This window comes from Protopterus annectens, chromosome 11.part0 (genome assembly GCF_019279795.1).
Source record: "Protopterus annectens isolate FY-2018-M chromosome 11.part0, PAN1.0, whole genome shotgun sequence".
In the NCBI taxonomy this organism is placed as follows: Eukaryota; Metazoa; Chordata; order Ceratodontiformes; family Protopteridae; genus Protopterus; species Protopterus annectens.
Window position 1 is genome coordinate 1,284,200,054 of NC_056745.1, and position 144,179 is coordinate 1,284,344,232.

The window sequence follows — 144,179 nt, forward strand, 5'->3', positions numbered from 1 at the left end:
AATTTGCAGCAAGGTCAAAGACCTAGAATTTCTAGATAGAAAATGTAGAAACATCTTAAAGACGGTTTATGGGGAATACCTAACCTATGGAATTATGGCATAGCTATCCAAGGTCAGCATTGCCTGTAGACACAGCAGCCTCGCAAAAAAATCTGTCTTGATGCTGAGTTTCATAATATAATATAGGAACACAGCATTAGCAAGAAAAAAATATCTCAAACAAAATGTGGGACCTGGGTGAGCTGCATGACTGGTTTGAAGAGATAAAGACATCTATGGTCTGGGAAATAAACATAATAAGAAAATTAAAGATATGTGATTAGGCTCGAGGGTATAGGCCAATAAGAAGATTTGGGTAAATAATGAAGTGATTTGCTGGCCTACATGGATGGAGAGAGACATATATTATGTAATGACTTGTGGGATAACAACTGATGCCGCTTATCTCCTGCAATTATACAAAATATGGAAAGGCCACAATAAGTTCTTCCATTGTTGCAATACTTACAGTTAAGATCTATTTGCAGAACTCAGGCTCAGGTGATAGGTGAGATCTGCTATGACTGGTCACCCAAAGATGATTTCAACCAGGTGTCAGATATGGATGTGAGTGGGATTCCAGAAATTAGACACATTTATGACTGGATGTGCCAGCTAAGCCATAACATTATGCAAAGAGCAATTTCAGACATGGCACTTTTTGATATACAAGACATTTGAATAATAAAAGTGATAAATGTTGGTACTGTCAACATTTCCATGCCAACTAGTTCCACATGGTTTGAGAATGTGATAAAAAATAAATAAATAAACGATAAATGGGCTTGTTCTATCTACAAAAATAGATGGACCACTCATATGATACTTTTCCCAGAAAAAGATGTTCATTTTTGGCTACTGCTAATCCCCTCACGGGACACGCATCAGTTCTAACACAGTAAAGTAAATTAGTGTTATGGGCAACAGTTATAATAATTGGAAGACACTTACACCAGATTGGAAATCTCTTTACTTTAATAATTTTCATAAATTGAGTGCATGGTGCTGTAAAAATATGGGCAAGGGTGCTTGGTCAGATTTTTCATATATATTTATTTTTTGCACAAATTAATTATATATTATATAATTTATTGTTAGAGTTTTGTGGTTAATGGTGTGTATGTAGCATATGATATTATGTTTTTTTCATATTAATGTTGGAATCACATGATGTGAAATAGCAAAAAAAAATGTAATAATTGTTAACTAAATGCTGTTTGAGCATATTATAAATATCACAGAAAGAACTTTGACTGTTTAGCTTCACATCAAAGAAGCATGCATAAGACATGTGGTAGATTGAAAATGTTGAAAATCTAATTATATTTGTTAGAATGCTGGCTCTAATGAAGTAAATGGTGGAGACTGAACATGTCATCCAGGCCTACAGACTTGTGAAGACAATAATTGCTGCTCTACTTGATGATGACTTAGTTAATTTTCTCACAGTCATTCACCCGAGGATATCCCAGTTTTCTGGGATTCCTAAGCCACACTAAAACCTTGCTGACCCCCCCTATTGTCCAGTGTTAGGAAGAGGAGACTATGTCACTGAGCATCTATCAATTTATTTGGAATTTAAAATAAAAGAATTTGCCAGAAATGCTCCATCATTCAACTTGGACACTCCTGACTTTCTGAAAGAGGATAGAGAAATTAGGATGAATTGTTCTTTTTCCATACGTTTCAATAACAGCAGTAAACTGACGATGTTTCTCAAGGCCGAAATGTACCTTTTACTTCATGTCAGCACAGTCACCCTACAAAAATCACATCTCTAGGTTTATGTAATAGACCTCACTAGCCTCAGTTTATGTGGCTTGAGGCAATGCTGCCTTCCTACCCTCATTAAATTCAACACATCCTATTATTTAGCCCTGACTTCACTCATTGTTTAAATCTCTTTTCAGCAGATTCACACATTTGTGATATCCTTCCCATCATAGACTCAAATTGTGTTAATTCACAACCTATAACATGGTCTTAGTATGTACGACTATTGAAGTAGTATATATTACCTCATTTAGAGATGAACAGTGTTCTGCTTTGTACTGTACTGACAATCTATTCATTATTTTCTATTTGTTTCAATTATAGAGTATTAATATCTTGCTTATATCAATGATCAAGTAAATGCAGTATATTACCAAGGGCTAGACAATCCATACAGTTGCATATATTTCCAGTCACTCTAGACATGTCTACAAAGATTTTCTGCAACAAGCACTGGTACAAGACACACTTACTGCAGGCTCACTGATTCCTGTGGTGGGAACTACACTTTGCTGTTTTATAGTGATTACTATTGTGGCATCTAGGATTTATGGCACATTACTGACAACCTCTTATAATGTATCTGTGTTGTCAGCATTTAGATGGAATAAGCTGAAAAATAAGTCAGTTATCTCTCCTCATTTAACCCTGTTTAGTCCACTGTCATCAAATGATGCAGTTTATCTTAGCCCTAGCACATACACAGCCCTTTCTTTTTTCTCTGAACACACTTATAATTGATATATCACTAGAAAGTTGAATTCCTTCTGTCATGGAAAGGGTGGTATGATCCTGACACAAAGGATACAATGTAGGTGCTTCCAGTCACAGGTTTAGTCAGATTATCCTGACTAGCTGCTGTTATGTTTACTTCAGTATAATACTGTAGGATTTTAATTTGACTGGTTGTCACATATTTTTTAGTACTTGTTGCTCCACCTAAACATGGCAAATAACATCTACTTTTCACATCACAGATATGATGAAATAGATATCCAGGGACTAGATTTATATACTGTGTTTGTATCAGTAAGGCACGAACCACATAGGATAGGAATACAGGACATAGGCTATAACCTATTAGCTACCAATAGGAGCAGATATGCAGAACAGGTTTGAAAAGTGAGACTTATCCTATTGTAGCTTGAATGAACAGCCTATGACAAATTTTATGACTCTAGCTCAAGTTTATTAACAATGATCTTTATGTTAAAGCAGATACATGTTGAAATGTCATGTAAACTAAATTTAGATCTGACAAAGTTTGTTTAAGGAAAAAGGCACTCATCTATTTGCTATTTCAATAAAGATGTTTTGATTTCTAAATGCGTTATAATTGCTTGATTACTCTGAAGTCTCAACCGAGCTTGTCTGCCGTGCATAGCTCTTTTTTCCGGATTTTTTTTTAGGATTCTCAGCCAACAGCGTTATTGCTCTCAAAAACCAGTTTTTCCTGTGGCCTTTGTCTATCTGTATATCTATCTGTAGATAGATAGATATAGACACACGCAGACACACACACACACACAGACACACACACACACACACACACACACACACACACACACACACACACACACATACACACACACACACACACACACACACACACACACACACATGCATGTTAGTAAAGGAACACTTTCCATGTAATTTAAAAAATATGATTTATTTAATTAAATTTGAAGGATGATCAGCATTTAGTAGGCAGGACTACCAGAAAGTTGTTTTTTAGGAATTTGAGATCATTTGGACATTATTATGGCAAAAGATACATGTAATGTACTTTCTATGCATACAAAGATCAGACAGGAAAAAGAAAAACATGGAGGAATAGCAATAGTGTTCAAAAGTAATCTAATAATATTGCCATCCTCTTCAAATTAATACTGCTGAACATCTGATTTCTTTCCTTACACTCAACAATCACAGATCTTTATTATTGTAACCTATAACCCTTCTGTCAGCAATGTCATTCTTGCTAAAGGACTCTTCTGTTATGCGTCTATGAACATTGTTCAAGGAATAAATATATGATGTAGCCTTAATGTTGACTAGTACAAGGCAATGTCTTTTGACTGGATCCTTGCAAATTCTCCCAACAATACTGCTTCATTAGACACTTTAACAGATTAACTTAGGGACCACCTCCCTACATTTGTTATAAAAACTCTAATAACTTAAGCAAACCACACATTTATAACTAGGCACAAAATCTTAATTCGTTATAAAACATAAACCATTATTTTATTAATAATTTAAAGTCATATAATTGGAACCATTTAAACACACTACTCCTAGATGAAGCTGTATCTGAATTTAACAGAATATTTTTAACTGTTTTAAATTAACTCGTGTCTCAGAGCCAAATGATCCAGAGCCAGTCTTGCACCTCGGTTGATGAAAGAAAGAAAACAACTCACGAAGCAAAGAGACATGACCATTAAAAATGTGGCAAGATCAACCTACAACATTTTGGGCATCTCAGAAATGAAGTAAAATTTAAGAGTCAAGCAGATAAAAAATACTAGACAAACTCAAAAATCAAATCTAAACTACACCAAACATTTTGGTCAATCAAAAATTAACTCCTAAAATCTGGACAAACCACACAACCTGCTCCATTCTTAACACAAACTCTCAAAAATCAAATCTAAACAACACCAAACATTCATGTCAATCAAAAATTAACTCCTAAAATCTGGACAAACCACACAACCTGCTCCATTCTTAGAAACCCAATCAGGTGGCATAGCAAATTAATTCAACACTCATGTCATACAAACAGTGGCATCCCTTACCAAATACAATAACCTCAACTGCCAGCCTACCACTCCTGTACTGGACAACAATAGCAGACCGATCAACAAACTTGTGTCTACATTGAATGCTAAGAGAATTCTTAATCTAAAACTAACAATGCTAGCTCCAGACAATATTCAAATGTAATATATCAGGACTGCAGGTGATGTCCTAGCATATCAAATATCTATCTTAGTAAACAGATTCATCATTGAATGCTATGTCCTTCCATCTTGAAAAAACCTTACATCCTACTCATACATAAAGGAGGCACCTCCGCAGTCATGATAAATTAGATCAATTGCTTTTCTTTTATTGCTGTCAAAACCCTTGGGAAACATACCCAATCCCAGCTATTTAGCTATGCCACTGAAATTAACCTTGATCATAATCTTAACATGGCTTTTGTGTCCACAACAGTACCATAATGCTTTATCAGTTTTAACCACATTGTGTGTAAACCTACCTAGAAATGCAGGCAATCTAATATGCACATTCTTTATATGCCTATCTAAAGCATTTGATTTGGTATTCACCAAAAGTTATCACAGAAACTGTCTACCTTGGGAACCTCTAGCCCATCACTAAACTTGTTTTATAGTTACCTATTCAACAGGTATTTGAAAGACATGCAATTTCATTCTTCCTCCATTTATCCATAAGTATTCTGCACAAGTCCATCCTTGGTCCTCTACTTTTTAATATATTTATAATGACCTGCACATGGTAAGTAAGCATACCATCATAGACCAATATGTGGATGATTCAACATTGATCTGTGTTACCCTAATTATGGAAAAATTAACAGGAATAACCACGAGTCCTTTACCTCCCCAGAAAATTGGTTAACAGACTCTCAATTATTTCTAAACCTTAAAAGGTTAAATTAATTGTATTTACTCCAAAGCAATTGACTGCACAAAAAGCACTTTTCCACATAACCTCATCAAATAGTATAAAAACTCAACTTGCTACTCATATTAAACTTGGCATAATCATAGATGAAAACTTGAAATCTGACCTTTATATAAAACAAGTAGTAAAAAAAACAGCAATAACTCAGCTCACACTATATGACCAAGCCATATCTAACTCGTAATGCTGGAAAGCACATTGCCTCAATCCGTCTTCTTCCAACACTTATTTATGCTATTCTCATTTTCACAAACTGACAATTTCCACAGAAAGATCAGCTAGAACAATAGTATAAAAATGTCGCTGGGTTCATAATTAATTTACCTCATAAAACATGCCACTGCCAGATTCTGTAACATTTAAAAAGGACAGAACTGCCTCCTTACCTAATCTTCTCAGTGGTGGTAGCTATTCATAATCAAATTTGCAAATCAGAACTGTGCATCTCTGAATAATGTATCACATATTACTTCACACATAGAATCCTGCAATCCACAAACATCAGCCACTAGTAAACAAATCAAACAATTCAGCAAGAAACTTTCAGTATCATATCTCCAAAAAGTAGAACTCGCAAAGAAATGGACAATTTAAAATGCTTAAACCACGACTAAAAAATGTCTTGCTCCTGCATTTCTCCAGGTAAAACTCCACCTTATACTTCACTACAGGTAACATTTCCTTACATTCCTCTTATGTTTTCATGTGGACCAAACAGAATATTCTTCACAGCTGTTTTTTTGGATCTAAAAGTGAAATCTTACAGATACTACCATTGTTAATTGTTGTAGTTAGAAGTAACTGTATATTGCAACACAAATGTAACCTTGTATATTTTTATTTGTATTGTTTTCCTTTCTTGAATCTAAGTGAAGTTTGTGCACATATCCACCATTGTTAGTGGTTTACTGTTTTGAGAGTAAAGATCTGTATACTGTAGATTGCAATTTGAATGCAACCCTGGGGTCTATATTATAAACATGAAAGCTGTAAAAAGCGAATACAACTGCATCGACATATAATGGCTGATATACAAAAAGAGTGAAATACATAATCAGCGAAAATGAAAACGCCGAACTTATTTTGTCAACCAACAGTGACATGCAGGTAAGCTCAAGCTAACTAAATAAAATTAAATTAACACACTTTGGTAGGGGGCAAGCCCCCCTGTGCACCCCATACCCCCCTACATAAATATACCAACTCTGTGACCACACTACAGTGGGGAAAAGGATATATTTCCTAATCTCCACGATCGCCCTGCTGACCAAGCAAATATGTTCAGTGTTTCATTTTTGACAATTACGTATTTTGCTCTTTTTGTACATCGACATTTATGTGTTGATGTAGATGTATTCACTATTTTGGGCTTTCATGTTTATAATATATATATATATATATATATATATATATATATATATATATATATATATAAATATGTATATATATATATATATATATATATATATATATATATATATATATATATATATATATATATATATATATATATATATATATATATATGTATATATATATATATATATATATATATGTGTGTGTGTGTGTGTGTGTGTGTGTGTGTATGTATATATATATATATATATATATATATATATATATATGTTCACTTCTAAAAATCGAAAGCTCAAAATCCCAAATCTCAAAATACTGAACTCAAAATCTCAAAAGTTCAAAATACTGAAAACTCATAATACTGAAAACTCACGATATCGAAAACCATACAGGACACCAACACTGACTATATTGCAGCAGAAATACATACAGAAACAAAGAAAAGGCAAGCAATATTAGTCTACTGCAAGTATAAGTAGGGGGGCAAGCACCCCTGCACCTCCCATGTGGGAAACTGCGCCCCCCACATCCCCTACTACTTAAATATATCAACTCCGAAGTCACACTTCAGTACAATAAGATGAGTTATGTTGTTGTATAGTATATTAAAAGGGAACATGGCTAAGGTTACAACAGGCAGTCATGAAGCATGTAATGGTATGTTTGGGATTTTCTTCTGTGAAGTGCAATCTCGGAGTTGATATATATATATATATATATATATATATATATATATATATATATATATATATATATATAACTATATATATATATATATATATATATATATATATATGTATATGTAGCTGGGGGTGTGGGGTTGTACCCCACCACATGGAGGGTGCAGGGGGGCTTGCCCCCCTGCTTATAGTTGTAGAAGAGTAATATGTTTCTGCATGTATATCTGCTGCAATATAGTAAGTGTTGGTGTCCTGTATGTTTTTTGATATTATGAGATCAAGTATTATGAATTTTCAGTATTTTGAGCTTTTGAGATTTTGAGTTCAGCATTTTGAGCTTTGGGATTCTGAGCTTTCGAGATTTAGAAGTGAACTCATATATATATATATATATTTATATATGTATATATATATATATATATATATATATATATATATATATATATATAGTTTACTATCAGTTTATTGAAGTAGACTTGTTCGAATGATCGTATTATCGACTCAAGTTCTAAAAAAGTCACACTGCCGAATTCCGATATAGCCAAAATATATATGGAATTCGACCTTGGTGAGATTTGTACTTAGACAATATTGGATTTCGACATTTTTAATCATTGAGTATTGGGCTTGCACAAAGTGGATTCGACTGAGTCCACTTCAATAAAATCATAGTAAACAGACACACAGACACATATATATATATATATATATATATATATATATATATATATATATATATATTGTATTTTGTTCCTTTTGTGTTAGCAATTTTGCTTTTTCTTTCTACTGTATTTATCTAATGTGTATATATTTGTCATGTATGTGTGTGTGTGTCTGTATATGTACGCTGGTGTGGGTGTGTCTTTAGGTTACCTAACTATGTCTAAGGTTGCATCTTGTCATCTTCATATTCAGGTACGCCCATGTGTCAAATAAGCTAGTTATGGACTGTTGCAACTTGATGACTATATCATGTACTCTAAATAGCTGTCCCTCCCTGTCTTTTCCGTGTCTGGCTTACTTTTTCTATTGTATGTCTTCATCCTATGCGCTCAGTTTTCATTCTTTTTTGTGCTCATCCCTAGCTTTCGTTTACCATTTACATATTATGTACATTTCCACTTCTTATGTACTTTGTCTCCTTTTATCTTCATCCTCTCACCGTATAAATAAATACATATATGTATCAGATCCTCACTGAAATTACAGCATTTCCATTTGTTTATGAAGGGTGATACTGCGATAAAGCCCTATTGACATCCACCCAAGCTATTCTTATGTTTAACAGTGTGAAGTAGAAAGAGAACCTTTTCTGCATCCTCCTTGCATAACCTTAATTAATGTGACACACTGAAATTTCACAGCATCTGGGGAGGTTTATGAACTTCATTTGATCACATTAAAGGAATTTAAGGGAGCACACATATCCCTATACTCACAACCCCCCACATAAGTGCATATATACTGTGACATAGTGTCTGTTTTACTCATAAAAATGTTTTTCTGAGATGCATATATATCATAAAGTATGGAAAGAACTTGGTAGTGGTGTATATAGACATCATATTACAGTTCTAGAGATCTGGAATAGAACTGCCTAATGTGAATTACCTGTGGAGGTTTGTTAAGAAAATGTATGGGAGCACATAATCCTAACAGATTTGCCTGTAACAGTTAGATTTTTTGTAGCCTACAGCAAACAAGCCTTGTGGACCTTGACTGGAAGATACTGTATAACATATAAAGAGATTTACTGGAGAAACTGTGGCTCTCCATAAAAAGTAGAATGAATCTAACTGTGGAACTACTCAAGGAGTAATAGAAATTATTTTGGATTTGTATGGGTCCAAGATTGGAGGCTTATAAAACTCCAACAGTTGGACAGGGATTATGATTGTTATTTCAGCCACTCTACTGCCTGTAGCTTATTAAGTAGCTTTAAAACCAGTGGACAGAGAGGATGTCTCAGCTTATTGAGGATAGACTGTGAAGAACAGCTTGGTGGAATACAGAGTCAAATGACTTGGATAAATCTAGAAACAGTGAGGAGACAAAATTATCAGAGTCCCTGTGAAAATTTATATGGTTGATGAAACTAAGAAGAGCTCCAGTACTGCTGTAGTGTGGTCTAAAGCTATGCTGGTCTTATAAAAGGAAATTATAGTATATTAAATATTTAAGGAGTTAAGACTATATATTCATTTCAAGTATTTTTGGTAATGGTGAAAGAATGACTATGAGACTTTTGTTTAAGAATTCACTGGTGTTATCTCAGTTGTGTAGATGAATGATTTTTCCAAATGTTGGGTACACAGTTTTCTTGTGTAGAGCTGTTGATCATGAGTGAGGAGACGGACTGCATGAGATTTTTTATTTTTATTTATCATTTTGTTTACCAGGAAAGTTTGACTGGGACAAAGTTAATTTTCAATGAAGGCCCAGGGAGAAATGCTCCAGACGCACATTTTTCAAATGTGGGAGGAAACCAGAGCACCTGGGGAAACACACGCAAATGTAGGGAGGACATGCAGTCTTTGCACCATACTTCCCAACTGTACCAAATTACTTGTTTTTTGCCAGGTTTTGGGGTCCAAATAATGAGGTGCCACGATTCCTGAGTGGCACCCATTCATTTCCTTTTCCCCAGCCTTTTTTATTTTTATTTTCCGTATTTGAGCTGACTTCATCACGTGTGATTATATCAGCTCCATCAGAATTGAGCTCAAGGGCTCAGTGCACACATTTCCAGCAATGGATTTGAGCGGGAAACAGTTTTTATTCAAACAGATCTATTCTGCTTTCAAATGGATCTGCAACGACAAACATATCTATTCTGAGAGTGGTTCTCTCTCGTTTGGGATTATTTATTTCAAATGGATGGATCTGCAATGAGCGGGAACCAGGGTGAACAAACACAAAGGATTTATCATCAGCAGCTGGTGTTCAGGGTGAACGAACAGAAAGGATTTCTGGCTGAAGTATGATGTGAATTTATGCCTTATATTTTTGCTCTGTTCCTCATAAAATCTGTGGTTTTCAGGATTTGTGGCAAATCACTAAAGGATTGAATTCACTAAATAATGACAGGCATTTGAATTTCAAACTTCATATTCTTCAGAAAATAAATGGTAGCACGAAACCTTTTATTGTGGCAAATCACTAAAAGATTGAATTCACTAAATAATGACAGGCATTTGAATTTCAGACTTCATATTCTTCAGAAAATAAATGGTAACACAAAACTTTTTATTCTGGCATTTTTCTAAGTTTATAAGATCAGTATTAGAAATGAAAACGTGTCCCTATTTTGGGAGCTGTATTCCCCCATTATTGACTTTGTCCATTTTTTGTGCTAACAGGTTGAGAGTAGCTATGGTGAGAAGTGAGAACTGAATTCTATATTCCCCCATTATAGGCTTTTCTAGTTTTTTTGTGCTAAGAGGTTGACAGCTATGGTGAGAAGTGAGAACTGAATTCACTAAATTATAGCCATTTATGTTTCAGTCATCCTAAAGTTCCTGTCTTTCAAGAAACTGCTGATATGGCATAGTGGCATGTTGCTCTGACTGTTGGGCACAGGGTCCTGGGTTCAAAACTTGGAGTGAAATGCATGGTGGTAACACAACATTTTATTCTAGCAACTTTCCAAAATTATACAAACAATGTTTAAAATGTGCCCCTGGTTTTTGGGATTTTGCCCCCCCAAAATAAAATTTAGCTTTTTCCAGATTTCTTGTGTTGCAAAGTTGAGAGATACAGTTGAGTGTTGAGTGAATTTTACAAGGAGCTGAGATCTTTAGGGGAAGAGAAGTTTAGTGTTGCTTATGCTGAGTCTGCTTGCATTGTTAATAGCATAACAGGTAAAATACTTGCTTTTGATGCAGAAGACTGTGGGTTCTACTCCCACAGTAAGTAGATGCATTGCTGATACTGTACTGTGTTGTACTTTTAAAGGGGCTGGGTGTAACAATCCAAGGGTGTAGCTACAGATAGAACAGAAGTGAGAAAATGTCATGCACAAGGGCATTTGTGTCTTGGTGGAAAGAGCAAAAAATATTAACCCAAATTTAGGAACAGAAAATCAGAATGATTATATTCTGTGCTGCATTATAAGGAAAAAAGTGTGTGTGGAAGTAGACTTTTATAACGGAAATGCTCTGAATTGGGCAGTTTTGTCATTGGTACATTTTGTTTCATTGCCTACTGGAAAAAAATGTTCAAACACTAAATTTAAAATGTGCTCTAAGTCTAACAAGTGTGCTGTATTATACAAGGAATATAACTTAATAAAGTCAGGAAAGTGTGTCAAAGAACACATGTATGTTTCTTGTTTTATGTGCAAGGGGCCAATTATTTGAAACAGCCCAAAGGTAATCTTTATCCATCACTGAACAGATGCATTTTCTTTGGATGTGGTGTGGGTTTCAATGCTGTTTCAATGAATGTGAGTTTCAAGGGCAGAGAAGTTTTAATGCTATGTTTATTTTCATTGTGAGACAGTATTGCTTTGTTTAGCAGATGTCTATTAGTGTTTGTGCATTGTGCTATAAAATGCAAACATAAAATCCAAATAGTCAATGTAGAAGTAAAGCAGTATGCACATTAGTGCTTATGGTAAATGGGGTGAAATTGCCAGGTAATGGGATATTGGAATGGCTGCAGGGGTACTCTAGTACCATATTTTGATTGTCTGTTCTTCAGTTTGCATTTGAAAGTTGGTATCCCATAATTCCATTGGAGTGGGTGGGGTTACATAATTATGCATGCTAATTTTATGTTAATCAGCATACAGATCTGTATCTGTTTTTCATGGGCCTTGCCCAGATTTTTGATATTTCCAGGTTGAGAGATATGCTCTGCACAGAAGGCATCCCAGCCAAGAATTGACCCAAAGAACCTCTTGCTGGGAGGCAACAATGCTAACCGCTGCACCACTGCACCACCCAATATGAGTTGAATTATTTATGAATAGAGTCAGTACAGTTATTTATGGTAGAGGATGGTTGGGCTGCACAAACCAGATTAAGTATATTATGAATTGAGGACCAGACTCTCCTCAGGTTGTTAAAGGAGATGGCTTAGAGTGAGGTATAAATTTTTTTATCTGATATTTTGAAATTTTTTTGTATGGTTACAAAATTCCCTAAAGACGTGGAGATTGGATTTTTTGTTTGTTTGTTTTTAAGGCATGTGTAATAAGCTGTTTGCAGTGTGCACCAGTTTTTTAGCGTTTTTATTGACAGCCATGGTCTGGGGTTGTATTTGACTATTATGTATAACTGGCACTGTTTGATTTAATATACTGAGAAAGGTGTCATTAAAATATGTGCCTGCTTTGTTTAGGGAAAGAGATTTAAAGGATGTCAATTGTATAGTATTAATGTGTCTATGGCAGTATCTTTGTTTAGTTTGGCTAAGTGATGGACTATGTTGCAAAGGTGAATTTTTGGGGAGTAGGCTGGAAATCTTCCAACAAAGATTAGAAGGTGTAACTTATCAATTTGGAGAGGGTGTCAGAGTACATAATGTTGGCTGGGTCAGATGAGTGGACCAGGTAAAGGGAGGGTGATTTGTCCTCCAAACAGTCCATACTTGTGCTGATTATCGCAAACATACCAAACTTCATTGCCAGTGTAAACATTCTGCCACCATCACTAACTGACCACTGCCCAATCACCTTTACAATTACCTACCATCCTTTACAACTATCTCCTGTATTAAAAGCCTTCAGAAACCAGAGTAGCACAGATACAGAAAGATTCAGAAACTTTCTCACAACCAACAACTGGAATCATATACTCTCCTTATGACAGCAGTTGCAAGCCTAACCAACTTTCTAGTCCATCTGCAAAACAAATTCTTCCCATTTAGCCACAAGCTTTATAAACTGACCAAAACTGAATGACTATCCTCTGAACTTGAACATCTTTTAACTCAAAGGTATGAAACAATGAAAAAAAAGAACAGATCTTCACAACTTGCAACCTCACTGCCTTTATAGTCTTGGGTAACCTAATTACAAAGTCCCTCAGAAAACACAAAAGAAATCTTCAAACAAATAAACAAATTACCCTCTTACATTCCCCCAAATACTTCTGGAAGGAAGTTAACCTACTTGCAAGAAAAAAATCTCCTTTTGATACCGTCTAAAAAGCGTTTATATCACTTTATCGAAAGATAAAAATAGTGAAAGCTATTTCATTAGCCCCAACACATCTAAACATGAAAATATCGAACATTCAGAACAGCAAATTTTTTCCCATGGAAAAAATTTGCTGCTCCGAAACACATACACACAACACAAGCACATCAGACAAACAGCAACCACACACATACACTTAAATTCCTACATCTAACACTAAACTAAACTAAACATACACTACTATCTACCTAGTTACCTTAACCCAAACCCTAACCCTAAGGTCTGTCACTATCGCACACTCACCTAACCCGTGCCCTAACCCTAACTCATTTAAACCACCCCAACCCTAAAGTCTGTCACTATCACACACGTGCCTAACCAGCGCCATAACCCTAACTCACTTAACCTGCCCCTAACCCTAACATGCAAACAATCGCACACTTACCTGAACCCAACCCATAACTTTCCACCACAGCACTAAGAATAGTGAAGCCACAGAAACGGGCAATCAAATTATTTCCCGAGGAAAGAATTCACTGTTCTGCAGCTTCACTATTCTTAGCGTTCACTGAATAGTGTTCGATATCAGAACATTCAAAGTTTTAATACTTTGATGTTCTGATATAGACCATCTAAAAACACCATTCAGTGTTGGTACAGCAAAACGTGCCCCAGAAGAAATCCCTAAAGAATTTAGCAATCTCCCATCAGTAAACTTCACACCTCTTACAGATCATGCATTGTCCACCCCACCAACATTCATTCCCCTCTTCCACTTCAAATGCATACATCCTAAAGAAGTCTGTAGTCTACCTGCAAATATTTCCACTGACATCCCTCCTGGATCTGATGACATAAACCCGTTTCTTATATCACTGCAGGAAGCATCTATGTCTTCCTCTTATCCACACATGTAATCTATGACTCACACAAAACATCACACCATAGATTTGGAAAACTGCTCTAATGAATCCCCACCAGTAGCAACCAACCTAAAAGATAACCTTTCATTTCTGTCTAATATCCACCCTCCCAATTCTGGACAAACTTCTTGAATAGACAGTCTACACCCAACTTTCCCTCTATATCCAGTAGTGCCCCCTGCTCTCTTCCACACAACATGGATTCTGGCCTGGATGAAGTACTGTGACAACACTTTTGTCCGTAAATGGTGACATTCCGATAAACTCTGATAGTGGCCTCCTTACAAGTACCGTATTTATAGACCTTACAAAGGCATTTGACCTCATTGACCACTATCGTCTCCAAAGCAAACTAATTGAAAAAGTATCCATCCAGACGCTGCTTCCTGGTTTCAAAACTTCCTCAATGACAGATACTTCATAATTAAAATAGAATCCTCCCAATTAAAATCTGCAACAATTACCAAAGGTGTACAACATGGATCTATTCTCAACACCCTCCCATATTCTTTAACACACTTCCTTGTGACTTATTTTCTCTGCTGATGACATGGTCATTTCCAATTAGATCACTCTCACACCAACATTCAGTGTCTATCACAGTCAGACTTACATGAGCTCAACTGATGGCTGACAAACCATAAACTACTTCTCAACCCCACCAAAATCAAAACTATGCTTTTTGGAGTTCCACAGAAAGTTCACCAATCCTCTGACTCTTTAACTATCTCTGGCCTGCACAACCATTCCATAGAAACAGCCTCCACCTTCACATACCTAAGACTGTGGCTTGATCGGTCACTAAACTGCCATTTCCACATAGACAAAGTGATACCCAACTTAAACTTCTTTCTCTTCTGGGTCAAAAATTTCTCCCCTTTTCTAGCCCAAACAGCCAGAGCAGCCATTGTCAAAGGAGATCTCCTTTCTCAACTTGTATACGGTCTTCCAATTTTTGCTTCTGTCTCCCAGAAAAACATTGCCACTTTCCAACAGCATCTGCCCAGTCATTACAAATTCACCTCTCTGTGAGCATCACTGTATCATCCTAGAAAATGTCAAATATCTACAATTAAAACAAACATCTAGTCATAGGAGATTTTAGCTTGGGGGAATAATTTCTTAATTTTTGATATTGGGTTTTATTCAAGCTTCAGTTTACACTAAGAAATCTGATGTATGCAGAGCAACCCATGTGTCTGTAGCTCTGGTACTTTATTACATATAGCTTGGCAGTTCACATATTGGCAAAGAAATTCAGAAAGGTTTGGGTTTGTGTTATTAGTCTGTGGGGAGGTAGTGCTGTGATGTGTGGAGGTGTCCGGATTTGGGTGTATATCATTAGAGAGGATTTGGATTAGATTCACAAATAAATAAAATGCAGGATGTTTTGGACTGTGTCTGTATGTAATTTCAAGCATTAGTAATGGTTTAGTCACAGAGTAGGAGTTGTTTTGCAGGAGGATGTCAGGATGTGAGGTTATGGGGAGTGGAATGGAGAGATGCAGTGGAAAGTATGGTTCGCTTGGGAGTACAAGTCCTTTAAGAACAAATTATGTCTGAAGGAATTAGGAAAATTACATTTAAGTGAATGGAGGAGCCAGTCGGCATGATGGTTAAGCTCTTTGCCTCCCATGCACAATGTACACGATTCGATCCTAACCTCTGGCCAATGCCTGTTTGGTGTTTGCATGTTCTTCCTGTGCCTCTGGGGATGTTCCCACCTCCTATAAAACATGCTGAGTTTTTCCATATCAAACTCCCCAAAAGGAATGGAGCTGTGGGCAGCTGCACATAGTCTGCATGGTGCCCTATATGGGAAAAGTTGTATACACCAGTCACTTTGAGCACTAAGTCTGGTGTTAAGTATCCTGATAAAATAACATGGACCACAGACTGCATGCCATGGCAGGGCTAGCCATGTTGCCAAAATGGACATAGGTAGATCTGGCCTATTTAAACCTGAACTATGGGCCATGCTAATGGTGGGAGGCATTTATGTATCCCATTTTCGAGTTTGTGTGCCTGACATAAAGCCCAAAGCCCAGTAATCCTGGTCAATAAGCTACTGGCTAGTTGGTGTCCAGTTGTTCAGCTTGGGTTACCTGGGATAGTTCTGTTGAGCAAAAAATGAACATAAAACCAATCAACCTGCTAAATGTGAGCTAAGAATTGCCACCAGCCTCTCTGATGAGGCTTGAAAGTGGATGAAAAAAGAGTAAGGAGGAGGCTGAACATCCTATGTGTCCAGGATCTAAGTTGGAAGAACTTGGGTTAGGAGCCAAAGTCTACTATTTTGATGTCTTGTTGACTGGTGAGCAGTTTGTTGCTGTCACATGTTATGGAGGATGTCTGACTATCGTCTTTATGGTACAGAAACCTGGGCCATAAAGAGTTGGTGAAGCTAGAGGTGATGAAGATGAAATGCCCGAGACAGGTGATATGATGCACACTCTGGAACAAATGAAGAAATGTGGATGTAAGAGCAGAAGCCAAAGTAACTCCAATTGCAGAAAAGGTAAAAGAGAACAGATTATGTTGGTTTAAACTCATGTGCAGAAAAGCAGAAGACAATGTGTAGATGAAAATTTGGGACAGGAAGGAAAAATTCAAGAGGAAACAAGGGCATCCATCAAGGGGGTAGATGGATTGTGTTAAGGAAGACGTGTGAGAGTCATGAGTGTCAGAGAAGGCAGGATAATGGCACTGAATAGACAGAGATGGTGAACATTGATATGGCACCCCAAACCTATGTAAAAAATGGGAAAAAGAGGGTTGGTGATGATAATGGCATTTAGGTGAATGGAAGTGGTAAATGGTACAGTGTTTTATAGCACTGTAAAGTGAAAGAGTAAGAGAAGAAAACTGTTTTGTTAAGAGCCTTTAAAATTAGGAAGAAGATGTGTTTTTTTTTTGGCTTCTGAATTCAGAATAGAGGGCTATAATCCTAGTCCTGTGGAAGTAAGATTAGATGAGAGCACAGGAAACCTGACAGCAATCTGTGTGAGAATTATGAGAGTTGTGGGAAAGTATGATGGGTGGAAGTGTGATTGGCTGAGAAGATGAGGAACCTAAATAAGTGTCTGTGAGTAATTGTGCTAGTTCCTTGGCATAAATGAGAAGAGAAAACGGGAAGTGGCTGGTTGCAAGCAAGTGTGGGAGTTGTGGTTACAGGGAATGACAACATGATTGGTGTTTTAAAGCTATTGGTAGTGCTAGAGGGATATAGAAGAAGATAATTTGAAGTGGGTGAGATTGGGAGTGTGTTAGAGGAGCGAAGTAAGCCTCAGTGATAGCAGGGTGATATGCAGAGTAGGTTTTATTCACACAGAACGGAATGAAAAAAGTATACATTTATGTATATATATATATATATATATATATATATATATATATATATATATATATACATACATACACATATGGGTCTACCAGAAAATATTGAAAGCCCACAATATCAAATCCCACATCGTTGAGATGAAATCAATGAAAACTCACTTCAGCAAAAGATCAGATAGGTGAATCTATTCCCAAGGTAAGTAACCTGTTGGCCAACAAGGTGAACTTTGCCCTTTTCCCATCTGTAGTGCAATCTCGGAGTTGGTATATTTATTTGGGGGGTGCAGGAGGTGCAGTCCCCCATATTGGGTGGGTTGGGGATGGTATGGTTATGTTTTCATGACTTTTGATATAAGTGATTACTTAACCTGGGAATAGATTAATTGATCCGGACTTTCCTGAAGTGAGTTTTCATTGTGAGATTTCAATGCTATGACGTAGACCCATGCACACACACACACACACACACACACACATATATATATATATATATATATATATATATATATATATATATATATATATATATATATATATATATATATATATATATATATATATATATATATATGTATGTATAGATTCATAGGCTGGTATTATAGGCTGGTACTAGGCTGTCGGCCCTAGGGCCTATACAAGCCTAGCCATAACAATTCCCTGGCTATTTCTTCCCACAATATTTACTTCCCTGGAGCCCTGTCTAGCAGGGCGACTGATGTGATCCCCGGGGTGAATTTCCTATCTCCTAAATATCTATATATATATATATATATATATATATATATATATATATATATTTTATATATATATATATATATATATATATATATATATATATAGATATAGATATACATACATACACACATATAGCTATATATAGATATATATGTGCAATGCTGAAACCTTAAGCTAAGTTAAGAGAATATTATGATGAAGCATGCACTCAGCTGAAAAAAAATTGCATGGAACAGGTTAGGAGTGTAGAGTAGTTGTTTGAGTGCTAACTGGATAGTGGCTATATCACAACACAATATGTTTTGGGATAAACAGTGTATAGGTCTGTAAACAGATGAAAGTAGATGCAGAAGTAGCTGTTTACATTATGGCTATGGAAGGTGGTTTAATTACTGCCTGTAAGAAACATATACACAGTTGGTCAAAAAAGTTTAGAATGACCAAATATGGAGTGATTTGGGGGGGTGGCAAACTGCAGAGCCCTAGCCACAAAATTGCAGTTAGCATACACAGTTTATTCCCATGTGAAGGAGTCTAGCAGCATTTTGTTGAGCAGGATCAATATGCCCCAAGAACTTTTTGGTTGCAATGCTGTTCTGTCAGGCCTATATTAAATCAATGAACACTTAGAATAGTGAACACTGATTTATTGACCCTTAAAGAGTGAAACCTGCCAACCTCAAAGACACAGAACAGCAATTTTTTTCCCCAGGGAAAAAAATCGCTGTTCCACCAAAAAAAAAAAAAAACAAGTTGTTCCATGTCTTCTGGATTGTCAGGTTTCGCACTTAAAGGGTCGATAAATCAGCATTCACTATTTTGAGCATTTGCTGATCTTATATAGACCTGCTCTGTCTAGTGTGTTCAGCTATTTACCCTTTTTTTTTGCTAAGGATGATGGTGGTAGAGTAGCAATGAGCCATTTCTACAAAAGAAGAAATTGAAGTTGAGTGAAAAGGTTGTACTAGATGAAGAGTGGGGAAGGTTAATATGTAGCACAGTCTACAAAAGGAAAAGATGAATCTAGGGCTGAATCTACAAAAGGAAAGTTGATGGAGTAAGAGACAGAACATGACAGTTATTGGATAGGTAATAACAGCCATGGCATCTTGAAGCAGAGATTCAGGCTGGAGTATATCTAGCTTGGGTAAATTCCCTTTCTTTCTATTTTATTTATTTATTTACTTCTCTTAATGGAGAGATACTAATGTACTTTCTATAAATAATTCAGGGTGGGGGGGATAGCAGCAAGTGGAAGGAAGTGCAGTACACCATTTCAAGCAGTTTGTTAATTTCTAATTTTAAGCATTAGGCAGAAGAAGGTCTGAGCTGAAGGAATGCAAATAGAAGAAACCACTGGGAGGAACATACTTATTGCAAGCAGAAGGTTAGCAAAGCTAGGTTGAAGTACTACATTCCGCACATGGCTGTTAGTTTCAGCTGCAAGTGGTGAATGCTGTTTAGGAATTGCCTCCAGTCCACTGGTCTTACAGAGTAGAGGCAAAATAGAGTGGAGAAGCTTAGAAATGAAGTGTGCACAGCAGGCTAATAGGTGACAGCAGATTCTGGAGAATGCAAGTACAGGGATGGTAGGAGTGCAGCATGAAGACTGATGGGAATTAAGTGATCAGAGTTAGACCAGCATACAGAACTGCAGGACAGATGTTATAGGGTTAGAAGTAAGGTATGGTCACAGAATTTTGATGGGGGAGTACAGACAGGAAAGACAGCACGAAAGGATAGTAAGAGATGTTTAGTTACAGAGAGCAGAAACAGCATCAGGGGGATATGGCATGTAGATACTGGCGGCATTGAAAATTACAGAAAGTAGACCCTCCATCATGGAGATGTGACAGAGAGATGTGACTGATATTCAAAATGTCACACAGTGTTATGAAGACAGTAAAAGTAGCAAAGGGGGAACAGCATGGGCAGAATAGAAGTTTGGAAGATGGGATACAGAAAAGAGTGACTGGGACGCTTAAAGTTCATCTGTGGTAGAGTGGCAAAGTAGATTATTAGTGGCCAGAGAGGGAAAACTCCAGTAGCATAGAGAGAATGCAGGAGATGGCCAAGAGCTAGGAAAACAGGAAATATGTAATTAGTAGCCAGAATGGGGAAAACAAGTAAAGAGTGGGAGGATCAGGAGGTTGGTCAGAGGAGACAAGATAAGTAATTTAGATTTAACAATTGCTTTTGGTTTTCAGTAGTATAAGCATAGAATAATCTTTTCTTTTTTAAACACACCTTTAAAATTATTACTTGTGACATACAAAAGTAATAAAACTGTATTAACAAATTAACATTAGCAAACATTCTACTTCACATATATTGCTATATATCATATACCCTAAGCAACGTTACATAAATTATTCGATTCCTGGCTCCTTTTTTTGTAAACAAGAGACATCTTTATTAAACCATTGCTTACGACATAAGCAATCATACATTTATAAAAATGAAAACAAACCACAACACAATCCTAGTTGCAAACATTTTACATCACAAACCATACTGACACACTCCCAGTCGCAAACAATATACATCACTTATAATCTACCCAATCATTTTCAGTCAAACATTACATAGCTCATTTAAGTCTTGCCTTCTTTTCAACCTCATTCATCCCCAACACAGAATAATCTTGATTTAAACAGTTGGTTTCAGTAGCATGAAGCAACAGTTTTCAGTAGCAGAAACATATCAATTTCATAGTTTCATAGTTTCATAGTTTAGTACTAGGCTATCTGCTCTGGGGCATTTGTAAGCCTAGCCATAGTGATGTGGCTTTTGCCACCCCATGAAATGGTACAAAAATGCACAGAATAGATTTAGAATACTGTGCCTCTGTCTACTAGTGACACAATGAAGGTCCCCTTATATAATGGGATTAGTTTACTGTGCCCCTGTCTAGTAGTGACACAGATATGACCCCTGGGGTAAACTTACGATCTCCCATCCACTCATCAAGATTTCTCTTGAAGAGAGTCACTGAGGGGCTCTGCCTAACATGAACTGGGATCCTGTTCCAAAGCATGGGAAGCCTCTGGGTTATGAATCTATCCCTCCAGCAGGCCCTATTCATACTTGTGCCGAGGTTTAAGTCTTTAGCTCTCGTGGTCCTGATGGATTTGGATTTTTTGAGGTGGAGCATGTCCATCAGTTCCAGATTGGACATGGCCTTGTATGTCAGGCAGAGATCACCTCTGAGCAGGCAGTATGCTACTGAATAGAGCTGGAGTTTCTTTAGTCTGGCAGAATAAGACATATGTTGGAGACCCTTGATCCTCTTGGTGAGGTACTTTTGTGGTCTCTCCAGCTGTTGCAAATGCCGGGTGAGGTACATACCAAATGGGGCATTGTACTCAACCATGGGTCTGATGAGGGAGGATTATAGGGGTACAATGACATCCTTGGATCTGGATGTGAATCCCTTCATGATAAGGTGTGCAAGGTAGAATGTTTTTCTAACCACTTTGGCAACGTGGGTGTCAAATGAGAGGTCGCTGTCGACTTGGGTCCCTAGGTTTCTGATTACATTTTCCATACTCAGTGGGTTGCTGTCTATGTGATAATTTGTGGGTACTTTGTTTTTCCCAAAGGGGATGACTATACATTTTTTGGCATTTAGTTTAAGGCCATGACTCCAGCACCAGTTGTCCGTTTCTGTGAGGCCTGTAGGATGTATGTGTCCGCTGGTGTATCGACTATGGCACCTAGTTTGCAGTCATCTGCGAACTTTGTCAGCCACAACCCTCCCATGTTTGCTTTAACATCTGAGAAATAAATGCCGAACAAGAGGGGTCCCAGGACAGATCCCTGTGGGACACCACTTGTGACTGGCTTTGAGTCTGACATTGCTCCAGTGATTTTAACTTTATGGGTTCTGTCCTTTAGCCAGTTTGCAACCCATCTAGTAACATAAGGGTTTACGTTTAAGCTGTTGAGCTTATCTATGATGCCTGAGTGGGGTATTGTGTCGAAGGCCTTAGCCAAGTCCAGGTAAGCTGTATGGACTGCTTTGCCCTCATCAATGGCTCTAGTGACTGTTTCAAAAAAGTCAACCAGGTTCAAAAGGCAGGATCTGCCCTTTACAAAGCTGAACTGGGTGGGGTCAAGTGTCTGTAGGTCCCCTATGTCTCTGTTTATGAGTTCCATAATGATTCTTTCCATAGCTTTGCAGACCAGGCTGGTTAAGCTTATGGGGCAGTAGTTCCCAGGGTCTGTAGAGGTATCCCCTTTGTGGAGTGGGACCACTGTTGCTGTACGCCAGTGTTCAGGTACATATCCTGTAGTAAGGCTAAGGTTAAATAGCATTTTTATGTGCGGGTTTAGCTCCTCTTGGAGTTCACATAGCACGCAACCCGGGATACCATCAGGTCCCATTGATGCTGTGTGTTTAGCTTTGTTGAGGGCGGTTCTCACTTGGACATCTGAGATGACAAGGAGATTACATTCACCTGGGATAGGTATTTCTTCTTTTGGGGGTGAGGGAGGGGAGAAATTTGCACTGAACCTGTCAGCCAGAATGTTGGGAATATCTGTGGGTTCAGTGTATTTTTTGTTGTTGTGAACTAACTCTGAGCATATCTGAGGGTTTCTGCCCAGGTTTCTAACATAGCTGAAGAAGGCTTTGTGGTTGTCTTTAGTGTCCTTAGCGATTTTTCTCTCAAAGTTGGCCTTGGATGTTTTTATGAGAGAATGTAGTTTTCTGCTAATGTTGATTAGAGATGTCTTCCCTTTATGGGATTTTGCTCTGTCGTGCAGTAGCTTCCTTCTTTTGTTATACAATTTGTTAATGGCTGAGGTCCACCAGACAGGACGCTTGCCTTTGGTGGAGAGGGACTTGGTTTTATTTGGGATTGCATGATCCATGCATTCTTGGAGATGTCCATAGTTTGCATCACACTAGAAGTATGGCTGTTTGTATCAGTTGTTCCCACACTGTAATGATACCAAACAGTTATTCAGATATACCAGTCATTTTCAATTGTGCAACATAACAGCTCACACTATGAAGTTGCTGATTAATAGGTCTTGTCACTAAGCAATAGATGTCATTAGTAGTGGTTCCAACACAAGAAGACATTGTAGTAATTGTGATGAATAAGCAGGAAAACAGTAGGCAATGAGATCATCTGAATAGATTATACAAGGTATTAAAAGAAACATCTAATACAATAATCTACCACAGCATATACATTCATGTGTATAACATATTGCACATGTTTGGTATTTAATTCAAACATACCTGTTTAGTGGAGTAGAGTGCTGGAGGTCAGTGCAGAACCTGTAAGGAGCGGTAGGATTGGACTACATGATAATTGTGATAATTGTGAATCGTTTATTTTATAGGGAGAAGCTAAGGTTAGAGGAAGCAATTCAGTGAGAAATGCTAAGGGGGTATGAAAGTGGAAGGGAGAAAGTTGGAGAGGGTTGCATACAGGGAGGACTGACTGAGAGGCAAATATCAATTTATTGGACAGATAATAAGACGATGGCAGGGATTTTATAGTGGATGGGCATGGTGACAAAGTTAGTAATCCATGCCCCTTCCTCATCCGCTAAAAATGCATCAGTAACACAATAACTATTTTTGTAATGCTGAGACTTTGAAATAAATTAAGAGAACACAGTGGTGTAGTACAAGACCTGCTGGGGAGAATTGAATAGAATGGACTAGGGGTGTGGAGCACTTGTTTGGGTGCTGACTGGAGAGTGGTTATATCAGAAATCCAACAGAGTTGAACAATACGTGGAGGGTAAACATGGTGTGGTTTTGTAAAAAGATGGAAGTGTGTGCTGAAATAACTGTGTGCAGTATGGCAATAGGAATTAGTTTAATTACTGCCCTGTAGGAAACGTGTAACAAAGTGGTAAAAAATTTTAAGATGCCAATAGAGGGAATAGTTGTGGGAACCTTCAACACAGTATTAGTCAAACATTTACAAATCACATGTATGAGATTTAATTAACTTATATAGTTTATTCCTGCATGAAGGAACCTAGCAGTGTTTTACAAGCAGGACCAATATCTCCAGAGTGCTTTGTCTCCCTGCTCCACCTTAGTAATTAGTGCTAACTCTAAAAAAAAAAAAAAAAAAATATATATATATATATAAATATATATATATATATATATATATATATATAGTGATTTTTTTCAACCTTTTAAGTGAATTAGAGTAATATTACCATAATATAATAATAATATGAATAACATAATATAATATATAATATATATGTGTAATAATATATATAATAGTATATTATAATGGTAATAATAAATGTAATATAATACATGTAATATAATACTTTATAATATAATAATACCATTATAATACAATTTAGAGTACCATAGAACCTGAAGGCATACCAAAAATATAGCTACAAATAAGAACATTGTGTCAATACCAGAGCCCTGAAAATACTTGCAGTGAACTGCAAAAGCAAATGATTTAGTGTCGGTTGTAGTTGCTGACTAATTTTAAACTAACACTTCTATCTGTAAAAATCATACAAAGGCATATACACTCCTGGAAGCTACCACCCCCCACACTGAATTACTGCTCAAAATAGGCACAGACTCACCCATATTGTGTATTGTAACATTTTTCCTGTAAGGATATTGCAGGACTCTATCAATAGTGTAGTCTCTGAGAGACTTATTTTTACCTTAATGTAGTACAGATACTCATCTGACTTGTCTAAACCTACTGATTGTTCTTGCTGTGTTTCCGTTGCCTAGTCCAGGTCATTGCATCCTGCTCCATTTGCTCTCGCACTCCCCTACCCTACCCCCATTTCACTCACCCGTCATTCCCAACCACCCCCACTTTCCTTAGATTTATACTTATCCAAGCCATACCCCATCAATCACCTACCAATTACAGACTTCCACCCACCTGCTACAACACCCACCTCCATCCTATACTTCCACCAATGCCCTCACCCAATCTCTAATTACTTCAACTCTGTCCACAACTCTCCCAGATCATCTGCTCCTAGCCATTTCCTACTTCTACATATTTGAAAATATTCCCACTCTTATCTCATCACCACTACATCTCCTATCACTCTCATATATAATTCAGTATGTCCTATATTACTTTAATAAGATGCACACTAAGCATATTCTCTCTCATTCTTCCTAACTTATAATTCCACTTCCTACCACTCATACCATATTATAAATTACCACTCTCCTACCTTTCCTACAAATCTATACCAACATGGCACCTACATTAGCATTCACATCTCAAGCACACCTTTTCAACAGCACCAACTCCTGATTCTATGCTTACAAGTATATCCAAACCCACACACCCCCCACACACACTCTATTTAAAAATATCATAACTAAACTCAAATCCATCCTACTCCACTCTCGCACTAACATTAAACTCCAGACAGATATTCATCCTAACCCAGGGCCTCTCCACACACACATCTTCCCTCTCTGTTCCCATTCTCCCCCCTTTCCTATCTCTAACTCTCCAAATCAAAACCTCTCCAGTTTTCCACATAACCTTTCATTTTCCAAAGATAGACACTCTGACCTTTTACTTACTAACTTCAACCTCAGATGCATCACTAACAAAATAGCTGATTTTCATGCTGCCCTTACCCACTACTTTCCAGACATAGCTGTTATTACTGAGACTTAGGTAAAGCCCCATATCAGAGAAGAAGATATTCTCACCAATGATTATAGCATTATTAGGCATGACAGACTGAACAAACGGGGCGGACACATTGCTATCATGTTTAAAGACTCCCTCCAAATTGTTCAACTAAACTGTCCTCCCCAAGACCACCCCAATTGTGAAATGATAACAGGTCTCCTAGAAAGCAACTCCCACAAAACTAATAATCATTGCTACCTACTTTGCCCTTGGCAACACCCTCCCCATCATTGAACAACTTACTGACTTGGCATATTCTTATTTCAATCAAGAAACAAAAGTACTAGGGGGGTTTCAGCCTTGATTGGCTTGCTTGCTTCTCTAATAACCCCTTTAATTTTATTAAAGTTACAATTTCTCACAAATCATAAACTTTCCCAGACGTATTGACAAACACATCGATAAAGAATCAATTGTAAACTGGATACTAACAAACAGACCCAACCTAATTTATCAAGCTGGCTGATTTCAACAGTTGAGGAATCTAGAAAAAAAAAAACAAATCAAATATGACAAAAAACTTACTTCCAGCCATGTCAACAAAAACATCTAAATAAAATTGTGGCATAGTGTCAATTATCTTATAAACACAGTTTCATAGGTTCATACCAGGCTAACTGCCCTTGCGAGCCATTGGAAGACTAGCCAATTATCCCTTGTGAGACTCAAACCCTGCACCTTGTGTTTGTAAGGCAAACACCTTAACCATTAGGCCATCCTCCCAGGTAAGCCATCTACCCCTGCTCCATCTACCAAAAATGCCTCTGACTGCATAGCATCTCAATTTAATACTCACTTTATTAACTCTATAAACTCTGTCATTAACCACAACACCTACCTACTCCTTTCAGTTCCTGCATCTACAGAACCAAACATAATTTAATTCTCATTAAACCCAACCAAACTAACCATATACAAATGTTCCTACACAAATTAAAGCCTTGTACGCTTGCAGCATATCAGCTACCTTGTGAATTTCTAAGGCTAGCCACTCCATCTGCCTCCTTCCCCATATCTATCTTAATCAACTGCTTCATCTAAGAACAATGCATTCTTCTCCTTTGGAAAATTTCACATATCATCCCCCTTCATATAGGTGGCCCCTCTACTGACTTCACAAACTACCATCCAATCGTTATGCTATCCCCCTTTTCCAGAATCTTAGAAAAATGTAATCATCATCAACTACTTGATTATTTCCTTAACAACAACCTATTATCTAACACCCAGCATTGTTTCAGACCTAAGCTTAGTACTGATACTGCAGTCATCAGTTTCACCAAGACTGCAAACCTCCTCAAAAATGAAGGTCAACTTGTCTCATCTGTCTTCCTCGATATGCCCAAAGCTTTTGATACAGTATCACATCAGATAGTGCTCAACAAACTAGCAACTTATAACCTCAGTAAACCAGCCCTGTCTTGGTTTCATAGCTATCTTTCAAACAGACAGCAGTCCACTAGATAAGAAAACAAACTGTCCCCCCCTCCTACCCATCTCTGTGGGAGTCCTCCAAGGCTCTATCCTTGGACCACTCCTCTTTATTATATTCACCAATTATCTCAGGTCCTGCACTCAACTAGCCACCATCATGCAATACACTGATGATACCTCTGTTATCTGCTCTGCTCCCTCTCCCCAAGAACTACAAGAAAAAGCACAAAAATCTCTCCAAGATATAGAAAAATACCTCACCAACTTTCAACTTATTCTCAGTTCTAATAAAACTAAGCTTATGGTCTTCTGCAATAAAAGAACAAAAAATAACCAAACCTCTGTTACTATCTACTGCTCCAATGGCACGAAAATAGAACCAGTTAATCAAACAAAACTTCTAGGTGTAACAAAAAATGACTGTCTAATATTTGACATACACATATCACTAACAATCAAAAAAGTTCATATCAAACTCGGCTCATTCTATAGAGCCAAACTTTTCCTAACTAATTATGCCAGACTTTCCACTGCCACCCTTCTTTATTGCTCACAAATCTTTACCAACCTGCACAAGACTGACCTAAACAACCATGAGAGCTGTTATAGCAAAATAGCCAAGTTTACTGCAAACCAGCCCTATAAATCACACCACTGTACCTCACTTCGCCAACTCTGCTGGCTTGAACTACCCAACCTACTAACTCTAAACCAACTCACCATACCACATACTATCATCTACAAACCTGACCACTGTCCAACTTTCTTCAACCTAGTTTAACCCAACACTAACCCCAGATGCCTGAGATCCTCTGATAAACTACTCCTTAAGGTAAAAAAAAAATCAAAACTACTATGGTAACTGTCTTTATGTTAATAAAATATCCAAATCCTGGAACCTACTGCCCCAGCAAATACTTAAAAATTCTGACAATTATAAATTTAAACTACTCTTAAAAGAACACCTTTTAAACCACTGGCTATGTTCCTGCACCTATCCAGGTGAAATCCTTCAACCTGAGTAACTTCTTCTCTAACATTCCAGCTGTCCCAAATTTATACTTCTCCTCTCTATTATATCAACCATTTGAGAACTTTCATCATGTAATATTCCTATTCTGTTCTCCCTTACCTCTTACCCATTACAAAATATATAAAAATGGAATGAGAAAATATTTTTTTATCTTGTATATTTCTTCATATCACCTACCTGTACTCAGATATTGTATTTTACTTCATTTATTTCAACATTTTTACTCCACTTATTTGCACTCTGAAATTGTATCTTACCTCTTTCTTGTATGTAATTTGTTTATCTTTTTCATTGCTATGTTTTTCATCAACCACTTATCTTGGGGCTTTTCTCGCCGGGTCTCTGCTGAAAATGGGCCCCTGGCCCAATCGGACACTGCCCGATAAATCTAAATAAATAAATACATAAATAAATAAAATATTTCAAAGTTGTACATGATTTTGAGTATCTCCCAATATTTTTGCAGTTTTTCCAAAATTCTTTAGCAAAGAAGTTAAAAGGTATTGGTATCACCCCATTTTCAGTTAGGCCACGGAGTAAAAGTATTTACTGCATTTACATATGTTAGGCAAATGATTGTTGTTGGGACTTAAACTAATAGTAGCATACATGCAGGAATACAGATAAAAGATATATAAATTATATAATTGCTAGATGTGTACATCTGGAGCAAATGGTTATTTTATGTAATTATAAATTTATGACCAAAGATGATAAGGTATAGTTATTTTTACTGCATCTCTGTAATGCTACAGCATTGATTGATCTAGAATGTAATTGATATTCAGTGTGGTTAATGGACAATTTTTGTGTAAAAATGGGTGGATTAATGTTGTTTAGGATTCCGCAAATATGTTTTAGCTCAAGTAGATCAGCACACTTCTGTACCAGATTAAGATAATTTGCCAATATAAGTGTAATTCAGTGTGTCTTTACCTGAATTTCTATTACTTTACTAAATAATCTTCTCATAGGTATTTAGGTTCATAGGTATATACTAGGCTAACAACTAAAGGGGCCTTTTTAAACCTAGCCATGCATCCCCAAATTATCTGTCAAGTTTTAGGAACCTTAGAATGATTCCAAGGAATATATGCAGGTTTCGTTGGCCAAGCATTTACAGGCTGCCTCTCTCCATTAGCTGCATGCATGACCAGGCTGAATTTCCAGTCCCCCATTCAATGTTCAAATTTACACTTGAATTGGGATAAGGAAGAACTCTGGTTCACATGGATGGAAAGCTTGTTCTAGAGAAGGGGTAATCTTAGAGACGCATGCCTGTCCCTCTAACGTTTCCTACTTTTGTTGCAAACAAGTCCCCTGAACTGGTAATTCAAATACTATTTGTTTTGCAGATATGCAGGATGCCTATCAGAGCAAGATCCAAGGATGCCTTGTACTCCAGGAATTGACTGACCCCCTCAACAGTCTGTAGGAGGCCATGTACAGTGATAGAGCTTTGAGGCTAACTATGTAGGATAAAACTCTTGTGGGATGTGAACCCACAACTTTTGAATGCCATTTCCATTTTAATAGAAGTCCAATGTGCTATTCATTGAACCACACAACCCCCCCCCCAATAAAAACATAATTCCAGTTATTTTTTTTAAGACTGCTGCCTTGCCTTTGACCACAGCAGCTAGACTTGGGCCAACAATCTTCTGATTCAATGTTAGACAGCTTACCCATTAGGTCACATAGACAACCTAAAATAATAACCCTGATTTGTTAACCAGGTAGGCCCATTGAACATTCAGTGCCTTTTTAGGGGTTACCCATAAGCAATGTCTAAATGGCTCGCTCAAGGACACAAAGAAGGCAAATGAACGATGATGGAATCAATCCTTATACCCCAGGAAATATAACTCACATTAGCCATCTGTGTCAAATGAACTTAGCTGGCCTTTTATCAGGTGTTTTGCTCCTCTCAGCTTATATGTCTTGGATTTTACCGATGTGCAACAACTCTGAAGTTATAATTGCCATTTTCAATAACCTTAAAACATTTGGCCTAAAATGAAGACCACAATGACTAAAACCAGTGTGATACTGGGCATGTTTCATAATGTCAAAACTTTTTTACTTACAAGAATAACTATAGCAAGGCCATGACTGCTTCTATTTCTAATATATTTTGCCCATTTCCTTGGTATTCATTATCACTGCAATAGAAACGTGAGAAATATTAGAGCAGAACCTTCACATTTTCTGCAGGTACCATATCATAGCCCATCATTTTTAAACACTATGCAACCTGCACCTGTACTGTCTAGAATGAAGTTGCTAACTTGTAAACACTCAACACTGACTCACTCACAAATTTCTCTTCCCACCCAATAACACCTTCTAGTCACAAACCATTACCATGGGAGACTCTTCTTATATCATAATTCTTCAAAAAAGATTATTCAAAATTTCAGGTTTGGACTGGCAGACTAATTAGTTGCAACAGATCCTAATTTACAACCTCATAAAGACCACCGTTCAAAATAATTGACTGCCTTTGTTAAATAACTTAACTTCTCTCACCCCCTCCTGCTATTCTCCTCAACAAAGTGATATATATATTTTTTTAAACAAGAAACATGCTTATTGAATTATCACTTATGACGTAGGCAATCCTACATTTATATAAATGCAAGCAAATTATGTTGACATAATTTCAGTTGCAGATATTATACATCACATATAATCTTCTAAACAGTCATTGTCAATATTGCATAGCTCATTCAAATCTGGGCTTTCCTCAAACCTCATTCCTCCTCCAAAACATTATTCTGCATGCATTTTTCCCACAATTCTCATTTTTTTCTACATAATTTGCTCCTACCATTTTCTAAAGATCCTATTTCCCATTCTTTTATCTCTGCTACTATATTCACTACTTCTACTACAGTTGGTTTAGACTTTGATTTCCATTTTCTAGGAATTGCTTTTTTGGCAGCCATCAGAAATAAACTCAGCAAGGTCTTACTATGTCTAGGCAATTCCAAGTCTGTATCACAGCTCAAAAAATAATTTCCTTAGTTATACCTCTAGTATTTCTGACAGAGAAGTCTGCAGGGAATTTTAAAGTCAACCAACTAATTACACACTCAAAAATATGTTCCCAATTTTCTTTCTTCCCCATTACACCTCCAACATTTGCAATCTACCAGAGAAACAAAATAATACATTTAGCCTTTTTATCTGATGACTTAGCATTAACTAAGGTGATTATGCTTTTTGTACATTTTTTCTATGATTATTGCATGCTTTGCCTTATTTATTACATTTCTGGGCTTTGCCCTTTAATTCATTCCACAGTTCATTCTACAGAAATGTCTACGTGGGAATCTACTAAAAAAGGGCAAAACAGCTGGGCTTTCCTGCTTATCAAATATATCTAAAGAAGCAAATGAGCAAATAAATAAATAACATAATACATTGACTTGGCATGGCACACTATATACACAGTTTAAGCAACTGCAATTAGCATATAGTGCTAATTGAGCTGCATGGCTATTATAACTAAAAGTGGTTCATTGTACCAGTGTTCTAGAACCTTGTGGTTGAAGATGAATTTACCATGTTACAGAGCTGTGGGCATACTTGTTTGTAATATTGCATTTTGTCTAGTTATGCTGTACCATTAAGTATTCACTGAGATACAGATTATACTGACATCAATCCTATTCCTTCATCACTGCTATTAACATATCTTCCCTATTTTTCCTCAGTCGCTCATTCACTGGTATACGTGTAGGGATATACTGCATTTAAAAGAAATATAAATGTCAAAATGTGAATATTTTACATGAAAGTGTGACTACTAATTGATGCAGAGGTAAGAACAGCACTGGGGACACCCACTCACGCATGCATAGCCTCCCCAGCCACTCATTGTTCTTGCAAACTAAATCCAATCATTATACTTCTCCTGCCCTTCTAGAGAAGAAAACCAGTTCCAACTGTAATAACATATATGTACCTGGATGCAATTAGTTGCTTTGTTCAGATGAATATAAATGGCATTCATATAAAAGCAAACAGTCCACATATGTAAGCACTCAGTCCACATACGGAAGCACAGTCTACAAACAAGTAATTGTCTGGGGGGGATTACTGTGGGCAAGCAGTTTAACAAAATTACCAGAACTGCTTTTTGAATGTAGAACAGATAAATTCAAAAAAGCATACTGTAAACATGCGATGCATTTGTGCAAAAGATACTATTGTCTTCTGTAGTTTTCAATGAGGTTCAGATCATACAACAATCTCTCCAATGGAGTGCATAATCTTATGATATAAGCAGAATGTGTGTGTGTGTGTGTGCATCTTAATTTATGGGAAATCATGTTCATGCACAATTTCCTGTCATTACAGAAAATAGTGTACATGGTATAATGCCAGCGTGGCTACATCCATTGCAATGTACCCAAAATGGATGCTTGAGTTCCTGTTGTGCCTACTTGGGTAACCAATGCAGTAGTTGACCATGCTTCTTACAGTTGCTCCTTGGCTGTATCTATCATAAATATATTAACTTTCTTTATTTTTGCTTCTGTGTTCAGCTGTCTGTTGCTACATGGCTAGCAGCATCTAATGTTTTTGTTCAAGAATAGCACTAGACAGCAAACCTTCTGTATGTTTACCTGACTACATATGCTTCTCACATTTGTGGCTGTACTGCCATAGGACTTTGCTATACTCCTGTGACAAATGACAGGGTTACACATCTAGCAGTGTAAGCAACAGTACTATGCCACACATCCATGACACATGTACGCAGTGAATATTGCCGTATTTTAGGAGGTACACCTTGTGCTTTATTTGCATATACCTATGTCCTCTGTGGTATACAATTGACATAGGTATGTACTTTACTTGCATATACCTATGCCAGTTGTACACCACAGAGGAATTCATACATCAGCAGCTTCACGCCTGCTGATTGTCACTTGCTGGTGAATATTAAGGAGACCTGTGTAGAATGTTTTCCTAAGTAAATTCAAGAATGATTTACTCAGAGCAGTGCAGTATATGTGTTAAAGATACACAGAATAAGGAGAACATATATTGTCTCAGTTTGCAAGTCAGGGCATCATCTCTGTACAGTGCCACACTGCAGACAACCAGCACCTCCATAGTGGCGTTAACAGAGGTGCATTGAATAATGCCTATACAGGTGCTTGTCTCATACACAGTGAACTCTATGCAAGGCTCATAGTCAACAGCTGATGTGAGGCACTAGAAGTTACATCTGAGTCTATTACCTGTAAGTTTAGGGTGCTCTTCGTTATGGATGCAAAGCTGTATTAAGTAGGTGTTTAGGATATGTGAGATGTCCTCCAAACTTACACAGCAATGTCTTTTAATGGGTCTACCTTATTTTGTCAACTTGCCATAATATTGAATCCCATCTTGTTGACTCTGAAAATATCGAATCTCACTTCTTCGAAGCACCAGCGCTATGAAGATCTTCCCTGGGTAAGTAACCTTTTGTGTGAGATGGTGAATTTTATCCTTTTCCTAGCTGTAGCGTGATCTTGGAGTTGATATAGTTAGTTGGGGGAGTGTGGGGGGTGTAGTCCCCATAGCCCCACAATTGTGTGGGTTAAGAATGGTGCAGTTTGGGTTTTCTTTCTTTCTTTTTAGGTAAGTGGTTACTTACCCTGGGAAGATGTTCATAGTTTCATGCTTCTATGAAGTGAGGTTCGATATTTTCAGCATCAACAAAATGGGATTCCATATTATGGCACTTTGATAAACTGAGGTAAATCCCTTTTAACTTATCAGAGCAGTTGATGTAAAGGCTGTTGTGAGATTCACGTCACAGTGTAAGCAGAACCAAAAGCCAACTCAAGACAGGTACATTAAGGCATTGTATGTTTTTTTCAGATTTGTAATGTGCTTGTACAGGGGCATATGTGTTGTCTGCCAATAGGTCAACATATAAGTTAGAAAAAACTAACCGTATGAGAAGAACAAGGTATGATACACAATTGATTCTTAACTCACGGAATAAAATGACACTATCTGTTAGGAACAGTCCAACCTCTGAGTACTGTGGAGAGAATCAGTCTGTTGTATAGGCCAAAGGCCATATTAATGTATACTAGAATATGTGTTTTGATACAATCTTTGGGCCTTAACACAGTATAACTAAACCTTGCAGACCTTGTACTCGAACACAACCTATATTTGCAGGTGTGACAAAACCTAAACTGATAATGTGCATGTGTATGTTATAGACTTTTGGGTGGGGGATACATTTGTGTACAAGGAAGACAAGAAGTGCACTGCAGCTATAACCCTGTAGCCAACAGTACACCCATGTCTACCTGCAATGATAGCATGTGTTCATTCATTTAAAACATAATTTGTTGCAGTGTGCTGTAGTGGAATGCTTAGTGCACATACACCTACATTTTGTGCAACACGAACAAATAGTCATTGCTGCTGCTATACTGATCCTGTAGAACAATTCACTGAAATATGCACTCTCTAGGCATCATACGATATTAATGCATAGTCTTTCCTGCTTATATCTCATTCTAGGGCAAGCATGATGTCCTTGTACAGCGTTATGAAGTGAAGGCATTGAAGACTAGGCTGACTTTGCTGCAGTACTTCTTATTAGCAGTTGTCAGCCAGACCTTTAGTAAGTACTGACTGATTATGTATAGTGTACAATGCTATGAACAGGGTGTGATGTTGCCTATTTCCTCTTCATCATATTTTATTTTTGTGGACTGTATGTGACCTTATATTGGATAAGCATTGCAGTAAAATAGAAGAGGAGGTAGAACATCAGAAATGAATAAGTTACTCTTGTGTGTACATAAAAATGCATTGCTCACAAGAAATGCAGAATTCATTATTTTGCAGGAGTGTAGATGCAAAAAATTGTGACAAGTATAAATGTTGCTGATAGGCAGGCTGTCATAGGCTCAAGAATGATATGAAATATCTGACAAATTAAGTTAATTATATATAAATAATCTCTGGAATAAAAATACTGTTTGTCAGTTACTAAGTCCTATTTTTGACACCGGCATTGAAATGTTTGTCTTGAATATAGCAGCAGTTCCCTAATTTTCACCAGTGAGCTTTAGTTCTAGAAAGACTGGCCAAAAGGTCTGCATGGCTGTTGGATTCCAGTTTTCCCATTATTGAGAGAGAGAGAGAGAGAGAGAGAGAGAGTGGAGGAATTCGGGCCTATATGTTGCCATCGAATGGACTAAATAGTAAATGCTATTTAGTTAATCCGATACTGTCGAAATGACAAAATAGTGAAGTCACGGAACATCTAATTTTTTCCCAGGGAAAAAATTTGGTGAGCCGTCTTCGGGACTTTGCCATTTCCTTCACTATGGTGGGATCTTGGAGTTGGTATATTTAAGTGGGGGGGTGTGGGAGTGTGTCGGAGGTGAAGCCCCCCACTTAAATTTGTGTTTAAGTTTTTTTCTTTTCTTTTTACGAAGCAGCGATTCGCTGTTTCGTTTGTTCGATATTTTCTTGTTTCAATATTATCGGTACGATGAAATAGCATTCACTATTTACATCATATGATAATATGATATAGACTCAGGATTTTTGTGATAGAGCACCTGTCAATGGAGACCAATGTATAAGCTCCCATAAGAAGATGGCCTTGGCTTGGCAACATGCCACTGGAAGCCTAATTTCAACATGTGCTTGCTATGGGTAAAGACTAGAACTGAATAAGATGGCCAAAGTCGGCACAGGACAGGGGAAAAGTTTGAAGTATGCAAAATAAACATTTCCAGTATATTATGCTTTGAGAATTAGCTTGTGGGGATAGTTTAGTGAAGCTTGTACTTACTGCCATATTGACTGTGGGTTCAATACCCATGTTGCAGGATTTGGGCCTGGCATAATGGTTAAGATGTTAACCTCACAAATGCAAGGTACAAAGTTTGATTCTCCCCTCTGGCAAAATTAACTAGACTTAAAATGCCCCAAAATGGCAGCTAGCCTAGTACATACCTATGAGCTAGGAAACCTATTTTTTTTCTAGTAAAAAAGTAACTGGCACTACATCTTGAAGCAAGCAGGGAGTATAGGTCAAAAATGTTTAAAATATATAATTAAGTAAATGAGTCCTAAATTCTCCATTGTTTTCTTGATCTGACACCCACCCAAACCTCGTTCACACATGTAGAAGCTGATGATTATACTGTAATTTTACATTCTCCTTTCTAATTTCACTTTTTTCCTGAAATGTGTGCTGCATGTGTTTAACATTCTAATATAGCTGGAGGCAGTCCTTCTCTTAGAATTTCATCTTTTCTTTACTTTGATTTTCTTTTAGTTTTTAATTCATTTTGACTAACTCTGCATTATGCAATATTTCTGGTTTTTGGTTGACAAACCAGACCTTTTTGGAGAATTCATCAATGAACTACACAGTCCGGATCCAGTTTCATACATATCAGTTTTTGATAGCTGCATATTGCTTTTGTTTTCAATTTCATATTTTGAGAGTCTTTGGCTTATGCATGAATGCACTTTAAAAGTTGCAGAGTTGCTTTTACTGTCTTTCTAGCCATTAATTGCTAGTAATGTTGTGTTACTGTATATTAATTCATTAACACCTAACTGGTGTGGAATATCACACCTCTAGCAGCCTACGCATATCTTGCATTCCAGAGCATTTTCTGTAAAAAAATAACTTAACAAGTATAAGATGAACAAATATAAATGTTTTGTGAAGGATAAAAGCTATTAAAACTGTACAAACAGCAGTGTTATCAGCAAGAGATATTCTTTGCAGTGATAATAGTCAGTGTATTCATAGTCTTTTCCATAAATGCTATAATATACTATAATAAACACAAGCCAAAATTATATTTTTCTAAACTTTCACAAACAAGTTTTCATATCTTGAAAACTAACTAAGACATAAATTATCACATTTTGGTTAACCAGACATACCCTGACATTCATTAATAACTGTGTGGGTTTCATGCTAAGCCTACATGACCTAAGCATGTTAGCATGCTGAGCAGCAGTGCCAGTTAAATAGCCACACTGCTCATCATGTGTACACATTTGCAAGCATCTTTTCATGGCCAACAATAGTGTTCATGGCCACGGAAAGGTGTTTGCAAGCATGAGGACAGAATGTAAACAAATGGCTTGCATATAGGCAAAGCTCAGATATGAGCAAACTCTGCAATCCAAACAAATTTAATTGCAAGCACATGGAAGCAATTCAGAATGAGGGATAGTGAAATGGAGTAACTGGCACACGAAAATGTGTTATAATGATGTGGTAATTTTGGACAGGGAAATGTTTAAAGTGTACCCATATCTCGCGGGCAAATGGGACAAAAGTGTATAAGAAGCATTTCTGACATATATCCTGCAAGACTTATGTAATGGTAATTAGTGTGAATGTCAATCCCACAGTTACACACATAAATAATAACAGACATGCTGACAAAAGATGTAATATGGACATGAAGCTGCAGTGGAATAAGGAGAAGTGAAAATGTGACATACATCTTAATTAAATGCTGACTTGAGATAACAGATAGCAAGGACAGATATACAGTATGGGATGAATGCACTGAATGCAATTATTGCATATAAAGATGTATATACAGGGAATGGATGTATGAAAGCTGACAGCACTGATGTCCTGTCTATGTGATCATCTATACATAACAACAAAAGGACTTTACAGCTGTAATGTCAGTTACTCAGAAATAGACATATTTTTGCAAATAAATGACAGTGGCACCAATAGGAAAGGGCTTTATCACCTATGAGCATGTAATAGACAAGCAAGTATTGTATGGTTATATAAATGCTACATGCCAACCTAATAACAAACAACATACATAAGTGACCAATGACAAGACTGAGTGGATGAGATGTCAGGATTCCAACTTAACCTTTTCTGATTTGCAAATATGTCTGACATATTAATACTGGGCATGCTTACATACAATTACAAGAACAGTAACAGAACAGCAGTTCAACAGCAGTAGCACAACAGAAAGTGTTTGTAATATAGGACTTGTCACATTTGCTGGTGGTCTCACTGCATGCCATACTGTAAGAAATGTTTATGGAATCACACATCTGCCAGTAAGCTGTATACTGTATTGGAAACAATTGCAGTATTAAACACATCTGGAGAAAGACATGCAGTACAGAGCATAATTGTCTTGTGAGTAGGCAATGCATATGAGTAAGGAGAGATCTGTGAGACATTTGCACCATATCAATCTAGAAGACATGTCCGAACAGATATCAGAGAGATGCATAACAGTTGTTGGTACCACAGACATATGCATATTGGTCATGTAAGGAAGAACACCCTTGTAGGATGTACAGCACTATCGTACCATATAAGCTATGCTGATGACCTACCTGTTATGAAAAGCTGGCCCTACTAGTGTGTGTATGCCACTGTAGTCTGACACATTTGTCTAATAGACAGCTGTTACCAGATTCAGACCTCTGCCTATTATATAAGACTCACTCCAGACCCTTGTATTGACAGCATGTGTCACATCAGATAGCAATGGAGGGTGTCACAAATAACTGAACTGAATGTGTGTGTTAACATAGGAGGTATGGCTATAATATGAACAATCAGATTTATTCAGAATACTGGGAAGGAACTATACATGTTACTGTCCATGCAACAATGAGTGTAACAATCTGATTAATTCTCTGAAATGGAAGCTGTTTCTGTCATGTAGAACATAAACTGTGCCAGAATTGAACCACAGTCTGTCTGTATAGATATGTTATAAAAGCCAATCTTCTTTTTTTGGCTTTTTTCCGATTAGGGGTCACCACAGCAGATCATCTGTCTGCTCATGATTGTCAGTGGAGTTTTACAGTGTCGAGTTGCCAGCCCGGCACCCAACCTTCCACAGACGTCACACACACACACACACACACACACGCACTTACCCTTAGGGCCAATTTAGAGTGTCCAATCCACCTACAGCATGTCTTTGGGATGTAGGAGGAAACCGGAGCACCTGTAGGAAACCCATGCAACCACAGGGAGGACATGCAGACTACACACAGAAGGCACCTCAGCCAAGGATTGAACCAGAGAGCCTCTTGCTGTGAGGTGGCAATGCTAACTGCTGCACCACTGCAGCCGCCCATATGTTATAAAAGCCAATAATCAATGCAAATGCCAGAGGAGCACTAACAGCATGGCATTCCTTGAATCAACATGTAAATTCCCTGCAATCACAGCCTGTGATGATATATCATTGTCCAACATAAAATTAGATATGAATAAGTACATACAATGGTGTTTTTGTAACATCAGTACATTCATATAATCTCTCCACTGTCATGATTGAACAGCAAGCAATGCAGCTATGCTGACTAATGATATCTGGATGAACAACAAGCACCACAGCGGAAGTCTTACAACTAGTAGTTGTATGCCTGGTAAATAATCTCTGACATGCAAAGGATCATGTAAAACTTTTGCACTGTAAAAGGACACATTATAACTGTTATACATGTCATTCATGCATTACAGTATAAGGCACAACAACGATAAGAGGCACTGAATGCGAATGTAGAACACATGGTTATTTGATAGCAGACAATACATGATATTTTACAGGATGATGCAGATGGTAGAAATGCCAGTACAACTGTGAGATATGTGGTTATGTAAAGACATTACATTGTGTTCTTTTTGCTAGGGATATGTGTGCCTGTAATTGCTGTAGCATGTCAACAACAGAAAGCATGCTGTCTCGTTTCCTTATGCCAAAGTGTAACGATTCTAACATATATAAAGTAAGGAGCATGAAAACAAGTATCATCATTACTCTAAATAAAAGCATTGTTATGTAACAAATTGTCCTAGCTTTCAGTAAGAAGAATCAGCATCTATATGTGTACAAAGCAAATGTACCTGGCAACAATGTTACTGACATGTACAATCACAATAAGATTTATACAATGTAGTCTGAGCAGTAATGGATGGTTTTCAAGTAGCTGCCCAGGATCACAAGCCAACATTAGTACATGAACCGTAAGTACCACACTGCATGTTGAGGTACAACTGAGACAGTGCAAAGTTAAATGGATGACATCATTACTGTTTATTGGCTGGATGATTATGCTAAAATGTGTTTGAAGTGCACAATAACACTGTACACATCATATATGTTGCGGCAGAATAGTATACTCACTATGAAGATGAAAGATACTCACAGATAGACTCCAACATAGGTTCATAGGTTCATAGGTTCATACTAGGCTATCTGCCCTAGGGCATTTATAAGCCTAGCCAGAGTGTGTATGGCTTTCGCCACCCATTTTAAATTAATTTTGCTATGCCCTTTTTCGAGGTTAGTATACTGTGCCTCTGTCTAACAGTGACACAGAAGTGATACCCGGGGTAAATCTACGATCTCCCATCCACTCATCAAGATTCCTCTTGAAGAGAGTCAATGAGGGACTCTGCCTAACCTGGACTGGGATTTTATTCCAGAGTGAAGGGAGCCTCTGGGTTATGAATCTGTCCCTCCAGCATGTCCTATTTATTTCAGTGCTGAGGTTCAAGTCTCTCGAGTGCTTAGCTCGATGGGATTTGGATTTTCTGATGTGCAGCATGTCCATTAATTCCGGGTTGGACATGGCTTTATATGTCAGGCACAGATCGCCTCTGAGCAGGCGGTATGCCACTGAGTAGAGCTGGAGTTTCTTTAACCGGGCAGCATATGGCATCTGTTTGAGCCCTTTGATCCTCTTGGTGAGGTACTTTTGGGGTCTTTCCAGTTGCTGCAGGTGTCTGGTAAGGTACATCCCAAAAGGGGCATTGTACTCAATTATGGGCCTGATGAGGGATGAGTAAAGAGGCACGATGACCTCCCCTGATCTAGATGTGAATCCCTTCATGATTAGGTGGGCTATATAAAATGTTTTTCTAACTACTTTGGCCACGTGGTTGTCAAATGAGAGATTGCTATCAACTTGGGTCCCCAGGTCCCTAATTACTTCTTCTGTACTTAATGGATTACCACCTATGTGGTAATTTGTGGGCACTTTGTTTTTGCCAAAGGGGATGACTATACACTTTTTGGCGTTTAGCTTGAGGCCATGGCTCTGGCACCAGTTGTCTGTTTCTATGAGGCCCTTTTGGAGGATGCTTGTGTCGGCTGGAGTGTCGATTATGGTGCCCAGTTTGCAGTCATCTGCAAATGTGGTCAGCCACAGTCCTTCCATGTTGGCCTGTACCTCCGAGAAATATATACCGAACAAGAGAGGTCCCAGAACTGAGCCTTGTGGGACGCCACTTGTAACTGGTTTGGAGTCTGACATGGCTCCAGCAATTCTAACCATGTGGGTTCTGTCCTTGAGCCAGTTTGCAACCCATCTAGTGACATAGGGGTTTATATTTAAGCTGGTGAGCTTATCTATAATGCCCGAGTGGGGTACTGTATCGAAGGCTTTTGCAAGGTCCAGGTAGGCTGTGTGGACCACCTTCTCCTCGTCAATGGCCTTGGTGACTGTATCAAAGAAATTGACCAGGTTTAAGAAGCAGGATCTGCCCTTAACAAAGCTGAACTGGGTAGGATCCAGTGTCTGTAGGTCCCCAATATCTTTATTTATGAGGTCCATGATGATCCTTTCCATAGCTTTGCAGACCAAGCTAGTCAGGCTTATGGGGCGATAGTTTCCAGGATCCGTTGAGGCACCACCTTTGTGGAGAGGGCTCACTGTTGCTGTACGCCACTCTTTGGGTACATATCCTGTAGTAAGGCTGAGATTGAACAGTAGTTTTATGTTTGGGTTTAGCTCTTCTTGGAGTTCATGTAGGACGCAGCCCGGGACACCGTCTGGTCCCATTGATGCTGTGTTTTTTGCTTTGGAGAGGGCAGCTCTTACCTGAGCATCTGAGATGTCAGGGGGGCAGCACTCTGCTAGGATAGATATTTGCCCTTTTGGTGGGGAGGGGGGGAGAAGTTTGAGCTGAACCTGTCAGCTAGGATGTTGGCAATGTCTGTGGGTTCGGTGTATTTTTTGTCATTTTGGACTAATTCTGAGTATATCTGGGAATTCCCACCCAGGTTCCTAACATAACTTAAGAAAGCCTTGTGATTATCCTTAGTGTCCTGTGCAATTTTTCTCTCGAAGCTGGCCTTAGACGATTTTATGAGTGCCTGTAGTTTTTTGCTAATACTGATCAGAGATGCCTTCCCTTTTTGGGATTTTGCTCTATCATGTAGTAGCTTCCTCCTTCTGTTGTATAGTTTGTTTGTGGTTGGGGTCCACCAGACAGGACGTCTGCCTTTGGAGGATTGGGACTTGGTTTTATTTGGGATTGCATGATCCATGCATTCCTGAAGGTGTTCATAGAATGCGTTTATAAAGGATTCTGCGGTCTGGGCCATATTTTCCACAGGCCCAGGGGCTTTGGAGGATTCCACCTCAGTTTTGAGGAGTGTGAAATTTGCATTAGAGAAGTTTTTCACTGTGGTTTTCAGGGCAGGGGGTGGAGTCGGGATGTGAATATCCAGTGAGATTAGTTTATGGTCTGATTTTACCAATGAGGGATACACTTCTGGTCTGGAGCATAGAGTCCCCATGTTGGTGATGATCAGGTCCAGTATGTTTTCCCCTCTTGTGGGAGTGGTAACAAGTTGTTCCATAGCATTTGAGTTTATAAATTCTAGGAACCTTTGGGCTAGGGTGTTGGAGCTAGAGTAATGCTCCCAGTCTATGTTTGGGTAGTTGAAGTCGCCCAATATAATGGTGTTTGGAGACACCTTCATATTTTCCAGTGTTCTCAGGAAGGCCGAGTGGGGTTCCTGGGTTTGGGTGGGTGGTCTGTAGCAGGCTATAAACTGGAAGGCAGTTTTACCCACTGTTAGTTGCACATGGATAGTCTCTGATGCTTCGTGCTGTGCCACCAACCTGGAGGTGTGGGTATCTTTGAAGAATATTGATACTCCCCCTCCTTTTGTGGTTCGGTCGAAGTTTTGGGGCCGAAAAGCATGGTATGAGGTATAACCTGATAGTGCTGGGGTGCTCTCGGGAGCCTTGAACCAGGTTTCTGTTACTGCACAGATGTCCTCTAGCCAGCACCCTTATACACAAAAAAGATCTGTAGTAAAGGGCCAATTAATTAGAGCCTCAAAAATGTGTAACACAGAAGAAAGTTTTGAAAAAGAATGTACCACACTTAGTAGAATGTTTTTGAGTAGAGATTACCCTGAAGATCTAATTTTGGAACTTATTGGAGAAATCAGACATAAAAGACAGTCAGGTTTATATGCACCCCTATTAATAATTAGTCACTTTAATTCTGAGGGTTGTCCAGATACATCTCTGACTGAGACAACTTTAATCAATATCAATTCAACAACACAGGACAATACTAGCAATAGTTCTTTAGAGCAAACACATCCTAACTATGGAAGTAGTTTTATAACTACATTTAATTTAGACTCAGCTACTATAAGATCCATTATTTACAAAAATTGGTATTTTATTACCAGTAACCCACAACTCCATGGTAAATTTGAATCCTTACCACCTATTGTATATAGGCGAGGCAACAATCTTAAAAGTTTATTATTAAGAAACAAAAAGCTTGATTTTTTCTCAAAACAGAAAGGCACGTTCTTATGTGACCACTGTAACTGGTGTAAACTACTAAAAACAGGTTCAACATTTCAAATTAGAGGTAAAAAGTATGATATCTATCATAAAATGGACTGCAATACTAGATCTGTAGTCTATTTGGCTTTGTGTGACTGTTGTCCGGCTTATTATGTCGGTAAAACACACCAAAGGTTTAAGGATAGAATATACCAACATTCTTATGCAATAAGGAAAAAGAAGGAAGATAACGCCTTAGCAAAACATACTATAAATCAGAGAGGCCATAGCTTCCATTTTTTAGCAATTGATCACATCCCATATAACATCCGGGGGGGCCCCCCAAGCTTTATTCCTTGAAATTAAAGAATTAGAATGGCAAATCAAATTAGATGCTTTTAGTAGCCCGGGCCTTAATGAACATTGCAACATTTCTTGTATCCTTAAACTTAAGAGTTACATGAGATAGCCATCTTTTTACACTATTATTTCACTTGCCTAGTTCTCAATCCCAGGTATAAATACAGTACACTAGAATAATAAGTATATCAGGTCCTTGGGACTAAATATGGCAGGTGTGGGGTCCATCACTACAAGGTTACTACCTGTTCTATTGAAACCTTGGGGTGTGGAGCTTTATAGACTATATGTATCTTTCATATTTATACATATACACTTTTCAAGATTATATTTACACTGGTCTAATAGTACCATTTTCTATCTGGGTACTAATATTCTCATATTTTTTGTAGTCATATATGTAGTCTTAGTTTGACTAGAGTATTCAGGAGTTCTAACAAAATTCTACATCGATGGCTTTGATACACACCTCCTTGAGATTTAGGATGGATCTACTCTCCTGCATACTCATCAATTTCTTCACCATATATAACTGGTATAACTTCAAATTTTTAATTTACCTAATAGTTCCCCTTTCCCTTTTGGTAGGGACTTGCTGTCTGGGAATTTATCTAGTCTAGTTACACATGCACTTTCAGCGTAGGAATTGATGGTCTCAATCATCACTTGGCAATACTGAAAGCCTAGATAAGGCTAATTTAGATGGCAAAAAAGTCGAAGTTTATTAAGGTGCTGCATGAACCTTTTGGACAGTGGAAATATTTAGATAGCACCTGTTGTGATGACTGGTTATGTGCTGCAACTTTTAAGCTGTTGTTTTTGAACTTTATAAATTTTATAACTTTTATTTTTTAATCATTGTTAAATTTAAGTGCGCAGGTCCATGCCTTATAATGGTGACGTCACTTTTAGAAAAACTTTTTAAATGGACTTTGGCGCCAACTTGTTTGTATTTTTCAAGCTCCATTTTCGTTGCTCCTTTGGACCTGGTCTTCTGCTGGCTGTGGTATCATCAGGTCCAGTATGTTTTCCCCTCTTGTGGGAGTGGTAACAAGTTGTTCCATAGCATTTGAGTTTATAAATTCTAGGAACCTTTGGGCTAGGGTGTTGGAGCTAGAGTAATGCTCCCAGTCTATGTTTGGGTAGTTGAAGTCGCCCAGTATAATGGTGTTTGGAGACACCTTCATATTTTCCAGTGTTCTCAGGAAGGCCGTGTGGGGTTCCTGGGTTTGGGTGGGTGGTCTGTAGCAGGCTATAAACTGGAAGGCAGTTTTACCCACTGTTAGTTGCACATGGATAGTCTCTGATGCTTCGTGCTGTGCCACCAACCTGGAGGTGTGGGTATCTTTGAAGAATATTGATACTCCCCCTCCTTTTGTGGTTCGGTCGAAGTTTTGGGGCCAAAAAGCATGGTATGAGGTATAACCTGATAGTGCTGGGGTGCTCTCGGGAGCCTTGAACCAGGTTTCTGTTACTGCACAGATACCGATGTTCTCCATGCTAAGGAGAGTTTTGAGTGTGTGCATCTTGAGGTTTAGACTTCGGGCGTTGAGTAGCATTACTCTTAGTTTCTTATCCCTTGTGATACCTATGGAGGTGGGTTTGTCTTTTGAGCCTTGCCTAAAAAAGGCACTATGGGGGTAGCAAGAGCCTTTGCCAATATCTGAAAGCCCAGGGGTGACAGGTGCAAGCCGTCCCTAGTGAAGCATCGTGGCTTGTCGAGCATGTCATCCCAGGCTGACAGGCATTGGATCCCCTTTGAATGACACCAATACTTAAGCCAATTGTTGAAATTGATCATCTTGTCTTCATATTGTGGCATCATTCTTGTTGAGGGTAAGATGCTACTCAAGGTCAGGGTCATACCGGCCTGGGCTACATGCTCAGAGAGCTCCTCTATGTCTCTTTTCATGTAGTCCAGGGAGGTACATCTCAGGTCATTCACACCAGCATGGACAATGACTGAGTCATATTTGTACTTGCCTTGGAGTGACCTGAGTGCTTGTGTTATGTGGCGGATCCTAGCGCCCGACAGGCAGCTCACCGTGACCTTCTCCTTGTTCAGCCTGGTGAGTGGGATGTCAGTGTGCCTGACGATAGAGTCACCTATTACAAGTGTATCAGGTGTGTTGTTTAGCCTTAAGGGCTGTGACTGTTCGGCACACTGGCTTTGTGAGCTATGTGTTGCATGTGTTTTGTTTTGGGGTAGTGGCTGCTTGGGTGTCTGCTTTGGCGGTCTCTGCTGCTTAGGCAGATTTTTATTTAGAGCCTCCGAGTATGTTTTTGTGTGTTTATGTGTTTGGTTTGCTGTCGTGGTAGGTCTATGTGAGACTGGAATTGTAGTGAGTGTGGTTTCCTTCTCCTCCTGACTGGTTTCGCCAGTACTGAGTTGAGAGAGCTTAGCCTCCAGTATGGCTATATGGTTGCATCTCTCACATGTGTTGGAATTTGTTGGGAGGAGGAGAGGGTTGTCTGTGTACATGAGGCAGTTGTAACATTGCCTCAAGATTCCCAGATTCACCAGCTGGACCAGAGAGGAGATTGACAACTGATCTTTGGACATGCTAGAATAGTATTGGGAATTCCTTTATAATTGAAAAAAAGGGCTAATGGGGAACAAGGTACTCAAGGGGAGTTTGTGAGGGTGTAGTGCTTTTAATTTTTTAGTGCTGACTTATATAATTGCTTTAGTGAGCAAGTGCCAGGTAACTTAAATGCAATGTGTTACAGGTAACTTAAATGCAAAAACAACAAACAGTAACTTTCTTTCAAGTGAAACAAGGAAATAAGTACAGTAAGCAATGCAGATATCACTAGGGATCCACAGAAGCACTGAAAAGCCGCGTTTTAGGTGGAATTAGCGTTTCAAGGAAATAACAAGCAAACAAACAACAAGCATACAAACAAAGCTAGATTCAGCAGGCCTGGATCTAGATTATGCTACAGCAAACAAGATGCACCAATTTCAGTAAGAAACAGTTCAAATATGCAGGCACTATAGGCCTTTAACCAGAAATTCCCAGCTCAGAAGGGCAGAGTCCAGCCTCTCCTCCCACAAGAGTGCAGACCACGAACCTTCTTAATATAAAATAACTGGTCTGAAGCCCAAGTGCTTAAACCAGAACTAATACACTTTTAGAATAACAGACACTGAGCCCTCAATCAGCAGTTCCCAACTTAGAAGGATGTAAGTTACCTGTCCTGCCACCACAGTGCAGGCCACAAACCTTCCTAATGTAAAACAACTGGTCTGAAGCCCAAGTGCTTAATCCAAAAGACTTAGAATGATATCTACACTTTAATCAAGTTACTACCAAGCAGTAATAAATACAATTGAATACTTTAAAGAATGCCTGGATTAGTGCTCAAGTTATACAAACAAAGTTAGATTCAGCAGGCCTGGATCTAGTCTATGCTACAGCAAACAATGTGTACCAATTTCAGTAAGAAGCAGTTCAAATATGCAGGCACTATAAGCCTTTAACCAGAAATTCCCAGCTCAGAAGGGCAGAGTCCAGCCTCTCCTCCCACAAGAGTGCAGACCACGAACCCTTCTAATGTAAAATAACTGGCCTGAAGCCCAAGTGCTTAAACCAGAATTAATACACTTTTAGAATAACAGACACTGAGCCCTCAATCAGAAGTTCCTAAATTAGAAGGATATAAGCTACCTGTTCTGCCACCACAGTGCAGACCACAAACCTTCTTAATGTAAAACAACTGGTCTGAAGCCCAAGTGCTTAAACTAAAAGGCTTAGAATGAGATACACCAAGCAGCAATAAATACAATTGAGTACTTTTAAGATGACGCAAAAGCAAAATAAAGTAGGAAGAAACACAAATACAGTAAAAGCAGATACATTTTTTTTTTCCAGAAAAGTAGCAAAAACAGTAGTAAAAACAATTCACATGCAGTGCAAGCTGGCACACTTGAGTATGTAGCAATATTAGTCCACACACAGTTTGAAAAAATGTAATTAAATTAAAAAGGACTAAAAGCAAGTGCAGAAAGGGTTTATTAGGTAGAATGCGGTAAAGAGATGGGAATGGGGGAGTGTCCTAGATCAAATCTACAGTGGGGTGGGCACTGCAAAAGCCACCAAATTTAAACTACAACCAAGAACGGGGGGGGGGGCAGTTTCAACAGAGATGTGAGGAATCAGAGTGCAAATCATAAAACCAAAAAAAATATATACTGATCTCTGTATATTTGCAGAACAGTAAGACAACAGATATCTAAGCAACAATTTAGCTCTATAATACAGAATAATACAGAAAATATAGTCAGCTCTATATATTTGCAGATAGTCTTGTAAGGCTGTCTCTCAACACACAGGTTCCACTTTAAAATGTTAAAAGAGGCAAAAGCAAAATAAGGTAATAAAGTAGGAAGAAACACAAATACAGTAAGGCAGATGAAGTGCAAAATTTTCATTTTTTTTTAGTTAAAACAGATTTAGTTATGCAATGTGCAACACACACTAACAGAGTCATGCAACACAACAGAATGCACACTCCAAGTGTGACATACTTCAGGTATGTTAGCAGTATGTAATCATTGTGTGGACAAAATGCTATTTCCCCGAGGATGCTAGGATTTGATAGTGCCACAGAGTGCCACTGTAATTAAATCTCATAATTAGAAGGATACATACAGGTGGTTGTGAGGTGGCCACTGGTATATGCCACTAATAGCTATCACATTTATTGAAGAAGTGATGGAATCAAACCACCTACCTATTCACTTACACCATCTATACAGCCCATTATCAGCAGCCAGTGCCACAAGAGAATAAAGACTGCAATTAAGACATAGAACATCTATGAAGGAATAACATCAGCAGTGTATTGGCAAGAAGATGTATATGGTAACATTATTTTCACAGGCAATCAGGGATTGTAAAAGTTACCACTCCATATGTGTGCAAAACAATCATGACTCCATTGACAGTCACACTTGCAGAAGTTAAGCACTGCTTTATTTAAACTGCCTACATATCTAGTTACACATTATATGGAATGGCGTAGGACATGCAGGCATCACAAAAAAGTCTGATATTTAAGTACTGACCGTTCACTTGCAAAAGAGTGACATCATCAGTGTGTTGAACCAGGGGTATAGGCAGACAGTATAACATTGTATTCCTGTGCGCTTATTGATGCCACACAAAATACTTGCCATTTGAAGAATGGAAACATTCTCCCCCACCCTATTTAACAACTGTCTGCATCACTTTACCTCTAAAAACATTACATCTCTATGTTTCAACACATGACACTGTTATCTGAAGCACTAATTTACAAAGTTGTGGACATAGCATTGCCTAAAAATGTTATTTTTATGTAGTGCATAGAAAATTGTAATCATTACATTACAAATATTATGGATAGCTACACGCTTGTTTAGTGATGTTGTGGGTATGAAAGGTGTGCTTAGGAAGTGGTGTAGTCATCTTTGATTTTAAAAGAATTATCCAGAGTACAAGTCAATAGAGCACATGCTCACATAACTGTAAATAAACTGACACACACACATACACACAAGTCTTTCATGGCAGATATCAAACATCCTTCTTATCTATATTACACAATCTAGACAATATTGTATTAGCTGCAAGCTCCAGAGATGAACTGACTCTCAGGGGACAAACTGTTGTCAGCATGACCTCATCAATAGGTTTCATATAGGATGTTTTCATAAAACGTGTAATAAGGGAGTCATGTGCACATTTAAATACATCATCTACAGTGGAAATAGAGACAGCAATAAGCATTACACACACATACACACACACACACAATTACACACACACACACACACACACACACACACACACACACACACACACACACACACACACACACACACACACACACACACACACACACACACACACACACACACACACACACACACACACACACACATCTGTCATGTTTGGTACTGAACCTCTTACCTATTTATGTTACACACTACAGAATACAACAGTATTCACAAGTGTCGCAGGAGAAGTTCAACTCTTAAGGAAGACATTTCACTTTTGACAAGATGACCTCATCAGTGAGTTTCAGAGAGGGTGTTATTGTAAAAATAGCACACCACTGGAGAAGAGAATATCTATGTGAAATTAGACATTGCAATATCTGTAAAAATCAATGCTTGGAAGAGATGGCAGTGTGCATCCCAGGTCATACAACAAATGCATATGTGTACACAAGACAGTTTAACATCACTATGATAGTCACATTTGATGCCCACATTTATAATGACATGTAGATATTGTCCTTACCATGTATTATGTTACTGTGAGGAACATTGACATGTTCCTCAACATGAGATGACATACACATTGACTGCTGCACACTACTGGATTATCAACCAAAGATTGCAGTAACTTCATGCTGGGATGATTGTGCACTAGTAATGTTTCATACTTGCACTATCTACATTGACAAGAGAAATATCAAGTCATATGTAAGACAGTGCACTGCAGAATGACAGCGATGGATTTGGTGAGAATATGATAACTAAGCTGGTAACACAGTTTAAGCATAAATAATGTAGAGAGACATATTACTTTGCATGAATGAAGTAAGTGAGTCAACATCATGCAGAAATCATGATCATCTTTGGGCAACAGTAATACAGATATACAAAATATGTGCAACAAAAAATATAATACTTTGATCTCTTTATTTTTTCTCCTTGTACTCTTTGAGTGAGATACTGCTAAGCAGATTTCCACTGTTGATGACAATGTTAGCACATGCCTAATAATATCTTGAAGTGTTGAACTTACAATGCAAATAATAGTACAATATGTTGCTCTGTGCTAACTTCCATGTAAGGACCTTTACAAGACAGCCTTCACATTAGGTGCCAGGCAGATTACTGTAGCAGACGGGTAATGATCTGTGAAGTAAAGGGTTAGCCAAAATTTACAGACACAGTAGTCAGAAAAACATCATGAAGCCTGTTGTCATCCATATGTATTTGAATATTTTCAGCTTACCAAGAAAAAAATTAGACCTCAGTATTATTGCAACCCAACAATTAGAAATGTATATTTGTGAAAGTTAATATTTGTCAGTGGATTTCAGCAAACATGAATGCATGTAATCAAATTTATTATCCTATTGAACACTGTAATCTGTCAATTCAATTCATCACCTTGTTTAAACTTACATTAAACTGAATAAACATAGCTTAGCACAGTGGCACAAAGTGAGACAGAGTAATATGGATGAAGGCAATCAAATCCCAAAGATATTGCCATAAACTGTGTACTTCCATTTAGCCTTCTTTGCATATCCTGCCCAGCACCCGACACTGCTCAAATGAAGAGGATGAAGATGAATGACAGAAGGGAGATGATACATTAGCAGGGTGACAAAGAGGCAGAGACAAAGTAAATTATGACAGAAGAAGGATAATGGTGGCTTACAACAATATGTAGCCAACAGGTGCACGTGAATTAGTTTACCAGAAAACAGCTGATAACACTTAGCTAATGGCTGGATTAGAGCCCTTGAAATTATTCAGACATCTTTCTTCACATTTGAGCATTAGCTCATCAAACCACAACAAATTTGCTACTTCACAGCATTAAAATAACATTATTGAAGCACATTGAAAACTTATTGAAGAAGGAGGAGTGAACAGAGAGAGTTAGTGACAGATATGGAAATGAATAGAAAAATATGTTTTATAGGACATGTAGGATCATCTCTGTGGTATTTTAGTCTTCTAATGAAATCCTCACTAATCTTTAATGTTCTGTAGAATAAACTGAATGCTATAGATACAAAAATAAGGGGTGGGAGATTGCAATAAATATGAATACCTAACCAAGATAAGGTTGCCTTAGTAAGTCTCCCTGTTGGGACTGCAATGTTTTTGAAAATGATGTCATACTGCACTATTCCAATATTATGTTAATAAAATGTGTTACATGTAGACAAATGCAGATGTTTGCAAGTAAATATATAATAGGAGTATGAACTGTCATGAAGTAATAAACTGACATACAGCTGTAATAGAACCCATTAATCAAACCCATGACACCATGCCAAAACATCGGCTACAAACAGGGCAATTACCTCAACATGCCATATAGGAACTGAGTTTGATACAGCCAGCAGCCTAATAAATGTTACATTAACTGTCTCATGGTGCTGCCTTTAGAATGGTTTTACTCTGTTTTCCAACAACACAGCAGATTTTAGCACATTTGTGTGACAGTAACTGGACCACTGCAGATTACAATGAAATCTCCAGCTTTTGCAATAAGAATTTACACAATGTTCAGCACTGCTGCACTATTCCACACTCATCACAAATGCAAACTACATAAAGTGCAGGCTTTTTCATGGGTCATTTCTGGCTGTGTGTGTTGTGTGTGTGTCTATTTTCTGATTGGATTAAACATGTGAAAATGAGGTGGCTAGGGTGGTGGTGAGAATGAGGTTGCAAGCAGAGGGCAGCACACAGAGAAAAGAATACAGGGATTTACAGGAGGATTATGGGAGAGCACCACAGCTTTAAAGTTTTTTCACAGCATAAGTGTACAACTGTAGACTTTGTAGAGTCACCGCACCAGTGATCGGTGACAACAATGAAATAATGTCCAGTTGGACCAAGTCAATTGTGTTAAGATGACACATATGCAAAGTGGAGAGCTACAAATGGGAGGTATTTTTTTGTGGGATGGGTGCTCATTTTTTGGGGGCCTTCCTACCTTAGTGGTGCATAGGAATGCGAAGGGCAGGTAGGTAGGGTATGCAAGGAAGCATCCACAGACATACAGGACATTCAAAACAGAGATGGTGATGGAGACAAAAGGTTGGGGGACACCATGATTGGGGATAGAAAGAGGACGTTGAAGGCATGACAGCCATGAGAATCTAGTACACACCCTCAGAACTGTCATCCCCATCTTCTGCATCAGCTCACTGGGCAGTGCTGGACATGGCATCATCTTTGCAATGCAATGTAGGACCATTTCAATCCTTCTGATCCATGCACTGAGGCCCCCGTCCATTATATCCTTCACCAGCCCTGTCAGCTTCTGCTGGGTGACAAAACTGCCACCACAACTAATACTGTTCCTGGAGAGTACCACCACAGCAGCAACATTGGCAGTACTATCTGATGTAATTAGAGCAGACAGGGTAGGGACAGTAGAGGCAACACTGACAGGTTGTGACCTTGAAATGGTATGTGTCTATGCTGACATCTGTGAAGGTATGGCAGGCCAAGTCTCAGTAACTGGTGTACCTCTGTGTGCTGTTGATCGCCAGTTTTCAGTAGCAAGTTATGGAAGCCATAGATTGTTAAAATATTATAACCCCCTCCCAAAAAATAGACCATCTGAGTTGGGGGGGGCAGAAAAAAGAGATAGTTAGATCCATGGCATGTCACAGTACTATATATTTTAAACAAACATGGTTTGTCAATACATAAACAATTATGAAACTTTACCATTGCACACCTTTGTAACATCCATATATGATGGAATGATGTCTGTGTGTTAATAACTAAAAATCATTGCTCTGATATAAGAAACAACTGCCTTTATTGGAATTATGCATTCTAACTTAAGTATTACGATTGCCATAATGTAATTCTTATGTAATTCTTCCAGACTGCTGTTAAGATCTTATAAATAATTATCATTTAAAAAAAAGTGCTGTTCTGGGTACTGAACCCACACACAAGTAAAGGTGGTTTTCTAATTACCTACTGCAATTAGCAACACTTATTGAGGGAAGACATGCATGCTTGAGATGATTGGTGAGGTATGCCTGCTTGAGACAGTTGTGATTAAGGGAATGAAAACAACATTATGGCTTTAATTTTTACTTAATTCATACTTACCCTGTGCCTCTCTAAGGCAGGTTAATCTGTCCTGGGGGTGCCTCAGTTTTTTCACTTTTATATATATATATGAAAGCATAATGAGTAACTGCATTGGCTGGCTAGATAATTTCTGCCATATCATAGACATGTTATTGGTCAGTATACTTATACAACTGAGGAGGGGTATTCCCAGTGTTAAACTTAGGCTCCCATCAGCTTAGGATGTCCTGCTTGTGTGGTCACTTTAGTGGTGATGACATCGTTCCATGTTGCATGGAATGCCAGTTACATTGGAGACAGCCATGGCTAAGCTAGTCCAAGCCTCAGCCTTATACTGAGACCCGGTATAATCTTTCTGCAGTAGCCTACAGCTGTAGTGCTTCACAAGGAGTCCCTCAAATATTCTGGAATCCTCAATACCCTACCCTTGTGCTCTAAATTTGGCACCATTCTTTCCCCTTTTCAGCCATGTCTGCAAAAGTCAGTCTAACAAAATATGTCTTAATTGGTACCTATTTCAGATATCTCATTACTGTAATTGCACAAAGATGCAGAGCCTTGCCAACTGCATTTGCATGATTGAAATCAGGTGGACTCCTTGCCAGATACATTGGCACTACTTATAGCACATAACAGTAAAGGTGAGCTGTGCCGTTTGTATGTTCCACCAATTATAACAGGTTCCAGTGTACAACAATGGACTGCTTACTGGCATGGCCTTTGAAGGTTGCACTTTGGAAGGTAAAAGATACTTAATTGGGACATATCATCATGTTGCGGCTTACCCAATCTGAAAATATTATTGTAACAGTTGGGAATCAAACTCATGGGAGAAAAAATGCAAAAATTGCACCTTAAAGTATTAATTGGCATTGCCACAGGAGAACTGACTTTCCATCATGGAAATTTGATATATACAGTGATATCTGAATGAATGGAGATACACTTCAGAAAGGCCTATATGTTCATGATTGTAATTAAGTCTTGGAATGCATGCCTATATAAAAGTCATTCTTTCTGCAAGTAAATATGGTTCACATGGGTCTATATCAATTTGTCGAAGGGTCACTTCTGCAAACCTTTCTTCATCGACCCAAAACTACCGAACATTCAGTTCCACGAACATTCACATTGAAAATATATTTCACCAGGGAAAGGAAGCACTTGGCCAACATTACACCAGAACACACACTGCAGTATATCAAACCCATACCAGTTGGGGGGGCTATACCCCCCCAAACTATATATACCAACTATGAAATTGTACTACAATGGGGGAAAGGGAACATTTGTGCTGTTGGCCAACAAGTTCCTTTCCCTACTTAAATCTTTTGTGGTTGTGAACATTCATGGAACTGAACGTTCAATGGTTTTGGGTGAATGAAGAAAGATTCATGGAAGTGTACCTTCGACAAATTGATATAGATCCAGTCTCACAGATGCAACTGAATTTGATGATTAATGCATGTCAGTTTATGTTACATGCATACTTCAGAAGGCATAAGGATCCTTAACACATACTTGGAATATATAATGAGTGATGGTGATTACAACAAAAATGTTGTGCCTATCACAGATACGCAAGTGATTTTTATATGCAGTATTGTCATTGTCATGTCTAGGAAGGTTGACATGCATTAGGTTTTACACTCACAACTCGACAAACCAGTAACCCAAACGAAGACTTGAAACAAAACTGATAGCAGCCACGAATCACCAAACTTGCTATAAGCACTCAAAAAAGTGAAATCAAAGTGCGCAAAAACACAACTTTATTTAACGCTTTCATCAGAATATAACAAAGACTTCTTCAGAATACTAGAATCAATAACCACATAAATCTTAAATGCTCTCATTCAATCAGTCATGTGATAAAATAATCCAATAAAAACCGAACTGATACATTTTAAAAACAAATGGTGAATTCTCTTAAAGACATAAAACAAGAAATGATGCGTCTTAAAACTGCTGAATATTAAATAACAGCAAAGAAAGCTGAAACCAACATTCATTGTGCCTTACTTTGCTAAAATGATGATAGTAACTACACTCTGTATGAGCGCAGTTTTAAAAAAATGGCTAATGAAATACCATCATTTAACGAAGGTACACATAATGCATTCAACCTAATCTAACAACATAACTCTTTGAAATCAAACAAGTCTTCCCAATGTCCTCCTCTAGGGTCCTGTGGGACTTTTTCAATAACAACTAATTTAAAACAATGTGAAGAATTATTCTCAATATGCCTATATAATGCACTGTTTTTGTTTTTGATGTCTCTAGCATGCTCGTACATCCGTTCTTTAAGTTTTCTCTTGGTCTTGCAAATATAAAAACCAGAACAAGACTCACACAAAGCTGCATAAACAACACCCACAGTGTCAAAAGTAAAATTCCCTCCTATTTCGAGGTAATTATTATTTATTTTGATCTTATTTACTAGTTGAATAAGTGAACATTGAGAACAAAATCCACATTTTTTCATTCCTATAGCCTTTTCTTTCTTGGTACTTTGTCCTTTCTTTTCTAACAGTTGTTTAAACGTATACACTTTTCTAAAAACAATGCTAGGTTTGGAGCCTAATTTTTCCATAATTCCATCGAAACCCTGGAAAATATGCCAGTTCTTATTTAAGATGTAAGATAAAAATTGATGGTCTACACTAAACCTAGTAACAAAAGAACAAATATAGTCTTTGTTACCTGTTGATATTGTTTGTTCATGGTTACTATTTACCGAAATAATATTGTTACCTTATTTCAAAATTGGTACAATCAAACCTTGTTCCCTTTTGATGCTTATTTCATTAAAGAAATCGTCCAAAAGTTCTAAAGGGAAGTCTCGAGATAAAAACATATCTAAAAGTACATGACATTGATCCAAAAAAATCTTTATCTTTCGTAACCATATGGGCTAATCTGATAAATTGCCCTTTCACCAAAGTATTTTTTACAAGCGAAGGACGACTGCTGTTGTAATGCAGTAAGCTATTACTATAGGTTGGCGTTCTAAATAAATTACTTACAAAGCAGTTGTTCTCCTTTCTGATAGTGACATCTAAATAATTAATACTGTCCCTGCAATATGTGTAAGTAAATTTCAAAAGCTCTGTGGTGTTGTTAATGTAGTCCATAAAGTCATGAATTACTATTTCATCACCTGTCCATAAAAAAAAACAAATCATCTATATAACGCAAATAAAGAATCCATGTATCAGCAAATAAAGAATTAAATAAATATTTGCGCACCCACATTAACATGACAATGTTTGCAAAAATGAGGGCACATATTGCCCCGCCCATTTTTTTGATGAAAGTACTGACCTTCAAAAAAAATGAAATTATTTTTTAACATGATGCCCATCAGAGAAACAAGAATAAGTACCTGGTTGTTAGTGAACAAAGAACTACCGTGCAAGAATTCTTCAAACCACTCAATACCATATTGTGTGGAATGGAACCATATAAATTAACTACATCAACAGTCAAAAAATAAACATTTTTATCATAATGTAATACATTAAATTTTTCCAAAAAATGCCAAGAATCAATGCATATATGCTCTTCTTTTTTCAACACATCCTTGAGTGTGTGATCCAAGTATTTTCCTGTGCATTCTGTTTTCGAACCATTAGCACTAACAATGGGCCTCACAGAAGGGTCCAATTTGTCTTTGTGTATCTTTGGAATACCAAAGATACATGGTGTCCTAGGAAATTTGACTATTAAAAAATCAAGCAGCCTACCATCTATTAATTCATGGTCATACAAATCTTGTAAAGCCATATAAATTTTTTGGTATGACACATTCATAAACCTTTTAGAAACTTCTTCATATGTACTATCTTCTACTAGCAATGTATTAATTCTATTGGTATAATCAACTTTAGACATTAATACCATGCCCCCTCCCCTGTCAGGCTTCATTATACGATTTGAGGTGTTCTTAATCAATTTGTTTAACAATTGACTTTCTGATTGAGATAAATTGTGTGTCAAACTTTCTTTACCATCTAACATTGCTCGAAAATCAAAATCACGCAGCTTCTCAAATACTGTTAAACAATGTATCAAGGGAGGATTGAAAAGATTTTTTCTGTGTAAAAAATAGTTGCCATCATTAGTCACATTGTTGCTAAAGATTAAATGAAAATTTAAATTTCTGGCAAACATCTTTAAGTCTAAAATAACTTCTACTAAGTCAGAGCATCTTGAAGGCACAAAATTTAGGCCCTTACATAACACATTCGCAATTTTCTCATCAAACAGATAAGTAGTGAAATTAAAAACAGTAAAGTCACCTTTAGAGTTGGTAATTTCCATAACATGCTCACACTAAAAATTGTGTGCATCATTAAGTTCTTCTGGAGCATCAAAAGTTTCAAATTGCAGACTTCGGAAATCGTCATGAAAATCAAATGTACTAGTTAATTCTGTACCAGTTATTTCCAGTACTGTTGTTGTCTGTTGTAAAAGGGCTGCTTATTCTGTTACCCCCACCTTGTCGATAGCGTGGTGGCCTGTAATTTGCTTGCTGCACTTGATTCCATATTCTCGAGGATCTCCTTGGAATGTCCTGCCCCAAGGGGGCTTGTTGATCATGTGACACATCAGAAGTGACTTCCTGCTTGTTCTTATTATTGCAGTCAAGGCCTGGGTTGACTGAAGTCTGTGCTGGCTTGGCTTGGGCTCAATTTGTATAATGAAGCCTGACAAGGGAGGGGGCATGGTATTAATGTCTAAAGTTGATTATACCAGTAGACTTAATACATTATTACTAGAAGATAGTACATATGAAGAAGTTTCTAAAAGGTTTATGAATGTGTCATACCAAAGAATTTACATGGCTTTCCAAGATTTGTATGACCAAGAATTAATAGATGGTAGACTGCTTGATTTTTTAGTAGTCAAATTTCCTAGGACACCGTGTATCTTTGGTATTCCAAAGATACACAAAGATAAATTGGACCCTCCTATAAGGCCCATTGTTAGTGCTAATGGTTCGAAAACAGAATGCACAGGAAAATACTTGGATCACACACTCAAAGATGTGTTGAAAAAAGAAGAGCATATATGCATTGATTCTTGGCATTTTTTGAAAAAATTAAATGTATTACATAATGATAAAAATGTTTATTTTTTGACTGTTGATGTAGTTAATTTATATGGTTCCATTCCACACAATATTGGTATTGAGTGGTTTGAAGAATTCTTGCACGGTAGTTCTTTGTTCACTAACAACCAGGTGCTTATTCTTGTTTCTCTGATGGACATTATGTTAAAAAATAATTTAATTTTTTTTGAAGGTCAGTACTTTCATCAAAAAATGGGTGTGGCAATGGAGGCAATATGCACCCCCATTTTTGCAAATATTGTCATGTTAATGTGGGTGCACAAATATTTATTTAATTCTGTATTTGCTGATAAATGGATTCTTTATTTACGTTATATAGATGATTTGTTTTTTTATGGACAGGTGATGAAATAGTAATTCATGACTTTATTGACTACATTAACAACACCACAGAGTTTTTGAAATCTACTTACACATATTGTAGGGACAGTATTAATTATTTAGATGTCACTATCAGAAAGGAGAACAACTGCTTTGTAAGTAATTTATTTAGAAAGCCAACTTATAGTAATAGCTTACGCATTACAACAGCAGTCATCCTTTTCTTGTAAAAAATACTTTGGTGAAAGGGCAATTTATCAGAATAGCCGGTATGGTTATGAAAGATTTTTTGGATCAATGTCATGTACTTTTAGATATGGTTTTATCTTGAGACTACCCTTTAGAACTTTTGGACAATTTCTTTAATGAAATAAGCATCAAAAGGGAACAAGGTTTGATTGTACCAATTTTGCATTAAGGTAACAATATTATTTCGGTAAATAGTAACCATGAACAAACAATATCAACAGGTAACAAAGACTATATTTGTTTTTTGTTACTATGTTTAGTGTAGACCATCAATTTTTATCTTACATCTTAAATAAGAACTGGCGTATTTTCCAGGGTTTCGATGGAATTATGGAAAAATTAGGCTCCAAACCTAGCATTGTTTTTAGAAAAGGGTATACATTTAAACAACTGTTAGAAAAGAAAGGACAAAGTACCAAGAAAGAAAAGGATATAGGAATGAAAAGTTGTTGATTTTGTTCTCAATGTTCACTTATTAAACTAGTAAATAAGATCAAAATAAATAATAATTACATCAAAATAGGAGGAAAATTTACTTGTGACACTGTGGGTATTGTTTATGCAGCTTTGTGTGAGTATTGTTCTGGTTTTTATAATGGCAAGACCAAGAGAAAACTTACAGAACGGATGTACGAGCATGCTAGAGACATCAAAAACAAAAACAGTGCATTATATAGGCATATCGAGAATAATCCTTCACATTGTTTTAAATTTGTTGTTATTGAAAATGTCCCACAGGACCCTAGAGGAGGAACTTGGGAAGACTTGTTAAATTTCAAAGAGTTATGTTGGCAGATTAGGTTGAATGCCTTATGTGTACCTGGGTTAAATGATGGTATTTCATTAGCCAGTTTTTTTAAAACTGCGCTCATACAGAGTGTAGTTACTATCATCATTTTAGTAAAGTAAGGCACGATGAACGTTGGTTTCAGCTTTCTTTGCTGTTATTTAATATGCAGTAGTTTTAGGACACATCATTTCTTGTTTTATGTCTATAAGAGAATTCACCATTTGTTTTTAAAATGTATCAGTTGGGTTTTTATTGGATTATTTTATCACATGACTGATGGAATGAGAGTATTTAAGATTAATGTGGTTATTGATTCTAGTATTCTGAAGAAGTCTTTGTTATATTCTGACAAAAGCGTTAAATAAAGTTGTGTTTTTGCACACTTTGATTTCACTTTTTTTGAGTGCTTATAGCAAGTTTGGTAATTCGTGGCTGCTATCAGTTTTGTTTCATGCATTAGATTGTGTTTATCTCTAAAACTTAAATCATATATGCTAAATAATACATTTTATTATACAAAGCATACTGGTAAATTGCTTGAAAGAAACAAGTTTAACCTTATCAATTTTCTTTACAGTTACAGCTCTATTCAATAAGTGGTGAATAATGTGCTTCTTACAACCTTTCTAAAATGAATTTTGTAGTGGGATTCAAACATATGATAAGCTGTATTATTTGTCAGAAGTCACTCCTCTTACACCTGGTACAACAGGGGCAGTTCAATGATAGCTGGAATTACTCCTGTCAGTATTGTCTATGGGTCTGTATTAGAACACCGAACATTCAAAATGTCGAGTGTTCTAACATCGCACCCTATGAATCAAAAATTTAAAAGATTGAACATTCAGAACAGCAAATTTTTTTCCCAGGGAAAAAAATTTGCTGTACCAAAACACATAAACGCAACACAAGCACACCAAACAAACAGCAATCCACACACATACACCTAAACTCTTACACCTAACCCTACACTAAACTATACATACACCACTAACTATCTACTTACCTTAACTGAAACCATAACCCTAAGGTCTGTCACTATCACACAGTCACCTCACCCGCACCCTAACCCTAACTCACCTACCCCACCCTAACCCTCACGTCCACACAATCGCACACTTACCTGACCCGCACCCTAACCCTAACTCACATAACCAGCCCTAACCCTCACGTCCACAAAATCGCACACTTACCTGAACCTGACCCGTAACTTTCACCACAGTGGTGAAAATACCGAAGCAACAGAAATGAACAACCAAATTATTTCCCTAGGAAAACATTCTTTTTTTGTTTCTTCGATATTTTCAATGTTCGCTGAAAATGGGTTGATATTAGAACACTCAAAATTTTGAACATTCGGTGTTCTAATATAGACCCTTGTCTATAGTGCTGAAGAAAGTGCACCATTACCAGGTGTGCTTGTGCTACCTAAAGCAGACTGAAGTACATTTTTCACTTCTTTCCTTAAGTAGTGAACCATGTTTGCATGCTACCTAATGAAGAGCATATGTACCTTAAAATGGAAAAGTAAATATTGTGTATTATGGCAACATGTCCTGTTAACAGGATTCAACCAATGCTTCATGTACCTTATTTCATCTCTGTTAAACCTTTCACTGCAGTGAATGTTACCCGACAGGTGTATTTTCTAGAATGATAACTATTCAGAGTACTGCCAGCTGCACAAAGCCTCCAATCATGTTTGAGCTACCTAAAGCAGTCTAAACTAATTATTTCATGATTCCACATTTTTCCTTAGGTAGTGCACCCTGTTTGTGTGCTGCAAATGGAGACCAAATGAACCCTAAAAAAAAGTACATAAATAATTAAAAGACATATTGTGATGAATTGCAATGTGATCTCTACACATTATTCAAACAATGCTGTCTGTGCCTTATTCTTCTTGATTCACTTCAATTACACATTGTACAAATGAATTTGACATCTGCCAGGTGCATTTACTGATATAAGTATTCTCCCTTTTGCTTGGAGTCATGACAGGCATGTTTGAGATACATAAAGCAGACTAAACTAAATTTTACACTTTTTTACTTAGATAATGAACCCTGTTTGTGTACTGACAAGCAGAGAACAAATGGAAAAATATAAGAGGAACATATGTTCAGAAATTGAAGAAGGAGAAGAAACTGCAGTGCATGAGCATAGGCAGCAATGACCAGAGCAAGTAGTGCATTCAAGTGAGCAATTCTTTCCTCTCACATCTCCTTGCAACATCAGACATGTATTTTGTGGAACACATTATCAGGATTGTTGTTAAGGACAAAAGCAATATTCACATGTTGTTAGCAATAGGGATAATAGCTGATTTTCAAACAACACAATGGTATCACAAAATGTGATAAATATGTGTTCAGATAATCCTCTGTGAACAAATCATGTCAGTGGATTCAAACTATGCATCAGATAAACTTTATGCCTAAGCTCACTACTCTTACACCTTGTGCCACAGAGACAGTTAACTGTCAGGTGTAATTTCTTCCTTGAGTACTGTGCAGAGTGCTGACAGCTGCCGGATGCCACCTGGTTGTTTTTCACTATATATGAGAGCCTAAATTAAATTTTCACCTTTTTCTTTAAGCTATCAAAGTGATTTTCATGCTGTCGAGTGGCATGAATATGATACAAGAAAAATATGAATTATTGTGTATCAAATACTTTAACTGTTTGGACACTGTATTATGTTGCAACAGGGAGCTGTATGGATTTGAACCCTCAAACAAATGTATAGAAAACAATCATTTAATACTATTTCCCAGTGATGCCATAGACAAAGACATATATTAGCCAGGTGATAAAGATGTCAGATGTAATTATAATGTGACATTGTATCAAGTCACGTTGAAAGTGCAACCCAAACAAGTTATGAAAGTTGTCCTTTCACATTTGCCTCAGAATGTCTGGATGTTTGGGATATTGCACACAGTTAGCATACGCATTTACTCACTTGATATTAAACAAAGACTGCAGGATTATGAAAGTTGTCCTTTCACATTTGCCTCAGAATGTCTGGATGTTTGGGATATTGCACACAGTTAGCATACACATTTACTCACTTGATATTAAACAAAGACTGCAGGTTTATCCCTTTCTTTCTGTCTGTTGCATCCTTTCATTATCTGTGTTTTCATAATAACAATATTTTATTTATTTATTTATTTGTTTGTTTGTTTGTTTGTTTGTTTGTCTGTTTATTTATTTATTTATTTATTTAACATTTGTTTACCAGGAAAGTCTGACTTGGAATTAAGTCAATTTTCAGCGGAGCCCCAGGGAAAAACGTTCCAGACGCATGTCTTTATAACAACTCTATCTTTGTTTTCTTACCATATGTTAGCTTTATCAATGCTTATAGGACTCCCTTTAATATGAATATAATGTCCTACTAAGAGCCATAAATGTGGTCATTTAATCTAGCATTTGAATGTTAAGACTTTGTTCTACTTGCAGACTTTTTAAGTCTCTTCATCCTGACTCAACCTTCATAGGTGCATATCAAAGAGGGGAGACTGTGAAAGCTAACTATTCCTGCAGCCAGGGTAAAGAAATTTGCAAGCCATTAAAAGAGAACAGTTCTCAATGCATGTCCTTGCACTGTTAGGGTATGTGCATGTAATTGTGTAGCTCCTAACACCATGTTTACATTCTCTACATTTAAAGCAGCTTTTAGTACTCAGGAATGGTAATAATTTGACACCTCATTTGCATAATCACAGTGTTCACAGGGCTGACTCTGCACTATATATAACAGTTATGTTATAGCTAGTGACTTTGTATCATACTGGGAAGAGTGTTTTGAGTGCTTGATGCTGCTGGTCAAACAAGACATTGGGAGATTTATCTATTTTCTACAGTGGTGTATTGTCAAGGTATGTTGCTATTTCTTAAGTAATGCTTTTAGATTAACATTAAAAAGTGAAGTGCAGTGATCACTGAAAGCACTTATATAATGTTAAATTTATTTATTTTTATCCCTTATTTTTGCCATTGCCATATCCGCATTTCTAAAATTGTGCTATTAAATGCTACATGACCAATTTATTATTTTTTTTTTTTGTATGTCATGTTTTCACACTTATTGCAGATGATTGTATTTTAAGTGTATAGTAAGGTCTGATGTTTTTATCTGTGATAGCAGGCAAAGAAAAAAACATTCTGCATTTGTATTTATACCGGACTGAACACCACAGCAGTGGATATGTCAATTGCAACATTTTGGTGTTACTTTTCCAATGCTACATTTATAATTGTTATTGTTACTGCAGCAATGTATTACAAAGTTTATACCTATGTTATATCCATTACAGAAGTGTTATTAGATCTGTGCTGATAACTGAGTTTTAAATATACTTATTTTTTGTTGTGTGTGTGGTGTTGGGAGATGGGGGAATGGGTTATTGAGGGCTTAAGTTGTGTGTAGTCATAAGTGAGCATGTAGCATGTAGAGATTGTGTGTATGCTGGCTGCATACATTCACACAGAATGTAGCTCACAGCCAGCCCTGTCTTTTCATTGTATATTTAAATATCTGTGCCTGTTTTCTGTTTCTTCTAATACAGGGATATGGAAATCAAGAAGACCTTTGTACCCCATAAGCAACCATACAATGATGCAGAAAATTAGGCCATTATCCAGGCCTTACAGTGCCAAAGAGATCTTTAATTAGGAGAAGGTAGAGGTGACCAATCTGCCTGAGACAGGATATGATAGAAGGCGGTTGATGACCTTAATGCAGTTTGAGGCAATGGGAAAACCTACTCCCATATAAGACACCAGGCAACTGACGTGATAACTTCTGCCTGCCATGGGGCCATTGCAATTGCCCGGGAACATGTGGCTGGGGGGGGGGGGTCCTGCTACTGAACCACTACTAACTGAAACCGAGGAATTTCTGTCAAAATCAACATGTCCTATATCAGAGGTGTCTGTGTCCTGGGTATACAGGCTTTGCTCCCCCAACAGACACATCCTTCCACAGATCATGATAGCTCATCACAGGGTACCAAAATAATTCTTTATGTTGGTGCAGATGTAGACTACATCCAGGTATGCCAGAAGCAAGTGTCATTCTTATGTCTTTATGTGCATATATCTAAGATGTCTGATATATATATATATATATATATATATATATATATATATATATAGAGAGAGAGAGAGAGAGAGAGAGGGAGACAGCAGTAACTGTGTGAGTCAGACTATAGTCATAAAGAAAGAATGGAATCTATTTTCTTTTTGGGGGGGGGGCTTTGAGGGAGCACAGCTAACTGTTCACTAACTTTTTTATTAAAACCTTTTTATCCTGCAGTTGTAAATGTGACTGCACTCTTTTTCTTGTTTCATTTGCATTGTGATACATAGCAGGTTTCTTTTTTCTCATACAGGCACTTCTAGGTTGCAGGCTGCCAGCCCACCTGCACATGGTACACACACATTTGTTTACTGCTAATACTGTTAATATGGTAGATTCAGGTCTATATGATAGTAAAGTTTCTGTAGCTTTAGCATCTGTAATGAAGTTTAACATACCTTTATTATAAGGAAAATATATGATCAGTTTTACTCTCCATTTGTCTGTTTATTGTGTTTATTTCTTTTTGTCATAGGTGATCCTGAGTTTGGCAATGTGGAACTCCTACCACTGGATGTTATAATATTGGCATCCTCTGATGATGATGATAGTGGTGATGAATAGGTACAGTATGGGGGTGCAGAGAGTTAGTCAGGCTCTGAGATTGTGAGTCCCAAATCCACTGCCCATATTTCAGACACAGTCAGTATGCATATGTATACCCAGGACACAGACACCTCTGATATAGGAAACGTTGAGGTTGATATAGTTGATCAGGGTAATGTGGTTACTATGGTTGTAGAGCTGGTTGCCTCCCCTGGTAGCCATGAACAGGGTGTGTTGCCACACAGGAGGATTGATAGGGGTGCTTGGATGAGACCTGATGTCCACTCTCTTCTTGAAGCTGTTGTGTCATTAGGTGCCACCAGATGTATTTGTAGGCTATAGTGGAGGCACTGGCATGTTCCACCTGGGTCTCAGAAGAGGTAGTGTGACTACTGGATGTCCTGTATTCTGATGTGATTCCCTGAACATTTTGGGGAAATCTTTAAGTAGAATGAACAACACTCTGGATCGGGCAGTTTCTGTGATGGAATGTCTTTTGGGGGAGGATGTGTATTCACATGGCCAGAAAGCAACTTCATCTTCTGGTGTTAAAAGACATAGCCATTCAAGATCCTGCTCCTGCAGTGACACTACATCTTCTGCTCCATCAGTGATTGCAATGTCCACATCCATGCTTACATGTCGTAGCCACATGTGCTGCACATAGTCCTGATGAGAATTCACCCAGCAGACCTTGTCATGCTGAGGTAGCACCCCAATCTTGAGCCAAAGCCATGGAAGTACCAGTGCAACTTATGGAAAGGTGGTTCTCCTGATCAGGGGTGACAACGATAAACTGAGTAGACTGCCATGCAAGGCTCGCACCTATCCAAGATATGACATAGCACTAACACAGTTCTTGACCATGTTCATGCAAACACACACAATTAAAAAGCTAACTAATTTGCCCATACCACTTTACCCACATGCAACCTATCTAAATAGTACTGCTGAGTGACATACATTTGTTGTTACTGGCTTAAACACTGCGCAATCTGATAGATACATGTGTTTCTTAATTGCACAGACTCACTTATTTCATGTCAGACTTGCCCCCCCACCACCACCACCATGTGCAAATGATGATGGCTGTGCCCTGCTCTTTGCACATGCCTTTGTGACTTAGGGTTGCATATAAGTCAGATGAACTCAGTGGATAGCTAATGCTTTCTTATTCAAAAGATTGGATTAATCAATATGTATTACAGAGCTAAAGTTGTTGATTTCTTGTTCCTACTCTTTTGTGAATGCATTACTGCTGTATTGTTGTACTGCATCACATTTCAGTTAGTATTGCCATTACAGCATTGGGAGCATTACATACTTCAGTCTTCACCAAAAAAATCGCAAATAAAACAAAAACAAAGAACCAAGAAGAGGCAAGATAACAAACTTAGCGTACTGTAGTTTATTGTCCGCTTTCATCCATAGACTTTGTACACCTCAGACAATAAGCTCTGTTTAGGGGTATATACATATTTGCCTATCAGAGTAATCAGTTATATAATGTTTTTTTACAGTTTCCGTACTTATTCTGTCATTACTACAAGTAACAATTGTGTCCTTAGGGGTGTCCTTGTCTGATGCTATCAGAACACAGCCATTATTAAGTGAAGGCTGTTGTGTCTGACAGGCACCAGGTTCCCTATTTGTTACTATAACAAGCACCATGGAGCTTATACATACATTTGTATGTTCATGGCATCTTAGACTTTGAGCTTGGTAGTGAGTGCATGTGCTGTCCTCTACATCTTAAACTGAGCCAGGGCATACTGTGTACACTTAAATCTGCCAGCACCATTTGCAGCTGGTAGTGCTCCCTCAAACTCCTAACCTCTACCTACTGTTGTCCCTGTCTGTAGTCCTGCAGCTTGTTGTCCTTGGTGAAGGTGTTTCCACAGAATAATATTGTGTAACATGGTACAGACTGTAAGCATTTTAGCACAGGTGCCTGCAGTGTACCTCCTAATGTATCTAGACACCAGAACCTTCATTTGACCAAACTGAACTGTGAGTGGCCATTCAAGATCAGGCAGGGCTAGACTCTACTTCTCCAAGCCATTGGAAACTGAAGTACTTGCTGTCAATATGAATCGACATTTAGTCTTGCTACCCATGTTTTATACTAGTGATGTAAATGCCTGTGTAATAGTGAGGAAAACTGGCCTATTCTGCTAGGTGATGATAAGATAAAACACCTGGTCAGTGATACACCACATTTCCTTTTTAAAAATAGGAAGTCCCTTAAAAGACTTCTTGCTATCAACAGCATAACAATTCTGAGGCTACATCCATGGGGTGTAGAGGGACATACCCTTGCTCGGGGTGCAGATATTGTGAGGTTTTGGATTCCTCAGCAACTTTTGTATAACCAGAACCTGGTGTTACATACACCTTTAAAGTTAATGCTGACTGCAATATGAGGCATTTAGTTTATCTGGCAGTTTATCATCACTGCAGATCATTTTATGTTGGCAAACTAACCATTCCTTAAAAGAGAGGATTTGGGATGAAAAAAAAATGCTGTAGCAAGACATGTTAATGATGAGGGATATGACCACTCCTTTAGATTTATGGCCATTGAGAAGTTGCTGATAGGTACACGGCTAGGTGACTTTGTCAGTAGAACTGAGGAATGGGATCTTAGGTAGATTATTTGATTACAGTCAGATAAAGGGCTAGGGCTTAATGGGAAGTTATCCCTGAAACCGATACTTAAGTCGAGGAGTTTATTTAAATAATTCTACTTATATGATTTTACTTTAATTATTTGTATAATTAGTTGTTGATGAATTTCTATTGGTCTATCACATTTCATGAATGTTTTTTAAACTGAATTATGTGCTTTACTAGTGTTTTTATGTGCCTGTGTGAATGTATTATGTGAGTGCTTCACTTTTAAATTTGATCATGTGATTTATTATGCTTTGATTCTATGAATGTATCATTTTGATTGAAGTGGTGGTATTAATGTGAACTGCTGATAGGTTGACTTATGATGTGATTTTTACTTTTTGATTATATATGGCTCATTTATTTAATATCCTTGGTCTGATGAATTTATTTATTTATATTTATTTTATTTTACATTTAGTTACTGGGATAGTCCAACTGGACAAGGTCCTTTTTCAGTGGAGGCCCAGCGAGAAAAAGCTCCACAAGCAACGATTAACAGAAGACAATTCCAACAAGCTCTAAATAGACTGACAGGAAGCACTAAATAACAAAATACATATTCAAATAAAATACATATCCAACAAAGTTCACAATTTACAGTTATAAGGTTGATCATTGATTAACAGTTAAAATAAAAGTATGTACATGTTCCAAGATGAGATACAGCAGTAATATGTGATAGTGCAGAGAGGGATTGTAGGGGAAGTCATTAGGGAAGGAGATAGTGACATAAAGTAGGAATGAACATATTTCAGGATGGAATGGAATTCATAAAGACTGAGATTGAAGGTAGAAAAGTAGATTAGCCAGGACTTAGGCAGTTACATAGCGAAGTATTATTTAGGTAAGACTTTAGGGCTTTTTTAAATTGTGTAGAAGAGGAGAGAGACGGGATGTTTGTGTTTGTTCCATGTTGTAGCTATATAGCTTGAGTAAAGAGAAGCTCCAGCTGAGTTATTGATATTTGTTACTTTGAGGAGAAATTTGTCACTGGAGCGTAGTACTCTATTACTGGAGAAGGGATGAAGGAAATTTATTAGTGCAGATAATTTATCTGGGTAGTATACGATCTTATGGGCAACTAAGAGTTGATTACAAAGGAGGAGTTGTGGAAGTTTGAGCCAATTTAGTTGTTTTAGGGATAAGCAGTGGTGTGTTCTAGATGGAGAATCAGTGTCAAACTTAACAATTTTGCTATAGCAAATGGCTAGTTTTATTATATCAGCTTTTCTCAGGTTAATAAATGGGGGAAAGTATAGAGGAGTGTGGAGATGATGTATGTTTTTGCTATTGATGACTTGTTTTTTGTGAAGTATTGTTTGTTTCTGTATAGTATACCTAGTTTTTTTGCACTTTTTTATGGCCATGGAGATATGGACATTGAATTTCATGTGACAGTCAATCTCAAACCCTAGTAGTTTAGTGTGAGTAATTGGAGAGATAGTTGTTTTATTGCTGGAGAGTATGTTGAATGCAGGAGTGGATGATATTTGACTAGTGGGGTGGAAAATCATAACTTTTGTTTTGTTGGGATTAAGTATTAGTTGGGAATTTGAAAGCCATGTTCCTACAGAGAGAAAAGAATCTTGGGTTAGTGAGTGTAGTTCTTGGAGGGAAGAGGAAGCCTAGATTAATGTAGAGTCATCTGCATATTGGATGAGTGATGCATGTAGTGTGGCAGTATGGAGGTTATTGGTGAAGAGTGAGAATAGTAAAGGTCCAAGGATTAAGCCTTGGGAAACTCCTAGAGTTACAGGGAGTAAGGGGTAGACTTCTTGCTGCCATTGGACAGCTTGTTTTCTCCCTAAGAGGTAACTCTGAAACCCTTGTCGAGCACCTTGGAAAGGTCTAGGAAGATAGCAGATACATATTTACTGTTATTTCTATGATGATTTACTGTGTGAGTAAAAGTCATAAGAGCAGTAGTAGTGCTGTGGTTTGATCTGAAGCCATGTTGTGTATATGAGAAAAGTTGATGAGTGTTTAACTATTCCATAATTTGTGTGTGTATGCACCGTTCAAGGATTTTGGAGAGGGGAGAGAGTATAGCAATAGGACAATAGCTGGTCAGTTCTTTGGAGTTACCACCTTTATGGAGTGGAATAACATGAGAGATCTTCCAGAGTTTAGAGACATATTTGTACATAAGTGAGCAGTTAATAAGTATAGCAACAGGGTAAGCAATTGCTTTGGTAGCAATTTTCAGAAATTCTGCAAGAAGTTTATCAGCAGACAATGTAGTGGGCTTAAGATTTTTGAGCAGTTTACTGATTATATTAAAAGGGACATGTTGAAGACTAAAGTTGTTTATGTTAATAGGAGTTTTGAAAGGTTTGTCTGAGGGTGTTGACTTCAGAGAGTTAGATAGGGTCAGAATGGATTCTGTGCAGAATTTTTTGAATATGGTTGCTGCATTTTTTGTGGTATCTGCAGTTGTACGGGCTGGGGTACTAGATTTTCCTGGGTGGACAATTTTGTTCCTAGCCGACCAGAATTTTTTGAGGTAATTTTGATGTTGGTTTTGTATATTATGATAGTATTTAATTTTGTCTAGTTTGACCAATTCTGTTTAGATTTTTTCCTTACTTCTAGGTATATCTGCTTCAAGGCATGGGTTTTTGTGTTATGCCAGTTTGTCCAAACTTTATCCCTGGTTCTTAGTAGAGGTCTTGTCTCTTTGCTCAACCAGTGAGCATAGTTGGATTTTACTCGGATGGTCCTGGGTGGGGCTAGTGAATTTAAGATGTTTAAGAATGTAGAGTTAAAATACTCTGCAGCTTTATCAAGGTTTAGATTTTTGAGAGGGTTCCAGTTGGAAGATTTTACGATAGCAATGAAATTGGAGGGGATGAAGGTCTTTTTGTTTCTTATTAGCTGGTAGATTATTGACTTCTCTAGATCTGGTCTGTGTCTTATTATGAATGTTGAGAAATGATCACTTAGACTGTCTGGTAGACAGCCTGAGTGATGGACTAGAGCTGGTCTGTTAGACAGAATCCAGTCCAGGGTGGATTGCCTCTTAGTTACTTTATCTGTTCTTGTTGGGGACTGGATAATTTGGGAGAAACCATGAAGGCTAATGTAATTAGTAGGGGTACAGGAGTTACAGGTTAGCCAGTCAATATTAAAGTCACCCAAGACAATAGTTTCTTGTGGGAATGTTTCAGATGCCCATTCAATAAGATTTCTAAGGTGGGTATGTTATTACTGGGTGGGATATAACATGCAATTATGTTGATAATTTCTTTGGATTCAGTTTTAGCCTAGCAAGCATAATTTCTGCATTTGCAAGGGATGGGGTGCATATACCCAATGTTTTAACATTTAGCTCAGTTTAAAATAGAAATGCCACACCACCTCCCTTTTTTGTTATATGATCTCTGTAGAATATATTATAGCCTGGTCCTAAAATTTCATTTTTAGAGATATGTGGTTTGAACCAGGTTTCTTCTGGTAGAACTACAGTGGATATAAAAAGTTTACACACCCCTGTTAAAATGCCAGCTTTTGTGATATAAAAAATGAGACCACACTATATCACTTCAAAACTTTTCCCACCTTTTATGTGACCTATAACCTGCACAATTCAATTGAAAAACAAACAAATCTGTTAGGGGAAAAATATAAAAAATAAAAAATGTACAATAAGCAGGTTGCATAAGTGTGCACACCCAATACTTTGTTGAAGCACCTTTGGATTTAATTACAACATTCAGTCTTCTTGGGTACACACCTGCCATCAATTAAAGAGATTCTGATTAACCCCAAATAAACTTCAGCTGTCCTAGTAGGATTTTCCTGAAATTTACTCAGTTGCCTCCTACAACAAAAGCCATAGTTCGCAGAAAGCTTGCAAAGCATCAAAGGGATCTCATTGTTGAAACGTATCAGTCAGGGGAAGGGTACAAAATATGTCCACAGCATTGGATATACCATGGAACACAGTGAAGACAGTCATCAAAAAGTGGAGAAAATATGGGACAATAGTGAAGTTGCAAAGAACTGGATGTCCCTCCAAAATTGATGAAAAGACAAGACAAAAACTGGTCATGGAGGCTACCAAGAGACCTACAGCAACATTGAAGGAGTTGCAGGAATTTCTGGCAAGTATTGGTTGTGTACTACATGTGACAACAGTCTCCCATATTCTCCATATGTTTGTGCTATGGAGTAGGGTTGCAAGACAGAAGCCTTTTCTTACACAGAAAAACATACAGGTCCAGCTAAAATTTGCAAAATAATACATCAAGTCTCCCAAAAGCATGTGGGAAAATGTGTTATGGTCTGATGAGACCAAGGTTGAACTTTTTTGCCACAATTCCAAAAGGTACTTTTGATGCAAAAACAACACTTCACATCACCAAATGAACACCATCCCCATAGTGAAGTATGGTGGTGGCAGTACCATCTTTGGGGTTGCTTTTCTTCAGCTGGAACTGGGGCTATAGTCAAGGTTGAGAGAATTATGAACAGTTCCAAATGCCAGTCACTTTTGGCCCAAAACCTTCAGGCATCTGCTAGAAAGCTGAAGATGAAGAGGAATTTCACCTTTCAACACAACAATGAACCCAATCATACATCCAAATCAACAAAAGAATGGCTTCACCAGAAGAAAATTAAAGTTTTGGAATGACCCAGGCAGAGCTCAAACCTAAATCTAATAGACAATCTGTGGGGTGACCTAAAGAGGGCTGTGCACAAGAGATGTCCTGGCAGTATGACAGATTTGGAGCCATTTTACAAGGAAGAGTGGGCAAATATTGCCAAGTCAAGATGTGCCGTGCTGATAGACTCCTACCCATGAAGATTGAATGTTGTAATTAAATCAAAAGGTGCTTCAACAAACTATTAATTTAAGGGTGTCCACGGTTATGCAACCAGCTTATTGCACGTTTTTTTTTTATTTTTTATATTTTTCCCCTAACAGATTTGTTTATTTTTTAATTGAATTGTACAGGTTATAGGTCACATTAAAGGTGGGAAAAGTTTTGAAATGTTTTATTGTGGTCTCATTTTTTTTATATCACAAAAATCTGGCATTTTAACAGGGGTGTGTAAACTTTTTATTTATTTATTTATACTTGTTGACCGGGAGTGTCCGACTGGACGTAGGTCCATTTTCAGCGAAGGCCCGGGGAGAAAAGCTCCACAGTTAAAATAAACAGACAGTAGTTACATTGGATTGCATAGCGATTAAAAATTTACATAGCAATTACTTGCAACATATTTACAGATGCAGAACATAGTACATCAGTAGACAACTAGAATCTTTATCTGTGAAATACATAACAGACATTAACAAATGTTACAAGAAGAAGTTCCTGCTGTATAATAAGTACTGGCTTATGAGCATCTGAGCTTGCTATAATCAAGATAGTTAGTGGAGTGAAAAAAAAGGTAGTGGTTGAATGGGGTGGGTGATATTAGAGTGGGAGGTGCACGGGCATAACCAGCATGTTTTTAGGTGCGCTTTTAGTAAAGTTTTGAAGTGGGTGCATGATGGCATGGAGGTAATTGTGGGTGGGAGGGAGTTCCATAATTTGGCTATGGTGCAAGAGAATAGTGATTCACCAGCAGAGTTATTGGCTTTAGTGATCTGCAAGTGATTTTTGTTGCTGGATCTTAGTGGTCTGGTGGTGTGATAAGGTTGGAGTAGATTCTGGAGGGATGGGACATTTAGTGGATGGTTTACTAGTTTGTGGGCAAGTGACAGTTGATACCATTGAAGGAGGTGAGTAAGTTCAAGCCAGCCCAGTTCAGCAAGTGAGAGACAGTGGTGACTATGGTAGGATGCCCCTGTGGCAAATTTGGCGATTTTGTTGTAGCAGGTCTCTAGCTTGTTTAGATCGCATTGCCTTAGGTTGGTATATATTGGAGAGGCATAAAGTAGGGTGGAGATAAGGTGGGAATTTGCTACTGAAATCTTTGCTGCTTTGGTGAAAAGTTGTTTATTTCTGTATAGCGCTCCTAGTTTTTTGTGGACTTTTTTTATGGTCATGGATATGTGAATGTCAAATTTTAGTTTATTGTCTATTTCCACTCCTAGCAATTTGGTGAGTTCAGTTGGGTATATAGTGGTGTTGTCTTTTGCTGTGATGTTAAAGTGAGAGGTGTTTTGAGTATGTTTGGTGGGTTGGAAGATGAGTAGTTTAGTTTTGTTTGGGTTGAGTATTAATTGGGCATTGGATAACCAAGTTTCAACAGAGGAAAAGGCTTCCTGTGTGACTTTTTGCAGTTTGGGTAGGGACTGGGCTGAGCAGATGATGGTTGAGTCATCTGTGTATTGTATGAGTGTGCCATGGTATTGTATGAGTGTGCCATGCTTGGTGGCAGAGGCTAGATTATTGGTGAAAACAGAGAACAGTAGGGGTCCAAGGATGGATCCTTGGGGTACCCCTATGAAGACAGGTAGTTGGGGAGATATGTCATTCACTGTATATCTGGTGAGTACATGGAGAGGTGATCATGAAGGTCGTGAGTTCTTTTTGTAATACTTCTAGCAGTGATATTTAATATCAGTAGGTTAGATGCTTTTCTAAGGAGTTGGAATATAGTGTTGGTGGCTTTTTGATTAAGTGAGGTGATATTACAGTCTGAGGGTCCAGGGTTGGGATGAATGTCACCACTGAGTGCCAGTTTAGTTACTATGTGTACTATGGTTTTTAAGAGTTTAGTGATGTGCTTGTCATATTTACTAGTATTGGAGTGGTGGAAGGATAGCATAGGGGACAGGGTGTGGAGGTTGGTAGATGTATGTAGGATTCATGGGTTTATGGGGAGGTTGTAAGAACTATCAGTGGCAACATGGAAGGCTCTTGTGTTGTGATGGGATGTAGATTCAGGGAGGTTATTATGAAATGAAGTAATATGTGTGATAAGTATTAGAAATGTTATTAATATAATATGAAGGTGGAGCATGTTTACGCTAGTACATGGATTGGGAGGAAGTGGAGTATCTGAATATAATGTATAGTAGACTACTAGAAGAAGATGAGGCTATTTGAAGAATGTGTTAAGATGTAATTAGATGGTATCTAATGAATGAAGTAAGGATCCAATATTGCAGGAGTGTTACAACATGTTAATTGGTGATGTTGTATTAACTATAATGTATAAACTGGGATTAAGTGGGGATGTGTTGAATGGGGGTAGGGTAGGGGGCTGAGTGAGCAAGGGGTGAATGGAGAGGGATGAGTAAGATCAGTAAGTGTACAAAAACAAACACAATTTCCAGCCAGCTAATTTAGCAGGTCAGTAGACTAAAGTTTTAGGATTTTATCAAGCTACACTAAAAGATTTGTAGGGGAGCCTTGTAGCAAGGGGTTCTTGTGTTGTGCTCACCACTGAGTTAGCCTTTTGCAGGTAACACAGAAAACCACTTAACTAGGAGTTCACCAAGTAAATCATAGAACATAGTCCAACCAAATGTTGGCCAAGTGCTAAAATAAAACCAAATAACTGATAATAGCACAACGTTGCAGGTCCACAGATACGATTTATTGACACAAAGTACACAAATTAGTTAAGCGCTTTCATCAAATAGTATGACTTCGTCAGAACAAGTCATACTATTTGATGAAAGCGCTTAACTAATTTGTGTACATTGTGTCAATAAATCATATCTGTGGACTCGCAACGTTGTGCTATTATCAGTTAAATCATAGAACATACAGGGATGGCACTTTTGAAATAAATAATCCAGGTAAGTGACTTGGGAGTTATTTTCTTAGGTCCCAATGTTTATTTTTGTAGTTGTTTGGAGCAGCGGAGCTTAAAGAGACTGTAATAAAAAACAGAAAGCAGTTTAGATTGCTGGAGGTAAAGCAAAAAGAAGAGTAAGTAAATCAAATAGTTGAAAAGATATGAAGTAAGCCTGGTAATACACACTATTAATAGTAACACACAATGCAGCACTCTGTACCATTAAACAGTAAAGTAACTAGTATGCCTGCACTGCATGCAGTGAGAAAACAATAGAGTAAGCAGATACTAGCAGCAGTAGTTGTTATTACCAAAAGGTGTAATTATATTAACTGGTGTATTCCACACATAGAAAAACACGGTTGGAGTAATCAGGTAAGACACAACTTTCAGGAGCTTTACAGACAGGGTCCAATAAGCGACAGCAATAATTACTGTGTGCAACAAAACATAAATATAACCAACACTGCCTAAAAATGCTAAGTGAAGTTTGTAAGTACCAGGATTTAGAAAGAATAGTTAGCCAAATAATGTATATGCAGCCTCTCACATTGCTGTAGCATGTACAGTAATACCGAAAGGCTAGAGTGAGTGACTGTAGAGTAGTAATGCAGAAAAACACTTAATTAGGAGTTTACCAAGTAAATCACAGAAGATACAGTGGTGGCACTTTTGAAATAAAGAATCCAGTTAAGCAACTTGGGAGTTATTTTCTTAGGTCCAGAGGTTTGCATTTGTAGTTATTTTGAGCCGTGGAACTTAGAGGAAGTGGCAAAGCACAGTACAGAGGGGACCCCAAGTGCAAAGAAGCAGACAGTAAAGATTGATTTAAAAAAATCAGTGAAGCGCCGCATTTATAGGATGAAAGCGCGTACCATTTGTTTGTGCTTTTCTGTATATACTGAAGTAATTTTAGCTGTACTTTGGTTTCCAGTTTTTTTCTTTTTTTCTTTTCCCTGCACAGACATTGTAGATGATCCCATGGGCATTACAGACAACCTGACTGTTTAGTGACTGGAAAGATTTCTGTTGACGTACCTTCTTCTTTGTTCCCCAGGTGGGTCTTTTATTTCCATGTGTTTGAAATGGCCCTATAAACTTCAGGGAAGTGTCCTACTGCATAAAATTCCAGTGTGGTTCTTGCTCTCTCCTGTGGTGTTCATGGGAAACAGATATGCTCCCCACCATGTAGTAGCATTGCATTTAAAAACTGATATAATATTCTACAACCCAATACCTGTGACACTCCTAATGCAATCCCTGTTTGTTTCTAGAAAGTACCAATAGCTAGTATACATAATTCAACATATACCTTTTTTTGCACTGGGTTGGGTTTTCCACTATTTTCCTGGAGTCTGAGCTGATGACCCCAGAGGTCAAATATTTTCTGTACTCTTTCCTTGTCCAGTATGTATCTCTCAACAATTTCTGTTTCATGCACTCCATGGTAGGTTAAATGAGGTTTAAACACCCTCCTTCTTCTTGCCTGTGGTATGGCAGCAGCAACAGCAACACCCATTTTAAAGCCTGTTGTACATATAGAATAATAATATTACCAATAATGGTTAACGTGTTTTTTTTCTAAGTTTAATTGTGCCTGCATTCATAAAGGTTTTGGTGTACATGGCAAAAGCCTATAATGAGTGTATACGATTGCTTTATACCTTCCTGAGTACGTCTGCCATGTTAGAATGGTTAATTCGCATGCACGTCAGATTATTATGCTTTCATTATGATGTTCTGCTGTTTCCCTTTGTTTGCCGGCTCTACACGTCCAGTAGAGCTTCTTAATGAATACGTAATAACGTGCTGTTGTGCTGGCCATAATCGTTCAAATGACAACAAGAAATTCCTCTATAACTGCATGTTTATTGAGATATTTACAGAAATATAAGAACGTATGTTTAATTGTTTAATTAGCAAAATAAATAATACTGGATATATCTTAATATTGGCAAGTTACAGCACAAATATCAAAGAAGGTTTTCTTCAGAAAAATATAACATTTCAACTAATGTCATGCGACGGTTTGCTCATTACTTTTCTTTTGAAGTATTAAGTATATATGGAAATAGTATTTGTTTTCATAATTACTACTAAACATCTACCAGTTTTTCAGTATAGTGTGATTTAAATCAGCATTTTCAGTGAATTGTCCTGTCTCCCTCACTGGTGTTTCACACCCTGCACCTATATAAAATGTAATTCTCTCAGTTATGAAAATATTAACATAAATATGAAAATATGAATAATAAGTGGCAAACACATATTCATTTCTCAGGTGTAGGACATCCTAGACTAATAATCCTTGTGTAATTTTGGTAATATCTTCTTGGCCTTTCTAATACTGCCTATTATTTTTGACCAAGTTACTTAATTAAAGAAGACAACACCAAAAAAGTTCTGGATGCCATAAGGGCGGTATGGGTGTGAACTGGTACTGTACTAAAAAGGCATTATAGGATCAAGTGAGTTAACAATTAATACCATAACTGCAATATTCAGTGAATTGTAGCAGAAACTTTAGCAAACTTGTTTTACACCACTGGTTTGTAATAGACTAGTAAAATGAATGCCCTATTAAAGCTCCATTGTCTGCCATTCATCAGCTTTCCCACTGATCACAGAGAATTCATTCCTTCCTGTGCTCCAGGGATTCCACCTGAAGGAGAGGTGACAACTGCTAAGGGAGAAGGAACATAGTTCAGGCAGCAATGATGTTGCTTTATCTTTTTGCCAGCATCCTGATTAAAAAGGGCCTTAGTATGTCTTAAACTCCCACTCTGGGTAGGGAAATTAGTAAACTGCATCCCTGCAATGGTCTTTAAAGATATCCTCATACAAGTACATTTCTCCACATTCACTGTGAAGGCTACCACCATTCTGTGGCTTGATGAGCATAATATCTTCTGTGTCTTTCCACTCTTGTTTTGCTGCCTCTCTTTCTAGGGATACTGGCAGTGTGTGTGACTGGATCTGCCCCTCCCTGCCCCCAGGTGTGCCCATTCATCCTCCATGCAAGTGCCAAAATGTACTCAAGCCACTATATGAACTAGGGTTACCTAGACTGTAGTCTCAGTTTTGTCTCTGTACACCAGTGATGCTAGCTTTTTGTGCTGTTTTACCAGTGCTCATGGTGAATTGAAGTTTGCACCATTGAAATCTATGGGTGTGTCTTCATAGACGTGAGCTACACTGTAAGCTGTAACATAGTATGGCAGTTTACATGTAGAGAAAGTATAATTTTGTGATTTTCTTTTTGTGCATGCCATTGTTTTGTTAACATTACCTGAAATGTATTGAGTATTGTACCTACCCCTTTTGAGGGGATACCTATCACTGTGAGAAATAGCACTTAGTGCAAACCTTGGGGTCCTTAAAGGAGTGCCTATAATCCCAAATTAGAAAGTCAGAGAAGAGACCAGTTCCAGAGAATGTTGATGGAGTTCATGTTCAATAGAGCAGAGGCCAGATGCTGACTCTGGAAGGAGTCCAGTGTACAGTGAACTACCTTCAAAGTATCCGAAACAAAATCCCATAGTTACATGCCTGTATAGCTCAGAACAAACCAGATATCATAGCCACTACTCAGACCTGGCTAAAACCATACATGAAAGATGCTGAATTTCTACCACCTTGGCAATGCTTGCCTAAGATCAGAAAGACCCCTTAAAAAGGGTGGAGTTGTCACTCAGTATATTCAAATGCCTTTACTATATTTCCATATACAAAGTTTGTCACACAGTTTTCCACAGCCAAAACATTAATAGCCTTCTTAAAAATGAATAACTGTAAAAGCCTCTGCATTGTGCTTCTGTACATCCCACCAGGTAATTATATTCCTATATTAGAAGAAACCCTTGCTTGGAAAACTAATAAAAATTTAAATTAACATTTTGGGAGATGTTAACATTAACTGGCTTAATATTTCCCATCAGCATCCTTCTGCCCACATCAGTCTATATAACTTTACCCAGATAATCATCAACATAACTAGACTGAGCAATAACAATGGGTTATGGTTTCCAAGCCAATTAGAATCTCCTCCTCAAGGACACTTCCTAATAGTATTAGTGACCACCTTCCTGTCTTTATAATACATAAAACCAGGTCAACACTTAAGTAAGCACCAATATAACCAGATTAGAGACTTACCCCATTTCTGCCCAACCACCCTTAATGAAACGTTACAAAGTATCAGTTAGGACACACTAAAATTCTGTCCCTTTGATGATGCTGCCGAACTGTTCAACTCAACATTTCTCAGGATCCTAAACAATTTACCCCCACTCTGTCAAAAGAGAATAAAAATTAATCATGCCAGCTGGCTTACCAAACCCACTAAGCAACTCATGCCTGCCAGCAACAAAGCATGGAAAGCATGCAAAAAACAAAAATCCTGCTGACCTCATACAATATAAACAACTATGTAATCAAGTGAAATGGCTAGTAAACAACAATAAAAAAGAACACTACCTTAGTCTACAAAGCCAACATAACCAAAACCCCCACATATCTGGAGTTCAGTCAATTCCTTACTATATCCAGGCTCAAATAATAATCCCTGCCAAAATCCAGATAAAACACCTATTGAAATAGCCTCACTCTTTAACTCATATTTCATTAATACCTACTGAAATAGCTTCACTCTTTAACTCATATTTCATTAATATCATAGCTAACCTCACAGCCAGCTTTCCACAAACTAATCTCATCCCTGAGGATCCATCTTCACAAAAAATGCTACTTCCTCTCTACCCAGCTTTTTTTTCCTCACCTATACCAACCTCCACTATTAAAAAAACTTCTTCATAAACTCAAACCTCACGAGTTACTTACCTCCAGAATTCCTATAAATGTCAGCCAGCTATATTGCTTATCTTAACAGCATACTTCTTAACAGATTTATTTAGGAGTGTGACATACCTACAATCTGGAAAAAAAGCATATATTCTCCCTCTTTATAAAGCCGGCAACAGTTCTGACATTTCTAGCTTCAGACCCATTGCTATCCTTTCACCCATCTCTAAAATATTAGAAAAATGCATTCACATTCATCTTTTTAATTATCTGCTTCATAACCACATCCTTTCTCCTACTCAGTGTAGTTTTAGGCTTGGTCACTGTTCTACTACAGCTCTTGTATCCATCTTGGATACAGTTAGCAGGGCCCGAGACACCAGTAAAATTGTTTCTTCACTCTTTCTTGACCTTTCTAAGGCCTTTGATACATTCTCCCACCCCTTCTTCTAACTAAACTCTCTAACTTAGGCATCTCACCCCAACTCTAAACTTGTTCTCAAACTACCTCACACATAGGCAACGATCTAACAATTGGCAACATTATTTCTCTCTATTCCTTAACACAGCCACAGGTGCTCCCAAGGATCCATACTTGGCCCCTCTTGTTTGGCATTTTCATAAACAACTTTCACACCACTCTTACTCAAGGTACCTTAATCCAATACTCAGATGACTCAACCATCATCTGCACTACAAGTCCATATCTGAACTACAACAAGTCACCCAAAATGCCTTCACTTCTACTGAAACTGGGATGTCCAATAATCATCTCATCCTAAACCCCAACAGAAGTAAACTCCTGCTATTTACCCCTAAAAACAGCATCCTAAACAAGGATGACTATTCATTCTCAAAGCAACACTATCATTGAAGTTGTTCCAAATACAAAACTACTAGGTGTTATCATAAATGAAAACCTAACATTTGACTAGCATATTCACAGCAATATCAAAAAAACACATCAAAAAGTGGGTATCCTCTATAGATACAACTACTTTCTAATCCAATGTGCAAAACTGTCCCTATCCTCTTCCTTTCTGCTACCTTCTCTTCTATATGGTGTCCATCTCCTTACCAATATCCAGTCCTCTCTGAAATCAGAGCTAGACACTTGCTACAATAAAATTGCTAAATTTGTAACCAATGCAAAATTTTCATCTCACCCTTCTTCCTCATTGCACCAACTAAATTGACTGGAACTTCCACATTTCTTGCATATTTAAAACTAACCACTGCACACAATTTATATACAAACCATCAAATTGCTCTACCCTTTCTTCTCTTCTTACTCTTTACCAGCCAGATAGGCCTCTCCGTTCCAAAAACCAACTACTACTGAATGTTGAAAAACCAAACCTCTTAGCCGGTCAGCTGCTCTACTCTTTTACTATTTCAGAACTATGGAATTCCCTCCCACTATCAATTAGGACTACTAGCAATCCAGCTCTCTTTAAAAAGACCCTAAGACAACACCTTTCCTTTCTTTGGCAGTCCACATGTGTCAAAATGGCACTTCCCCAAACCTGACTCCCTCCACTGTACTACCACTCCTTCACTCTATCATTGCTCTTTTCTAACTATATCTGTCTCTTAACGCCTACTTAACTTGACTGTTGGCACTGTCCGCTGTAATTACCACCTATATTCAAGCTTATAACTTCCGATAATTATGATACTTATATTCTAATTGTGAAACCACTATACCTTAATATTGGACTGTAATATTGTACCCTAACTTTAAGTTGTCAACTGCAACCCTCCTACCGTATTGTACTGTTAATATTGATCTATTGCACTGTATTGAATATATATATTGTGTATTGTGAACATTATTTATTGTGTTTATGCTTATATTAGGTATTGTTTATTTTAGCGTGGAGCTTTTCTCCCCAGGCCTCCACTGAAAATGGGCTCACTATGGCCCAGTAGACCATCCTGGTAAACAAATGCAAATAAGTAAATAATAAATAAATATGGTACTGTAACATTTTGATTACAGATGAAAGCCATTTTTTTATACAGTATAAATAAGCTCTTGGTGAATGGGGTATAAACAACACAGATTTGATTTTGTTTGCAAGTTTCAAGAACGTTTTGCATTCTAAAGAATGTCAACTTCTTACTTTCTGATGAGTGAAGTTAGCCTGGACTTTTACTTTCCTGTTAATACAGTCATGTTTCTAGAGAAATAAAAGTGCCAGGTGTATTATTTTCCACAGTGTGTGTTACTAAAGATGGCAACTCAACCAATTCCATATTTTATATAGTGTAACACTAAGCCAGAACCAAGAGTAACTGTTGAAATGGAATAAGTCATCTTACTCCCCAAAGTCTGGGCCACCCAGTTCATTCAGTGGTAACTAATCAGTCCTGAGTAATCAAGGTCATCCTTGCTCTGTGTCATAGAACTGGACTACTTTTCATATTTCTTTCTTGTTTCATCAGACATTTTTTCTGTTGATTTTAAACCATGATAAGTATAACTGAAAAGTAATTATATCTGATACTAAATAAATCAGAAAAAATTGCCATAAATATCCACATACATACAAAATATAGAGCCTAGACCATAAGATTATAATATTTGAAATGACAGTAAGAATGCAGTAATTTCAATAATGCGCATGGTAAAAGGATAACAGTAAAATTAAAAATGTAAACAGTAGATATCCAAAACTCAAAGAAATAAAAGATATTATAATAAGGATGCACAAAAAAGGATTCAGGATTAACTCATGATCACCTAATTAGGTGTTCCACATAATTCTTCTCAATTATCAAAGTTTTTTTCTACAGTTCTTGAATCATTTGAATGCCATTAAATGTCAAAACATGGTTATAGAGAACTTTTTTTGTTTATGTCTTGCAATGCAGTCCATTCTGTCATGAAATACAATTTTACTAATGCTGCAGCCATGTTTATTAGGATAAAAGTATCCTTATCCAGGTGTGTATGCGTGTGTGTGTGTGTGTGTGTGTGTGTGTGTGTGTGTGTGTGTGTGTGTGTGTGTGTGTGTGTGTGTGTGTGTGTGTGTGTGTGTGTGTGTGTGTGGGCATGTGTGCGTGGGGGGGGGGTTGGCTCACAGACCTAAAACAGCTTGTTTGCAGGAGACTTCCCCAAGAAGATATGTAATATCTTTGGAACTCATAAAGTACCATAGTTCCTTAGTACAGGGTCACAACCAGATAACACAGATATACCTGGGATTCTCAAAAGCTTGCACGGAGTGCAAGATCAGTGCAACTCAAGCAGGTAATATGTCTGCCGTGCAATCCAGGAACAGCCTGCATGGGGCGTGCACGAGCGCTCCTGCACTAATCCTGCATGGACTAAGCCCTGGTATGCAAATTACCCCATTTGCAGGAAAAATCTATGCAAATGAGGTGATTTTGCAATCCAGTAAGCTTACAACAGTCCGTGCAAGACTAGTGCTATCTGCAGAAATGTACTTGGCTAGTAACTGAGTACATTTCTGAAAAATCCAAAACGGAGCTGTGACATCCCCAAATAAAGGTTGCATATCATGTATCAAACATGCCAATGGCCAAGTATAAGGCCATTGGAATTGCAAAAAAAAAAATTACAAAAATCAACTTTTATTTTTTTTTTAGCCGATCTCGGCTATTTAAGAGTAGGGCAGCAGTGTGCAAATGGGATCAGGGGAAAATAAAAAAATAAACCTAAAATAAGCAGTCTAACTGAAATCATTTTTCTGCTATGCAAGTGAATGGCAGGCAGAAGACAACTTGGCCAGGGAGTAGTGGTTGCTAAGGGGGGAGGCTCAGTGTGAGACATGTAACTAGGCATTAGCAGGCAATCCTATGCAAATTAGGGGAAGGATAGTGAATCCCAGTTTTCCCCAGCATGTGAGTCAGGTCCCAACAGTGTAAGAGTAGGAATAGCTTGGTGCAAGCCTAGGAGTTAGGTGACATCATGGGGGGGGGGGTGTCAGGCATACTTTAAGCGGATTGGAGCCCTGTGACTCGGGATTGCTCCTAGCTTAGCACAGCTAAGCTAGGGTGTGTGTCTAAATCTGCTTAGCACTCTTTACAAAGCCTAAGTGGGTGTGCGCACCACGCACCGGGTTTTACAGGAAGAAAAAAGAGGTTAAACCAGGAAATAGCAGCAGTTTGCATATCTGAGCACTCTGTATGGCACACGCACAGGCTTAAACAGGAAGGCAATGGGAAGGGAATACAGCAGTAGGAAGGTAATCAAGGAGAACTAGCTTAGCTGGTAAGTGAAATGTATCAGAATCAGCCAATTACACAGGCAGCAGACCAGCCCAGCCCAGAACACTGCTATAAACTATGCAAACCTCTTACCCTCTGGTTTTTCCCACACTCTGCACCACCAGTGTAAACAAACATTTAACACTCACTACAGCAAAATTATAGTGGCTGCAATAGCTATCATACAACAACTTGTGGAAGAGGCTGAGGGTGATGAGGATATGAATGCTGTCTACCAACCCAGAGTGAGGAGACAGAGAAGATTGTACAGACCCAGGGTAAGCTACCAGGGGCTACATGAGCTGGAGATAGTGGAGCACTATAGGGTGGACAGGGACCTCCTACAGCAAATTGTTGAGCTGTGCCAGTCACGCCTCACACACAGAAGTAACAGAGGGGAACCCATACCAGTGGATACCAAGGTATGTATAGGCCTAAGAATACTAGCTACAGGTACCTTCCAAAGGCCAACTGGGGATATGATAGGGATTTCACAGGCATCAGCATCCAGGGTACTCCAGCAGTTCCTGGATGCCATGTCAGCACATGTCGGTGAGCACGTATATATTTCCCCAACACCCATGAGGCATTGGCCAGCAATATGCAACTTTTCCACCAAACAGCAGAATACCCTGAGGTAGTGGGTGCTATAGACTGCATGCACATATACATTAAAGCACCACCTGGTGAGTGGAGTAGGGTCTACATCAACCGCAAGGGCTTCCCCTTCATCAACTGCCAGGTCATGTGCGATGTCCAGGGCATAATAATGAATGTGTGTGCTGGCTGCACTGGAAGCTATCACGATTCCCACATCTGGCATCTGATGCAGCTGTAACAGAGATTTGCCAATGGGGACATCCCTCATGGTCACCTAGTGGGGGATGTTGGATACGCACTGGAGCCGTGGCTGATGAGACCCATCAGGAATGCACACACACCTGAACAAGAACTCCATAATGAGGCACACGCACAGACCAGAATTATAGTAGAGTGTGTTTGGCATGCTCAAGTCATGGTTTGGGTGCCTGGAAACATCCGGTGGAGCCTTGCAGTACTCACCAGCTACATGTACCCAAATTGCCCTTGTATGTGCCATACTACACAATATGACCCTGCAGAAACAGCTGCAGCAGGAACAGCATGGGGCAGGGTCACACAGCCCCCCACCATTGCCAAGGCCTGCACAGGCACAGAGTGACTTGGAGGAGAAACAACCTGAGCCTGCCCCAGTAAGCAGAAGGAGGTATGCCCAGTATGCCCTGGCCTTGGCAAAGAGGCATGCATAGCACATACACTGACACAGGAGGGACCCAGGGAATAACACCTCTCTCTGGCTCTCACATACAGTAAAAGAGATGCCAAACACTACACTACCTGTGCCTAACCATGTGTAGGGAGTGTGCTATGTTCATCCGACATAGGCAGCCCTGCAGCACCACCCTCAATACTGGGACACCCTCAAGGTAAGTGACTCACACATGCCAGTCAGGGGTGGTCACATACCCAACAACAGTCGCAGCTAGCAGGACAGGTGTAGACAAACACAAACAAAGGCTGTACTATGGTCTCTGAATGAGGCCTATGGGTACCCCCCCCCCCAGGCCTACACAGACAGACTACAGCAGGTCAGCCTGTGGAATGTCAGTTCTGAAGGGTAGGAAGTCAGAAACTAATATGTAGGTAATTAAAAGCTAAGATCTGTAGTACACTGGTATGCCTCTAGTCAGCACGATAGGTAAGACAACAGACTGAAATGGAGTACCAGTCATACCTGTACAGTCCAAGCAAATGTGTACAAGTGTTAGGTGTGCCCCCTATCCTACGTAGAAACGTAGTCACAGTCAGGTGATCCCCCCCAGTCCTGTGTAGATGTAGAAACAGTCATGTGTGCCCCCCATCCTACGTAGAAATATAATAACTGTAAGGTGTGCACCCTAATCCTGTGTAGAAATGTAGAAATAGTCAGGTGTGCCCCCACATCCTACATAGAAATATAGTAACAGTTAGGTGTACCCCCCACAACCCTGTGTAGAAATGTAGAAATCGTCAGGTGTGCCCTCCTATCCTACGTGAAAATATAGTAACAGTCAGGTGTGCCCCCCCCCACAACTCTGTGTAGAAATGTAGAAATAATCAGGTGTGTCACCCCCATCCTACATAGAAATATAGTAACAGTCAGGTGTGCCCCGCCCCACAACCCTGTGTAGAAATGTAGAAATAGTCAGGTGTGCCCCCCCCATCCTATGCAGAAATGTAGCAACAGTCCATGCCAAATGATCGACAGATACCCTGCAGAGACAGCATGCTACCTGTAGGTGTACAACAGAAAGGTCAGCATTACAGTACAAACTACCTAGACTCAATCCACACATTCAGCACAGACAGCCATACTGGGCATGCCCACACACTTAGAGAAATGAAGGTAATGTCAGTCAACAATATATTGAGAGGTCATAATGGGCATGCTCTCACAGAAACACTTGAAGGCCATGTCTGCAAATACCAATGGACCAGACATATCTGGCAGCTGCACATGTTAGAGCAGACACTCCTCTTTATGCACCACTCATGCTTTCCACACACAGTGGATAGGAATACAGGCATATATGTAAGGACAACACACTGTAATAAGCCAAAGGTAGACATACATAGATGTGTGGAAGAGGGTGACTGTGACAAGGAGCCATCCAGACCTGTCCCACCCAGCATACAGGCCAAGGGCCACAACCACATGAGGGTCAGATGTCACTCACTGCAGATATTAGCCACCAGTATCTGTCAGCATTACTGAGTATGTGGTGCACGTGCCAGCTGTGCAACATGACTGTTCAAGGAGGAAGTCATCTAGCAGCTGTATACACGTACCTGTGAAATATGACACAGGTTGTGCCCGCATGTGGCCAGTCAACCCCTAGATGAATGGGTTATGGCCCATGCACACACACTGCCCTCCTCAAAGCCCCACTATGACAAGCCTGCTGAGGTCATCCACTGTGAAATACACCTTTGGGAGAGTTGTACCCCAGTAATCTCAGTGGTGATCCCATAACTGTGTACTCTGCTGTAGTGTGATAGACTAGTTAGGTAGGAGTTCTAACCCCAGTCTTGGCAGCTGTGTGTGCATTTGTGTGTGTGTGTGTGTCTGTCTGACTCAGTCTGTGTAGAAAGCAATGCTTTTTAGGGTAGTCACACCTCCTACAATTTAAATGCTCTACTTTGGTAAGGCTGCTGATGTCATCCACCTAGAAATACATCCCAGGGAAGGTTGTACCCCAGTAATCTCTATAGCGCATGCTGTAACTGTGTACTGCTGTAGTGTGATAGAATAGTTAGGTAAGAGTTCATATTCCAGCCTTAGCAACTGTGTGTATGTCTGTCTGACTCTGTCTGTGTAGAAAGCAGAGCTTTTTAGGGTAGTCACACACACTACAATTTAAATGCTCTACGTTGGTAAGGCTGCTGATGTCATCCACCTAGAAATACACTTCTGGGAAGGTTGTATCCCAGTAATTTCTGTGACGTGTCCTATAAATGGGTACTGCTGTAGTGTGACAAAATAGCTAGGTAGAAGTTTTAACCCCTGCCTTGGTAACTGTGTGTATGTGTCTGTGTAGAAAGCAATGTTTTTTAGGGTAGTCACACCCTCTACAATTTAAATGCTCTACCTTGGTAAGGCTGCTGATGTCATCCATGTAGAAATACACCTCTGGGGAGGTTTTAGCCGAGTTATCTCCATAGCATGTGCCATAACTGCATACTGCTGTAGTATGCCATAGCTCTCTGTTAGGGGTTTTATACCCACACATGTCAGTTGTGGATGTTTTGTGTGTGATTCAATGTCTGTGTAAGGAGCAATGCATTTTAGGCTAGTCACACTCAGTACATGTCAAATGCCCTACTTTGGCAATCCTGCTAATGTCAGCCAATGTGATATACACCCTTGGGGAAGTAGTATTCCAGTAACCTCCGTGGCATGTAGTATAACTGTGTGGTGCTGTAGTGTAATAAACTAATTAGGTAGGGGTTCTACCCCCAGACATGACATGTGTGTGTGTGTGGTTGTTTTTATAACTCATATCCTGTGTGGACGTGGGTGTGAGTGTGTGAAACCTGGGCTCAATGTGGAGTGGGTTTTGCAAATTTCTTATATGATGGCCCTAGTATATATCACAATGTCCACTGTACAGGGATAACTGATGTGAAATAGCTGAGAGGCTGGGGTGAAAATCCATACCCATACATGTGACATCAAGGCCAGGCAATCACAGTTAGCAACCCCAGTATTACCTAGAGCACACTCTCAACCCATGTCTCATAAACACACACATGCCGAGGCAACAGACAATATGTGTGTAGTACACTGCATATTGGTGACTGATAGTAACTATGGAGAGAATGCAGTGGCCTACGAGGGCATGGCACCCTGTCCATCTGTCCAATAGGCACATACATGCAGACAGTGCACCTTCCCCGTGTTCCCCACTGGACACCCGCAACACCTGTGGTGCCATCACATGTGGCCCACAAAGGACATACTCATGCTTGAAAACATGCCCTGTATGGACAGATGCCACTGACATCAGGGAATTTCATTAGCATGCTATCAATGTAGATGCAGGGGTAACCTACTGTCCATTACCAGTTCCTGTCACAGGTGGTCAAGACTGGCACATCTGATGATAATCTGTGTACACAGCATGGGCCTGACTATCCAGGTACAGTTCCACATGTCACTGTACATGCATGTGGGAGGTGTGCACCTCTCAGACACTGTCCATGTCATGGACTAAGGAACACATACATGGCAAGCGATGCACAGCATTGGCCACATGCAATAGTCACCCAGGTGACTGGTGCATACAATACCCACCTGCGTGGGCAAATGCAGAAACCACAGCCCTGAGCCACAATGCAGAACATTATCATGTGGTCTGATGTCAAGGTATACCCATTACCTAGCCTTGTATAGCTGTCTGGCAAAGTCGACCACCACATACCCGTGCAGAATTGCACCCATGCATCTCAGTACTGGCACCATGTGTGTTTGTGTGTGTGTTGTATAATGCATATGATCACATCCACACTCACTACAACCCCCAGTGGCATACTGAAGCATGCTGTCTGATGTCAGACACTTCCCCATACCTTTTGCCCATATACCCTCTGTATGGCCCATGTGGTGCATGTGATACCTACACAGTACTGTGTAGCAGCAATCTCACTAGTGATGAGCTGTATCCCTGTGCCAGCCAAGTGTGTCAATATGTGTGCATCCCTGACAGAGTGTGGCTGTGTTGATGCTGGCACCTGTTCATGCAGACAGGCATGTGTACGTCACCTACCATATATCTACCATATCCCTGTTGCAGATGTCACTCACCATCACATATATGTTCTGAGGACTCTACAACAGGTAACCTATGTGGCACATCCAATAACTGGATAGGACTGTGCTAGCACTACATAGTTGTCAGGGGTTTGATACCCTGTGTTAGTAGGTGTGTGACACAAACATGCTTAGGTTTTACTCTCCCACACCTCCCTGACTTGTCAATGCCTCTGTCTGCCTCTCTCACTCCCTCACTGGTGGATGTGGAGACCCACACCTGCTTTGCTTAGGCAGCAGCTTGTGTATTTTAAGTTATGCTCATGATCAGCTGATGGCCTCTGCATGAATTGCAGCTCTCCCCTAGCTGATTGCATGTGGAACAGCTGTGGTACCATTCCCATAGCTAATTGCATGGAAACACAATCCAATATCTAGGAACATCATGCTGGCGTTGGCCCTTTTCATTCACTGTTTGCAGAAACTAGATCTGCTGTTTGGCGAATAGCATCTCAGATGGATTGGGGATTTACCTCTAAAAACATACACTGTGGAAACATGGCAACACACAGGAGGGGGATGTGCCTGACCTGACTACAGACTGTAAGTTCTGCTATACTGCATTTGGAGTAATGTTGGTTTAACAGTGTGTGTGTGGGTATGGCTGTCCTACACGTTTTAATACCTGCCATGTCAGTTCTATGTTTATGAGGAATCCCCATCTGTAGGGTCATCTGCAGACTGGACAGTGTGTTGTGCCTTTGGTGTCATGTGTTACCCACAGAGCATCTATCTGTGCACTTCAGAAGGTAGTGTGAGGATTGCAATCTGTAGATGGTGAAAGCCGTGACAGTTACTGACCTCATATCCCTCATAGAATATATGTTGCAACAAACCCTGTTAAAACAGTAAATGTATTAGGTTATCACAACAACATGTCAATATTGGCCCTGTATATGTGCTTCCAGCCACAGTTCTGTCAACCTTTGTACATATTTCGTGCATTGAGGTGCATATGTGCTGTGCACCATCATTAGTGTCATCATATCTGATAACAAGCCAGTGAGATATCAGACTGCTACACATGTTATGTACAGTAGGGGTTATATTTGATGACATAACCTGGATATTCTGTGGTTGTTTGTACAGTACTGAGGTCTGTGTACTTATGGTGAATGCCGACAGTGTGTGTATTGTTAATATGTACTTTGGCCTGTGTACAGGCTGTGGTAGATGTCATCATCCTGGGTCCCATCCTATCTGATGTTACATGCTGCTCCACTGTATGTTACCATATTGGCTTGCATGTTTGTAGGGCCATATGCATACATATCCCATACCACAGACGGGCATCAGACCACACTGTGTAGCGGCCCAGTATATGTAGGGTTAGTGTGTGAGTGGCACATATGAGGATGGTGTTGAGCAGATAGTCCATATACTGTAATATTATGCTAGCTTACCATATGTGGCTGTGGCTGTGTTCACATTGGTTGTGGTTATGCACTTTTACACAGGTGTATCTTAACCTGTGCTGTGACATGCCTGTAGGGCCTGCTATATATGCAGGTAGATGTGCATTCCCCCATAAGAGATCTAGGGCATTGTTGATCCAGTCTGTCTGTAGCCTGCACAGTGCTTTGTTACATGCCTAGCAGCTTAGTGCACTTACCCAGTGAGGTGTCATGTCCAGATACTTTCCAGATGTACTGCTGCCGGGACTCCCTTAACAGTCATGTATGTGAGACAGAGCAGTGGGATGGTGTATAGATGTATGTCAATATCTAGTGGGTAGTATGTGGCCATGGCACCTCTGTACCAGCAATTATTATGTGTCAGGACAGACAGAGGTGTGTGAAAGCATAACCTATGGGAGCGAATGTATACCAGTCGTTATGTGTTATACCCTTCTACATGGCTGTTAACATCCATATCGTCAGGCTTGGTCCACATGTTCTGCACTAAGGGGTTCTGTGTATACCTCTAGACTTTACAGAGTGTGTCAGAATGTCCACATGTGTTGGCCAATATCTCTGCTGTAGTCCACAGGAGCATTACGTGCTTGCAGTGGTACTGTACTATGATGTCCTTAGGATGTCTTTCAGTAGCCAATGGCGCACATGTGATAAGCAGATGTGACTTCCCACACACACCATGTCTGTGAAGACAATCCCTATTACAGTAGCAATAGTCTGCTAATATACCTGCTATACATGCCTGACATCCCCTTGCACTACAAAGGTGGAACTATAGGGGCTGAGGTAGGGCTATACCCCATGTTCAGGACATATGGGTAATATATATATGTACATATGATTATCCAGATATCTCTATAGATATTTACATATCGACATATAGAGATGGGTGTATATATGTACATAGATATGCATATACACACCCAGATATATACATATACAGAGCAGCATATGTCTACATATATACAGATAGAGATGCATATACACATATACATATACATATACATATACATATACCATGCTGCCATGCCTGCCAGCAGTCCACTGCCATTGTATCCCCCACACATACGGTGGTGCTGAGGCCATATATGTGTGGGCTTCACCTAGACAATACATGTGTGCCCATATGCACTCCAGAGGTCAGTGTATGTAACAGTGGTATATGGCCCTGTAATATTGAGTCAAGGGGGTTGCACCATACATAACCTAGGCTGTTACAACATGTGGGGGTATCAGGAGTGAGCTGCCTTAAGGTATCTGGATGTACAGTACCATACATGTCACCTATCTTGACATTACGTACATAAAGTGGGTTACTGCAGGACTACTGCCTCCTGCCATACAGACTGTTCTGTTTGCCAGTGTGCCTTTGATGGTGTCAGTTATGCCTTGCTATATAACAGTTACATCCCATTTGGTTAGCTGCAGTCTTTACCACCTACTGATTATGTACAGAGTGCAGATAGCGGCTGCTGGACTATACACCTGCATGACTTACTGTTGATTGCGTGGTATCCTGTGGCCCAGTCTGTCTTTACTAATGTACGATTTGAAGGTGTTGGCCTGGACAGCAACAGCTGTGGACCTTTCCAGACTACTGTATTAGTATAACTGTTTCACAGTTGCATTACTCTTTTGATATGAATGTCAGCGTCTGAACAGCTATATGACATGGCATATAGATCTGTAATAGTGCACAAATATAGGTATTCCATGTCTGCAAACCTGTGTGTGGTGTTTATCCTATGACCTCTCTGAATGTCATTTGTATGGGGGGCTCATCCAGTGTCCAGTTGTTAGGGTGTTAACTGTAGGCATAGTGGCTGTACCATATTGTGTGCACCTACTACATAAGTATCTTACTGTACATATCTCTGCGTGTATATGTGTAGTCATATATATATATATATATATATATATACACACACACACACACATATATATATATATATATATATATATATATATATATATATATATATATATATATATATATATATAGATAGATATATATATCTGTATCTGCATATATGTGTCTGTGTATATGTATCCTGGGGATGTTGATAGCTTCCACATTTTACATTTCCTGTATGATATGTTATCACTACCAGCCTGACATCATACAGGTGGGATGTAGTACTGTGAACATCATGTGTCCATGTCATGTCAGGTCCTGGTTTTGTGATCTGCAACACTTGGTAGTGTATTGCAGGGTGGACGTGTTTGTCTGTGGGGGCATATGCCAGTTCGTATAGGACATATATTGTCTGGGATCTCTCGACCCCATTAACAGTGCATGTGGACATATATGTTTCTGTTAATCTGCCATTGCTATCTACAGATGTATGACCATATATACCTATATAGGTATGTATATTTGCTTACATATATATAACTATGCCTGTATATACCTACAGAGATATATATCTGTGTACATAAATGTAACTTGCTGTGTATTTGTAGACTTATCGGTGTTGACATATATATATGTGTAGATTTAGGCATTTGCATGTATATGTGTTCATGTATATTCATATATATGTATATATTTCTAAAAATATATATATATATATATATATATATATATATATATATATATATATATATACATATATAGATATGTTGTATCTGTTTAGATATTAATATGTGTACACACCCACATACATCTATATGTTGGTATACCTTTTCTGTACTGTTGCTTGACTTGCCTGGATGATATGTTTGTGAAAACATCAGATCTATGTATATGTGGCATGGCATAGTGGTAAATCAGTTTGTCTATGGTGTGCAGGGTCCTGTGTTCGAGCCTTGCTGAGGCTATTTATTTGGTTGCTGGGCAGAACATGGGCCACTGGATACAGACTGATTAAGGCACTTTAAAGCAGTTGTAAGCAGGTTTGTACAGCGATAAACACTGCTAACTTCCGGTTATAGTTTCTTATACTCAGTTAGCTTCTACATTGCTTAATCTGTGTAGGCAATGCTTACCCCCACGCAGACACACTTAAACACGCTTACTAGTGCTTACATATGCTTATTTCTGCTTATTTGTGCTTAAACCTGCTTACTAGTGCCTTATTCATTATGACACTGACACTTCACATGTGCATTTCCTAAAGTACTCCAGTTCATAAATATGTGTTATTTAGTGTGTTTTGCAACAAAAATATTGGTTATAATGTGCTTTGCCATGTAAAATACAGCGTGTAGGAGTGGGACTTGAACTAGGAATGCCTGCTCATTAGGCAAATGCTCTGCCCACTACACTATTGCTGTGCTGCTTTATTTGCCTATATCTTCCTTGTTATCCTCTTCAGCCTTTTAAGCTGCTTTACCTGTAGCTAAGCGATGGGCACACCCATGCACCTACGGTTAGCTGTACTCAGATTTTTAAAAAAATAAATAAAAGGGTTTCTTCATTTAATTTTTATGGTCTGTTGCTTTGTACACATGGGGGACTGTTGGGGATATGCAGACACCTATGAGTGGTCTTGCTCATTTCTTGCCACTTTTTTCTGTTCTACATTGCAGGGGCATGTTTATTCTGAGAGCTCTGCTCTCAGACATGCCCCTTGCACTCATACACGCTCCGTGTAAGCCTAGGAGCTCAGGCAGCATGCCTTATTAATATGCATGGTGCACTGCTGTCCTGCTTCTAAATGGGCACTTCCGTGCATGATTAAGTAAGTCCTGCACAGAAGTTTAGTAAGTCCGGAGGATAGTCAGCAATGGTGAAGCTACAGGAATAGCAAGTAGTGGAATGCAATGAATTATGTGAGGTTCTCCATTTCATATGTGGTAAGTTAAAGGAATGTGCTGCAACTTGCTTCCTAACCTTAAAACTTTAGCCTCATGCTTCTGCATCAACTTTGAATCTTTTATGAACTATATGCACAGCTATAACTAAGATGTCCAGGATAGCAGATCCAAGGATATCTTAGAAATTTTAATCTAGATGAGGGACTTCCTTTTTATGCTGTAGCTATTGTAATTATTGATTTTGGAGAATATTTTGTAGTGTACCAGCATACCATTAAAAATACATCATTATGATGTGCAAATTTAAATGACACATATACTGTGTGCAAAACTAATCTTTACCAGAATTATTGAGAATAGTATGCCACTCATCACTAAATAACTGAATAAATATTTTCTGACTTATAAAATTAATAGCGTATGAAAGCTTTTACAAACTCTGTCCTAACAAGATACCAAAAAATATTTTTTCTGAATACTACTCAATACATAAAACTTTGTAAAACTGCTGATTATTTAATGTTTGCATAATTTCATTTACTGCATAACTGCATTGAGATATCAAGTTTGTTCTTTAATTGTCACTAGCTGTATTATTATTATTATTATTATTATGACTAATAAGTTTATGTAGAGTAAGCAAACATTTATAATAGAGAGACCAGAAATGAATACTGCATAGTTTGATTATTGTAAAAATTTGTACTGCTTTAAAAAGTTACCTGATTTGCATGAAAAAAAATCATCAAATGATCTAGCATACAGCCCTTAAGTACCTTTTGCTTTAATGCAAATATCATCTATTTACAGATAGAATATACACTTCTGCTAGGGCTACAATTTGCATAATTGGTTACCTATATGGCTAAGATCCATTGCGCAGCTAAAAGACAATGTAGATCCTTAGCAAACTATTGTACAGAGTATTAGAGCCCAGGTAAGAAAAGAAGAAAACAGATGCAAGAATGTATATTCAATATTACTGTGATTATAGTAGAACCAAAGATTAACTAATTTATGTGTTTACTTTACTGTCTGCATATTTATTTGTTTGTTTATTAACATTCTTGGTCGGCTGTTCCACAGCTGATTTTAAGCTGTGACTTTTCTCAAATATGATACATTTACAAAAATAATAAATTAATTTAACATTACGTAACAGAATAAGGACAACTAAAAGCAGAAAGAAAAGTCAATTACAGAACTGCAAAGTAGAAAGTAACAACTCAGGCCCTGTAATTCATTAACAATTGTGTCAGCTTTGCACTAAGCCTACATGATTTAAGCATGTTAGTGTGATGAACAGCAGAGCTAATTGAATATACATGCTGCTTATCACACCTACATGTTGGCAAGCACCTTTTCATGGCCAGCAATGGTGTTTGCAGCCATGGAAAGATGTAATAAATATCACACCTCTCAACTGTACAGGTTTTCACAGACTGTCCAGATTTTTGCCTCATATTTTTGGTGTATTCCTCCTAACATCTGTTCCTTTCTGGCAAATTGAAGATTGAAGTCATTAAATAATGACAAACATTTGAGTTTAAGGCTCCACATCCTTCAGAAAACTCATGCTAATGCAACACCTATTATTCTATCATCTTTCTAAGTTTGTAAGAGCAATATTTAAAATCTGTCATATTTGTCCCCCCATCATTTTAGGCTTTGTCCAGATTTTTTGCTCTAAGAGGTTGAGAGGTATGGTAAGCACAAACACAGAATGTAAACAAAATGGCTTGCCTACAGGCAGATCTTTTTATACAAGCATGTGGTGTGGCCCAGAAACACTAAGGGTAAGTAACTACAGTGAAAGAATTCTGAAGGAGGAGAGTGAAATGGAGGAGCTCTACACAAATAACATTGGTTGTATTGCAGAAGTAATTAAGAGGGGAGGGCAAATGGGGAAATGTAGTTAGACACTGAAGGCAAATGTGTTGAAGTGACAAACATTTATAACATAATTCAGTTCAATGGCAGTATTTGACTTATGCACATAGATAAAAACAGACATGTGAGAGGGGCATAAAGCTGCAGTGTAACAAAGGGGAGTTAATGTGATATACATGTTAATGAAATGCTGAGTTGCGATAACAGTTAGTAAGAACAACAAATACGTTATGGGATAATTGCATAGACTCCAGTTATTTCATATAAGACATAGATATAGGGAATTTATGCAAGTAAGCTGACACCATTGGTGCATTCCCCACTTCAGCATCTATATCCAAGAACAAATTAACCTTACAGCTGTTGTGTCATGCACATAAGAACGTAAAAACTCAAGAAAATCAGAAAGAGATACGTTTTTGAAAATAACTGTTACTGGCACCCATAGGAGAGGGGTTTATCACCTTTAATCATGTAATAGACAAGCATGTGTTTAGTATCAAGCAAATTCTAAATGGTAATATAATAACACTCAAAATGCATAGGTGAAAAATGACAATGCAGATCAGATGACATTTCATGATTTCAAGTTTACCATTAGTAAATGGCACACATCTTATACACCATTATAATGGGCATGTTCACAAGGAATTACAGAGAACTGTAACATAACAGCAATTCAATAGCCCCAGCAAACAAGAAAGTGTCATAACAGAGATCCAGTCAGACTTTCTGATGATCTGGTAGTATGCCATACAGTAAGTATCATTTCATGGAAGCCGTCACCTCCCAATAAGCTGTACACTGTGAGTTAAAGAACTGCAGTAATAAAGAAAGCATTCAATACAGAGAATAATCATTTTGGAAATAAATAATGCCCATGAGCAATGAGTGACATAATAAACATTCATGTCTTGTCATTTTCAAACACATACCAGCACAGATATCAGAGATGCATATCAATCATGAACACCTCAGAAATATGCATAATGGCTATGTCATGAAGAACCCCTGTGAAGGGCTTACAGCACTTTATTATCATAAGGCAAATGGCTGCCCTACCTTGCAGGACTGTACCTGAAAAGGGTGGTCCCCTGACTGTGCAAAAGGTATTTTCTGTGTGTAAGTAGATGCTGTCTGACAAACAGATGCTGCCAGATTCATACCTCTGCCTACCATACTCGGATCTCTGCAGACCACTGCACTGACTGCATATGCCACAGGAGATAGCAAGGAGGCTGTCACAAATAACTGAAATCAACGTATGAAGCAAGAGAGGAATTATGAATATAATGTCAACAATCTTATTCAGAATGATGAAAAGGAGCTATGAATGTCACTGTACACACAAAGGTGAGCAGAACAGTATTAATGCTTCTTTGCCAAGGAAGCTGTTTCCATCATGTAGTATGCACACTATCCGAGAACAGAACCGCATTCTATCTGTGTATGCATGCTATACAAATCAGTACTCAATGTACGTGCTACAGGAGCACTCATAGTATAAATGCTTCACTGCAATGCTATTCACAGCATGTAATTATATATCATTTTTCCAACATAAAAAGTGAATGCAAATAGCTAGATACAATGTTTTTTTTGTGTAACATCAGTACATTCATCTATGTTGCCATTTTCAGGACTTGAACAGCAAGCTATATAAGTCTACCTTCTAATGACATGTGGATGATGCACAAATACCACAGTGAAAGTCTTAATACAAGTGTGACACTCCACCTACATCATCTGAATCTGTCACAATGTCTTTGAGTTTAAATGGCTGGGAGGACTCTCCCACTGTAAATGGGCACAATATAACTGTGGTGGATGCCATTTGTGCAATACAGCAAAAGACCATACAATGCTAAAAGTTACTAAACATGAGTTTTGAACACTTGACCATTTGACTACAGAAAATACAAGATGCTGAAGAGAATGAATGCACCATGGTAGAAGTGTCACTACAATTGTGAGATATGTCTGTATTTTAAGGCATGATATTATGTTATTGCTTGCAAGGAATATGTGTGTCTATAATTGTTGTAGTAAAGCAACAACATACACAGTACTGCCTTATTCCCTCATGCCAGAGGAGAAGGCTTACTACAAATGTTTTGTAAGAAAAATGCAATCACATCATTATTATTCTAAATAAAAGCATTGGCCTGTGAGAAATTATCACAGCTTTTTGTAAGAGGAATCAACCTCAATATGCGTACATGGCAGATGTGTTTGACAACAGTGTTAGAGAAATGTACAGTCACAATAAGATGATACAACTTAGTCTGAGCAGTAATGGCTGGGTCTGAACTAAGATCACAAGCTGTAGATTAGTGCTGAAATCACAAGTGCCATACAATATGTTGCTGTACAACTGTGACAGTACCCGTTTGAATGGATAACATCACCATCACTTATTGGCTGGATGTATATGCTAAAAAGTGGCCAAAGGACACAATAGCTACATATCATATATGAACATGAAGAGTAGATTACACAGTATGAGAGTGAAAGACACACTCACAGCTGGACGCAAATCTCATACCTATGTAGGTATACAGTTTACAATGCCACACAAGAGAAGTCATGCTACAACTCTGACATACTGCAGTTATGTAAGGATTATGTAATCATTGTGTTGACAAAAATGTATTTCCCCTGGGGATGCTGGAATTTGCTGGTTTCTGCACCACTGAAAATGCATCTTATAATTGGAAGTATATATAATGTTCTTTGTGAGGTACTAAACTGTACATGACAGCAATCAAAGTCTCACTGTTTAAGTAAGCATGGACTCAAACCACCTATCTGACTAGGTATACAATCTAAGGAGCAGATTATCAGCAGCCAGTGCCACAGGAGACATCTGAGTGCAAATGAGGCATACAGTGTCTCTGATGGGATGACATCAGCAGTGTATTGCCAAGGAAATGAGTGTGTGTTAAAATGACTTTTAAAGCCATCTGTGGTTATAAATGTTTCCACTACAAATGGATGTAAACCACAAATCCATTTACAGTCACACATACACTGTTAGAAGGAAATTGCTACAGTATTCAAACCTCCTACCTATCTAGTTACACATTCTAGAAAACAGTGTATGAAATGGAAGGACCACAGGAGATGTATGATTTTAAAATGGGAGACTGCACTTTAGTAAGAATTACCTCATCAGTATGTTGCAGAGACGATTTTGCTATGAAAAGTGGGGTGAGGGAATGGGGGACTCATCTACCTGTCTAAAGTTTTCCACATGTGGAAGTGGATTGATTTCAGCTGTTTGGGAAGATATTTCCTACCTGACTCTGCAACCCCACACTGACAAGTTCACTACTGTGGGATTCAAATATCCTACCTATTTAGTTACATAATCTAAAGATTATTGCATTAAATGCATGTCCCACAGTAGAAGTCTGATTTCAAGTGAGATGTACAGCATCTTTGAAGTGGTGACATTACCAGTTTATTGTAAAAACACGGCTATAGCCAAAACACAATACACTGATGTTGGAATATGTTTCTAAGCAAATCATATCAAATGACTGCAATCTTACACATTGTAAATGTGAGTGAAAGCATCCTCAATGTAAAAACATTCCAGTGTATTATGAGTTCTAACCAACATGATAGTCAGTGCTGTATTCGAACAACCTACCTAATTAGATACATATTCTGGAGATCACTGTATCAACTGCAAGTGCCAGGATAGAAGTCTGACTTCCATAGTGTGAGAGTGCACTTTAGAAGGAATGACTTCATTAGCGTGCTGCAGAGAAGATGTAGTTGTGAAAGGTGAGAGAAGATGGTGGATTCATCTAGCAGTTTAAAATATTTCTTCAGAGTGAAAGAGGACAGGCTCATCTGTCTCTATACACACACATACCCATCACACACACACACACACACACACACACACACACACACACACACACACACACACACACACACACACATACATACACACACACACACACACACACAATTCCCACATTGAGTATCACATCTCCTATGTATCGAGTTACATAATCAAGAGAGCACAGTGTCATTCACAAGTACCACAGGAGATGTCTGGCTGTTAAGGTGCACAAATGTACTTTTGGCAGGATGGCCTCATCATTGTGTTGCAGAGACAATGTTTCTCTTAAGTGGGATAAGGGAACTGTGTTCAAAATGTGTTCTCTTCAGTGGAAGTGGAGACAGCACTAAGTGCTGCTCACACACAAGTTTCCCATGTTGCACATCTAACCTCCTACCTATTTATATAAACAGTCTAGACAACACATTACTATTTGCAAGCACCACAGTAGAAATCTGACTCTTAAGGAGAGAAAGCGCACTTTTGACAGAATGACCTCATCAATGTGTTCGAGAGAGGATGTTTCTGTTAAATGTGGGATAAGGAAGCTGTGTTAAATTAATTTTCCTCAGGGGAAGTGGACACAGCACCAAGTGTTACTTGCCTGTCACTATAACCTCACACACAAATTTTCCACAGTGAGTATCAAACATCGTACCTATCTAGTAACATAGTCTAGAGATCACAGTATTAATTGCAAGCACTACTGGAGAATTCTTTGATGGGATGTGAAAAGGAACAGTTGTAATTGGTATATATACACTGTTTGGAGATAATGGTATTGTGCATCACAGGTTTTGGACAAATGCATATGCGTACACAGAACAATGTAACAGCACTGTGATTGCCCCATGTAATGACATGCTTCTCTACTAAAGTGTATATACAGTCCTTCATGTACATTGCATTATAGTACCAAAACAAAATCATTGCTGTAAATCAAACTTTCCTGCTACTTCATTCTGGGATGATTGCACACTTGTCTCATGTTTGCACAATGTGCATAGACAAGACAAACAGACACTGCCTACATAGGCAGTGCACAGCAGAATAACAATGATGGATTAAATGTGAATAGGTTAACCAACATTGTAACACAGTTACAAGTGTATGCATTGGAAAGCAGACATATATTAACCGAATGAATTGAGTAAACATCACTCTGAAATCAAGATAGCTTTTAAAATTTCAGAACAGATGCACAGGAATTGTACAACCTAAACAAAGAATTATTTGTTATGTTTATTTTTTAACTCTTTGCTGGAATAGCAGCCCTGCCAACCTCAGTTGCACTGCTGATTGCAAAGCATGTGTAATCATATGTTGAGGTGTTCAAATTAGAATGATAATTAGAAATATTCTATGTTGCTTTTTGCTGACTTTCACTGTGTGACATCCACACTCTGTGCCAGCAATCAAGGATCCTGAATCTCCATAACTGGCACTGGAAAGGAACATTCAATTGGAACAAAATAGATACTGCCAGTATTTCCAGATACAGCTATCTGCATCTAGCAAAATTTCCCTTATGAGCACACAGGGAACACATTCACTCCAGGGTCTGGGTTTCCCCTTCCAGATCCCAATTAAGACTCCCCACTGGCACAACTATAGAGTTGAGACCTCAGCTGAGTGTCTAAGCCAAGTTCTCTACCACTCTCTTTGTGAAACCAAAGCTTTGTGCCCCTGATTCAAGCAGCTCACACACACACTGTTTGAGATTTGATTTGCACACACACACACACACACACACACACACACACACACACACACACACACACACACACACACACAATTCCCACATTGAGTATCACATCTCCTATGTATCGAGTTACATAATCAAGAGAGTACAGTGTCATTCACAAGTACCACAGGAGATGTCTGGCTGTTAAGGTGCACAAATGTACTTTTGGCAGGATGGCCTCATCATTGTGTTGCAGAGACAATGTTTCTCTTAAGTGGGATAAGGGAACTGTGTTCAAAATGTGTTCTCTTCAGTGGAAGTGGAGACAGCACTAAGTGCTGCTCACACACAAGTTTCCCATGTTGCACATCTAACCTCCTACCTATTTATATAAACAGTCTAGACAACACATTACTATTTGCAAGCACCACAGTAGAAATCTGACTCTTAAGGAGAGAAAGTGCACTTTTGACAGAATGACCTCATCAATGTGTTCCAGAGAGGATGTTTCTGTTAAATGTGGGATAAGGAAGCTGTGTTAAATTAATTTTCCTCAGGGGAAGTGGACACAGCACCAAGTGTTACTTGCCTGTCACTATAACCTCACACCCAAATTTTCCACAGTGAGTATCAAACATCGTACCTATCTAGTAACATAGTCTAGAGATCACAGTATTAATTGCAAGCACTACTGGAGAATTCTTTGATGGGATGTGAAAAGGAACAGTTGTAATTGGTATATATACACTGTTTGGAGATAATGGTATTGTGCATCACAGGTTTTGGACAAATGCATATGCGTACACAGAACAATGTAACAGCACTGTGATTGCCCCATGTAATGACATGCTTCTCTACTAAAGTGTATATACAGTCCTTCATGTACATTGCATTATAGTACCAAAACAAAAATCATTGCTGTAAATCAAACTTTCCTGCTACTTCATTCTGGGATGATTGCACACTTGTCTCATGTTTGCACAATGTGCATAGACAAGACAAACAGACACTGCCTACATAGGCAGTGCACAGCAGAATAACAATGATGGATTAAATGTGAATAGGTTAACCAACATTGTAACACAGTTACAAGTGTATGCATTGGAAAGCAGACATATATTAACCGAATGAATTGAGTAAACATCACTCTGAAATCAAGATAGCTTTTAAAATTTCAGAACAGATGCACAGGAATTGTACAACCTAAACAAAGAATTATTTGTTATGTTTATTTTTTAACTCTTTGCTGGAATAGCAGCCCTGCCAACCTCAGTTGCACTGCTGATTGCAAAGCATGTGTAATCATATGTTGAGGTGTTCAAATTAGAATGATAATTAGAAAGAATCTATGTTGCTTTTGCTGACTTTCACTGTGTGACATCCACACTCTGTGCCAGCAATCAAGGATCCTGAATCTCCATAACTGGCACTGGAAAGGAACATTCAATTGGAACAAAATAGATACTGCCAGTATTTCCAGATACAGCTATCTGCATCTAGCAAAATTTCCCTTATGAGCACACAGGGAACACATTCACTCCAGGGTCTGGGTTTCCCCTTCCAGATCCCAATTAAGACTCCCCACTGGCACAACTATAGAGTTGAGACCTCAGCTGAGTGTCTAAGCCAAGTTCTCTACCACTCTCTTTGTGAAACCAAAGCTTTGTGCCCCTGATTCAAGCAGCTCACACACACACTGTTTGAGATTTGATTTGCACACACACACACACACACACACACACACACACACACACACACACACACACACACACACACACAATTCCCACATTGAGTATCACATCTCCTATGTATCGAGTTACATAATCAAGAGAGTACAGTGTCATTCACAAGTACCACAGGAGATGTCTGGCTGTTAAGGTGCACAAATGTACTTTTGGCAGGATGGCCTCATCATTGTGTTGCAGAGACAATGTTTCTCTTAAGTGGGATAAGGGAACTGTGTTCAAAATGTGTTCTCTTCAGTGGAAGTGGAGACAGCACTAAGTGCTGCTCACACAAGTTTCCCATGTTGCACATCTAACCTCCTACCTATTTATATAAACAGTCTAGACAACACATTACTATTTGCAAGCACCACAGTAGAAATCTGACTCTTAAGGAGAGAAAGTGCACTTTGACAGAATGACCTCATCAATGTGTTCCAGAGAGGATGTTTCTGTTAAATGTGGGATAAGGAAGCTGTGTTAAATTAATTTTCCTCAGGGGAAGTGGACACAGCACCAAGTGTTACTTGCCTGTCACTATAACCTCACACCCAAATTTTCCACAGTGAGTATCAAACATCGTACCTATCTAGTAACATAGTCTAGAGATCACAGTATTAATTGCAAGCACTACTGGAGAATTCTTTGATGGGATGTGAAAAGGAACAGTTGTAATTGGTATATATACACTGTTTGGAGATAATGGTATTGTGCATCACAGGTTTTGGACAAATGCATATGCGTACACAGAACAATGTAACAGCACTGTGATTACCCCATGTAATGACATGCTTCTCTACTAAAGTGTATATACAGTCCTTCATGTACATTGCATTATAGTACCAAAACAAAAATCATTGCTGTAAATCAAACTTTCCTGCTACTTCATTCTGGGATGATTGCACACTTGTCTCATGTTTGCACAATGTGCATAGACAAGACAAACAGACACTGCCTACATAGGCAGTGCACAGCTGAATAACAATGATGGATTAAATGTGAATAGGTTAACCAACATTGTAACACAGTTACAAGTGTATGCATTGGAAAGCAGACATATATTAACCAAATGAATTGAGTAAACATCACTCTGAAATCAAGATAGCTTTTAAAATTTCAGAACAGATGCACAGGAATTGTACAACCTAAACAAAGAATTATTTGTTATGTTTATTTTTTAACTCTTTGCTGGAATAGCAGCCCTGCCAACCTCAGTTGCACTGCTGATTGCAAAGCATGTGTAATCATATGTTGAGGTGTTCAAATTAGAATGATAATTAGAAATATTCTATGTTGCTTTTTGCTGACTTTCACTGTGTGACATCCACACTCTGTGCCAGCAATCAAGGATCCTGAATCTCCATAACTGGCACTGGAAAGGAACATTCAATTGGAACAAAAATAGATACTGCCAGTATTTCCAGATACAGCTATCTGCATCTAGCAAAATTCCCTTATGAGCACACAGGGAACACATTCACTCCAGGGTCTGGGTTTCCCCTTCCAGATCCCAATTAAGACTCCCCACTGGCACAACTATAGAGTTGAGACCTCAGCTGAGTGTCTAAGCCAAGTTCTCTACCACTCTCTTTGTGAAACCAAAGCTTTGTGCCCCTGATTCAAGCAGCTCACACACACACTGTTTGAGATTTGATTTGCACACACACACACACACACACACACACACACACACACACACACACACACACACACACACACACACACACACACACACACACACACACACACACACACACTCACATTGAGTATCACATCTCCTATGTATCGAGTTACATAATCAAGAGAGTACAGTGTCATTCACAAGTACCACAGGAGATGTCTGGCTGTTAAGGTGCACAAATGTACTTTTGGCAGGATGGCCTCATCATTGTGTTGCAGAGACAATGTTTCTCTTAAGTGGGATAAGGGAACTGTGTTCAAAATGTGTTCTCTTCAGTGGAAGTGGAGACAGCACTAAGTGCTGCTCACACACAAGTTTCCCATGTTGCACATCTAACCTCCTACCTATTTATATAAACAGTCTAGACAACACATTACTATTTGCAAGCACCACAGTAGAAATCTGACTCTTAAGGAGAGAAAGTGCACTTTTGACAGAATGACCTCATCAATGTGTTCCAGAGAGGATGTTTCTGTTAAATGTGGGATAAGGAAGCTGTGTTAAATTAATTTTCCTCAGGGGAAGTGGACACAGCACCAAGTGTTACTTGCCTGTCACTATAACCTCACACACAAATTTTCCACAGTGAGTATCAAACATCGTACCTATCTAGTAACATAGTCTAGAGATCACAGTATTAATTGCAAGCACTACTGGAGAATTCTTTGATGGGATGTGAAAAGGAACAGTTGTAATTGGTATATATACACTGTTTGGAGATAATGGTATTGTGCATCACAGGTTTTGGACAAATGCATATGCGTACACAGAACAATGTAACAGCACTGTGATCGCCCCATGTAATGACATGCTTCTCTACTAAAGTGTATATACAGTCCTTCATGTACATTGCATTATAGTACCAAAACAAAAATCATTGCTGTAAATCAAACTTTCCTGCTACTTCATTCTGGGATGATTGCACACTTGTCTCATGTTTGCACAATGTGCATAGACAAGACAAACAGACACTGCCTACATAGGCAGTGCACAGCAGAATAACAATGATGGATTAAATGTGAATAGGTTAACCAACATTGTAACACAGTTACAAGTGTATGCATTGGAAAGCAGACATATATTAACCAAATGAATTGAGTAAACATCACTCTGAAATCAAGATAGCTTTTAAAATTTCAGAACAGATGCACAGGAATTGTACAACCTAAACAAAGAATTATTTGTTATGTTTATTTGTTAACTCTTTGCTGGAATAGCAGCCCTGCCAACCTCAGTTGCACTGCTGATTGCAAAGCATGTGTAATCATATGTTGAGGTGTTCAAATTAGAATGATAATTAGAAATATTCTATGTTGCTTTTTGCTGACTTTCACTGTGTGACATCCACACTCTGGGCCAGCAATCAAGGATCCTGAATCTCCATAACTGGCACTGGAAAGGAACATTCAATTGGAACAAAAATAGATACTGCCAGTATTTCCAGATACAGCTATCTGCATCTAGCAAAATTTCCCTTATGAGCACACAGGGAACACATTCACTCCAGGGTCTGGGTTTCCCCTTCCAGATCCCAATTAAGACTCCCCACTGGCACAACTATAGAGTTGAGACCTCAGCTGAGTGTCTAAGCCAAGTTCTCTACCACTCTCTTTGTGAAACCAAAGCTTTGTGCCCCTGATTCAAGCAGCTCACACACACACTGTTTGAGATTTGATTTGCACACACACACACACACACACACACACACACACACACACACACACACACACACACACACACACACACACACATACATACACACACACACACACACACAATTCCCACATTGAATATCACATCTCCTATGTATCGAGTTACATAATCAAGAGAGTACAGTGTCATTCACAAGTACCACAGGAGATGTCTGGCTGTTAAGGTGCACAAATGTACTTTTGGCAGGATGGCCTCATCATTGTGTTGCAGAGACAATGTTTCTCTTAAGTGGGATAAGGGAACTGTGTTCAAAATGTGTTCTCTTCAGTGGAAGTGGAGACAGCACTAAGTGCTGCTCACACACAAGTTTCCCATGTTGCACATCTAACCTACTACCTATTTATATAAACAGTCTAGACAACACATTACTATTTGCAAGCACCACAGTAGAAATCTGACTCTTAAGGAGAGAAAGTGCACTTTTGACAGAATGACCTCATCAATGTGTTCCAGAGAGGATGTTTCTGTTAAATATGGGATAAGGAAGCTGTGTTAAATTAATTTTCCTCAGGGGAAGTGGACACAGCACCAAGTGTTACTTGCCTGTCACTATAACCTCACACACAAATTTTCCACAGTGAGTATCAAACATCGCACCTATCTAATAACATAGTCTAGAGATCACAGTATTAATTGCAAGCACTACTGGAGAATTCTTTGATGGGATGTGAAAAGGAACAGTTGTAATTGGTATATATACACTGTTTGGAGATAATGGTATTGTGCATCACAGGTTTTGGACAAATGCATATGCGTACACAGAACAATGTAACAGCACTGTGATTGCCCCATGTAATGACATGCTTCTCTACTAAAGTGTATATACAGTCCTTCATGTACATTGCATTATAGTACCAAAACAAAAATCATTGCTGTAAATCAAACTTTCCTGCTACTTCATTCTGGGATGATTGCACACTTGTCTCATGTTTGCACAATGTACATAGACAAGACAAACAGACACTGCCTACATAGGCAGTGCACAGCAGAATAACAATGATGGATTAAATGTGAATAGGTTAACCAACATTGTAACACAGTTACAAGTGTATGCATTGGAAAGCAGACATATATTAACCAAATGAATTGAGTAAACATCACTCTGAAATCAAGATAGCTTTTAAAATTTCAGAACAGATGCACAGGAATTGTACAACCTAAACAAAGAATTATTTGTTATGTTTATTTTTTAACTCTTTGCTGGAATAGCAGCCCTGCCAACCTCAGTTGCACTGCTGATTGCAAAGCATGTGTAATCATATGTTGAGGTGTTCAAATTAGAATGATAATTAGAAATATTCTATGCTGCTTTTTGCTGACTTTCACTGTGTGACATCCACACTCTGTGCCAGCAATCAAGGATCCTGAATCTCCATAACTGGCACTGGAAAGGAACATTCACTTGGAACAAAAATAGATACTGCCAGTATTTCCAGATACAGCTATCTGCATCTAGCAAAATTTCCCTTATGAGCACACAGGGAACACATTCACTCCAGGGTCTGGGTTTCCCCTTCCAGATCCCAATTAAGACTCCCCACTGGCACAACTATAGAGTTGAGACCTCAGCTGAGTGTCTAAGCCAAGTTCTCTACCACTCTCTTTGTGAAACCAAAGCTTTGTGCCCCTGATTCAAGCAGCTCACACACACACTGTTTGAGATTTGATTTGCACACACACACACACACACACACACACACACACACACACACACACACACACACACACACACACACACACACACACCTGGGAAAGGCTGGTACAGATTTGCTAGCTATGTCACCTTCTGCCCATACTATAAGGTAGTTAAACTGCCACCAGGCACTCCAAAGCCAATTATGCCAAGGCTCTTACAAGGGTACCCAATTATACTGAGTGAAATTAATATTAATACAAATGGTAGTATTTGACCAGTGCGGTAAGGCTTTCTGGAGTGGACTGAGCTGTCATCAAATATATATATGTATATATATATATATATATATATATATATATATATATATATATATATATATATATACATATATATATATATATATATATATATATATATATATATATATATACATAAGTACTCTCAGAGATTAAAATATTCTCTAAAAGACCAGCAAAATGAAAATTCTAAATATATTTAATAATAAATAAGAAAAGTACATGAAAATACTAAATATCTATTTACAGTAGACACCACAGTCTCAATCATAGTAAATATTAAAAATAACACAGGAGGACAGGTTCACACAGTTACAGAAAAAAAACACTACTTAACTAGTCTGACTATATTTTCTTGGTTCATTTAAAGAATTATTATTCCTTGATTACTTACTAGAGCAAGGCAAGATGAAGTAGGTGAGACATCCTTCTTTGTCAGGTTACAAAAATAGAGTGCTCTGAAACTTCAGTCTCACTTAAAATGAAACATTATTTTTAGTCATGGATTACAGAATGACATCATATACATCTGGTCATCTGACTTCTGTTTCCCATGCTTCCCCTTTGGTTAGAAGCTGACAGGATTTAGCACATATGTGTTAATAATACACACACACACGCACACACACACACACACACACACACACACACACACACACACACACACACACACACACACACACAGCCTTGCTAAGATCTGCTGCAGCTCCTGGAATTCATAAACAATTTCAAGCCTCCACTCTTCCAGAGAAGCAATTAGTTCACCTCAATGACAATGCAGGAAGCTTCCTAGTAAAGACGTTTTGTTTCTGGTTGTAGTGAGAACTCTAAGATACAATCTTTATGGCCTAAGTCAGATAATTTAATTTCAAACTATTTTCAAAGTGTGAGAATAACCTCTTCTCTTCCAGTATCCTCTGTTAAAACAAATACATTTAAATATTTACTATAATACATGTATATCTCTTGTTATGTCCAGCAGGGTACACCGTTGGTGCATTTTTAGCACAAGAAGCCTGATAAATACATTTTTCAACACAAGCATCTGTACAAATCAGCTTGATATACAAATGGCATATATAATGTTTTACATAACTCCAGCTAGCTGTGCTGGCATATGTTACACATCCACTGCCCTACTTCTCCTGGCATATCTGGTGATACCGCGCATCGTCACAAACTCAAAGAATCATTGTACACATACCATCATATGTGAACCTGCTTGAATGCAGAACATATATGTGTTATGGTCATGTTTCATGTTTCATGATTTACACATTTGCTATAACAATTACATTTAGCCAAGCCTTATATGAAAACTGCAGGTGTATTATAAAACATACAAGGGACAAATGGACAAATAGAAAAAGGTGGAACCATGGCTTCTGGAATCATTTTGGACTGTTGGTGACAGGAATACATAACACAGACATGACAGCACATTAGTGAATATTTCATTTATGCATATATTTCTGCTCTGTTACTGTTTGCTTTATCATCATAATTATTCAGGGAAGATCTGTACAAGACATGCTTTGCAACAGGGAACAGGCACATTAGTATAGCATCAGGATGATGTGTTAAAGCACATACAAATAGGATAATGTTGTGTTGTAGCACATGCAAATAGGACACTGTTGTGTTAATGAAAGGTGTAGTCAACATTTGCAGTCATAGGAATCATACAAAACATTCAAAAACATTTCAAACCTTGAGAGCATTCCAGAAAAAATATAATACCAAACTATTACATAAACACACCATATAGAAAGTCTTACTTCACTAAGTTTGCATGTGACAGCAGAGTGCAGAAAATGGGAATGTATGCATCCACATTGCCCTAGTGACAACTGTAAGCTGTACATTCAACTTTTCAGCTTATTAAAAAGTAGATTAAATGGACTTTAGATAGCTAAGCACACCAGTGCAAAGGGCACCAGAGTAATGCAGCTAAAAACAAAAACTTAAAAACTTACAAGATTTTGGTATAAGCTGTGTACTTCCATTTAGCCTCAAATGTACATGGTATTCAGCAACAGATATTGTGCAAATGCAGAGAAGGAATACCAATGGCACAGAAGGGAGAAGATACATAGAGTGAGAGCAAGGCAGGGACCAAGTATCTTATGACAGAATCAGACTAATGGTGGCTCATAACAATATGTAACCAATAGCTACACATAAAATACTGTACTAACAACTGTCAGTAACACTTAGCTAATGCCTGGATTAGAGCCCTTGAAAGTACATAAAAAACCTATCTATATGTAAACACTACCTCATCATGCCACAAAGACATTGCTACTTTGCACTATTTAAATAACACATTTGAAGGACAGTGACAACTTACTGAAGCAGAAGGGGTGAACAGAGAGATACTGAGAGAGATAGAGAGAGGAAGAACAATATTTTTTGTGGGACATGTAGGACCATCTGCATGGTGTGTTACTGTTATTTATTAACTCAATATTAAGATGTTAGGCTCTGTGCAATAAAGTGTTTGCTATAGGGAGAAAGAAGAGGTAGGGAAGTGCAAAGCAACTTTAGTACATAAGCAGGATAAGGTTGGCTTAATAATTCTCTCTGTGAAAAGTTTTTGTAAATGATGTATTACTACATTATTCAGATGGTATGGTAATGAAATGTAAATGCAGTGAAATACAGAATTTTGCAGTTAACTATGTGATACAGTAATAAAATATAATGTAATAATAAATTGATCTGCAGCTGTAATTGAATCCATGACAGTAAGCAAATACATCATTGTACAAACAGGGGAATTATTTCAATATACCACACAGGAACTTCTAGATCATTACATCCAGCAGCCTAAGCACTGTTAGAGTAACTATTACATATTACTGCCTTTAGTCTGCTTTTACTCTTTATTCCTATAATTCAGCAGATTTAAGCACATTTGCATGAAAATACCTGGACTACCAAGGCTGAAATTTAAATCTTCCGCTTTTGCCATAGGAAAGCAAACAGCATTTGCCATCACTCAGCATCGTTGTGATATGCAGACTTCTGAGCAAATGCTGAGGTCAAAATTAAAGGCTTTTTACTTGGCATTTCTAGTCATGTGTTGTGTGTTATTCTTTTTTTCTGACAAAGGTTTGATAGGACAGTATTGAAAATGGAGGTGGCAAGCAGGCAGTAGGACACAAGGGAAAGAAAAGAAGAATTTGCAGGACATTGGTGGGACAGCACCATAGCTATCCACTTCTTCAGAATATAAATGTAGAATTGTACAAAGAATTTCATGCCTTTAGAGAGTCATCACAACATGGAAGGGTGACAACAGAATAATTTTGTATAGCTAATTAGACTAAATCAAGTGTGACAAGAAAACACATAGATGAAGTGGAGAGCAACGTATGGGGTGTAGTTCATTTTTTTTTTTTTCATGGGAGAGGTGCCCACTTTCTGTATTTTTCTATAGAGAGACAAATATTGGGGAAGGAGCTTAAGAATGTCAGGGTCAGGTTGCCATGGCAGGTTTGGCAGCAGGTGCAGAAATACAGGACATACACGACAAACAGGGATGGTGATGGACACAAAAGGTTAGGAGACACCATCATTTGAGATCGGTAGGGGACATTGGAGGTACACCCTCATCCAGCTTGAAAACAGTATTATCTAGTTCTCACCCTCATAACTTTCAAACCTGTCTTCTGTGTCAGCTACCAGAGTTAGTGCCAGATATGGCATTGTTTTATCAGTCTGATACAGAACATTTCAACTCTGCTGATTAGAGCACCGAGACCCCTCTCCATTACATCTTCCATCAGCCTTGTCAGCTCCAGACTGGTGACAAAATCCCCACCTCCACCCATACTGCTCCAGGAGGATACCACTGCACCAGTAGCCAGGGTAAAGCTACCTGACACAGGTAGTGCAGATAGGGAAGGGATTGTCTAAGCAATGCTGACAGGTTGTGACCCCAAAGAGCTGGGTGTCTGTGCTGCCATCTGTGGAGGTATGGCAGGCCAAGCCACACTGGTGGGTTTACCTCTCAGTGTTGTTAGTCATTTTGTATTCAGAAGCAAAGTATGCAAACAGCAGAATGGTAAGAAATTGTAAAACCATAAAAAATAATAAGTAAAAAAATAATGGAGATGGGGTGGGGGAGACAAAAACTAGAGAGAAGTAGATCTATGACATGTCACATTATTTTATTTTTTACACTACAAAAACAAGTATGATAATTGACTATTTTAAATCTTTGCCACTGATATGATGGGAAGGTATTAATGAGTCATAAAGTAAACAAATCTCGCCGTTAGGATATAAGAAACAGCAGCCTTTATTTCTCTCTGCCGTAAAGGATATATGCACTTACATGTAATAACTGCACTTATCATAATTTAATTGTTTCTGACATTCATTATTGTTGTTAATATTTTGGAAATGCTTCAATGTAATAAACCTTATAGCTGCTTCCTGGTACTGAACACACATAATTAAGCTAGTGTTCTCATTGTCTGATACAGCAGTAAGAGTTGTTGGAGAGGCATTCTTGCTTGATATCAAGGTTGAGGTAAGCCGGCTCAAAATCTAATAAGTGAGGGACTGAAAATATTTAGGTGGCTTGCATTTGGACCTGAGGTATACCTAACCTGTACCTCTCTGATGAGAGGTAGCCCCTGCTGGCATGCCTTACAGTTTGCTGCCATGTCCTCTGAAGCTGTACAGTACAAAAAAATGGAAAAAAAAATAAAAATGCACATATATATACTATGTGTATTTTTATATATAATGAGCAACTGCCTTGACTGCCTAGATATTTAACCCCATATCAAAGACAGTCAGTATACTTATATAATTGAGGGGTGTTTTCAGTCTTAAATTCATCCTCCCATCAGCTTAGGAGGTCCTGCTTGCACTTTTTAAGGTCACTAAACTGGTAATGATATTGTTCCCCAGTGCTTGAAATTGCTCGGCAGACACATTGGAACTATATCCATCAGATAGCACTAAAACTGTGAAACATGGTAATGAGATTTACCATCTATGATGCTCAAACTATTAATACATGGAATGTTCAACAATGAAATCGATAATGACTTGGCTTGTAATCATTGGTGTTTGGAAAGATACATAGGGTACTGGGACTTGTTCACTGTTAAAATTGTGTTTTACCAGCTCAGAATCAAACCCATGATATAAAGAATGCAAAAATTGAAACTTGGCATATTAATTCTAATTGCACAGACTTCCTTTTTAGGCATGGTAAGTACAGATATACTAATTTCAGAATGAATGGAGATATACTTCAGAGTGACCTGTATGTGTGTGACTTTAAATAGTTCTGGTAATGCACTCCTATGAAAAAAGCAGTATTTCTATTTGTAAATATATTTCAGATGGAATGAATTGCTTGATGCAAGTATTACAGGTTGGGTTATGTTACGTCCATGCTTCAAAAGTAATACTGCTCAAAACACAGTTAGGATATGTGATAAATCATGATGATTATTTAAAAAAAATATCATGCCCATCAAACATATGCAACTGAACTTTAAATTAAATATCATCATTGTCGTGTTTAAGAAATTGTACACACATTACCTTGACATTATATGTGAAGAATTAAAGATTTATGCTAAATAGAAAAGTTTAGTTATGCAAGTATTACTGACATATTGATTGCAATAAACATGCTTATCATTCTCATTTATTTCTAGTTTTACATTTCTAATCACATTTTGTGAGAAATGGGATTCTGACAATCTTTGTACAAATAAATTTTAGCTAGATTTGAACCATTGACCACTTTTGTTTTCTTTATCTAAATTCACTGCACTTAAACCTTGTGCTACAGACATAGCTAAGTGACAGGTGGAAATTTTCCATTCGGTACTGTCCAGAGTTCTGATGAACATGCACCATTGCCAGACTTGTTTGTGCAACATAAGGCAGCCTAATATATATATTTTTTTCTGTTTTCCTTAGGCAGTGAACCATGCTTATGTGGTGCCAAGCAGAGTGCAAATGCAAATGCCATTAGAAAAAAATATATGAGAAAGAAAAAAGCGGACAGTAAAATGAATTGCAATCAATGAGTATATCTAACAGTGACCAGAGCAAGAAGTGCATTCAAGTGACATATTAATCCTTCTCACATTTCCTTGTAACATCAGAAATATACTTTGTTGTATTTTGTGTCACGCATTATGAGACTTGTAGTTAAAGACAGATAATGTCTTTGTAGACAGACGATAGCTCACATGTTATCAATGTTGACAATTGTTGATTTTTAAACAACACAATTTCACAAAATGTGAGTAAATATTTATTCACACCACCTTCTGTAAAATTATTAATTAACTTGGTTCAAACCCTATATCAGCTGTCCTTCTTTCTAGGCTCACTATACATACACCTTGTGATACTGAGAAAGTCACCTGATAGGTGCATTTTCTTCATTGAGTACTCTGCATAGTGTTGACAGCTGTACAACACTGCCAGGCTTATTTACACTACATAAGGAAGCCTAGACTAAATTTGTCACTGTTTTTCTTTGGTCATAAACTGTGTTTGCTCACTACTGAGCAAAGTGCAAATGCAAAAGGCATTGAATAAAAATATATGTGAGAGAAAAATCTTGACAGTAAAATTAATTCAATCAATGGGTATATATATATATATATAACAATATAAAGAGCATGATGTGCATTCAAATGACACATTCAACCTTCTCACATCTCGCAGCACTAGAAATGAAGTTTATGAACACACTGTCAAACTGGCATTAAAGACAAATTCTGTGAAAGTGAAAAGGCAAAAGTTCACATGCTGTTAGGAGTACTGATAAAGGTTGGGTTTTACACAACAATACAGTGATACAATAAAGGTGTGTAAATATTCAGTCATACCCCTTTTGTAAAATCAATAATTACCTGTATTCACACCCAGCATCACCTGTCTTATTTCTCTCAATTCACTTAATTTACAATGTATGCCACATGGATAAATATCTGAGATGTGGAATGTATTCACTAAGCACTATCCAGATTTTTGGTGTCTGTGCACAATTGCCAAGCGTGTTTGTACTACAAAAGTTATCCACATTGTTTCTCTTTTTTTTTTCTTTGGCAGTGAAATGTATTTGCACTATACTTGGCAGCATGCAAATGCAAAAGGCAAGAAAGTAACAAATGATGAAATTGTAATGAAAGTATGAAATAAATCTGAATGCTACTTTCATCACTGGACTGCAACATCAAAGCTTGTGTTACACCTCATGATTGTTTCAGGTAAAGACAACATTCATCCTGCTCTTAACTATCTGTTCTTACACTTTAGAAAATATTTCTGACATCATGCATTGCAAATGTTGACATTACCAAGAAGTAGAATGATTTTAGTAATACAACAGACCGGTAGCACAGCAGGTCATAAATACTACAGGTAACCTATTCGCATTTATCATGTATACTATATCAGTCATCCTCCAAAATATGTGTCTAACCTTGCAGGTGACATAATTATAAAACATATCCTTACTAATGATTTTAACCCCACAGCAAACCTGTGTTTTCTCTAAAGGTGATATATTTGCAGCTTATGCTGCAGACAGAGGTCAATAACAGGTACATTGTATGCAGTCATTACTATTTGGGGTGCTGATAGCCACACAGCAACATCAGGCTATTCTGTGCTAAATCAGTAGCCTAAACTAAATTTTAAAAATGTTTCTCCTTTCGTTGTGAACCCTGCTTGCACACTGGCAAACAGTGCTGAAATGCAGATTACACATATAAAAACTTATTGAGAATAATTGAAATATGATCTCTGAACAGGACTTGGCCATTGCATCATCAGTCTTATTTCTCTCCATTCATTTTATTTATGCCTTGCATCACAGAGATGGACATCTGTCAGGTGCATTTTCTGCAGTCTTTACTATCCAGGGTGCTGATAGCCACACTCCAATGCCAAGCTTATTTGTGTCATTGAAGGCAAACCAAATTGAATTTTTCATTTTTTTCCTTAAGCTATGAAACTTGATGAGCTGTTAAGCTGTGCACAAATGTATAAGGAAATAATAAAAAAATACAAAAGAATTGTTTTGAATAAAAATTGAAAGGAGCATGAAATTGATAAATGTGTATATCTAACAATGAACAGAGCTACTAGTGCATTATCCTGAGAGATTCAGCTTTATCAAATCTCTTTGCCACTTTACTACTATCATTTATATCTCACAATATCAAAATTTCAGGTAAAGCCATAGGAATGGAAAAGGGAACAGGGAACAGCAGAAAAACCTTTAGGTTTTACACAGCACACACAATTAATGGTGAAAAAATTGCAAATGACATATCTGTCAGGTTTGCTCAGTTCTGAGATGATTTGAGTTTCCCACCTCAACACTTTCACACACCAAAATGAGTGTCAATATTTATTATGACTTTCATAAGTAAAATTATCTGTAAACAGGTTTCAATCTCTGCATCACATATACTGTTTCTTGAAGGTAATTTCATTCACAACGTCTGCCAAAGATATAGGTATTTGACAACTTGGATTTCTTCAATCAGTTCTGTCTAGAGTGCTGAGGAAAGTGTACCAGTGCCAATCTCAATTGGACTGCTGATTGCATTTCAGATACAATTTGTCAGTTTTTACCTTAGGAAGTGAATTACCACTCATGGCTACTGACCGCTGTCAGTCAGCAGAGTGTAATGTCAAATGGAGCACAAAGGAGAATGGTGGAAAAGTAGTTGGGTTTTACACAGCAATACAGTGATACAATAAAGGTGTGTAAATATTCAGTCATACCCCTTTTGTAAAATCAATAATTACCTGTATTCACACCCAGCATCACCTGTCTTATTTCTCTCAATTCACTTAATTTACAATGTATGCCACATGGATAAATATCTGAGATGTGAATGTATTAACTAAGTACTATCCAGACTTTTGGTGTCTGTGCCCAATTGCCAAGTGTGTTTGTACTACAAAAGTCATCCACATTGTTTCTCTTTTTTTTTCTTTGTCAGTGAAATGTATTTGCACTATACTTGGCAGCATGCAAATGCAAAAGGCAAGAAAGTAACAAATGATGAAATTGTAATGAAAGTATGAAATAAATCTGAATACTACTTTCATCACTGGACTGCAGTCTCAAAGCTTGTGTTATAACTCATGACTGGTTCAGGTAAAGGCAACATTCATCCTGCTCTTAACTATCTGTTCTCACACTTTAGAAAATATTTCTGACATCATGCATTGCAAATGCTCACATTACCAAGAAGTAGAGATGATTTTAGTAATACAACAGACCGGTAACAGCAAGTCATAAATACTATAGGTAACCTATTCAGCATTTATCATGCATACTATATCAGTCATCCTCCAAAATATGTGTCTATCCTTGCAGGTGACTTAATTATAAAAACTATCCTTACTAATGATTTGAGCCCCACAACAAATCTGTGTTTTCTCTAAAGGTGATATATTTGCAGCTTGTGCACAGGTAGAGGTCAATAACAGGTGCATTTTATGAAGTCATTACTATCTGGGGTGCTGACAGCCACACTGCAAGATCAAGCTTATTTGTGCTACATCAGTAGCCTAAACTATCTTTTAAAATGTTTCTTCTTTGGTAGTGAACCCTGCTTGCACACTGGCAAACAGTGCTGCAATGCAGATTACACATATAAAAACTTATTGAGAATAATTGAAATATGATCTCTGAACAGGACTTGGCCACTGCATCATCAGTCTTATTTCTCACCATTCATTTTATGTACATCTTGCATCACAGAGATATACATCTGTCAGGTGCATTTTCTGCAGTCATTACTGTCCAGGGTGCTAAAAGCCACACTCCAATGCCAAGCTTATTTGCACTACTGAAGGCAAACCAAATTAAAATTTTCAGGTTTTTTCCTTAAGCCATGAAACTTGAGCTGTTAAGCAGTTCACAAATGTATAAGGAAATAATAAAACAATAAAAAAATAGTTTTGAATAAAAATTGAAAGGAGCATGAAATTGATAAATGTGTATATCTAACAATGAACAGAGCCACTAGTGCATTATCCTGACAGATTCAGCTTTATCAAATCTCTTTGCCACATTACTACTATCATTTATATCTCACAATATCAAGATTTCTGGTAAAGTCATAGGAATGGAAACGGGAACAGGGAACAGCAGAAAAACCTTTAGATTTTACACAGCACACACAATTAATAGTGAAAAAAATTGCAAATGACATATCTGTTAGGTTTACTCAGTTCTGAGATGATTTGAGTTTCCCACATCAACACATTCACGCACCAAAATGAGTGTCAATATTTATTATGACTTCCATCAGTAAAATTATCTGTAAACTGGTTTCAATCTCTGCATCACCTATACTTGTTTCTTTAATGTCATTTCATTCACAACTTATGCCACAGATATAGGTATGTGACAGCTTGGATTTCTTCAATCAGTTCTGTCTAGAGTGCTGAGGAAAGTGTATCAATGCCAATCTCAATTGGATTGCTGATTGCATTTCAGATAAAATTTGTCAGTTTTTACCTTAGGAAGTGAATTGCCATTCATGGCTACTCACAGCTGTCAGTCAGCAGAGTGTAATGTCAAATGGAGCACAAAAGAGAATGGGGAAAAGGGCATATTTTGAAACACACATTTTAATTATATATTTCTGATGTTTCCTGAACTTTGTTATCTTGCAACAGTAATCAATCATTTTAGATTATTTCTCATATTTTCCATAGACGAAGAACTATATTAGTGAGGAGAAAAGGTGTTTAGATGTAGTCAAAATATGTCATTGTATCAAGTCACATTGAAAGTGCAACTGAAACAAGTTATAAAAGTTGTTCTTTCTCATTTGCCAGTGAATGTCTGGATGAGTGGAACACTGACAACATTTAAGATATCCATAAGACTGCAAACAATGCATATGTATTCCTTTCTTTATGGTACCTTATTCCATTTTCTGTGCTTTCCTAGCAACAGTGCTATCTCACTTTTATTGCATATGGTATCTGTATCAATCAATATTTTACTCCCTTCATTTTCACAATACTTCTTAGTAAGAGGCAGTAACTGTGATCATTAAAACAGCATTTGAAGGTTAGGAATGTTTCTCTCCCAACTCAATGTACTTTTGACTTTTTACTAAATCTTTTCCCTGACTCACCCTCGGCAAGTATACATCAAAGAGCGGAGACTGTGAAACACTGATAATCTTTGACATCTCCAAGCCATTAGCAGATAACACTTCTATATGGACATCCTTGCTGTGCTGCAGCATGTGTATGTAATTGTATAGTTCCTTATACCATATTTACCTTCCCTGTACTTAGTGCAGATAGTAGTATTCAGAAAAGCTAATAATTTAACACCTCATTTGTGTACTCACAGTGCTCAGACGGCTGAATCTGCACTATTTAAAGTTAACTGTGAAACTAAGTTGTTGTACTATAGTGGGGAAATTGTTTGTATCCAGAGAGGATGATACTGCTAAATACACCTTGAGGAGATATATCTGCTTTCTAAACTGATGTCTTTATCAAGGTACACTGCTATTTTTACAGAATGTTTTTTGTTTAACTTTAAGGATGGATTGCAATGCCCAATACAACCATTGTTTTATCTGCCTGCATTTCATAGATTCATAGGTGTTTACTAGGCTAACAACCACACTACCCTTTTTAATCCTAGCCATGTATCCCAAATCTTTCCTGTTTCCCATCCAGTTGTCCAAATTGCACTTGAATTGATTTAAGGAGGAACTCTGCTTCACATGGGTGGGGAGCATGTTCCAGAGATGGGGTAGTCTTTAAAATACATACCTGTCTATCCAGCAGGTCCTATTTATGTCAGAGAAGTCTTTAGAATAGGTACTTATGGTGTTGTTTGTTTTGTGGATATGTAGGTGGTCCATCAGAGTGGGGTCTGACAATGCCCCTTAAGCCAGGCATAGATCTCCCCTCAAAACCCTGTAGGAGACAGAATACAGGGATATTGCCTTGAGGTAGTCTGCATAGGACATTTTACTTATTTGTGTATTCTTTTAGTGAGGAACCTCTATGGATGTTCCAGTTGTTGGATACACCTGATTAGGTACATACCAAAAGGGGCATTGTACTCAATGATAGGTCTCATGAATGTCAAATACAGTGGACCAATGACTTCCTAGGACTTAGATTCTGCCATACCTTTGTGTATAAGTTGTGCAACATAGAATGATTTTCTCACTACTGCAGACATAGGTTCATAAGTGCATAGTAGCCCAATGGCCCTGGAGCCTTTACAAGCCTAGCTCATAGAAGTGGCCCGGCATCATGCCACCATTAGTTCCCTGTGGCTCTGTCAAGTAGAGCCCCTGGAGTGATCTCCAGGGTGAACTTTCTATTTCACATCCACTCAAGATTTTTCTTGAAAAAGGCCAGTGAGCTGCTCTATTTTAAATGTAGGGGAAGTCTATTCCAGAGCATGGGCAGTCTCTGAGTTGAACCTGTCCCTCCAGCATGTTCTGTTGATTGTGGTAATGAGGTTGCGGTCCCTGGAGTGTGTGGTGTGGAGGGATTGGGATTTCTTTAGGTGTCTCATTTCTAACATGTGATGGTCAAAGGCTAGATTGCTGTCTATGCGTTCCTACGTCCCTCACTACTGGGTCTACTCTAAGGGGTATGTTGTCAATATGATAGTTAACCAGGTATAGATGACTTCTGAAGGATACTATTATGCATTTCTTGGCATATAGTTTTAGTCCATGGCTCTGATGCCACTTGTTTGTCTGTGTCAGCCCTTCCTGGAGAATGTTTGCGTCACTGCGGGATTCGATGACTGCTCCTAATTTGCAATCAACTGCAAATTTATTCAGCCAGAAACTAATGACATTGGCCTTGACTTCAGAGACATAAATGCCAAAAAGGAACAGTCCAACGACTGATCCTTGATGGACTCCATTTGTGATTGGCCTCTTTGTAGAGGTAGACTCCCCAATTCTAACTTCTTGGGTCCTGTCTGTAAGCTAGTTGACTACCCAATGAGTGGCATACAGGTTTGTACATAACCTGGTGACTTTATCAACAATACCTGAATAGGGTACTGTGTCAAATGCCTTGATCAAGCCAAGGCAGGCATTGTGAACCATTTTGCCTTCATCAATTGCTTTGGTATTCTTCACAAAGATGTGCACCAGGTTGAAGATGCATTACCTGCCCTTGATGAAACCAAATTGGGTTGTGTCCAATATCTGAAGGCTTACTATATCACTATTGATCATTTCCATGATAATTCTTTCCATGACTTTATATATAAAACTAGTGAGACCTATATGCCTGTAGTTTCCAGGGTCTGTAGATGGCCCACCTTTATCATTTACTGTTGTCATAACCCATGTATATCAGTTATTTGTCTGAATTACAAAGTTTGTTAAAGAATGCTACCTAACATAATTGTGCAGGTTTTATTTTCTGGGATTTTGAACAGTTATTTCAGAAGAGCATAGTATAGCTTCATAGCAAGGTCAGGTATTTTTAGGTCAGCCCAAAGAATGTGTTAAGGTTGTAATATCTACCTGGATGCACTCCACAGCAGTGGAGATGATACTGTAATAGTTTTCTCCACTTCTACTTGTACATTGTGTCTTAGTATTGCTAATATTTTAATTTATTAACACAATTGTGCGACTGTTGTCTGCATTGCAGAGCTGGTATAATTGTTCTTATTTTATGAATTTTCTGTGTGGGTGAGCTGTCTATCACATGAGCATTACCTTTTCAATTACTGTGTGTGCTGGATGTGTACATTCATACAAAACCGAGTTCACAGGCTGTTTTGCAAAATTAATTTTTTGTCTGTGTTCTGTTTCATTTCATACGGGGATATAGAACACAAGACATTTGTAAACCCACAAGATGCCATACACTGATGAAGAAAAGGAGGTCATTATGCAGTCCTTCCATAACTATGGAGCTTTTTTCTTAGGGAGCGGTAGAAGTGATAAATTTGGCTAAGACAGGATATATCAGCAGGTGATTGATAACATCAATGCTGTCAGAGGATATGGGAAAACTTACTGCCCAATACGACACAGGGCAAGTGATATGATCACCTCTGTCTACTGCAGATCTGCTTCAGTTGTCTGGGAATAGGTGGCTACTGGGGGAGTTCAGCTACTGAACCACCACTAAATGAAACAGAGGAGATTCTGTCCATTGTCAGAAATTCATATAGTTCAGCAGGGGGTCCACACAGAATCCCTGATGTTGGTGCTGATGTGCACAACAGAGCCAGAGTGTCTCAAGCAGATCTTTCAGGCATGCAAAATAAAAAAAAATAATGTAAGTGTTATTCTATATATCTTTATATATGTATATTTTACATGTGTAATATATATAGAGCTAGAAATAAATGTGAGTTACATAACATAGTACAAGAGAGATAGAAGAGGATATTTGAGGGGGATAATTTAACTGGTCAGTACATTTTTGTATGAGATGATTCATAATCTGTCAATGTAAAGGGGATCATTCTCTGTTTCTTCTATCACTTGCACTGTGATAATTATCAACTTTTTTTCTTCATCCTCCATTAAATGCTGGAACATCTGGATTGCAGTTTGCAAGACCACCTACACATGGTAAGCACACGTTTTTTATTATTAGTGTATAGAAGATAGACTTAGGTCTATCTGAGACTATTTGTATATATATATATATATATATATATATATATATATATATATATATATGTAATATTTAGCATATATTATAGTTTTTGAATGTACCTTACATATGACAAAGTTTTAATTATTTTCATTTCTTGTTTCTGTCTCTCTTTGTTGGGGTTATTGCTTGTTATCATAGCTGATTCTGACAGTGGCACTGTAAAACTCCTGTCACCAGATGTCAAAGTATCGGTAGTCTATGCTGATGATGATGGAGATGAAGAGGCACAGGCTGGGGGTGTAGAAGATCAGCCTGACACTGATGCTGTGAATCCCACATCCCCTGCCAATATTTCAGACACAGTCAGTACACCTACACATACCCATGACACCAAGACTTCTGATATAGAACAGGTTTAGGGTAACACAGTTGATCATGTTAGTGCAGTTACTCCAATTGAAGAACTGGCTGATTCCCCCTGTAGCCAGTGTGAGGCCATGGTGCCACACAGGAGGATTGGTAGAGGTGTTAATAGAAGGCCTCTTGTCCACATTCCTCCTGATGCTAGTGTATCATTAGTTGCCACAAGAAGTATATGTGGTGCCAGAATGGAGGCAAAGGCATGTTTCACCAGGGCCTCAGAAGACATAGGACAAGTACTAAACATTCTCATGTGTGTGCCTCCCTGAACAGTGTGAGTGACTCCTTAGGATGAATATCCCACTGGATCAGACAGTGTCTGTGATGAAATGTCTGCTGGGGTTAGTAGGCATACACACTGGTGGAGAGATGCTATATTTTCTGGTGTTAGCAGATCTGACCATGTCAGATCCTGCTTCCATTTTGGCACTACTTTTATTGCTCCATTCCTGATTGTGGTGTCCACACCCAGATATGGTAGGCCACAAGGTCATGGTCCTGGATGTAGTTGTGATGAGAGCTCATCCTGCAGATATCACTCATGTTCAGGTAGCACACCAAATTTTATCTGGGCCATGGAAGGAGTAGTTCAGTCCCTGGCTGACTTAGTTCTTGTGGTCAGGGGCTATGATGCTGAACTGACTACTCTACAATGCACATCCCACATCTGTCTGAGATGCCAGAACATTGTGCTAGTACATGCACGCATGCACACACACACACACACACACACACACACACACACACACACACACACACACACACACACACACACACACACACACACACACTGAAAAAAAAACACTTGCCCTTACAACCTCACATGCATGCAAGCCTTTTATGCTATGCATCTCCTGTTGCTAGACTTAACCACTGTGTACTTTAATGAGTACATGTATTTCTTATTCACTTACACTTACTTTTTTGGTCTCAGCCTTGCCCTCCAGCCATCCCAAGCCACGATGTACCCCCAAGCCATATTCATGCTAACAATGTTACTGTTTGCATATTGGCTCTATCCAAATAATATCTATAGCATCACTGTCAACATACAGGTAGCGATATACATCTATATCAAAGGCTTGTTGGCTGCAACAGGTATTGCAGTTCATTTACAAGTTAATACTGGCATGCAATGCCAATTTAAATTTCATAATATAGCAGCATGTCAATCAATGAATGGGTTTTGGAATCACAAAAAAGTATCTGCTAATCATTTGTATCCTATGTTGTTTCACTGACAACACAAGACTGATATTCTGTAAGGTACTGAATAATTGTTTAGGATGCCACTCTAAGTGGAAATTGTTGTGGAATGCAACCCGTTGTGTATGTTGAAAACAGACTACAGTTAGTAGGGCAATCTTACTTGAACTCCTTTCAGCTAACCATCGAACAAAGCTGGGTCTTTCAAGACTGAGGATACATTGACTGTAGCATCTGTGGTAGTTTGTGCAGGATCTAATTTATAATCCTTTAGGCAAAGAAGGACAAAAGATTGGATTTATGAACTGGAATATAAGAAACTACAAAAATAGTAAGGCATGAGCACAAACAGGGTATCATTCATATTTTTTGTAGAGAGTAAAAGATGCTCAATTTCCTTGAAAATGAAATAAACCTACAAATGTTATTGGTAATGCTTTGAGTTTAGCTCTATTATAGCTGAAATTTACAGCTGCTATATGGATAACATATTCCTGCTTGAGAATGATCACTTTAATAGTTAACGCTCACCTGTATTCAAGAGTAAGCAAGATAGAGAATGCATAACCTTCTTAATTTGTGAGAAGACCTTATTAACATTGCTTTGTATATGTCTTTTGAAAGACAGACAAGGGTTAAAATATACACCTAGGTATTTTCAGAGGTATTCCTGCTGCATAAAGTTGGTGAGACAGTCTTGTGACAAGACAAGCTCAGCAATTTTTAACTTTTGAACAGTTTCATATAGCTGGGATATGTATTAATAGACAACTAGTTGCAATGTATCTACTTCCAATTCTTTGCTGAACAGAATCCAGAGGGCTCAAATGACCCAGAGAGTGGCAGGACTAACAAGAAACAGAGTAGAAAGGATTAGTCCAGAAAAACATCACGTTAGCTAGCAGATATAGGAGACTCTTGCTCTGATACCCTCCCTTTGGGAGGAATAAAGACATTGGAACAAGAAGACCTGTCCATCTACCTACTTAACTGAATAAACTACTTGAATCTTCAAAAAGGCATCATTGTTCCTTCCACAGGGAGAAAGTCTCTTGGATCTGCTAGCTAAAGGGATTTTATCTGGACTAGTCCTCTGTACTGTGACACTTCCCATCCTTTCTGAAGCATTATTGCTTTTTAATACTCTTAATGCTCCCAATAGCACAGCATCACCTGCATAAACAGTCAGAAGTGCTGGAGAAAGAATGCTACATAAATCATTAATAAATAATGAAAGTTGAATTTGGCCTAAAAACTGATATTTGTGGAAGATTATTGTTAAAACTCCTACTATCTGATAGAGGTTGGCTTAATGTTTAATTTCTTCACCTCACAGATACAAGATACACAATTTGATCCTGATGTTAGGTTGTTGGCTGAGCTTAAATTGATTCTTCAGAGCAGATATCCTAGCATTCACCTCTGAAGAGACAGGACATTGAAAATGTTTACAGTTAAACAGTCTTATAATATTTCAAACATTATAAAAGCTCATCATCAAATTCAAATTATTTGAATTTTATAAAAAAGATGGAAAAGTGGGAAGTCTCAAATGGCTTTATTAAAGCTGTAATATATGTGAGACAAAATAGTGCATTATTGATATTTTCACAAAATTGCTTGTAGATAAGTTAAACATTTATTTATTTCATTATTTATTTATTCATTCATTCATTCATTCATTTATTCATTTTTGCAGATTTGTTCTACACTCTTGAGAAAAAGATGTGAAAGATATTTATGAAATAGACTATAATAATGCACCTGAACAGCAAATCAATTGAGTTGGTTATAACAATGTTAATAATGCATTTTTTTTAGAATGTAATGAAGTACAAATAGTGACCTGAGTTTAGGAGACTTTCTACAGACATCATGTTTTCTCTCAGGCTTTCATTCATTTCATGATGTTCGGGTAAGCAATGGCTAGTGGTTCTCCTTGTATTATCCAGCTCTTTTGGGGAAAACTGCTCATTGCAAGGCTGAACAGGTTGCAGAACAAGTTAAAAGTAACTAAATTAAAATCTGCTAAGAGTGTTGCTTTTAATGTATAATATAATTTCAATAGATAAGTCTATCATTTAGCAACATGAAACAATTATGAGACAGTGATAATAATGTTGTTAAAACTTCTGAGTCAATGCACCTCCAAGGAATACTGGCAAATATTCCATCCAGTAGATGGCAAGGTCTATGTATTTGGCTAGTTCTTATAATGGGATGTGGTGATTTATGAAGGGTTTTTATCAGGAAAGCCAATAATTACATAGTTTCATTGTGTGGACCAATTCATATTAACACACTCTCATAGTAATGTTTTTACTTATTAGCTCAGGTGAATATAAAAAATACCACAACATCTATCAGAATGAATAGTGGAAGCTCTTCATTGCCTTTCCAAATTTACTCAAGTATTATAAATACCACCATAGGTCTCCCCTGAAAAATGGTCATGAGCCTTCTGGCACTAACTCAGTCAACAAAGGAAGGATAATATTACTTCTAAGACAATACTGCATAACTGAAATAATACTGCCCATGCATATTATACGCATTCTGGGGTAGAATTTAGAGTAAAATTAGAAATAATTTATTTTGACCTTCAACAATAAGTTGGACAACTAGATAGCATAGAGCAGTATCATGTCATTGACTGTGTTTGCCAATTTGGCTTATAAAGTATTTTGTTCATAAAAGGAGGAAGAGTGCCAGGTCTATCCTCACAGAATGATATATACCCTGTTTGAAACCAGAATTAATTTATGCAATTAATATTGAGGTTTGTGATGTCAAGCTAAGATTCAGTGTTAAGCTGTTATTTATGCTGTTAACATCTAAAAGGGCTATTTCAATTTCCAAATTAGGAAACAATATAGTATGTGCAATAAAATCATTTGCTGACACTTTTGGATGGGAATATTCTGATTCTTGAAAACTGTAGTAAGATTTCAGATCAGATTTAGATCTCTGAACATTGTCAATATGAAGAAATAAAGAGGAAAATAAAGAGGAACTGCAGTATTCTTTTTGTTTAACTAAAAAGATTATTTTGTGTAAACATCTGAGAACAAAATGTGCATGCTCTAATGAATAATTTTCCCATGGATTAATTAATGGCACTTCATGTTGCACTGAAGTTAAGGCAATCATTTGCGTTAGCATGACAGTCAGCATTGCCGATGTAATATGCAAGAACCAAGGCAGACAGCATGATAAGCAGCCTCATCCTGAGGTCACAGTAGTGCCTCATGATGAAGCTGGGGTAAGGAAGTGCCAGAATGATGTGCGTGCACAATGTAAACAAAAGAGTGTGCACAACAAAGTAGAGATTCTGAAGTGAATGTATCTGCACTTCACAACATCAGATAGGTTAATCAGGAGTACAAGAGCAAAGCAAGTCCAGCAATAAGCGATCAGTGAAGGCTGATACTGTTGTAAATTGCACTGAGTGAATCCATGGACATGTTGAACATTACTGACATTTTCATTCTCATTAACACACTATCATTAAATCTTCAGGAGGAAAAAAAGTGTTTTAGAAACATACAGGCAGGTATGATTTTTTGAAGTCCACATGGGCACTTCTATTAAACTCTCTATCCTGGAATAATAGATAAACACACACATAAATATGTGGATAAATGCATTGTTGCACTTACTGCTAGTACAAGTTGAGAAATAGTTACAGTAACAATTGTGACAGAAGCATGCATGTTGGGAAGGTTGGGAAGTGAGGCACAGAAATGATCAATTATTACTGACAGCAGTCCTCAAGAATATGCTTGAGAAGCACATCAGGTGGAACAAGAAATAACTTACTATGAAGCATACATTGGAACAGCTGTTAAATCATAACAGATGACATGCATGCACAAACGTGAAGTGTGATGTCTTTAAACCTGTACAATAGAAAATACTCATGTTTTGTCATGGTATTGTACGTGTACTATTTATTCCACGGCATGCACATAAAAGTGTGCTATTATTATAATTATTGATGCAGTCCCCACTTTCATGTAGGTGATACCATTACAAGACATGACCACCACACCTATGGCATTACCATTGGACATTGACATGAGGAACATGTTGCACCGGGTCTACTTCAGAAGACTGACAAACCAGGACTGAATCCCAAAATTCAAAATACTGAACATATTTTTAATGCAGGTGGCAAGCCTCCCTGCACCCCTCATGTGGGAGCCTGCACCCTCCAAACCCCATGCTAACTATACATACCACCTCCAAGATCACAAAACAGTGGAAAAGGGGCAAATTCTCTCATTTAATATTTTGAATTTTCAGTCTTTTAAGATTTAGTCTTTTGGTTTGTCAGTCTTCTGAAGTAGACCTGTTGTACCACATAAATATTTAAATATGAAGTAGATAGTCAAGCACATGAGCATTGTACTTCTGAAATGTGCATTTATGTTTCACTATAACCATGCTGCCACACTGTTACTATTTTTCCTGACAGACTAGAATTGTGTGACTATGATCCTTGGAAATGAGAGGATGATAAAGATTGTGAGGGTAAAAAAAAAGTGTAAGGCAAGAGTTATTTATAACATTTGTGTATTACTCCATCTTCATTCCAAATGTAAGATGTTAGCACAGGCACCTTACATAGTTTTGCAAAATGTTGACAAATATGTGCATCAAGGCTCAGTCCTAAGTAACTGATTATAAATTAAAACTTATTTGTAAGATCCCCCCTATACATTCTCTCAAAGTGCAATTCTCATTGGCAGGGATACTTAACAAATCATTGATTGACCAATACTGCTAATAAGGCACACTTGCAAGGGATTAGCTAATCAAAATTCATTTAATCTTTGATCTTGCATTCCTTAGGTGTGTGCATGTCATTGTGTAGGAACCAGCACCATCTCCATGGCACTTTGAGAAACTGAGTGATTCAGAAATGAAAATGAGTTTAAAGCTAATTAATATGTTCAGAGGGCTTATATGCAGGATATGGGACAGGCTGTGAAACTTCCATTGTGCTACAGAAGATTGCCTTTTTCCCAAGTGATGCCAAAGCACTGACAACAGTTTTGATTATGACGATATATAATATTATTTGAAAATTTTCAAGGTATGCATTCTTCCATACAACTATTTATTCTTTGTATATTTATAAATATTTGCATTGAGTACTATGTACCTGCAATACTGTCTTTCGGCTTGTTCTGGTTAGGGGTCGCCACAGCGGAACTCCGGTCCGCTAATGACTGGCAGTAGAGTTATAAGTGCTGGCTTGCCTGGCCTAACGCACAACCTTCAACGAAGGAACGCCCATTCACGCATGTCGACACACAGAAGATGCTCTAACTGAGAATCGAACAGGCAACGTCTAACTGTGAGGCGACAACGCTACCGCAGCACCACCACCTGCAATATTTCAATATATTCTGTTTAAGTTAACTGACATGTACTTCATAGGGGTAGGATAAAACAAGCATTCGTGTGTACAGTACTAACAGAACTTATAAACAAATACTGGCAAACTGAGCTGCAGCACACTGTTAGCTAGAAAAAGTAGATGAATACAAACCAACTGAATGATTCAATCAAATTGACCACTGCACAATTATAAAGCTTAGCACTTTCATCCTTTAATTAGAACTTCTTCAGAACTTTAGTGCAGTACAAAAGAAAAGCCATTTCATATATGTTAGAATAAATTATATGATAAAACCTCAATTAATTGTAATAAATTACTTAAAGCACATCAAAGCCATTGGTTTCTTCTTTGGATTCACAGTCGTTGTTTTTTTCTTTGGTTTCTTTGTTATATTCAAAGTCGCTAGTTTATTTTTCATCTGTACAGAGCTCTTTTTATTTTTGTAATATGATTTTTATTACAATTTTCAGTATACAATACAGATACAGATAAAAGAAAAATAAACAATAAAAGAAAGAACTTCGCATTCACTTACAATATTTGCTTGTTGTCAGGTACATTCAATAATAAACTCCAGGATATATGATTAACATTTACTAAGGGGATACTTACAATTACAAGCAAATTCCCCTGCACGTAGGAAGTTGCACGGCAAAGAGGTTAGAATAAATTCCAAAAAATGAAGCCAGCAACAGGTGAACCATGCAATAGAAAGTAGTTTATTAAAAAAAACTAAGACCACATTCATATCAAAAAGTGACAGACCATTTTATTAACAAAATTATCCTGATGGCCTTTCAGAATGAAATACAAAAAGACATATGATATTGTGTGGTCTAATATAATGAGTAAAAGAAATCACAAACTCATAATGAATATTAATTAATTAATAAAAAAATTAATAATAAATAAGTCATATATCCAATATAAGAAGAATTTTGTCGTTAAGTCACAATTAAAACTATGAAGTCAAAATTCTCGGTTTTGTAATCCATTCCATTTTCTTTAATCCAAGTTTATATTCGATCACCAATAAGTTTATAGCTTCATAATAAATTTGATACTTACAATTAAACATAAGATCATAAAAGGAAGTATTTGCAATTGCACAAACTGAATTATCTCATAAGAAAATATGTACCCATATATCTAAATCTATTTTAATTAACTATATACATATATGTACACTCAGTTGTCAATGATAAAAGATAATCAACATAGAGAAATTGGATATTACTACTACCAGTAGGGGTAGAGGGTGTGGTGATAAGTATATATTATGTCCCTTAGTAGATTGGTTGAAGGTTAACATCCTCATCTGGTAAAGTTAAAAGAGAAGGTAAAGCATTTTAAGAGGGAGAATATTTAAGTGAGGAGAAGAAGGAGGGAAAAAGCGAAGGAAGAGAAAGAGAAAAAAATTAAGATAAATGAGGGTCTAGTTCAGAGCTTCTATAAGGTTACTCCAGTATTTCTGGGAGTACTTTATTTTCTTTTCACATATTGTACTTAGTTTGCTTGCCATAACATATTTGGTAGCCATAGATTTACTCTTTCCAAGTTGTTTTAGATCTATCTAGCTAGTTGAGTGTAATATAGGTTTTGAGTAACGCAAAAAGTGTTACAATAATATGTTTAGACTCAGAGTTGTAGGAACTTGGAAATATGTTCAAAATTGCCATTTCCCATGAAATGGTGGACTTCATGTATCCCATTATCTCGAGTTATGCTCTCAAAGAGCACCAGAGTTTGTAGACATTTTTACAGGACCAAAATATAAGTAAAGCATTGGCTACTGAATTAGGACAAGTAGGGCAGAGGTGAGATGTTTGAATTAATTTTACTCAAAAATAAAGGCATATGATAAATGTTGTTTATCATAAACTGAATATAGATTACTTTTTTGAAGGGAGTTAGTTTTAGTGTTATGTCAATCCCCTCAAGCTTTTGGTCAAGAGTTATTTCCTTGTTTTGGCTCTCCCAATACTTAGAATATAGAATTTGGTCATGGTGTTTTATTTTTGTTATTAATCTGTAAGTGTTTGAAAGCATGTTAGAACTTAACAGAAGCTGAGATATTAATTGCTGATAGAGTTGGAAATCTAATGGCATCACTTTGATCTTATCTGTAACCAGGTTTACTAGATATATTATTTGTTTGACAATTATGTAATATTTTTTGTTAACTGCCAAGGATACTATAATAGATTCAAATGGGAGATCTTTCATTTTATAAAAGTCTCAGACTATACAATTCTTGAGGAAAGGACATTTATCTAGATTTAACATGTTGTTGTTTAATTTGACATTAGGATGTAAGTGAATTGGTTGGGCCGTCATAAGGAATGTTTTAAGTTTACAGATGTTATAAGCTTTTGAAACCTTACAATATTTTTTATTAATGAAGGGTGAATCTTAAAGTCTTTGAGAGTTTTGGTATTAAGAAAAATGGTTGCTTTAGGATTAAGCTTGGATGCTATTAGGTGTGAATGGTAGATTTTTAACCATAGGGGATTCCAAATTTTATTTAAAGGATCATAGTTAGTTATGTGTATAATATGACTAGCATTTATTATATAATAGTATGTTAGAAAATCAGGGAGGCACATGCCTCCATTTTCTTTGGGAAGGGTTAGTTTAGAATAGCTGATCCTAGTGTTCTTGGGGTACCATATAAATTTCACTAGTGTAGTTTCCATTTTCGAGAAACAGCTGTTTGGAATGTTTTGGTTGAGGGCATAGAAATGGAAAAGAATTTTGAGGAGGATATTCATTTTTATAATAGCTGTCTTAGAAAGGAGGGGAAGATTCAAGTTTTTCCATCTTGAGTGATCATCCATGATTTTAGTCCACATTTTATAAAGATTATTTTTAATTAGTTCCTGTTGGGGATGGGTGAAGGTTATGCCCAAATATTTGAGTGAATAATTAACTTTGATCTTTGTTTCTGGTATGAATAATTCTTTGTGTCCAAGGGGTTTAGTGGATAAATTATTGATTTATTTGGGTTGATGGCATAATTTGAGATTCATGAAAACTTGTTGAAGACACTTAGGATCTTTTCTAGGTCAGTTGAGGGAAATTCAAAGTAGATATTTAAATCATCTGCAAAGGCAGTATATTTCACTGGAACTTTGGAAATGTAAACAGAGTAATGAAATGTTTTTTGACTTATTTTCAACAAAAGAACTTCAAGATAGAGGTTAAATAAGTAAGGTGAGAGTGAGCACCCCTGCCTTGTACCATTTATTATTTGTATTGACTTTGAATTCTTTTTGTTTATATTTAGTGTGGTGGATGCCTTGTTATAAAAGGTTGTGACCATATTGATATATTTGTCAGTGAAGGCAAAGCACTTCATAATATTGAAAAGAAAGTGTAAGTGTACCCTATTGAAGGTTTTTTTGAGCATCTACTGACAGTGCATACTTGGGTGATTTGTCATTCAATGCCATATTGGTTATGGCTTCTATAGTCAAGAGTTTTGTGCCACACATGTCTATTATTCATGAATCCTAATTGGTCCTGAGATATGATGTGTGGTAATACATTTTGTAATCTATATGCAAGAACTGATGATAGAATCTTTATGTCTAGATTGATTAAAGCAATTGGATGGTAGTTTTTTGGGCTGAAATTTGTGTCATTACATTTTTGTATAAAAATAGTCTTGGAAATATTTATGTATAAATCGGAGATGCCAAATTGGATTATATAATTGTAGACTTAGAGTAAAAAGGGAGCTAAGAGTTGCTTGAAGAATTTATAAACTTCCGCAACATAACAGTCCGGACCTGGGTCTTTTCCTGGTTTCAGTTTGTTTATGACTAGTAGGATATCGTCAATGGATATAGGATCCTTGAGAGATTGCCTATGGGTGTCATTTATTGTTGGGAATTGTAAGTCATCTAAGAAAAAGTCAGTGAAGACCTCCACAATTAGTAATTGAGATCCATAAACTTCTTTATACACCTCTTCAAAGACATGAATGATTTCCTTGTCTGTGAAAAAGGACTTGCCATTATGGTTAATTTGTTTTATTCTAGTAGGTGGGGGGGGGGGTTGATATTTATTATCCTGGCTAGAAGCCTTGAAGGAGTTTGGGCCCATTCAGCATATCTATGAAGGAGTCTAAGTTCCGTGAGAGAGTATTGTTTTAGGTGTACTTCATGTAATTATTTTTGAAGGTAGATCATCTGTTTTTCAACATCTATAGAGAATTTAGTTTGCTGTTCTGACTCTAGACTTTTTAGCTTGGCTTCTAATGTTAATACATGTGCTTGAACTTGTTTTTTGATTATAGATGCTTTTTGAATAAGGATACCTCTGAGCGTAGCTTTAGCTGCAGCCCAATGGGTATCATAGGTAATATCTGAATTGTCAAAGGAATTTGTTGTATGGGATAAGAATTCCTGGATTTCTTGACAGAGAATCTTATTATTTAAAAGATTTGAGTTAAAGGACCAGTTTGATGGGATTTGTTCATTGGAGTTTGGTCTAGAATTATTTATGTTAAGATTAATTTTGGCATGATCAGAAAGAATTCTAGGATCGCTACTGTAAGTTATTTTATAAGTTGAGAAAAATGTTGAGATTAGAAAAAAGTCTATCCTAGACCAGGATTTATGATATGCTGAGAAAAATATATATTTGCTAACTGGTGTCCTTTCTGAAAGATTCAAATGGATCATACAGATTAAAGTCATCTATTATATTGCCTAGGAGGTTGGTAAGGCCTGCAGGTTGTTTATTAGCTTTGTATGTTTTGTCAAGTTCAGGTCTGTTAGTCATGTTCCAGTCCCCACCCAGGACCAGTGGACGGTTATGGAATTTTTCAAGGAGTAAGTAAATTTCATATAAGAAAGAGGATTGGTATAAGCAGGGCCCATAAACATTTAATATAAGGATTTCTTTATTGCAGAAGGGAATACAGCATGTTAGGTAACACCATCTTCCATTAGGATCCCACCCACTTGCTATTAATGAGCCTTTAAAAGAGTTTTTAACAATTATGTTTACTCCTTTAGAATCCGTGCAGTTCCCAGCAGCTATTATTTGTTTAACCCATTTCTTTTTGGCATCCTTTTCCCATTGTTCTTTTGTCATGTGGGTTTCTTGAATAAGAGTTATCTCAAAGGTAGATTTGTAAATTAAATGTAACACTAGGTTCTTTTTCTTATTATTTTGTAAACCCTTGATATTCCGTGATTCCAACGATACTATTAGGGAGTTAATTTGGTGATCTGACAGTTTTTATTAAAATTAGATAGAGTGAAACAAGAAGATATGATTGAATTATATAGGAAAATATAACCAGGGTAGTAGAAGTTAAAAGCGTTTTTAGATAGGTCAAATATATAGTAATAGTAAGAGACAGTGACAGTCCCCCCTTTCAGACCTCCCCCCATGCTTATCCACATCCCACTATTATCTGAAAGAGATAAAGGAAAACTATTTAGAAATCTATTATACAAAAAGTTTCAGTTGTTCCAAGATTCATCTGACTACACACACTAAAACTTCCTGCTCTATGGTAACTTTAACTAATTAAAGCAGAATGTAAGCATTCACCTACACTAGCTCAGTAGAAGGAAGTATCAAAATCCTCTTAATATTGATAATTGAGATATTTTAAAGAGAATTTTAAAAGCAGTCATATTTAGTAGCAGAATATTATTTTTTCCAATACCCAGTGGATGACACCTTCATTTAGAGCATTTGGTAGACAAGTGTAGCATTATAGTACCTGATTATATATTGAAACAGTTTACTTGAATTAGTTGTTAGATACTATCAGAAACTGAATAGCTTTAAATATCAGTAGGCATACAGTGAAGGTCGAACTGTAACTTGAATACAGATTAATAGTGTATTAAACAATTTTGGAACAGCTTATAATTTGTAACAGTCTTATGACCTTTCCATAGAGAGAGGTTATTATAAAATGGCCCAGTTATGGTTTCCGGGGACAAGGAAGACAAGAGAGGGATCCTAGGGTAATTCCAGCAACACTTCTTACACAACACTTTGTGAGCTGTACAATTTACAATTTGGCAGCACTTATGTACTGAGCAACGTATAGGTGATATAGCGTCACATATAGCAGAAGGATAGCCCATTTTTATTACAATTCCATGTAACTGCCCTTAGGATTTGAGTGGAAGTTTACATATAACTAAACTATATAATATTATCCCCTTATAGATGTGACTAAGCGTGCATATGTATGTGTGTTTCTATTTGCGTGCAAGTACATCTATATGAGCGAGTTTGTGCGTGTGTGTGTAAATAAGCATCTGTATGTATATATGTATATATATATATATATATATATATATATATATATGTGTGTGTGTGTGTGTGTGTGTGTGTATAAACATCTAGTTGTAGAACCACACATATAACTATACACATCCACACCCATATAATTAAAATAACACAAGTATGTAGGTAAAATGGGATGAAGGGGGACTGTGGACATGCCACTGCTACATGTGGTATTGGAAAGCAAGATCTGCTAACACAAAATAAACTGCTGAAGCATAAACCCACAATATAAAAAAACTAAATTTAAGATCTAAAGAGATTTTTTTAAATTTTTCTTTCTCCTCTCTTTTTTTTTTTTCTTTCTTTTTCTCCTCTCTCCCCTTTTTCTTTTTTTTTTTTCTTCTTCTATTGTTTCTATTTTTCAAAAAACAAAATTGCAGATAGCTGATGCAAAAACAAATATCATTTCTTTCATGAGCTGTAGTAGTAGGCCAAAAGACAACTTTCGGATACAGATATTATTTTCTAAAGAAAAAGAAGTGGATTGAAACTAGGGGATTATTCCCCTGGCCTAAATGATGGCTCCATGTTTTGTTTACTATCCATTAGAGAATTCTCTCCAATTTAGAAAACATGAGAGCGGGGTAGAAGGCAACCGTTGATTTCTACTTACAACAGTTTTTTTGGTACAAGAGTCCGGATAAAAAACTGGAGCTGCAGATATCATCCTCGGTTCGCACTTGTGCTGAGTGTGTAAGTGATAGTATGTAGTCTGGGATGTAATAGAGTAACTCCTTTAGGGTATCCATCACTTTTCCTCTTCTTTTCTTCCCTCCCCTTTTCTTTTTTTCATTTTTTGCTTGTAACCACCCCCAAACCTGCTCGAGAAGATCAAGAGGTAAGGTGGAGCCGGCCTTGTATGATGTAACGCGCAAAGCGCATTTTTGAACTATAACCTCAATAAGCAGTAAGTTTTTTTTCTGAAAAAAAGACTGGAAGATGATTTTTGCTGGTCAGGGGGCACTAAACGGCTGCATGGATCGGCTTTGTGGCTTGCACATAGAACGTCGAGATAGAAAGAAACCAGGAATGGATTTTACCTGACCTAGTAGTCGTGGCACAGAAAATTAGGGACAAAAAAAAGTTTTCACCTAAACCGCAAGGCTATAGGAAAGTTTCAATCACATTTTTCATCCATTTGGGATTAGACCAGCATTTGGAGCTTTAAAAGCATGTAAGTGCATAATTTTGCTGAGACAATTTTTATTTGTTCAGGACCAGGTTTGATTTTAATGTTGTGTGTATCATTTTATTATTTGTTCATCCTGAGGTAGTCGGCACTTCACCAAATGCTTTATGAAATACAGATTTCGCTTCTTGAAAGTTTTTGATAGAGTATATGGCGCTTTTGTGTTAAAAAGAAAGAGTCACTGGGTATTTCATCTGGAATTTAATGTTTTTGTTTATCAGGAACTTGCAGAAGGGTGAGAGGGTGAGACAGTTTGTCTAGACTGCTTTATGGGAAGTGGTAAATCTTGAGCAATTGTGATTTTATTTCCTTTCCATGTTATAAACTTCTTTTTTTTTTTTTTGCAGACAAAAAAATTGATTGAGCGTGTGAAGCATTTAGTAATCTTGTGTAGACTTGTCTTGGTGTATCCGGAGATTGTGATTTTCTCAAAGCCCGATTTATTCTCTCAATTTTAAATGACTGTGATAGTTCTTTATTTTCTATGAAAAGTTCAAAGATTCCCTTACAATGTTGAAGAGTTGTGGCTGTTCAAACTTCTCTGGTATACCTCTGATCAGCACATTGTTACGTCTCACCCTTGCTTCAAGATCTGTTATTTTTTGTTGCATGTCTTTTATGGAGGTTTCATTTGTGGAGATTTATTTTTTTGTAGTTCCTGTATTTTTATCTCGTTGCCCATAATTTTTGCTTCATTTTGGTCCAATCTAGAAATAATTTGTTCCAAGTTGTTTCCAAATTAGGTTAGTTTTGTAGAGAAGGCTTGAATTTCAGACTGAAGTGGAGTAAATGATGCTTTGAGTTCCTCCATAGAAAAGGGTTGCTCAGATTTATTTTTCAGGGATTGCTTAGGAGCTTCAGGATGTGTTTTAGATGTTTTTTGTCTTTTGTAGAAAGTTCTTTATCTGGAGATGATATTAATGACAATCTAGTCTTTGAGGATTGTGACTCCATTTCTTCCATCTTGATAGGATTTTTTGTTTATTTGCTTGTGTAGAATCCTTGCAATGCTGTCAGGCCAGAGCATATGTGGCTGGATATACCACTACACCACTGCTGGAAAAAGAGATCAGCTAACCTTTCGGTGCTTTAAATCCAAAATTTTTTGACAGGTAAGTGTAATTTAGTTAGCCCTGTCTTGTAAGATCTTTTTTTGTAGGTTTGGATGCGCGGATTGGCTGATAGTAGTAAGAGCTTAGAGAAGTCAGTGTTTCCTAGTTAGCGGCCATCTTGGAACCTCCTCCATGTACAGAGCTCTTTACCATGCTTAAAAGTTTAGAGTGTCACTCACTTAGTTCTGTAGGTTTTTGTTACATTAACCACTATTTCAGTGCTTATGATGTTTTTTTCTGCTTAGTAAAAGTATATTCTTGCATCTGCTATTGTTTGCTGTCTTATTTAGTTTATACATTTTTTGGTGGGTGGATTTGGTTATGTTGACAAATGTCACCAAAAATGCTACAACTGCATAGAACATGGAGGCTTACAGGTAGGTAGAGATGGCAACAGTTGATGTGACACCCTGATTGTAAAGAAAACTGGAAAAAAAGAGGGTTGATAATAACAGTGATGGTGATGTTGATGATGTTCTGTTACCGCATTGGGTAGCTGTACTTTTCTGTTCAGCAGGTTTACAATTTACTCAGAATTAGTGCTGGAGTCATCAGAATACACAAAGGAACTGCAGTATATATCAAAGGATCAGCAAAGTCAGCTTGAATCATTATACTCTTAAAATGATGACAGAAAATAGGAATCAAAATAATGTGCTATTGCTGGTGGAGTCATGTTTGTCAGGGAGATATCACCAGTCTTCATGTCAAGGAGATGTAAACAACCTGTATACTTCTGGGTGGTGCATGTATTGAGACTCACTAAGCTTCTATGCATATTATTTTTAAATGCTTAATCTTTGAAGTCAAGACTTCAGTACACAGATTGTCAAAATGGAAGAATTCTGAAATGATTGACTTCAAATGTGCCTTTATAACGACATATCCATTGTGGTAAGATAGGAAAGCATTCATGAAAGCTTACCAGCTCTGCCACAGACATGGGATCCTGACAGCTTTCCATTTTCCTCTGCACATCCATATGAAATAGAATTGTGTTAAAAAGGCACTAACACATCTGAAGCCATAATATCCTGTTTTTAAAGTGCTTATATTTTACTTCACAGGCAATATGCCTAACAGGCTCAACACCAGAAGGAGATGGTCAGTGGGAAGGAAGAATTAAAGTTCCCACTGCACAAAGAAAGTTTGTACTGTTACTAAAATATGAGATGTCTTTCTATGTTTCCTTATCTTAGCTATCTACAAGTAATTGCATACAGTTGGAGGTTAGAATCTTGGATACACTTTAGTGAGACAATGTCTAGAAACAGTTTTTTTTTCTGGTGCCCACCAGCAACTTCTATATGAAATGTAGTCAACACCAGAGATGGATTATAAGTAGCAACAGAATGGAAATAACCATATATACCACTTCATTACCATTAGGCAGAAATCAAGGAGGGCCAGGTAAGGGTCACAAGAGCAATTAGAATCTTACCAAAGGCTACACAAAGTACTGTTTTGTGGCACTAACTTCACATGAGACCATCAGAAAGCAGGAACTCTAAGCTGCAGAGCAGGCTGCAGCTACTGGACAAGTGAAGCAGCAGAAATGCAGCCTGGAAGAGCTCCATGTTGCTCTATAGTGCTCACAACCAGAGAGTGACTTGAAGTTTTACAGTTGATAGCAAGAATCAGAGTCAATACCCCTTTTTTCTCTCGCTATCAGTAATACACATTGACTAGATCACCAGCACAAGTACCCATGCTGATTCTTTTCCTTTATAACAGAACAAACTCTAATCAACTCCAGGCATCCTGAGAGGTGGAACATTCTGGAAACGACAATGTTCCACTCCTGTATTTAGGTTGCTGTAATTTAAGTGTGAGTTTGGTCACTGTGTTCTTTATTTATACAGGTAACTTAGTATTCAGACAACCTTTGTCAGCAGCACAAAAACAAGTACACCAAAGGTTAAATGAATAGACTTATCAGCTGCTTTTAGTTTAATGACATAGTGTTTAACTTACCTCTTAAGTGACATGCTTTCTTGAGATTTATTGCAAATGAAAAGAAGATGTTGCAGCCTTACAGAAAAGTAATGTTTTCTCCAGCTGTATGTTCAATAATGGAATGGGGCAGTTCTCATTTGTTTAACAAGATTGTGAAGCATAGAGAGGTATTGGTACTAGGAAACAGGATGCACTATGGAAGAAACTGAAGGAACACACCCACGACAGAGAAAGTACATGAAGTACAACAAAATTCAAGACTCCACAGTGATCCAGTCTTTGTTCAGGGAAATACTTGAACAAGAACACCACTTTTAAATCCATTGTCCACATGATTCTTATTGCTGGGGGTATAAATGTAGTTTTGGAATCAACTTGAATGTGCCTTAGACAGAATCTACGCATTCTGTGAGCACAACAGACTAGCACTCACAATGCTCCAAGACAGAGAGTTAGCCATAGACACTTTAACATTCGGAAAATCCTATGCTTTCAAAAATAAAGGTGAACATTTGTGCCTCTTATATGCATTGCACAATGCAGACTTGAGTCCTGAATAATGTCAGTTAACTTGGAGAACCAAGGGG